The following is a 130,845-nucleotide window of genomic DNA, read 5'->3' on the forward strand; positions in this document are numbered from 1 at the left end:
GATTTCAGAGATGATATGCATGAAGAAAATTGATATTTGGGAGGGGGTGGCCAAATTTTCCATCAGTGTCCGCAAATACATATAAACTCCTGTACCTGTTGTACCTACTACCCACTAGACTCTATAACATTTACCGAAACACCTTTCCCTTTACTGGAGAGGTTGTCAAGAATCAGGCTACTTCCTTCATATATGGTGGTCTTACCCAGTCTTGCAGGGATTCTTGTATGAGGACTGTAACCTTATCATGCCCAAAACAGCCACATACATTCCCTTTCAACCTAAATACTTTTTGTTGCTTCTACCTTTCCCAGACCTCCCAAAACATTTTGTAAGCTTATCAGACTTAATTTATGAATGTTCACTTGCCTGATTGGCCACACTGACCCTTCTAATCTAACAACAGTATCAAGATGCCCGAGAGGCTCTACTTCCACACCCTTCTTATTTCCCTCAGCTCACCCTATCTACTGCTCCTATTTCTGTTTTGCCTTTTTTACCTCTTCCTAAAAATAGGCATCAAACTGCTATGAATTATTTTCATTTATTGTATATCTGCACAGCTTTTCAATTGTGATACTATGAATAATTTGTACTAGTAGTACTTAATTTGTATACTAATGCGCAGGATTCACATGTGTTTATCTCATATTGTTTTTCTTGATTGTTAACTTTAATAAAATGTTATTTAAAAGCAACCCCCCCCCCCCATAAAAAATATGTAAAGGTAATACAGGTCACTTAGTGCCTACCAGTGTTAGACACTGCAGCTGTTAGTTTGGCGCCAGCTTGTTCTCTCGGAGCCACTGCCATCTTCTCTGTCACAGCCAGGCAGCAGGGATGCTTCTTGCTGTGCTTCTGTGTTTGGGCAGTCCACAAACCTGGCTCTAATAGTTAATCTTGCACACTAGGGTATGTAACAACCCATCCTACTGGCTGACCTGTCCAATCAGATGTGACTGCATCATCATCATCATCATCATCAATTTATATAGCACCACTAATTCCACATTACTGTACAGAGAACTCACTCATATCAGTCCCTGCCCCATTGGAGCTACAGTGTAAATTCCCTAACACACACACACACACACACACACACACAAAGAGTAGGGTCAATTTGATGGCAGCCATTTAACCTACTAGTATGCCTTTGGAGTGTGGGAGGAAACCAGAGCACCTGGAGGAAACCCATGCAAACACCTGCAGCTTTATACCAAAAAGGATAATTCAATTGTAATTAACTAATTTAACTGCAGTCTATCACCTTGTTTGTACTCTAAACTAAACAACCTAACTGCCAGTTGGCTGGTTACACTTGAAAGTAAAAGTAGGCTGTATGTATTAGTATATAGAGCCTACATCATTATGTATTATTATTTCTACTATTGTAATTATTTATCTCTAAATGCTCAGAAAAAAATGATTGGTACAAAGCTTTCTGCCCACTAGCAGCAGTTAGGTAATGATTTATTTGCCTCTTTAAGCAAGAGAGTGAGAGAATGATTAGAGCCAGAGGTTAATGTTCCCTTGGGGCTCTGTTCAATACATATCCTTAATTAATAAAGGAAACCTCCAAGACCTATTGCATTGAGCAATTAGAGTAGAACTGGTAAATTCCTTGTTCTGAACCATCATCTGGGTTTCAATGGAACAGTACCGCTACATAATATATAAAAAGGCAGAATGTCAAATGTGTTTCTCTTGGCTGCTATATTTGGTAGACTGTTATACACCAATTTTTGATATGCAACCATCAGCAGTTCCTGTGGGTGTTGCAGTGGTTGCAATTTTACCGATCTCTCCAGAATTGTGCTCCATCTAACATATTTAGGAGGATGCAGAGCTACCAAATTGTGGCAGAAGATGAGTGGGACAGGAGAAGACAACGGTGAGGCCACAACCACTGGCTTCCTGCACTCACACACTGTTTCCACCAGCATCTAGCCTAGTGAAGCTAGGTACAGTCAGCAGTGTCCATGTTGGCAGTGTGTGGGAGAGCTGCTTCAGGGGATAAATATCTATAATGTAGCCTGCAAAACAGTAGCAAATAGGATAGATCTCCGAGATCACACAATTGTGCAGCAAAATTTGTCTCATCCCAAGACCTGCCAGGACAATCTGAAAATAACTAGAGGCTGCAATCTTGTCTGTGAGGGGAGATATGCACCACAAAGTTGAATAGAATGCAATGTATTTCCAGCTATTTTACTTCTTACTATTGATTGTCTCATTTAACAAGATATTCTGCGCTACAGAATCTGCTGGCACTATACAAATAAATGATGATGATGATGATAGTCTAGACACATCGAGTCTTCTCCATAACTACACCTGTAAGTGTCATTCATATAATACGTTTGGGGAACTTTTGTGTAGCAAACCCACATTTATTAAAAATCAGGGGGTAAATGTATTAAGTGCCGATTTTTTCAACTTGCCGCTATTTGGCAAGTTTTCAGTGAACATTTAAAGCGGTAATGGCTTTAAAGGCATTGTTTTGCCTTTAAAGCCATTGCTGATTTAAATTTTCATTGCAAAGCCGTCAAATAGCGGCGAGTTGAAAAAAATCGACAATTAATACATTTACCCCCAGGACTGAGCGATCAAATTAGCTTTGTGCTATCTTTCTAGCACCCCAAATGATTTTGAACACCTGTTTCTTTTATTCATTACCACCTTGAGCATTTATGCCTTGGAACAATTATTTTGCTGGACCCATATACACATATCTAATGTTTATTATTAAAAGAATGTTTTCTACTTGAAAGAGGATGTTTAGCTCAGTTACTTTAAGCACAAATTTATCCATTGGAAAATCACACTCTCACAGTGCTATCCTCCTCTACACTGACTTTGATTTATCCACAAGTGATTCATGCTGACGTGTACATAAAAATAATCAGCAATACCACTGTTGTCCCAGGATATACAATTAACTTGACTTTCATCAGGCTTGTTAAAAAGTTTATATTGTGATACATTTCTCTGATTTAATCCTAAAAGATACATTTTGTAAATTCAGTCTTTAATGCTATTGATCTGCTGCACTAGGTCTTGTAATTAAAATATACCATGGGACTTCCCAATCAGGCCTGTATTGTCTCTGCAATCTGATGGGGTAAGGAAGAGACCATATCACTCACACAGAGTTGCATTGGGAAGCTGATCCAATGATAAATAATCGACAGAGAGTAGATATTATTCAACACAAAAGGAGCCTGATTTTTGGGTCACGCCACAATCAATAATTCTGCAGACTTCTGTAAGATCTATCATATTAGATGGGTAGAGAATACAAGATCTGGTATTATAATTCCTGGATTAGTCTATTCCCAGGACAGAGGGTCTAAGTACTAACTTAATTTTTACAAATAGGGATCTCAATGTAGCATTCACTTAATATGTTTGATTTTTCTTAACTATTTTATGTAAAGTTGTTTTTAAATTATACAATATAGTTTTCATTTCCTTCACCATTTCCTTCTAAGAACTAGGTGGAATAACGAATTTGTTTTTCACATGTTCGTGAAATGGATATTTAGATAGTAGCAGAATGGGTAACACTGAAGAAACTTCTGCTCAATCCCATATACAGAGGAGTACACCACCCATACCTGAATAACCCCAGCTTCCCATCTCAAGCGGAAATAAATACTCCTGTGATAATATAGCCTCTTATTATACCATCAACGGCCGAAATGGCAAAATAAACATTTGTGGGCATGAAGCGGGAGAATGACCCGCTTTCCCGGGAGTCCTAACCGGAATTTAGGAATCTCCTGGAAATTCCAGGAGAGTGGCCAAGTATGATCTTAATTGTTTGTTTTTTACTTCCATCATTGTTCTTGAAGATTTTGAATGCATATTTCCTGTCTAAATGTAGAAACTGTCTCTGATTTACAGGTCATTTGAATTTCCCAGCATGCTATGTACTCATATGGAAATTAACAAAACATAAATTGCATAACAATCCATAATTAAATAGGAAGAATTACCTATTTAATCCAGTATGTCATAACTGACCCATTTCAGTTCAGTACAATAATCAGTTCAACTATTATTTAATTTATTTCTATAGCACCAATGATATTATGCATCACTGTACAGAGGATATTTAATAACTCATTTCATTCCCTGCCCCATAGAGCCTACAGTCTTACTTTCCTGCCACGCACACACCAGGGTCCATTTTGTCAGAAGCCAATTAACCTGCCAATATGTTTGTTGGAGGAAGCCGGAGCCCCCGGAGGATATGTACACAGTTGAACTGATTGTGTGATATACCAAACAAATAGAACTAGATTTCAGGTGTACGATGTTTTTTTAAATTCAGAGGTAAAATAAAATGTAAACAGTATATTACATAACTTTTGTCATACCAATTGGCCAAATAAGTACATGTACAAAAGGTTATAAAAAGCACCTTTTCTAACATACATGTTCAACTGCAGGCAGTGTAGATGTAAATTACCATAAAAACCAACTTAGTGTATCTAGCTAGAAACATCAGTATAGCATCTAACAATATACAGTGTAGATGTTAAAATATGTTTTGGAGCCAAGAAGTGGTTTTTGGAACCAAGTATTATCAGTCTTTATTTATATAGTGTCAACATATTATAGAGCACAGAGTATGTTTAATCAGTCACATCAGTCTGTATCCACACTAACAAAATCTGTGTTCTCAAAACAATCATTTTGTTTAAAATGCAATAAAGATCAGACTTGGCTGTACCACAATTACATGTGTGTCAAGGGTCATCTGTTGATTCTACTGCATGAGATCATGTTGTTCAGCCTGAATGACTAGACATGATCAGATCTGTGCAACCTGGACTTCTATATATTGATATAGATCCAGTCTTTTGGAGTTTCAACTAAATGACCAGATCTGTTGTGTGGGCAATTTAGCATGAACTAAAAATTAACAAACCTTTCACATTAATTGTAAGCAAATAAACAACTCCCACAGGAGAACAGGGCAAGTCCTTTCACATGCACAAAGCAGGGGAAACCAGCTATGGTCTATCGCTGGAACACTGCTGCTCTAACATTGTCTGCTATGGAGGGTCACCCTGCAGTGATAATGGGACCAGCTCCAAAGCCCACATGGGTCAGGTTTTTCCAACAGTATGGATTGTAAGCTTGCAAGCAGGGCTGTCTTACCTGTCTGTCTGTAGTACCCAAACTCTTTATTACTGCATTTATTTCCAATTGTAATGTGCTAAGGAATATGCTGGTGCTAACTAATAATAATAATAATTGTAGGGAAACAAGGTATTAATATCACCTCAACCTGTCAGCACCTCGTTTCTCACAAACTGTGGACTATAAAGACATATGTTTCTAGCCCTCTGGTTCTCCATATTTGTTAGTCATATTTAAGTTTGTATTAATTCTATTTTGAAAGTAGTTAAAATGTCTGCCTGCATGGTTTGTTAACTTGCAGACTAGTCCCTTGTCTCAGCTTAGGTAAAAGGATTATTGTCCACCAGTCCTGTATGAATGTACATCACACCAGGGGGTCTCTTGTCTTTGTTTAGATGTGGGTCTGTGTGTGCTAGCATAGGGAAAAGGCCCACAGACAGAGCTCTATGTTTAATTACAGAGGACTGCATTGTATATTTAAATGTAAATGTGTCTAAATTGTGATCTCTCCTGTTTAAACAAACTCTGCTGTATAACTACAGAACAATAACTGTCCCTACTTAAATCAGGAGTGACTCATCTGCTATCTCTTTGTCTGCATGTTTACACGTGAAAAGGTAAACACAAAAAAGGACCAATCAGGCAGGTCCTTAAACTCCTAAGAAGGTAATTTTTGCCTTTAAAAAACAGCTCCAGAGAACAGCAAATTGGCATTCACTACCAACTGATAGCTGAAGTCATGCTGTCATTGAGATATAGGTCTCTGCCCCTGACAGGAAAGGGACAATTGATCCCTGGAGTACTGCCGTTGCCCTGACATACCTCTCCAGGTTTTGGGAAGCTGTGTGTCCGCCAAAAGCAGAGTGACAGTGACGGAGGACTGCTACCTTTGCTGGTAGCCTTAAAGGAGAGAGGGGGAGAAGCTTGGATTTATAGACAGCAGTCCCTGAAAGTGACAAGGAACCTGGTGAGGTGTTTTCATTATAACCTGTATGTTGTTTTTGCCAGACTGTAGTGTTATTTGTTGCAAGTTATTATTTAAATATGTTTATTGCTGTTTTGTGCTACCATTTTGTGATATAAATTTTTTTTTGTTTTATTTCAGATATTTGCCTGGGTGATTCTGAATCTTGGGGAGGTACTGGGTAGGCCAGCTGTGCGGCGCAGAAAGTTACGTTAAGCCCGGTATCCTCACAATAATAATAATAATAATACAGTTCAAGGGCATTGTGTCCCACTGCTATAGTGAAAACAAGCCCTAGGTTTGTGCAGGGCTAGTGAACCTATCGAGGGGAGTGTGTGAAAAGGGCCTATCCCATATCCCGTGCTTTGAAGTGCTGGGGCTCTTCCCATCACAGCAAGACTATAGAGGCCAGGGTAATTATCGAGATTGGGACCCTGAAATGGTAATTTTGGAGTGGCAGCTTTCCATAAGACCCCTGCCCATCATTCCAAGAGAGTAAAGCAATTAAAAAACCCACAATATTAAAATAAATCTTACTTGAATAAACTCCTCTAGAAACCCTAACCACTATATTTATTTAAGAAAAAATTTTTTTATCGAGGGAATGGTACAAACATCATAGATAATACAATCTATTACAATATAAACCAGCAAGAAAAAAAGGGGGATGAAAGTAGAGGGAGCGAGCTAGTAAGGTACAAGGGTCAGTGCAGTTGGGTAGATAATACATGTTGCCAGATACAATGTAGACAATAGGGTTGTATAAAGCTCCTTAGGTGAAATGGTATGGAGTCCGGTTCTGTTCGGTCAGGGATTCTGAAGAGAGGTTAACCACTATATTAATTATAAAATCTTTTTATAATCATAGTGAAAATGGGCACAAAAATTAAAATCTGCATAAAACAGTGACCAATGTATGGGTTATTTTGGGTTGTTTTTCTTTAAGGGACTTAAATTTATTTATTTTAATTATTGGAACTACAATGGATCAAGAATGAAGAAAAGAATAGTTTTCACATATTTTTGGGTGCCTTCTATTCAACTAAAATATATTTTAAAATTGTCTTTGTGTTTTTTAAATGTATTTACTCTTTTGGAATAATCCTGTAACAGCCCCAGTGCTTTTCAGTATGGTGCTGGTAAATTTTTGGAGAGGAGGTTTTGTGCAGGATACTTCCCCACTTTATAGATGAACTGCAATGGTTTTCACTGTAGCTATTACAGTGATTTAATTTTCTTGAGTCAGTGAACAGGTGCATTCATACAAAGAATGATGTAGTAGACCTGAATGGAGAACACACGGATGGAGTAGAAACAGAGCTACAAAGGTTCATGTGGATTTCTTGTGCTTATACCTATATAATATCCCAGGAGACAGACATTAGAAAGAAAATGCCGCACTGAGCTCAGGTGGAGCAATGGCTTGTGTAGATTTGTCGAAGTCGTATAATTGGATGAACGAAAGTATATTGGTTAATATTGTTTTATTGTGCGATTGCACTCAGTATGCCACGCTACACGTGGTATACTGCGATTGCACGGTAAAAATACGCACGCACACACTCGCATTGCAACATTTAGTTATTTATATAATTCATATTCATATTGGTTCCGTTATACAGTGATTTATGAGCAGATAGTATTTAGTTTATTATTAGTTTATATATTATGATTATATATACACTTTAGTGTTATTTAAGGTTCAGGTTATAGGAAAGGTGTCATGTCTGGTATCATATTAATCCCCTTTTCATCAGCAGTTGACCGGTTCATTCGCCAAAGAGATCGCACATTGCATACTCTAGTTAGTGATGTTAGGGAATAAATACTTAAAGTGATCCTGACTAAGAAATGCTAATAGACTAGTTGAAACTGGAGCCTTGGCTGTAAAAGTGAGAGCACAACCCCTGGAGAGATGACCCCCACCTTTGGATATTTTGGTTTGAACTGGCCTATGACTCTGGACCTTCCTGATACCTGGACCAATAGAAGCAAGCCACATCATCTCCATTGTTCTCACTGTAATACTGAGTGTATATAATATAGCTGTGCTCCTACTGGCTTCAGTCATTCTCTGACCACAGTATTCTGGAGTGAAATAGTGTTCACTGGTACCCGTGGGAGCGCAGCTAGCGCAAGCAAAGGCAGCAGTATGTATTTATCTTTTGGTATTGGCTGTGCTGTATTATAATCATGTATTGAATTGTTAAATTTTGCATCTACTACAATAAATTACTTTGTGCTTCGGAAACACAATACAATCGCTTATGCAATGCTTATTTGAAAACGATAGCATTACTTTGATAGATTCAACAGGATCAGTTTTGAATCTAGTTTGTTGATACATATCAGAGCCCTAAATTAACTCTGCAACATCACGCATCCCAAAATGCCCTGACTATGCCATTAGAGGCTCCTACATGTCTTCAGAGCACCACAAGTCCTCAGAACCAACATGTACTCCAAATCGCCCCTCCCTTACTCCCACGCAGAGATCCCCACATGTCCTTACTCACTGGTTAATCTAGTAATAAAAATAGTTACCTTTAGTCTAGAGCCAGCAGTGGAAGGAGGGTGGCCAAAAGGTGCAGAAAATACTACACTAGGGTGTTATTTGTTGCAGAAAATACTGCAATAAGCTGTTATTTGTTATTTCCCAGCCCTACCCACTTTCAATCTTTTAAAGAATTGGGAATATGAATGCAGTTGGGTTCACCACTGAAGATCTATTAATATTGGGGTATATATTTGAGGCTGTATTAACTGCATGAAATAAACTAAAACTATGGCAAAAGCACAGAAAGCGTGCTATTTTCTTATATTAGACAGTTTTTCTATATGTAATGCCTATAAATTAAAAAAACAAATATTCCAATATGGTACATAAACAAAATTACAACTGTCTTGGAAAAAACAATAAAACAATAATAAGTTCAATTGCATAGACATAAAATATATATAAAGTAATACATTTAAAATGTAGATACTATATATATCCTTTTGCCATAATATGCATGCTTTGTTTTATGCCTTAATATATGATGCAATAAGAGTATCCATTTCGGCCATTCTGTACATGATATGTACTTCGGACTATTTGCTGAACCCTATGCAAATTTAAACTTTGTGCAGCGCCCTTTGGATGCTGTACAAATTTAACATGCACCAATTTGTAAACGTTAGCATTAGAATGTCTGTAGAAAAATATACTAAAAAATAGCAAACACATTTTATTGAGATAAGTATTTTTTTTACATTTGTAATAAACTACACATATATGTTAGCTAAAGAACAAAATAGTTAAATAAAATGATGGGTCCACAATATATGTTCTGTCCTTTTCAGCCTATGTAAACCAAGTAACATCATTCCAATATTTGTATAATATTACTGGCTACATAAACATTATAAGACATTGTAACAATCAGCTTGTTTATGGAGATATGAACTACATTTCTACTTAACAGGTTAATAAACCAATTTTACAGTCTCTGTGTGGTCTGTTGGACAGAATATGGCAGTTCCAAATGCTGACTACATTCTTTAATAAAGTTTTCAGCACTTTGAAAAATGTTTTTTTTCTCTCGCAAGTGGGTCTGGGAGTTGTAGTTTTTTCTCTCTGTACAGATTCCTTGCCTAAATGCACGTAGACCAGCAGCCAGAAGAAAATCAGGTCAAGCGTGGGGACCAAGCGGGTCCTGGTGCTGGTGAAGGCGCAGTCTGTGCGAGGTGAGCGGGCACCGGGGTCTCCTTTGCAGACTATCCTGGGGGAAATGGGGTCAGTGGTGCAGGCACTAGGTGGTGAGTTGCTGTGTGTGTGGTGTCCTGTAATTGTAAAAGTTCCAGCGACCAGAGGCACCGCTCCTTAAAGCAGTCTCCTGTCAGTCACTGGCATAGATTTCCAGCACGTTGACATTAGTTTCTTGCTACTAGGGTATTAATGTGCTCAATTAAACCACCAGTCTCTTGAAGGGTTTGTCATTCTTTGCTAATGGGTGTGCTTACCTCTTTATTTACTTGAGGTTACTGGCAGTACTCTGTGTATGTGTGTATATATATATTTTGGCAGCGGTAGCCTAGTGTTTCAGGTAGATCTTGCACGATCCCAATTCTCTGCATGTAGCAGCTCACTGCAATCATTTGGTGTACTGGAAGCTACAAGGAGTATCTAGTAGTCCTCTCTCCACTGTTGGAATAACAACATTTGTGTCTTAATTTGTGTTTTTTTAGAGATGTAGATTTTTGTAAATATTGCAATCACTAAAGGTACGTGAGGAGAGTCACAGCATATGGTTTGTTTTTGTCTTTTCCTTTATCCTTCCTGTCAGTGATCAGATTGGTCATGTCACAGGTCTCCCCAACGTCATCACAAAATAATGGTGGGAGTTTCTCCGTCCGTCTGTAGATCCACCCATTCCCAGTTAGTATTTGTTGAAGAAGCCAGGAGAGGATATGAGGAGTGGGAGATAGGAGGTGAGTGTTTTGGATATCCTTTTTTTAAGGATTGTACATGACACTAGTGGCATTGCCCCCTTTTACACTGTCCAGATCCACTCTGTCCCCCTCTACATTATATTTACATGTACATATCTAAATGAAAATGTTGTTTATTTATTGTAAAACCCTCTCTGTGATAAAGTATGCTTAGATTGCAAGCCCTTGGGTTCATTCATGATGCCTCTGTATTAATATATTGTCTGACTGCCTCCACTCTCTTTTCATAGTCTGTTTTGTGAGCATGTGTATCACAGTTGAGGGTAGTATACTAATAAATATTCCCATAAGACATGTAACTTAGCTGTAATTGTGAAGAATGAGATGTTGCAATGCTGTGAGACAGACAACTCTATCATGGTGTAGCTTGGCTGAAGCCAAGGCTATGTGAGTGAAAAGAGATAGCAGCGTGTAGTTTGTTAATGGGGTTGGGCTTAGGGTTCTCAAAGAACAAATGTATTATGGAACGTCAGCAGGGATTTGCTGAGGACTAATGGTGTAATATGTTAGTCATCCATTATGTGCCCTCTCTTCGCAGGCTCTCAATGAAGACTGATGCTGGTGTTTGCATTATGTCACTCAAAGGGCTGTGCAATCGTGGGTGATCAGCAGAGCAGCAGGGTGCAAGCCCCTGGAGGTGACTAGCATTAAACTTCAACAGTCTGACATTTATCTTCACTTGGCTCAAGTGCTGACTTTTACTTCAAGGAAACAACACGGAGCATAATGAATATTTTGGGATAATCGAAGACCACTGTATCATCCACCTCGGCGTTCTTACCTTCCCGAGGAGACGGATGAGCTGTCATTTCTTCTAGGACACCTGAAGGGCTATCACTGATGGAATAGTGGATTGATACAGATTTCTTCTTACCAGGATTGAGACACAGCCTTTAGTTTGCTCCTGTAATAAGAGCAGGTCAGCGTGGTGGACATGGCCAGCCTTATTAGCAGTTTCATCACACTATTTCTTATTTTGCAAGACAGCTGTTACTGTTTCAGGAGCCCCCTCTCAGTATTCAAAAGGTGGGTATCACTTTGTCACAGTCTATATAATGTACATTATTCAATTATACAATAAATCATGTGTGTATTCCAAAAATAAGTAAGTTACCTTAGTTCAGTACATACTTTAACATGTAATTACTGCATTGTATCTTTTTGCCCTGTTACTATTTTATACATAATGGTTTTTAGATTGTAGTTATTATATTAAACATATTAGTTTCAAGAGTTATTTTTTATTTTATTTTATTTTCTGCTAAAATGTCTTTACATCTCTTTGTTTGCACCATATGGGTTACATAGCATAGTCTATTATGTTCAAACATAGATATGTGTGCTTTTATAATCCTACCTATCTAATTCCTTTAAAGTAGACATTTGTTAAAATGTTGCTTTCCCAGCATGTACGGCACATTTTTGTCTTGTGTCATCATCCCTTAAAATAAAATCAGCCATATGATACCAAGAATGTTGTATTTAAATCTGAACTACATTCACTCTGAAATTCTAAATGCATCTATCTCCATAATGATAATATTAAATATTTATGCATGCATATACAATTCACCACAGTGCCCAGAATATTTCTCTCCTCTTCCTATCGTAAATGTTCTCCCGCTTCAAATATTCATTCACAGCTTTGTTTGAGACACCCCCTTTGCTTCTCAAACTGTCAACAGACAATGCAATATTTTCTTGTAAATCCATCCCCCTTGACGATTCCTCATGAGCACAAGAAGTGAGAAAATTTGATGGGAGATAAGAACCACCATATAGTCTATTCCTTTTTTTTTTTTTAAAACCTTGGTTATTATTTGACCATTAGGGGGGTATTCAAATAGCTTGCAATCCGCCTTACCGCACATTTACGCGTTTTAGCGCATATGTTAAATTGGCGCTATTCCACTGCACTATTTTACCGCGTTAGTGTCCCAAAAAAAAATGGTGTTTTCTCTGGCTTAGAATAACCCGATGTCTATCACAAGCCAAAAAATTGCATCCAAGAAAAAGTTTGGTTGGGTTTTCTTTCTGGATATTTGTTTCTGACACATACTGCCACAAATGGTAGAATTCCCAGTAAATATCTGCGAAAACCTCAATATGTTTTTTTTAATGCCACAGAGACGTATAAGATTTCTGTACCTCTGCCCAGGGGAAATGCACAAACCAATTTATCTGTAATGTAGATAAACAGTAGATTTAATTGTTTAACGCACAGATCAATCCTAATTTATTAACCACATAACTTGTAATATACTGTTTTATGTCAGTTGAGTCTCTTTCTTCCTACTGCTAATGTCATTGGAATTGCTGTTCTTTTTCCGGTGTAGATTTGAGATGTTAAATTGGAACAGCTGTTGCACAGAGCAGTTTGCCTCCACATTTGTTACCATATGCATTTACCTTTTGTTTCATGTTTTTTGGCAGGTGTACTATAAAAAAAAAGGCACTAAAGCCAAATGCGTGCTGCTTTTTGTGTGTGTTTTAATTAAAGGTATTAATCAGAGTTTTAAATAGATTTTTAGGCTTGTTGAGTACTTTCCACCCTAAACAACGAAGACCAGATAAAATATAAAACTATGGCTCATTTATTTTATTTATTTATTTTGGGCTAAGTGGAGTATGTCAGTATAATACCAAAATTGTTTTAAGTAGATTTTAAATGCTGTCAGGTTGCCATGATTGAGTTTGATTTAACAATATAAAGATGTTTTATGATTTAAAACCTGAAGATAAATAAATATACATAAGTAAATGGGGTTATGACAGAATCCTTTGCCCTGATTGTCTAAAACATTACAGCAGTGGAGGGGGAGTTTTTTACAAAATGTAATGCTGTCCAAAGTTAATAAACAACATCATATTTATTGGATAGTTCATATAATTTAATCATATGACCATTAATAATTTTATTAACATGTTACAAATTGCCTGCTGTAATCTTTCTATAATGACCTGTATGGAAACCTCCTCCTACGCTGACTCCCCCTTCCTCCCTCTGCTTAAACCAGAAAATAAACGTAATGAACAAATGTTAGATCAATAGCGACATGTCCATTGATGACCTGTTGCTATAAAATTAACTTGTGGGATTTATTTTTATTAAAAAGGTAAGATTTAAAGCATAATTTACACTATTTCACTTCAGATGATATTTGCAAACATTAAGCAACATCAAAAGAGGAAACACATTTAATGGTTTGATGTCACCACCACTGCTGTAATAACATGACAGAAATAACCAGTTTTAACTTGTCTTTTCTGTCAGGAAAGACCAATAACTAAGGTATGTCTGGGTGACACGTAGCGACCATATTAACCTCACTCAGAATTGGTCATTGTTCCACGATACAGCCGGCCCCACACTTGGACATCTCAGACAATTGGGCAAATGTTGCTGTGTGTCTGTGTGTGTGTGTGTCTGTGTGTGTGTGCAGCCTGAAAACAAGCACAATGTCTGATAAAAGTGTTGTCAGGCATATTCACAAATGCTGTTGGAAGATGTCCGCTCTTGGCCTGTGGTCATCGACTGATTACACTAACAACCACTCCTTAGGTTCTACATCTTGCCACTTGTAGCAGGACCAGTACTTGTGTGCCCACAAAAAAAAACGTAGCAGTAAATGTATCAAGCTGCGAGCTTCTGGCAAGTTTGAAAAGTGGAAATGTTGCCTACAGCAACCAATCAGATTCTAGCTGTCATTTATTTAGTTTATTCTACAAAATGATAGCTAGACTCGGATTGGTTGCGATAGGCAACAGCTCCACTTTTCAAACCCGCCGAAAACTCGCAGAATGATAAATTTACCCCTTAGTTTTGGACTAGAAAGATAGATGTGTTTGTTAAGATGGCTGCTTACAGATGTTCGGTAGTTTATTTACAAACAACAAGCCAACTTAAAGTCCAAATTAAATTCTACGGAGAGTGGAAAAAACAGATGGCTTGTGGCTGCAATTCAGATGTGTATACTTACATTGGACAACCGCACAAATGGTGACCTGATGTTAGAATCCAATGGGTCTAATCATGTTTGTCTAAATTGAACACTGCCCTAGTTATTTGGTGCTTGGGCATAATGACTGGGTCTGTACATAGTGTTTCACAATAAATAACTTCCATTTGCATTGATAACACCAAAAACAATTTATAATAGATTTTCTTTCAAAAGGTTTCAGGAACCAACCAGTGTTCACTCAAATGGATGTTCAGGACCAGCAAGACCTGTTTCTTCAACAGACTCCTTGGACTACACTCTGGATATACGAATGCCAGGGGTAACGCCTACAGAGGTGAGTAGGATATGCCGCTTATCTATAGCAGTGATCTGAAGCCTGTGGCTCCTGTTGGTAAATGTCCATTATTCTAAGGGAAGTCAACTGAGTTGCGATTCAGCAAAAGCTGGAGAGTTGCAGTTTATAGACCAGGCCTGGCCAACCTGTGGCTCTCCAGGTGTTGTGAAACTTCAGGCCCCAGCATGCTTTGTCAGCAGATCGCTAGGTGACAGGTTGCAGGGCATACTGGGACTTGTAGTTTCACAACACCTGGAGTAGCACAGAGTCGTGTGTTTTTTATAATTTTTTTTGCTTTCTCATCTTTTTGGAAGACCTAGTAATTAAAACTTAATGGATACACTTTTATCTTTTTAACCCTTGTGTACTCTGAAAGAGGTAAATTGTTTTAGAAGCAGCTGAGCAGGAAGCAGATACAAGTATATCACTATTAAATATTACTATCCCTATAAAGGGCTGCGGAGGCTGGGAAGGAAGAAGTCTGTTGTTGTCATGCTGCAGTAGGTGATGACTCATTGTTGCAGATGGAGGGTTTTTTTCTATTGTGGAAATAAAAGGGATCCCATTAGTGTGGCAAGAGGGAGAGGAAACTGAAGGCTCGTTTGTGTCCCTGTAGACCTTTAGCTCCCGCACAGTGTAATATATGCAGCACATTATTAGTCTGTTCGCAGGAGCTTCTTTAATTGGACCCCACAATCTTTTCATGCTACACAAGGCATGCAATCCCTTTTGCAAAGATTAAGCGGCACAATAATTCTTTCAAATAGCTGAAATAGAAGCAGACTGAAACTTATTTTCCATGTTGAATTAAAGTGTTTAAAAGAGTTTTATTTATTTTTTATTTATTTTTTTTTGTCTTAACTTTTCAGTTGAATAATTTTTTTGCTGTTGTGTTTATTATTTAGCTTTACTTTTTTATCTGTTGCATGAGGGGACAATATATATGAATGCGCAGGATGGGCCCTTGTTGTAGAGGACAGCAGCTTTGGTGACACTTGAATCACAGTAAAACTTCCATACAAACAGCAAAGGCATGGCACGCTTGGGGCTTGTATTGCTGAAAAATTTTCATATACGTTTATTCAAACAATACTACATTGTACCTTCTCAAGGTAACATGCAATTTAAAACATACTTGTATATGGACTGATATGCTTAAAAGCAGATATATGTAGATGCCATCAAGGTTGGCCAGACAGAGAACCCACTTCCGGAAACAGACCTCATTACCCTGACTACCCCAGCTGCCCAATCACAGCAATGTCTCAGTATAATCCCTTACAGAACAGAGTGGCATCAGCAGTCCAGGTGGGCAGAGCAAGCCGTACACTCGCCAATGTGTGCTTTTGCCGAGCATTATTATTGTTAACATTTGTTTACATAGCGCCAGTATAATCCAAAGCGCTTTACAATTTGGAACAAACACACTAACACAATCTGAATATCAGCATACAGAAATAGGAGTGCCTCATCGTTGATACCACTCTGTTCAATGTGTGATTTTATTTGCTTCTGAACTGTTGGGGTGGGTAAGGGTTATTCGGTCTAATTCAAGAGGTGGGTTATCTCATACTTGCCTACTTTGGGCAAGCTCTTTCTGGGAGAGGGGCGTGGCGCGGCCAAATGCGTCATTTTGGCTTCGCCCGCACGACGAAAATGACGGCTTGTCGCGGGGCCTAAATGACGCGATTCACCGCAAATCGCGTCATTTTGGGACGGCAGCAGCGGGATGCGGGAGATTTGTCAGCTCTCCCGGGAGTCCGTGAGACTGACCCGAATTTCGGGAGCCTCCCGAACGTTCCGGGAGAGTTGGCAAGTATGGGTTATCTATTAGACGGGCACTCTAGCCACACTTGATGGCACCCACCCATTTCTGCTTTTTACAAATATTTTTAATGTATGTTATTTTGTGAAAGGGTCAATGTAGAGCAGAAACAGTGATCTTGAGAGTGTTTGTGTTTTCGCATAATTATAGACACCATAATTTGTTTGTAAGGCAGCTCAAAACTCTGCTGTCTGTATAACATTTCATACAAAAGTAAATTGTACCCCAAAACAGAACAATTATGTGAAAGTTTGATGGAAAAGATGCAGAGGTGAAACACAGGATAGAGAGGGTCCTACTCATGAAAGCTTATATTACAGTATAGAGGGAGAATTATATAACTGAGAATTTATACATCTCTGTGCCAAATTTCTACGTATTCCAGTCCTCTACTGGTGTCCAGGAAATATTGATCTTGGCATAGAGGAACAGGAGATCTGCATGTCATATTTTATTAAATCTGAGTGCAATTGGGTATTTTACTGTTTTTCTCACTGAAGAGAGAAGCCCATGATTGGTACTTATCCATCCAATCACGATACCCACATTGGCCGGCTGTTCGCCTACCTCTGCACTTGAGGGTAGTCAACGTTGTAGAACAACACTCAATTTAGCGTTGGGAACACCAGATTTTCAAATGTTCTTTAGAAATATAATAAATATGTCTAGAAAGCAAATAATTTTAGGATGACCTTTAAAGAGCAATCTAAAAAAATGTGATAAATTTATACATATATATTGTTCTGTGTATGTGTGTGTGTATATATAATCTCTCTCGCTCTTTCTCTCTCTCTCTCTTTTTCTCTTTTATAATTTATTTTTAAATCTGATTTGAAACCTGTTTGGAATATACTTTAAACATAGTTATCTGTTGTGGGATGGGGGGAGTTAATAGCAAAACATTTAATTACATTCTGTCCATATAGTCTGACATTATTTTTTATGCATTAATAATAATCCTCTTATTATATAATGACATATATCAGTGCCATCCATGTTGTTCAGAAATAGGGTCCCACATGGTACCAATGTTCATACGACAGGGCAGATACTTTAAAAAATAATGGAGTTTCACTTAAGCAGAGAGGTGAGGGAATAAAAAAAACACAATCTTTTTAGCCATTAACCAGTCACAGTGGTAGAATCATACTAAATGTTGAATGCAAAGAAGAACAGTAATTGTGATCTCTAAATTTCAATTAGTGTTTTTGATGTGCTTTTAAATAACTACCTAGAAAACTATTCTCTTAAAGTGGCCCCTAGCCAGAGCCCATGCAGCTATTTTTCTCAGAGCTCCTCCCTTTCTCTCGCAGGTCCTGCTGAAAAGAGATTGCTGCTTGTGATTGGTCCTCTCGGTCACACCCTCCCTTTATGCCGCGACCATTTAATGTTGGTTAATAAAATGAATTTGCCGGATCTGTATTACAGAACGAGCGGAGTCTTTGGGGCTCTGGGTAGGGGAAGGGGACCACCTTGCAAAAATATTTTCCTAGGTGGTAATGTAGCTTTAAAAAATTATATGCATATCTCAGACATTTCTTTTTCTTCTCTGAATGTAACGAATTCCCTGGGTACAACCCATTGAGTTATATATTTACAGTATGAGTGTGTATGGGCATATTAACATATCCTAGTTTTGTTTTCATTTGGTATGTTAATGTATTCACATCATATCTATTTTTATAACTCTTGAGGCTGATAACTAAGAAATGTTAGGAGCTGTTCTAGACATGAATGTTTCAGTAACAGGTCCTTATCGTATTGGCTCCTTGTGAGAAAAGCTATGAATGGGAATTAGCTCCCAGCTTGTGAGATATGTGTCTCTTGTGACTGCCAAAATAACAGATCTGGATTAGGTTAATGACAGCAGATACACTTTATGTGAAAGCAGTTTATACTCGTCCAGCACCCTTCATTCAAGGAATATATTGTAAGGAAAATGCTGATCACATTATCTGATTTTGTCAAATTTTCTTCTCCTTTTAGCTCCGTTTGGCATTAAAGGATATTTCCACTTAAGTAAAACATTTTATAACTGGCACCACACAGATTACTCTCCCTTCCCTCCACTTGGCCCCCATCCTGTGTGCTCTTAGGGTCTGTAAAGAACGTTGAAGTTATGTGTCTGACCCTCCTGCCCCCATCATGTCACTATGAGCTACTGACATTCAGAGTCCCAGCACTAGGCACGTTTAGCAGCTCGAAACAGTATTCTCCCAGAGGCAGGACGTGGGGCCATCGTAGCAATACACTGCAAATTGGGAATACCTGAAACATGAGAAAAACGTTGTATAAGAAAGCCTAGTTAATGTGTACCGTATCATAAATATTTTTCATTAAAGATCATCTATGGTGGTGCCTTCAAAACTTTTTCTGTTTTAACGCCGCAATCCTGAAATATGTCAAACTCCTTTACCCCACAGCCTAAGTGTACGTGTACTAACACTGTGAAAAAGAAAAGCCTGAAATATTTTGGTTAATGGCTCAAACTCCACTATAATAGTTTTTCTTTTTTACACTGCTCTAGTTTAAATTGTTAGATTCACCTGATTTCATAATTTAATTAAGTTGGATAAGTAATTTCAAAACAAAACCTCAACTATGAACATCAAGGGGCTTTCAAAGGGACAGTAGATCAAAGCTGTGAAAGAACCAATACATAATGATCTATTGTTATCGTGTGTAGGTGGTTTTTTTTTTTTTTTCATAGTGTTTTTATTATCACAATATGTTCTGGAATTTGTTTACTTTATGTATGATTTACCGAAGTATTGCCTTTTTAACTGGAATTTAGATAATTGCATATTAAAAAGGTTTTTTTTTTAATCGTTAAAATTCATTTTTAACAAAATTTAATTCAGTAAAGGCTAAATTGGTTTAAAAGCGGTTTTGTCCCTTTAAGTTTTATCATGGTATGCGGGGGGTTATATAGACAATAGCAGTGTATTTTAAACTGTAGTGACTTTAAATCCCTTTTAAAAATCTGATTAAAACTATGATTTGTGGTTGCAAAAATAATGCCATTTACTGAGATGTTTTGGCCTCAAATCAGTGAAGTGTAAAAGCTCTAATATGGAGCTTTCATAATAAATTTAACTTTTTTTTATGTAATGCTGTATCAAAAGCAAAAGGTATACTGCTGTATGATGTTGCAGATTGCACTTCTTTTATAGACTGTTCATTGGCACACATTGGGAAGTTCTTTTGTAGAATAATAACCTTGTATGAAACTGTGCGGTTATATCAGCATAACGACAGAACACATCTTGCAAGTAACTCCATCATGAGAAGAAACTGTAATATTTCATGTACAAAATAGTACTTTACTATACTACAGAGTGACAACACAATAACACATTTAGGAACAGCTCCACCTGCAGTCCCTTTGATGTAATCACTCAATCAGATTCTAGTTATCATTTATTTAGTACATTCTACAAAATGACAGCTAGAATCTGATTGGTTGCTATAGGCAACATCTCCACTTTTTCAAACCCGCAGTTTAGTAAATATACCCCTAAGTCTCAATCTGTTGCAGTATCTCAACATATGAAACACTCCGTTTTCTATAGTAGCCCAGACCTGAAGAAGTACAGTGTACACATGAGCCCACAAACCACAATCCACTAAATCTCTTACTAAACATTTATTTCAGTATATAAACTTTTTAAAATGTATTTATTGGTAAGTTAGTTTGACCAAGCACTGTATCATGTGTATGCTCCTAAATGTTTGCTATACTTGATTGAAAATCAATTTGACTGATTTGCATTTTATCATATCTGGACTTATAAGTGTAGTAGCCCAGTTATTCATTGTGATCTGGCTGTTTGGCATGATTGCTGTCATTGATCATGCTGATTTCCATTTCACAATGAATATAGGCAAGATTACTCTTGCATGCACCTTTTGGTACAAAAAATTGTGTATTGCCATAATTACACCATATAAATAACCCTATATATGCTACAGACTTTTACCTCCAGGGTAAAGCAACATACCTGGCAACAGCCTGTTCACATTGCTGATTTACATACATAAGGTGCTTGATTTGAGACAATGAGTACTTATCTGCTTGTAAACCTAATTTCTTGCTTCACCAATGGAGAACTACCAGCATCAGAAAAATGGGGGTACATCACTTCACTTCAATACACTTGAAAATAGTTTATGCCTCCATGTGCTTAGAGAGTAGAATCACCCCTAGATAAATTCAGAAATCGTCAAAGGAGAATTTTAGGGGTACAAGTTCAACACTGATTGAAAAACATTTAAATTTGTCTTGTGTATCTCCTGTCCTCAACTCAGAGTTAAAAGTGCGTCGTGATGAAGCATCAATGTCATGAATGTCCAGCCTGTCTCAAATACAGCAATCTGAACAGCTGGCTGTGACTGGCGACACCTTAGTCACTTAGCAATGAATACAACTTTTCTGCCACCACAAAGGATTTATTATGGTGTCCTTATGTTCACCAAAACCACTTATTAATGTTTCACACTTAAATCACAAAGCATAAGCCTCCTTGGGCTTCGTAAATTCACAAAGAATCGTGGAGAACACCCTAGATTACATTTATTTAATCTGAAAAATGTTTCCAAGGCTTAGTTATAAAAAGTTAATAACAAGACTACAATAAGTTGCACAAATAAGTTTCAGGAATAAAATAGGAAATTAAACCAGAGTCACTACTTTCTAGTTAAGACTTGGCGTGTGTGGGAGAACACAATTGAGAAAAATGGGACATTTCAGTCTTGATAGACCCCTTCATTAAAATGCACAATGTAATGTCTAAAGCAGAAGATTTTAAACCCTTACAGGCTCTTCACCCCCACCTTAGTAATTACAGTTTCAGTTAAGTCAGATTGGTTCCCAAAACGACACAGAGCTTTTCGAACTAAATTATCTATCACTATGATATATGTTTTGGCACCTCAGAGAATCTCTCACCTCTGCTCTGCTTGAGTAGCTAGATGGTTTACAACTTTGGGGCTTCAAACTCCTTTGAGATCCTTATCTATCTCAGGCCTGGCTAGTTTCAAAAGATTATTGACACTTGCGTAGGTTCAGACTCGTGTCATCTAGCAAAGCACACATTGAGATTACATTACAAGGTTATATACTATATACACTGTCCTACCTGAATAGTAAGGGAAAGTAACAATAATACATAATCATCACAATCAATAATAAGGTAATGTTGGGAGATCCATGATGGGTCCTCCAACTTTCTGCTATTTGGAGAGGATTCATAAGGTGATCACCTTGTTGGAGGCAGTATTCCCCTCTTGTCTCATAAAATGAAACTTGAGTGACAAAAGAGCAAAAATGAATGTCCCAATCAGGGTCCCAACCTACTTTTTATAGTTTGCGGTATGATAGTTGCTGTTATTGTTAGCTTGACTTAAGGAACTTTGATATATGGGTAATTAAGGCATGCAATTAAAATGTCTCTCTGTGGACTTGTAGAGCGCTGTGTCTATCATATGGTCTAGGCGTCAGGAAGCCCTGCTTTTATCAGCTTTTGGGCAGGACATAGTAGGCACCGTACACGCCAGTACTTCTCACACTAGTGCTAACAATTTCTGCAGAACTCTGCATTTACACTGTGTAGATGATGGGCTGCAGGCAAAAGAAACGGATAAAGGCCAGGTTCACCTGGTTGATATACACAGTGAAGAATGCACCAGGGTGCCACTATCCGAAAACTGTTTCGCCTAGGGGAGCCATAGTTGACCTTCCCACTTTTGGATCTACTCCTCCACACAAGCGCATGTAGCTTCAACTTGCTGTCTCTTGATGAGTGTAATGGACAAAATAATGAAGCTACACAGCCTAGACACTCATAGCCTTTCCTAACAAAAATTATAAATGAATTCCTTTTGTCTTGGACAAATATAGGTTGGGAAAACACATCTGTTTTAGTGCAAATGAACAGGCAACGATATTTCTCCAGTTTTCTTTGCCACAATTGTTTGATGTGGAAGAATGTGACTTATGAAATATTGCACTGTAATATATCATTCGTTTCATGGAATGTTCACTCATTTACAAGTTTTAGATGGCTTTTCGTTTTATGTGGTATTTTGTTCCTGGCTGATTTGCTGTTTGCTCTTTCTCTAGTAATTCCACTTATTTCCTGAGCTATGTGTTTATACCAAGGGAATAATTTGCATTTTTATTGTGATTTAATACTTTATTGTTGCCATCAACACTACACTATGTGAGAGACCGTCAGTTAATGTCTAAATCTTTTCAACTGTTTCTGAAAAACTCATTTGAAACAAACTCTGAAAATAAACTTTGGGTGTTTTTGATTTTTTATTTTTTTTTGAAACCCAATAAGATATTTTGTATCCTTGCAGAAACAATTTGTCACGCCCATCTAATTTTATGTTGCATGTAATATGCATCCAAATTCTCCATTGATTTCCTGCAGGTTTTGTGTTTTCTGTATGATAAATGACTTTTATTTAAAAGATCACAGTAAGCCTATAGCTTAGTTGCCAACATTATTAAATTGTTTTACAGAAACTCATGCCTGAACTTCTGACACACAGAACTGTCTAGGTGGACCTTTGTTTCGAAACTTGGATATATTTATACTATAAAAGTATTTGGCCACACCTGTTAATTATTGAATTGAGGTGTTTCAATCAGACCCGTTGCCAGAGGTGTATAAAATCAAGCACCTGGCCATGCAGTCTCCATTTGAAAAAATTTGTTATACAAAATGGGTCATTCTGAAGAGCTCAGCAACTTCAAGCGTAGTATTGTAATAGGATGCCACCTTTGCAATAGGACGATTTGTGAAATTTCATCCTTGCTGGATATTCTAGTCAATTGTAAGTGATATTATTAGAAATTGGAAGCGTTTAGGAACAACAGCAACTCGGCCAAGAAGCAGAAGCCCACGTAAAATCACAGAGTGGAGTCAACAATTGCTAAGCCGCATGGTGCGTAAAAATGGCCAACGCTCTGCTGATTCCATAGCTGAAGATTTCCGAACTTCCACTGGCATTAATTTCAGCACAAAAACTGTGTTGTGGAAACTTGGTAGAATGAATTTCCATTGCCAAGCAGCTGAATGCAAGCCTTACAGCCAACAAGACCAATGGCAAGCGTCAGATGGAGTGGTGCAATGCACACAGACACTGGACTCAGTAGAAACGTGTTTTGTGGATTGACAAATCGTGCTTCTCTGTGATGGGCGAGTCTGGGTTTTTTTTTTCAGGGTTTGAGCTAGGCCCCTTATCTCTAAATCTTAATGCTTCAGCTTAGCAAGTCATTTTGGACAGTGCTATGCTTCCAACCTTGTGGCAACAGTTCGTGGAGGCCCTTTCCTATTCCAACATGACTGTGCCCAAGTGCACAAAGCAAAGACTACAAAGACATAGTTTGATGAGTTCAGTGTGGAAGAACTTGACTGGCCCACACAGAGCCCTGACCTCAACCCCATCGACCACCTTTGGGATGAACTGGAACGGAGATTGTGAGCCAGGCCTTCTTGTCCAACATCAGTTTCTGACCTCATAAATGCTCTACAGAATGAATGGGTGCAAAATCCCACAGAAACACTCCAACATCTTGTGGAAATACTTCCAAGAAGAGTGGAAGCTGTTATTTCTGCAAAAGGGGGGCCAACTCCATATTAAAGTATATGTATTTGTATGAGGAGGACTGCACTGTAAAGTTGGTTTGTAGAGGCTGGCTAGCAACTTTTAGCTTAGGAGGCAAACACAAACAAATGGCCCAGGCTTTTCAACTAGCGCACCTTATCGAAAAACATGTGTGTGACAAATTATGGCAGAGTGGTTTGTCTAATATGAGTGTGAATTATATAGACCATGAAATATATGAAACATTGTTATGTTAAGCTATAACTAAATATAACACCTATCAGCCCTGAATGCAGACTATTTTAGTGCTCTGTGTAATATATATATATATATATATATATATATATATATATATATATATATATATATATATATATATATATACACACACAGGGAGCCTTCTACTGACCAATATGTAATACACAGCTTTACAAGGACCTCTAAACATTACAAAGAGCATTCTAGTAACCTCTGTACAAAATGGAGAGTCTTCTAGTGACTGATATACATTACACAGAGCATTATACAAGGCAGAGTCCGAGCCACATACATTACTGCAGATGGACAATGACCCGAAGCATACTGCAAAAGCAACCAAAGAGTTTTTTAAGGCTAACAAGTGGAATGTTATGCAATGGCCAAGTCAATCACCTGACCTGAATCCGATTGAGCATGCATTTCACTTGATGAAGACAAAACTGAAGGGAAAATGCCTCAAGAAAATGCCTCAAGAACAAACCGGAACTGAAGACATTTGCAGTAGAGGCCTGGCAGAGCATCACCAGGGATGAAACCCAGCCTCTGGTGATGTCTATGCCTTTCAGACTTCAGGCTGTAATTCACTGCAAAGGATTTGCAACAAAGTATTAAAAAGTGAAAGTTTGATGTAGGATTGTTTAGTTTGTCCCATTACTTTTGGTCCCTTAAAAAGTGGGAGGCACATAAAGAAACCGTTGTAATTCCTACACCGTTCGCCTGATTTGGATGTAAACACTCTCAAATTAAAGATGAAAGTCTGCAGTTAAAGCACATCTTGTTAGTTTCATTTCAAATCCATTGTGGTGGTGTATAGAGCCCAAAATATGAGAATTGTGTCGATGTCCCAATATTTATGGACTTGACTGTATGTTACAGGCAGGGGCTGGCTGGCAAATTTTAGCCCAGGAGGCAAGACTCTGGGTTGGTGCAAATATTGCTAAATACTATATTAAATAAAAATAAATGAGCCTTAATGTAGGCAGTGATTTTGTGGACTGAAGCATAACTCATAATAAAATGCAGCTTATCTAACTAACTAGGAGCTCATAGAAATAGCTATATGAACCTTTCATAATTGCAAAAGCGTGCAAATCCATGTCAATGACTTCAGTGGATTGATCATTCTTAGGAAGGTGGCAAAACGCTATAGGTAGATAAAAAAATAAATAAATAGCATTTCCTATATATACAGAGTTCTGAAAATCAAGTTTAAGGTGATAAAGGTTTTACCAAGTCTGCTAAAGGAAATCACCATTGCCATTTTCTATTCCATAATCTCTTTATCTCTTGCCAGAGCCCTTCAGACTATATATGTACGACCAGATACATGCGCACAGGCATTAAAGCTCTGTGTTTAAGATTGATAGCGCAAGTTAAGCTTCATAATAGAACTTCATGTACCAGATAACACTACTTATTTTCTTTTTACGTTTATTTAATTTGTGTTGCATTTTTTAATACCTCTTATTCTATTTCATTGTGTGACATGGGTCAACGCAGATAAAAACATATTCTATGGTAGTGTATTGGTAAAGCATTGAGATGCTGTTCAGAAACGTTTTCATATACGTTTGGATTGAAGACGATAAACTATTGTTTTTGTCACAGTTGCTTGTTTAAAAGAGAACAAATTCACACTTGTAATTGCACATTTAACTTGCGTAACTTATTGCATTTGTGATAATACTTTCCCAATACAAGAGCCTTGGGGCATGGCCTAGTGTTAAATCATGGTTTTGACATTGGAGATGTAGCCAGGGTCTGGATGACCGAAATAAGGAAGGCATCAAATAAAGAGATAGCAGACAAACTCTCAAAGATTGCCGGTAGTCTGCACCACTGAAGGCCAACCTGCACGCAGATTGGGCCTGCAGATAGGCAGGACAAGTGCAGGAGGACCCAGGAACAGAAATGCTACAGCGGTATTTCAGTCAAGCATCCCTGGTCTCCCTTTATCTGTTTTGTAGCAGGTCTTATTCTGTGAATGGGGAACTCTCCCAGTCCATGCCCTTGCAGTTACAGTCGTATCTGGCCATTCGTCTGTCAACGATTCCGAATTAATAAGCTTCACTTTAATTTGCTACCACTCAATCTTACAAGTGAGACGTAATCAAAGTGTGATCACAGCGTTACAGAAAGTTGTACCGCCGCTATTTAAGAATTATTACCTGCCAGGCAGACCTTGCTGAGAAACCCTCTCTACAACAAAATTCATTGTTTCGTTGCGAGAGGGACCGGCTCCATTAAATTAACAGCTGATTTGCTGAGCATGCGCCTATATTTCCTTGTGTATGCTCAGAAGAATCAACTCTGACATAAGGAGCGGAGGATCATGCGGCCTTTGAAGAGAATCTTCCCCAGCGGGACTACACTCCATGGGACAAGGTAAGTAACGCCATCTCGGGATGGCGTTACATTTTTAGTGCTAGTAGTGAAAAGCAAAGTAAGCTTTTCATCGCTCGAAGAAGAGATTCAGTTCACCCTCCCCATAGAGGTCTATGGTGCCGTAGATGCTAAACAGCTGAAGGTTGCTTAAGGCCAAAGAAATCTCTGATTTCTCCGGTGTTAAGCATTTGTTAAATAGGATGAAGCTTTGGAAGAGACTCTTTTCGGCACTTTTTGCCTAATTTTAGTCTCTTTATTGCTTCTTAAATGGACCCATAAGTTTGGTGGCATGGGGACCCTCGCACTATACGTCAACTTTGTAATATGCAGTGGATATTTGTTACATGGGAAGAGCAGAGAGAAGTAATGTGTTACTATTGGAGAGTTGGGAATGTACTACAGAGGTGAGGTAGGCCAAATGTGTTACAGGCCAGGGCATGACTACGTGGCTTGGCCATGATGCACAAAATTCTATCTCCACAGGGACATATTAAGTTATGGCATGAATGCAAATATTTTTATTTTCCTGTAGTACAGTCAATGTATTTTACAAGTTTATGGACGTTACATTTTATTGTTGTACCCTCAAATTATTACAGTCTCCCTATTTGGCCCTTAGCCCAAAAAAAAATGTGTACCCCCAGGTCTACAAAGAGGATTTCCACATAAGTAAGTTTAACATATACAACCCCCTGCACGAAGCACAATTGACCAAAGAAAATGATTGAATTCAGGTTGATTTTTACTACTTTAACATGTCTACTATTATTTGTGAAAGCCAATGTTGAAATTTACTGATTTCTTAGCAAAGACATTTTAATGAAATAAGAGCCCATTGCTATTCTGCAAGCTTCTGTAGAGGTAGATGATACCTGATGTTGGTTGTTTAGACTGGGGGATTGCTGTCTTACTTTTAAATAATGGCCACAAAAGGATGACTGTTTATAGTTACTTTACTATTATGATATTTTGATTTGCTATGTAAATCATTTGATGAGGCACTAAGTTGTCTGCTTTGCTGTCTACATTCTAAATGAAACTGTCACTTTCTAATGATCTTGCCTGTATTTTAAATGAGAAGGACCCAAATGGATGCGTACTGCTTCTAAGAACAATCCATTTATTTTTCAGTCTGACACCTATCTCTGCAAGTCCTACCGACTGCCGGTGGATAATGAAGCTTATGTAGGTATGTATTATATGGAAAAAAAAGTCTTAATTTGTCAGCATTATTCAACTGTTGTCTTCTTAAATCATGAGCTTTAAGCTTCTGTCAAATAGACCTGAACTGACATTTATCTTGCATGATGCAGAAACCAACCAGGAAAAAGCTATTTAGAGCCAAGAAAACAAACATTATCTTGGGGGCTGTATAAGTAATGGGAGCTGGGGAGCTGAATACAGATGCCTATGGCAAACCTTTCTGAGCAGCCCCATTTGTAAGCTATTGGCTTACTGTCACTGGCCAGTTATTTAATTCTGCTCCACATGGGTTTTATATTTTCCTAATATACTGTGTTTAAAATGTTTAGGGAGTGAAGAGCATTTTCGGCTATTGATGCTGCAAATAAAATCTTGGAAAAATGTAAATGATTTCATTTTCTGTAGGTTAGGATATTTCAGCTAAATATTATTACTCCATGATAAAAAGTATTTTAAAACTGGGAGAACAGTATATGAAATTGTGTCTTTTATTTTGTCATAGACTTTGTGGAACATAAAATATGGGACTTGGATAAGAAACAAGCATGCTGCAATTTTAAAGAGGAATTTTCATTATGTCCTCTGATTTCATTGTATTTCTTTTCTATGTGATCCTTTGAGCATTAGTTACTAACAGAAAGTCCCAGATGCTTTGTGCACAGTTTAGTTAGTAGAAGGAGGGGTTGACTCATGACCCCATTGGCCCAGAGAGACACCATTTAGTCCATCATCCTCTAATTGTTCTGCCCTGGGCCACCTTCCTCCAGCTGGAAAGCTTTGCGGTATAGAGGAAAGCCATCCAGTGAGTGAGTGTGGTGTAGTCTGGTCGCTTGCCTTGGAAAACAAGTCAGTCTAAGAACATATAGAGCTAGTTCCCAGGCCGGCTTTCTCTATACCAGTCTTACCTATAGCAATAAAATGGACCGCAGGAAAAAGGTTCATGTGTACTTTAAGGATAAACCGCATTGACTAACATTAATTTCATTTTGCATCCACCAAATCATCACAACAGTGTTGACTTTTTTTGGACAATTACCATATGAATATTTAAACATACAGATAAAGAACACGCCTTCAGATCATTTTGTACGTAGGCGAGCACAGCAGACTTCATTAGGGTGTGCACCAGTGTTCCCTCTAAGCTGAGCAATCTGGAAAGGAAAGAGTTAAAAGTTCACTCTAATGAGGGCTCCACCCGAAAGGTTTGCATTCACAATCTGCAGGATGTTTCCTAGTAAGATACATGTTTAACTCTATCATTTCCAGACTGCTCAGCTTAGAGGGAACACTGGTGTGCACACAGGAAATTCTTACTTATTTATTTTTAAAGGTGAGCATACGTCCATCAGTTATTAACCCCATGTTCCTCCATCAATAACATTCTTTCATCATCTTTATTCTTCATTAACCCTGTCATTTCCAAAATATCATCCCTCACCTATATGGGCCACCACACTACTCCAGCAGTTATTATGCATCACTTCCTCCCTGAGCCTCACTGCTGCTTGCATAGCGGAACTGTGTTGCTGCAGAAGGCCGGCCTGCGCATTCAGGATCACCCATTAGGTGCCAGTGTCTGCATTTAGAGCAGAGGGCTCATTACAGAGCTCTCTACTTCCCAACTCAATTTATTTTAAATAAAAAGTTAGGAGCAGGGCCTAACATTAAAGTGTGCGCTTGTCCGTGATTATGTCCTGCGGAAGCTTTATTTATTAACGTCTCCAAATCTGTTGTTTACAATTGATAAAACAGGTTTTATGTCTCTGTAGTGTCTGTTTTGTACCGTTCTAGTTAACTCTTTAGAAGGGGGGAACTGAGTCTGAAATGAAATGAAGGAAAAATGACAGAAGGTACCAAGTAAACCTTTTTTAGAGCTTTATTGGTATCCGTAGTATGGTATAGTCATACTGTTTCAGTCCCAAACTGTGTTGCATAGAGATTAATTTTTCATTAAACAAGTTATTTTTGTCATGCCTTGTTAGGTAGACCTAATAATGTTTTATGTAAAGGATCTAGGAGGCTGTAAGACTGGCTTCTCTCTAGAGAGCGTGGCTCAGAGGTTGCCATGGTAATAGTTGGCACTGAAAAAAATAAATTCTTAGGAGGTGTAAGAAGCTGCTTCCGTCTCTGTGTCTAATAGAATCCTCTTCACAGCAAGTTGATGTTTTATTAACATTAATATAAACTTAGGGCTTCCTTGTATCACTGGAAACCTAAAATATCTACCTATCAAATTTTTTTTATTTTAATTTTTTTATTATAGAGCTAGTTAGAGATTTTTAGAGGATATGAATCTAAATATACTGGAAACACAATAATAACATTCCTACTATTGACTTTTATCTGTAGATGATAGAGATTGGTAAAATACCTAATCTATGGAAGTTATGTGCTGATTTTGGTCACTTTTAGTTAAACATAGATTTCTGACCGTAATGGTTCCATGCAGAAATCTTTCTGTTTATGACTAGCCTTAGATTATATTATGTCATATTTTGAAATATTCCAGATTCTGTTCTCCGCACAGTGGAGACAGCCATCTTGTGGGCTCAGCAAATAGTTAACCTATTAGTTGACTCAGGGGTATATTTACTAAACTGCGGGTTTTAAATAGTGGAGATGTTGCCCATAGCAATCAATCACATTCTAGTCATCATTTATTTAGTACATTCTGACAGCTAGAATCTGATTGGTTGCTATAGGCAACATCTCCTCCTTTTCAAACCTGCAGTTTAGTAAATATACTCCTAGGAGTTAGTTCATCTAATGAATATGCAGGCTGCTTTCTCAGGAATATTGATTGAGCACAAAAAATGGAATCTTCCACTGTGTCTATTTGTAAAGAGCATTTTGAACAGAATGAAGCAGATAGCTGATTGCCCAACTGCAGACATTTTGTTATAATAATTGTATATTGAAAAGAATGCCTGTCTGCTAGGTCAGAGTGACATTGAGACAATTTAAAGAGCCGGTCATTTTTTGAAAATGATTTTATTTATTTTTTAGATCTAGCGCCTTGTTCTTTTATACATATACTAAAAAACCCATAGTGCCTATGAGCCCCTTTGCCCAGGAGAGAACATAAAGTGCACTCTGTATGGAAATAGGTGGACTGTGATTCCAAGTCAGAGCACATATTGTGCAGTTCTTCTGTCTCACAAGAATTCATGAGGCAAAGGAGCAGAGTTGTATAGCAGAACCTGCCTGCCTGTGAGTATAATCCATTCAGTTCATCTGTGTCCATACATTACACACTTTATGCTCTTCCTGGGTAAAGTGGGTACAGACCCCATTGTTTTTCTCCTATTATAGTTTGCTTTTAAAAAGTAGCTAAACCCCTGCAATAAAGTGTTGTTTGTTGATTTTGTTTCATAAAATATATATATATATATATATATATGTTAACCCGTGCATGATACTCATGCATTCTAGTCAAATCAAGCTACTTAAGGTCTTAAAAGGGTTCTTGTCATGCATTTGGGCCTAGCCCAGGCCTCCTCAGGGGAAGAGCGTTACTTCCCGACGCAAGCGGCCTTTTTAATGTGTGTTCATGAGGTAAAATTACCTCACGAAAATGAGTTTGAGCCCTACCAAATTTCAGCCTTTATTGAATTTTTTCTCCCACACACACTAAGAATTTAGTAGGTCAGTGTATAACTCTGCCCAGCAGGTGGCGCCGCAACTTGTTTTTTTTTACCACACACACACAGAGAGACGCCACTAGGCATTTATATATTAAATATATACTTTTTTTTTTTTTTTTTTTTTGTAAGAAATAAGGTGCCAGAACTCGCATAACATAGTCAATCGCTGTACACACACGCCAGTTGTGTAACGAAGCATAACGGTCGGCGCACGACCAATCACAAGCCGAGCAGTGCGCATAAGCAGCCGCATGCAAGGTTTTAATGATTTTGCCGCCGACCTGCTATGCTCGACAGGGCGATTCAATTCCACGTGAACCAAACATCAAATGTTCAAAAGTTACTTTTAAAACTTGGAAAATCCGTTAAATGGGTGCCGGAACTCAGTGAAGAATATAAGTTTGTTTATTTAAAAACTCTTCTAATGACATCTATTGAAAAGGTACCAGTGAAGAAAAGGTAATACGACCCATGGTGACGAAACGAAGATTTGCTTTCATTTTCTAAACTGGGATAGCAAAAAATTACTTTATGATTGGTTGCTAACGGCAACACCACATTTTCTGCACAGTTTATTGTAAAACTGTTATCCTATATGTCCCCCATTATATCTATTGATATAGTATCTGCATGTAACAATAAGAATATTAACTTAATCTGCAAAGATGGTTAAGGAGGTCTCCGTAGAGGATGAGCTTTGGAGGGAAGGCAGCAAAGGTGACACTAGAGCATCGATGTGCAACCTGATACACTTCAAGGGCCGCCACTTAAACCCATCCACTCAATCCAAAATAATCCCATATGCCCCTTGTGAAACGTACTCATCCAAAAACGTCTTATTCCTACCACTTCTTAAAATGTCGCTCGGCTACCTCTCAGATTTCCCTCAGACTGCATACAAAGCACTCTTCAAATCCTCGACTTACCCCTCATTTGGAAGCACTGGTGACAACTACTAATTTAATGATTAATGCTTAAAAATGAACTAACTTTCTTGACTGAAGTATGCCAGAATCACGCCACTCTTTCCTGCAGAGAAAGGAGCCAGACCGTGTGGTACAGTCTGCAGGTCCTTCCTTCTATTACCTCAGTTGTGCTGCTGGCACTGTTGTGTGGAGAAGGTCAATAGAAGTGGAAGTTGATTTTTCTGGGCATATCATGAAATGAAGCTCAGTGTTATTCTCTACGTTATTACCTACCAAGCTTCAGCCTCTAGCCCAGCTTCTAGACAATAACATCTGGGTCACAGGTGAAATTTACTGGTTAAATAAAGTACAGAATAAGAGCTGGGGACAACGGGTAATAGCGTAGAGATGAGGACTGATGGGTATAAAGCAGAAAGGAGATGGGGGCCGCATGTAAGGCTCAGTGGGCCACATGTGGCCCCAAGGCTGCTTGCTTCCCTGAGTAGTAGTAACCAGTCCATGAAAATAGCAGCATGATTGTGTGTAATTTATGTTTAATATGTAATTACTATACTCACACTGGACAGTTAACAAGACTGGGGCATGTTTTGAAAATTACATTTGTTCATCATTGAAACAGGTTTTCCTATACCTGGAAGTACAGTTAATAAAATACTAATATTTGTTATGTCATACTAGCCTCAAGTCCATTTTCATATTATTTTGATCTCTTGGTGGCACTAGCTCAGTACACCAATATACCTTAGCTGAACAATAAGACGGCCCTTGTTCAATGGATGTAAATGTGCTGAGAAGATTCTTCCTTCAGAAACAAGTCATGTAAATGTGTCTTGTGGAAACGCTTGCAGGAAAAATATGTAAAACTAACGACTGCTTGTATATGGGGCATATTTTTAAAACAACATTAAATGGGAACAGACTCTACAACACAATACTCGCCAGTTCTGAGTGACACCATGTTAATACTCAGGCTTCTTTTACCCATTGGTATTTTATGGGATGCTTTTTTTTGAATGGAAACATTAATTTCGTTAATCAGTTTGTGTTGCTACACATCACAATCAGCATGTGCTACAACCCCGCAATATGCAACCTTCTTATTTACTGATGCCTGAGGCAAACCAGAGACTCGGTCTGGATGCTCTGTGACATCAGCAGTTTATGACATATAAGCTTGTTCTAATTGGAAACTTAAACTGATCTGACCACAGTGTCGAACATAAAAAAGAAATCTCTCTGCGATCCTCTTCACAATGTGACGTTTGCAGTGCATACGGAATAAGTATTCATACATAGCTTATAACTCCGGAGCAAAGTCAAGGGTGGAAATTATAACAAATAAATCACGCAAATAATTGCATAGAGCCATTGATATATAGCATACTGTGTGTCTGTGTGTATGTATATGTATCTCTTCATATGGTAAAAGGAAACACTGTTTGGTTTGGAGCAGAATTATTTCCCTTTTGAAATAAAAAGATAATTTCTCTACATGACTAGATAATTTAAAGCACCTCTGGTCCCCTACACAGAGTGATAACAGCTGTTTTGTGGGCTAAACTAATATTCAACCTATCGGTTTCTTAGGAATCAGTGACCTCACTGAAGCGCTGATTACCTCTATTTTCCTGAACAGTGGTTCAGCTCACAAATGGCTGTTTTTGCTGTCAATAGGTGATGTTAACGCTTTAGATAAGCAATGTAAATTCATATGCACTTACTGTATATGCTTATTTTATTTGATGCAGGTCCTCCCCCTCAAGGCTTTTTTTGTGACACCCCCCCCCCCCTGCTCACACCACCCCAGCTTAAGCAACAAATAAAATACAATGCAAATTTAGGATTAATGCCAATGAGTCGTATGTTAATGGAATAAAAAAAACTTATTGAGCAGTTGTACAAAGAAGGTGAATAGAAAAATATGTGGATCATTGATTTTCAATACAAGATAATTGCCACTAGAGTGGATGGAAATCGGCTCCAACGCACTTCTCACATATATCTTAAAACTGACACTATTCTGGAAAAGTTCATTGTAGAACATTGCATTACTTCACACCCTGTGTTTGTTCTCTGTATTCCAAACTACTTTTTTCCCAAATCTTTATATCTGAAAAGTGTTTGTTTCACTAAGTAATATTAAACTGATGTCTGTGTGGTGTGTGTAATTGTGGAGCACTTAGCCTAGTGATACATTCATGGCACCATCAAGAAAGCTTTTTCCTGAAACCATTTATGGATAATAACAAACCCCTTCTTGGGTATGATAATGGAATTTCATGTAGATATTACTTCAATTCCTTGTGCCACTAACTATAATCGCCTTCATTTAACTTTGGCGGCTGTCAACAAGCGAGTCTAAAATCAGCCATAATGTCATCTTTAAGGTGGTAATGACAGAATAGCATAATTGTGTAAAATAACATTCAGAAAATATCCCTAACCACTAAATTTCACTTATGTTTATCTACTTTCAGTGATGCACTGATTATAGAATATTTTGCAGAAGTCCTAATTAATAAAAGTATCTCAATAAACCAGTTGTGGGTATCGTGATTTTCAGAGCTGTATTAAGCGTATCTTAGCCCTATGAATGGGCTGTGCTTTACTCTTGCAGAGAAGCAACAGATCACATTATGAGATCAGATCAATAACCTAAAGTGTTCACAGTCGAGCTAGTGAAAGATATTACCAAGCGTTCAGAGGCTAACCTGCGGCATAGGCAATGTTCATTTCATGACCTTGGAATAAATGGGAAACAAACCAGAGATGAAGAATTGCACTGGTTAGGAGGCTGTATGTAAGAGAGAAAATGACACTGGTTAAGAGGGATACAATTTCTTTTCAGACCCCATTCGGCACGTGAGCCGCCAGTTTCCACCATTACTTTCAAAACAACCGAAAATCGTAGTTCTATTAAGAAGCTAAACTCTCCAGTAATGAACTACAGCTAATTCTCCAAACTTGTCTTCTGCATGGGTTTAAATTCATATTAAGCCAGGATTATGCATAGTGAATGTTTTATTAAATTTTCAGTGGTAAAGATGTAATATATATGTATGTTTTGTATATATTAATGAAATCTATTTGCTGGGGGCAATAACCTTGTGGAACCAGAGGCTCTGATCCTATGTGAGGTTACATATACATCTTGCCCAGTTTAAAAAAAGGGCCAGTAGGCTGAATTTTATTTGCTGCAATTACATTTCACGTACAGAGACGGAAATAAATGATTTGCAAGTATGACACATACTTGCAGTCTATTTTACATTTTGTTTAACAATATTAATGGCTTGAGGGTGTCTTAGAGACACTCAGAAGGATTGAGCCTGACATCTGGCTACTCAGCCACGAAATGTAGCTGTCATCTTCATCCGTTGCTTTCACTCACATGACTGGCCTGTAAACAAATGTCTGCTGTTCTACAGGGTGACTGATTGAATCTGCAGCATGTCACACGTTTACTTACATGTGCCGTGGAAAGCCCGATGGAATCAATGTCGCTGATATTTGATAACACCATTTTGTTTTCTAATGGCCTCTATTTTAATATAAATCATCTGATTAATGAATAGGCAATCCATATTTTGCTGGAATGTATAAATCTAAAAAAAAAAGTCTTTCACAACTGCTAAAAATACAATTTGTATCATTGTTGTCTAAGTTCATCTTAAATCCATTCCTAAGGTACCCACATACTATAATTGTCGGGAGACATAATAGGACATCAAAAATATCATGACGCACCAGTAATAGATAACTGTGCCAAGGTTTCTCCATATTACTTTAACATTTACCGAGTACCCACTAAAATCTGTTTGTTTAAATTAGAGATGTTCACTGACCCCCGTGTTGTGGTTTTGGATTTGGATCTGGATTAACTTTGTGTTTTAGTTTTTGTTTTGGCAAAACCGCCCTTGCATATTTTGGTTTTGGTCCCGATATTTTTTTATTTTTTTTTCCTAAAATCTAATATTTTTGCTTCCCCCCCCCCTCACTTTATTATTAACCTCAATAACACTAACACTAATTTCAAATCATTTGCAGTCAATTTTGACCACCTCACAATATTATTTCCATACACTCTCAAACAAATACTGCAGCGACCTGGCTGGATGCTAAGCGACAGAGCAATGACACAAACACACACCAGTTCATAGCACATCTAGAAAACATTTCCACACAGCAGTGGCAGAAGAGAAAAGTGGTGCAAGATGGAATCGTTCTTGGATCATGAAATCGGTTATGGTTCAGTTGATCGCTCCAGCCTTTCCTTGGATAACTGTGGTAATTCTACAGCGAATACATGGCGACGAGCACGAACACTCCCCTCCCGAGATGCATGGTTTTATCAGACCCAGACCAATCCAGGTTGCCAGACAATGCACTAAAAAGAGCCATTGTAACTCACAGCAAAAAGCAAGTTCATCACTGAGCTTCGAATCGGCCCCAATTTCCAAAAAATTATAATATAGTTAGGTACCTTTGACGTAAAGTGCAGATTGCAAACACTTTCTGCAATACCGATGAAACAGCAGCAGAGTGGAAGGTAATACAGTTATACGTCACTTTAGACATCCATGCTTACATTATTTCTGCAAGCAACGTTGTTCTTTGTTAATAAAACTCTTTTCGTTATACTGTTCAAAAAAATTTAAAATAATCCTCCACCATTCTTTAGATGTTGATAGTAGGATCAGGTGAAGTTACAGATCAATGGGTGTCTAAGCACACAACATGTAGGTAACCTTGGCACACAGCGGTAGCTGAAAAGAAAAGTGGTGCAAGATGGAATTGTACTTGGGAACTCCCACCCACCCTTATGTTGGATCTTAAAAAGGACATGCACACTTTACCAAACCAAGCACTTCAGTGACAAAGAGGGCCACTTTTGAGGCTGATGTGCTTGGTTTGTTTGAGCCCCCACAAAACAAGCTAACAATGGCCTTAAGGCACCTAAGGTAACACTGCTGTTAATGAACTCTACTGTGGCAAGATGTTGTTGTCATCAATCTCCACCTCATATTCACCCTCATCAGTTTGTACATCATCCTCACACATTATTAATTCATCACCGCTGGAATCCACCATTACAGAAGTGCGGGTATTTTGATGTAATTGGCGGGAAAGGCCTTACTCGTGGAACTTTAAATTCATTTTTATGAACATCATCTTTTCCACATTTTGAGGAAGTAGTCTCCAACTCCAATCGCTGACTAGGTTCCCGGCTGTGCTGAAAGCTCTTTCCGAGTACACACTGGAGGGTGGGCAGCTTAGGCAGTGCAAAGTAAGTTGGTACATGGGTTTCCAAATTCAATTTTTTTTTCCTCCCAGTATGTTAAGGGACTGTTTGATGTGTCTATTTCTAAGGTGTTGTTATAATAATCCTCCACCATCCTTTGGATGTTGATAGTAGGATCAGGTGGAGTTATGGCAGAGGTGTCACTTTTTTGGTCAATTCTTTTAGACCAGACCAGATGTCAAAATGTTGTGCGGAGTCATCTGCATCATCCCTGGGTCACTTGGGAAAGCCAAGTTGGGTTTTCCAAGCTGCAGTTGACTGAGAATCTGAAGGAGGAGACTCTGTTTTGTCACGCAACACTTGAGCTGTCATCTTGCTCACCAGGAGCTCCTTGCATCTCCTCAGATCTGGGTCATTTGGAAACAAAGAGAAAACATAGCTCTTAAACCTAGGATCAAGCACAGTTGCCAAAATGTAGTGATCTGATTTCAAGATTTTGATAACTCTTGGATCCTGGCAAAGCGAATAAAGTACTTGATCTACAAGTCCGACAAACTTGGCGTAATTGCTTTGTTTAATCTGCTACTTCAGTTTCTCAAGCTGCTTTTCCAAAAGTCTAATTAAGGGAATCACTTGACTCAAGCTAGCAGTGTCTGAACTCACTTCACAGGTGACTACTTTGAATTGTTTCAGCACCTTGCACAACACGGAAAGTATTCTCCACTGCGCTTGAGTAAAATACATCCCTCCTCTTTTCCCAATGTCATGGCTTGTGGAGTAAGCGTGGATGACTTTTTGCTGTTCCTCCATCCGCAGAAGCATATATAGGGTGAAATTCCACCTTGTCACCAGCTCTTGCTTCAGCTGGTGGCAGGGCAAATTAAGAACTTTGCTCCATCTGTAAGTACCCGATCATTTTTGCCTTCTGGATGTAGCTCCTAGCAGACTATTACACAGTTATTTGCGGGATTGCTCTCTGTGATTTGTTATTACATTTGTTTAATAATAGCAATTCTTTTAATAGGGCTCAAAGGGCTTTACATTTGCAGATTGAAAAAAAAAAACAACCAACATGATAAAAGGGTCACTAATGAAATGTTTGAGTAAACATGGAAGCCTTGAGCCTCTTCTATGCAAAAAGTCCCTATATGGCACAAAAAATGCTCTATCGAAGCAATGATCAGTGGGTGCCCACTAGACTGGGAACACCTTTCTAAATGCACATTATCAACCCCTTAAAACTCATTTCAATATTTCACTTAATCTATTTTTTACTTGTGGAGGCTGTGTCAGACGCAGTACCTGGTAAGCCTGCATTCAGCAAGCAACATCTCGCCTAGTTAATATCGTCACAATTGCAGAAAAATATAGACTTTGATGGCAGAATGTTACCTGCAGGGAGTCTGCCTTTGTGTGTATTTTGTTTATGTTTTCTTTAATGTTGGGAGTGGATTTGTTTAAAATGCTTTTTAAGTACAACTGCAGGGAGACTATTCAATGGATCTCTTACCCTTTCTGTAACAGTTCTTACTTCTTATACCTTTCAGTCTTCCTCCAATTTCAAAATATTCTCTTGTTCTGCAAACCCTCTTATCTTTAAAAATTCTGCATTTCTGGGCAGATCATGTCCCTAAATTAAATGAAAGGGGCATATGTGCTGTCATAAGCAGTTTGGCTCCTTAGTAAGTAATGATCACATTCTTCAAAATTCTACTATGTGGTGTTAAATATAAAGGTACTTTAGGCATATTTTTATTACTAATTATTATGCTCATCCTCTTTAGTATATTGACTACACAATTAGAAGTCCCTATAGACAAACGTTTCAGGACTGAACTGTTTTTTAATTTGTTTTTCTAATAAAGTATGTTAAACATATTGGTTTCTACTGTTTATACATTTTTACAAATGCAAGAATGTTTTTTTTTGTGCTCCACCCACTTGTCACATGACTTATTTGCATGAAGACACTTAAGGTAACCTTAGTTATAGGCTAGCAACCGCCTATCCCCATCTGTTCAGCTATGTAAGTATTTTGTATAGTAGCTAAGAGAAATCTTGGGACTGCATTGCATAGTAGCCAACAGCGACTTGGGCGTATATTTACTTAACTGCGGGTTTAAAAAAGTGGAGATATTGCCTATAGCAACTGATCATCATCATCACCATTTATTTATATAGCGCCACTGATTCCGCAGCGCTGTACAGAGAACTCACTCACATCAATCCCTGCCCCATTGGAGCTTTCAGTCTAAATTCCCTAACATACACAGAGAGAGAGAGAGAGAGACTAGGGTCAATTTTGATAGCTGCCAATTAACCTACTAGTATGTTTTAGGAGTGTGGGAGGAAACCGGAGCACCCGGAGGAAACCCATGCCAATATGGGGAGAACATATACAAACTCCTCACAGATAAGGCCATTTTGTAGAATGTACTAAATAAATAACTAGAATCTGAGCGGTTGCTATAGGCAACATCTCCACTTTTTCAAAACCGTAGCTTAGTAAATATATCCCTTGGTGTCTGCATTGAATACCAGCCAGAAGAAATAGTGTAGTCTGGTTACAATTCTTCGAATTAACAATTTGCTGCACACTTAACACATTAGCTGGGTAAAACTCCCATCAGACAAACTATTTTTTTTGAGGGGTGGGGGGGTTGCCATTTTTATAGACCTATGACTTCTACCATAGTTCTATTTCTGAATGTTTGTTGTTTTCCATTCTTTAACTGACAGCTGTCAGCAGTTGAGTTTCTATGGTTTAGTGTATATTTCCGTTTCCTGAGTGTATCCACTGGCCCATATTTAGATTTCATATCGGTTGTGCCAATACAAGCAGCTGTTTTCCTTTCGAGCATTGTTTCTATTCAGTGGTGGTTATCTATTACGTCAGTCGTTATTTACATAGAGCCGTATGTTTTGTTTCTCTACAACAGCACTTTACCGGAGATTTATATGTTTTGAAAATTTAAGGAGCGCATTACATAGTGAGGGGTATTTGCCTGGAAAACTGCAGCGTTAATGCTCTTATAGGATATCACGTGCATTTGTACACGGCCTTACTAGGGAGTGCATGGTATTGTGTAATGTGGTACGGACCAATTCAATATCTCATGATTTATTTAAGCTATAAATAAGGCGAACCCAAGCAACCATTGACAAGTTGAAATTTAATGAATAAGCTATTTCTAAAATGGAAAAAAAAGTGAGTTGGACTGAAACACATTTTGGGGGAAGGGTACTATGATAGCAGCATTACTGGACGCATTTTTTGCGGTTGGTAAATGACCCTTAGGGGCATATTCAATTGTTGACGGTTTCAGCTGCGGAAAAAGTATTACCGTTATAACGGTAATATTAAGCCTGGTTTCAGCTCGCAGCTCCCTGAGCCGCGAGCTGAAACCCAGCGTGAAAAGTACCGTAATAACGGTATTTGCGCGCACTATTGCCGTAGAGACGGTAATAGTGCATGGGGGCGCGTTACTTTAGGCTGTAACGCCAACAATTGAATATGCCCCTTAGTGTTGACAGTTAAACCAATTAAATGATTCAATATTTTGCATAATCTGATGCAGAGGCGGAACTAGCGAGCTGTGGGCCCCGATGCGGGGAAGCAGGGAGGAGGAAACTGGGGCCCGCAGCTCGCTAGTTCCCCATGCTGCGGGCCCCATTATCTCCATGGGCCCCGGTGGACCGTACCTGCTGCACCATTGCTAGTTCTGCCACTGATCTCATGATATGAACTGTATGGGTACCACCAAATAAATTTATACATATTGCAGTATGACTATAGAGCAGCCTCGGAGTTTGTTACTGTGTGTACAGAATGGTAAGGCTTATGGCCGTGTTTGACAAGCTCCTGAATAATTGCAAAGATGATGTAGTCACCCTTCCTCCACATCCACATTCACCAGGAAGTGTCTTGCAGTATGCCTGCTGTTTGATCAGTGCAGTGTGCCAGTGGGTTAAATGTAAAAATGTACTACGCCGAAGTGGAAATGTTTCAGAAGAACTAAAAACCCCCATGGTGGTGCAATATGGGTCTGGCAGGTGTCAGCAGTGTTGTGCTTCCTTCCATGCTCTGGAACAGGAGAAAGCAACACTGTGAGCCCCCACTGTATCTCTGGGCAGCCTTCAGGATTGAGTGTGATAGAAGAGTACTGGCAGTATTTGGGTTCATGTAGCTTGGATCCCCAGATCCAAGAGATAAGCAGCGATGGCAGAATTCTATTGAATCCTGTTGGTATGCTGCTCCCTGGAGGCCACATGGAGCAAAGCACCACAGGCAAGTTCAAAGAGCTCTGGCTGAGGCAGCAATAGGAAGTCCATTAAGAAGTAAAATTAAATATTTTTGTTTTTTGTTTACTTTTTTATTATTAGTGAAACACCAAAGTTAGAAACACATGAAAGCATATTTAAAACATCCAAAAAAAAAAAGTTGAAAAAACATGCTATATTTCAGTGCTCTTTCAATACATTTTTATTGTGACATGAACATACCATGTACATTGTGTAAGAATTACTAAATTAGTGACTCCTTACTCCGGTCTTCTTAACCAGTTGTTGTTTTATTTTGTCACAACACTGTAACACAATCATTAAATGTTCCACGGCTTTCTGACACTAACTAAACTCTACCAGGCCTAACTATTGGTCGTCTGCTACTCATCGTCAGATGCCCCGCCCACCAGATCCCACAATCCTTTTATTCTTAACAAACACACCACAGCAATCACACCCATGCCATGCACCTGTGAGTACAATCCTTCCTTAAGGTAAAATCAGGATCATTGACCCTGTCTGTATCTTTCCTGGGTGGACGGGTCCTGTTCTGGTTATCGGACGTCTTTTCCATAATTGTTTTGGCTTAACATATATTTTATATTAAGATTAACAACTAAAAAATAGATTTTATTTTGTTGTTGGTTCTAATTTAATTTGACCTTTTATCTTTTGATTTGACCTTTCCTAAAATATAAAAAAAAAGGTTTAATGTGAACGTTTTCTGTGGTTTGTGTACCTTGTCCTCTTCATTAGACTTTTGAAACATCTGAATAGTACTTCAGTATTGTCATGAGAATATGAGCTAGCACAGGGTTTCCTAAACCCAGTCCTCAGGGCTCTCCAACAGTGCAGGTTTTCTGGATCACATGTGACATAATTAGGACCACCTGTGGATCTGTTTCAATGTGTCAGTCAGTAATGAATACACCTGTGCTCCAGCAAGGAGATATGGAAAACCTGCACTGTTAGGGAACCCTGAGGACTGAGTTTGGGAAACCCTGAGCTAGCAGAATAAATTCTGTGAAATGTACACTACACTATGTCTGGAACTGGCTTGAAGTTCAAAATCTATAGTTTTTAAATTGCTGTTGAGAAAATAAATAACATGTTTTTTTCTATTCTAGTTGATTTCAAGCCTCATGCCACTATGGATACAGTGCATCACATGCTTCTGTTCGGATGCGGCTCGCCCTCTTCCACTGAAGACTACTGGTATGTGTCTTTTGATAATATGTTCTGTGAAACCAATAACATAACAGGAGTATTATCCATTTCAACTGTATATTTTATTTTTTAAGAATGTTGAAATCTTTTTAACCCCACTTACTAGTGTTCAGAAATAATAATAAAGAAGCCACTTCCCAAATTCACCAGGGTCATGTTCCAAATTTGATAGGTCACTCTTCTTTTACCTATGGTTAATTAGGGCTGTCCAGCCAATAACTGTACTGTTGGAGGCGATAGTAGGCTTTACATTTTTCGTGCCGGACACACACACTGGCATGTCTTAGGCAATATTGCACAAAATATAGGATCATTCTGGATGTTGGTGAACGTCATTAAGTGCTATTCTAGAAATTAGCAATGAGAAAGTATAATGGTGTATTATATGTGGGACCTATTAAATGTATAAATTGGTGCCGTCCTTTTAGTGCCAAGCTATAGAATTGGAGAACATCATCTCTCCAGCTGTTAAGCTGCATGCCTCAGCATTTTTGACAGCTAGGGGAAGGAGACCTGTTGGGTACACACAATTCTGAAACAGAAAACCTTGATATATTTCTGTTTTTTCTTTTATTTTGTGCTGTGTCTGCATTGTGTGTAAATGATCTTCACCATGTTTTAAAGACAAGTACCTGTGAGGGTTTGTTTTTTTTATGTAGTGGTATACTGTTGCCTTAATGCCATTGTGCGGAAGTGCTTGCTCTTGTGAGAGTGCTATGTTTGGCTGTATCCATTTCAATGGAGTAATGATGAATGAATGTGGCCCGGCAGGCAGTAGCATTGTGCCTGCACTTAGTAAATTACTTTCTTTGACTTCATTATGGTTTCTGTTTATATTCTTGTGCAATGCCGCCGTGTTCTTTCTCATGTATTCCTTGTGCAGAATAATTTGAAGAGTGGCAAATAATGTAGCCATGATATGCATTATTTATTGACATTTTAAATTACGGTTTTAATATGTATGACCCATATGCAAATGAATAGTGTTTACAGAAGAAAAATTGAACCCAGTAAAAGGTTAATCCATTAGTAATACTTTGTCTCTATCTTCCTTTCTGGCATTATTACATCTCTTAATTGGGTTATGCCAATATAGTTTTACTAATAGTGTGCGTAAGCCAGTGACGTATACCTGTGAAATTAAGTCATGGATTTCTGCCACACACTTTGCAGCTAATAGAAACTCAGATGCATTCTAATGCTTACTTGGTTCCCTGTTTAACCTCCACAGTGCTAGTGACATTTCTGTTCAGATTTTTAAACCCGTTCAGTGCTAATTATGAATGAGACTCATTCTCTATTTGTGTCCTTAGCATGCTGCTTTTAAGGGGTAGATTCAATACCCCGCATTGTTAAAATTACCGTAGTAATGGTAATAATGCGATGTTCTAAAGAGCAATTCGGGGAATTGACTCTACCCCTAAATCTGATATTTGAGAACCAAATTGTTGTTTAAAAAGAATATTCCGCTGGGAAAGTTTCTAAGTTCTTTATCATAGACTTTTGTCCCTAATGCACAGGACTGTCTAAAACATCTGGTTCAGAAAAATATTTTATTTTCTACATGAATAGATTAATATCCAGCAAACGCGTAGGGTTATTATTCTGAATAATAGAATAATCTGCTGCTGTGAAAATTCCAATGATCTGATTGGCTACTTGTTCTATATCCACTCAAATGTCCAAAACTGTAGACATCCAAGATGAGCAGAAGATAGACTGAATACTCTAAGTGTATATTATTATTTTTATTATTATTAATGAATATATTATTATTATTATTATTATTATTAATATAATATTAACAATATGAAAACAACTTTTGTGTTATGTTAGGGACTAGGTTCTCATGTTTATGTAGTCACTGATAACCAAGTATAGAACATTTTAGCTTTGATGCACATTAGATAATACTACATAACCTGGGTTGGTGTTTATGCGGGAGATGGGAATAGGTTGGTATGAAATTACCATGGTAATGGTCACAATAGGCATTTAGTCCTCCCCTGCAATAATTAACGCAATATAATACAAATTGACATTGTGCAGTTTTATTTAATTTTTTTTACAAAAAAACATCTCTAGAGATATTCTCTGGGACATATGCAGTCATTACTATAGACAAACTAGTAAACTGGGTATTGCAGTAGAGCTTTAATAAGCATGCCATGTGTTATAAAGTAAAATATTACGCACAAACCCACTGTCTCTGAGTCAAACAGAAAAGCACTAAAGATTCTAATGTTTTGAAACACAGCAGGCCATGTGTACTATAAGATAAATATTGTTACCATGAAGGCAAGAAGCAGTTTCCAAGTGTCCAGTGAAACAGTTGTGAATTTGGTTTCAGTTTTTCCAAAATACAAAAAGAAACATTATAACAAACATTGATCATTAATATATTGGCAACATTCGTCTATCAAACAAGAAGTGAAAGGGAGAGGTAAGAATGAGTACCAAGGCTGGTGAATGGCATAGGGAAAATGCATATCATGTGCACCTAGATTGTATCCCTTTATACTTTCTTCTGCATTGGCCATCTTTGGCTTGTAAGGATAGCTCCAACACCACAGTCTCAAAACAATACAGTGTGGTACTATAAATTAGTAGCCACAATGCAGTGTTATGATTGGTTGTACTGTCTGTAGCTGTGTATGTAAATCTGTGCTGTATGACAGCTTGTATTTGACAGTCTGTTGAGTAGTGCGTCTGTATCTATATGTGCAAGAAAAATTGTCTCTGGTCGCCATTCCACTAGACCAGTGATGGGCAAACTTTTTCAGGAGCGGGCCAAATAAAAAAGAAAAACTTTAGGCGGGCCAATATAATTTATTAAAAAACTCAAATGTCGAAAAATATAATACACATTTTTTGAATGGGACGGGAGGGTGTTATATAGCAGTGTTATCTCTATAAGTGCAGCGATCGTACAGACACAGCACTTATTTCAGCAGGTTGTTGCAGATCTGTCTTTCTGGTGAGCCACTAACTGACAACACAGCAGCCAATCGAAATCTGCCTTAGTATATGGCCCAGCCCATCTCTTCTCACATGACTTTCAGCCATTAGGGGGCGTGCAGGTGTTTGAGTGATTGACATACGAAGTGTCCTTTAAGGAAGGAGGATGAAGTGTAATGGAGGAAATAGCTGGGAAGGCATAAAAATGAAGGTTCTGACACACAGGGTCAGCCCTAATAATTTTATGCATGTTTTAATTAAATTTTCTAAAATATTGGCGGGCCGGATAGAACCTCTAAGTGGGCCAGGTCTGGCCCACGGGCCTTAGTTTGCCCATCACTGCACTAGACTCTACAGGTGACAGTTAATTTTCCCTCATCCAGGAAAGTAATACTGCATGCACGTATCTGAATGGCTTATCTATATGTGTTACTGAAGATCTACAATAAATAAAGTATAGCTAAATCCCACTCTTCAGTGCGTTGGATATCCACTTTTCATGTACTATTTGCTCCAATAGAACCAGGTTTGATTGTTCTGCATAACCGGTTATAAATTCTGTTTATTCAATTAGTTCTGTTATCTATTTAAAATGTTAGTTGTTAGCGGCACTGACTTTCACAAAATTGCAGAACAACGGTGTTGCACTGAGCTTAGCTCGAGTTGAAAGGATGTAATTTGTAAGAGATAATGGCTACAAAAGACATGGCATTTTCAACTACAGTCCTGACAGCTGCAGTTTACAGGTTTCAGTTATAGTATTCCTCTGCATTTATATTGTGTATATGAATAAAAAAAACAGCAAGGAAAGGCACGATCAGCTTCCATAAAGGCTTATTCACAGTGTACGGCCCCCTTTTCTCCAGACTTGTTTTACTGTAAGACTGGATATCTGACAGCTTCTAGGGCAGTGGGTGGGGCTAAAGCGCAGTCATTTTTAATGGAAATATAGAGGTATAAATACAAAAAAAAAAATGCAACTTACCAGGGCCTGACTGAGACGACATACCCTGGCACATCAAAGTAAAAAGAAAAAAATAATGTCCCATGATGTCATTCACAAGTGTGTCTCACTGTTGGTGCCCAGTACACCAGTAATGGCTGCATCTCATGACTGCATATTGTGAGGGCCTGAGAGCTGACTGAGGATGAGCACTTTCTGAAGAAAACCCAGCACTCTGGTATTTAAAAGCAAATCATGTCTTCTGAACAATGCCAGATTGCCAGTTCAGGTGTTCAGAATACACCCTGGGGGATAAATGTGTCAACTTGTGGTGTTATAAAATCACAATATTTAAAATGATAATTTAAAAAAAATACACAAATGGCTTTGAAATTGCAAATCATTGTTTCCAGTGACCCCGTGATCTTACTCGCGATCTTACTCACATTCTGGAGCTTTGTAGTTTTCCAAACGCTGCCAGCTCCAATCAATGCATTTAATGTAAGTAAAGCGCATTGGAGTCATTGTATTGTCCCTCCCACACACACACCTAATGCAGGTATAGCAACCTGCATGTGTTGCATACTCAACCTTAGGCACTGTTATTTATTTTTTATCCCCCCCCCCCTTTATATTTTTTATTTCATTATAACAAGACCCAAGCTGTGTCTACTTCTTGCACACTAATATTGTTTGGAAGAACATCAACATAGATAACGAACATCTGTTTCTCTTGAGAATCAAGGTCAAGCTACTGCATAACTCTGTTACATTAATACTCATACATTATTCTACCATTTATACATACATATATTTTGTTGAGTTTAACTCCCACGATGTAATTAACTCTCTCAACCCCATATCTTATTATACAGTTCAACTGTGTGGATGGACACTGCCACCAGCCTTTCTGGAATAAACACTGTTTATATAATTTAATCACAACAGAGTGCTTTGTGTGTCCACATGCATTGTTGCAAGTTTATATGGTCTACTTTGGATTCCTGCACCTGGGAGAACTTCCCCTTGTCCTGCCGATTGGAAAAATGTTATAGTCCTTTCTATATCTTCCAATCTGCACTTTAAATACCCGCAGAAATTAGAATTTAAATAGCACACTTATGGTTGTAATTTACAAATAAAATGTGACAACAATTACCACATTGCTAACACAATACTGACATGCAGCTTTGATACTTGATCGCCATCCAAACATAAGGTTCTGTCAATGAGTATCTAGGTCTTGCATATATAATTTCTATATTCTATAAATTTAATTTACAGAATTATATTTTCTTGCTATGTTTGATACTTTTGATAAAGAAGATTGACACAGTTCAGTTCAGGTTTGTTTTTAATGATTATTAACTTTGTATCTATGTGCACTCTTGAGATTGAAATTGGAGTCTGTAAATCAACCTTAATTGCAGTTCGTTTGTAAGTAAGTACATGTGACTTATGAAGAAATAAGCTGGCTGTTTTTGCTTTCTTCCATGAAAGAGAGTTACACCTTCCCCAGTGTCTAAAACAGTCTGAGTTTGCATACTTGTGTGTGGTTTGGCAAGTTGTAGTAAGCTTCATATAACATCTTAAAGGATTGTATTTTTTAGAGTGTGTTGACAGAGCTTTTGGCAAGGTCCTAATGAATTTTGTTTCATATTTGTGGTTGAATCTGCATATTTACACCCTTTGCCCTGGCACTTTAGCAGTATATTCTCCTGCCACAGGAAGCCAGTGAATTTTGAATTTCAGTAGCCGTCCAATCCAAGTTACACATCTCTTGTCAGAGATATCTCCTCTCCTTCTGCCACCTATTTCCTGAATGGTATTGGTCTAGATTACCGGTCCCTGCCATTCTGCAGGGTTAAATCTGTAACAAATAATAAAATAAATCTCCCCTCAATTGCATACATGCTAACTCAGAATCACGATGGAATTCCTAGGACAATCTATTAGAATAGTTCAATCCTGTAACCCCAGAATCAAAGACCTATTTAAATCTTTGATTAAATTTGCCTGACGAAATAACTGATGTATTGTTTATACATAAATGTTCAAAGAAAACCTTGAATTATACTTTAAACTTCATGGTAATCTTAAAATAAAGGAAACAACAACTAGCTTAGTTGACTGTTAGTTTCAGTATGCACTTCTCACATGTTCCATGTTCTTTAGAGGGGAATTAAGCACAGTTGCTGTATTGGTGATCTTGTCTTCTACATTCAGTTAGAAACGTGTGAAAATCTCTTCCAAGAACGCTTTGCTGCTGAGCTTAGTGCACCTAAGCACTTCACACCGAATACTCGGACTACTGTGGAGCACTACAAACCCCAGCATGTCAAGTTTAGTGAATATGATGTATGGTCTATTTTTTGCATTTTAAATATTCCTTTTAAATGTAAATGCATAGTCCACAAAATTGGGATAAATGGCAAGAATTGCATATATGATGCAGAATAAAAGGATTTGCAAAGTGCAGTCAGTACTGAGAAAGATATTCCTGGGAAATATCTTTAAAACTTCCCATGGGAAGTAGGGGCAGTTGGTAAATTTGATACCGAAGTTGCCTTTTTAAAAAGAAGAAGAAGAAAAAGAAATAGAGGAACATAGACTTGCTGGATTATCTTTAAAGCAGGATATACAGTACAGATGTTTTGCTAGATGGATTTTTGAACAGCTAGAAATACTCACAGTTCTGAGACAGACCAACAACCTCTCATTGGCTTCTGTTTAGCGACTGAACTATACAAATCTATAACATCTATGCATAGTTATGTTGGTTATACACCGCGCCAGGCAGCCATTTTCTGGTCTGGTATCTCCCTATTAATTCACTGGAATTTTTTAATTACTTTGCCACTTTCTCCAAATTATAGTCCCCTTTCAATAATGTAGTGCTTATAATCACCCATTGCCTCCCATTCCTGTGCAGTACTGGTCATGTTCCCATGTATACATGGAAACACCAGTATTTAAATTCACTCCATCTCTTCAGTGCAGGTAATCCTGACCCTTGTTAGCATTGAACACCTTCTCTTTAACTCGTCAAACAAAATACATGTTCGTTCCTACACTCATCAGGAATCAACGTTGTAGATGCTCACTTACCTGAACATGTAGGTGTCCTATTTTATATTTCAGTATTGTGATTTGAGCAGTGTTCTATGTAAAAAGAAACCTCTCCAATTAAAAAGACTATCCGCCACTTTCTTGGCTGAAACAATACTTATGGAATCTATTATTCCTATAAGATCTAATAACATCACTGAAGCAAGGGGCACTCTGACTGCCCTCACACTGCCATATTTATTTGTGTCTTAGAATTAGGAACTTCTCCATCTTGTTCAGGAATCTGAGCATATGTGTTACTGTTTTGCTTCATATCTTTTTACTGAATTGAACTTCAGCTTTCTCATATAGTACTAGACATGAATGTATTGTTTATTTTGTTCCCCATTACTTAACAAGGGACTCAATCTAAGAAAATATTTTGATATGTTGTAGAAGATGAAAACATTGTATTTATTTTTGTGCATTTGACTGTAGTGCTCATGTACTGGGCTGCTTTATCTGTACCCTGCAATTTAGAGTTGAACTAGAACACATTCCCTCCCAACTCTAAATCTGCCCCTCCCCTTCCAAAGTGCAACATGTAAATTACCAAAATTGCACAGTCTAGCTGGATTGAATTATACATCTATATTAAGACCTTTTTTCTTTATTTACACATCCTACAAATTACAAAGTAGATGAGCACAGTATAGCCCACTTTGAGGAGCTAATTATTTTAGCCCAAAGCCAGGGAACTGCTGAGGGTCAGTATACATTATATTACATATGCAATCGCTTGACTACATTTCTCTGTAAGGGGCCCATGAAATTTTGTGTGTGCAGCACCCAAAAGGCAGGTCCGCACATTTGAGGGGGTGTGGTCAGCCACAAGAGGGGGGCGTGGCTAGCCTCCTGGAAGTCAAGGCCAGTCACTAGAAGGGGCGTGGTCAGCACACAAAATGTTATTTTTGTATTTTTGCCCTTAAATATGTGGACGTAATTAGCTCCTCAGCACTGCAGAGATTTTTCCATTTCAACTGCTTATTTCAACTCCTCCTCTGCTGGTTTCAAGTCAGTGAATAAGTCACAATGTCAGCCAGTGGAAGGTTTGATAACAGCAGCTCAGGTGCAAGTAGCAGCACAGCACTTGCTAGCTACAATGCCGTCCGTATAATTAAATGTACCAAAACACAAACATAAACTTTGTTCAATTAAATAAGTGGGGGGGGGGGGGGAAAACAACATTTTCTATAAGCTGTATATTATCTATATTTTACATATTTTCCACCTGAAAGGCTATTTTTAATTCTAAAAAATAAGGTATCCCAGTGGGCCAGTCCCACACTGCATACCAACAATTCTCTGATTTCATTGTAAAACTATCAAAATTCCATTCACTTACATTTTTCCTACTGACATTACTAAATCCCCACTTCTACTATCATAGTGCTTTCATATGATGGTTTCGTTTTTTGAAGCGGCTACCAATCATTTTGTTTAGGTCGCAAAAATCAGAACAGAAATGTTGGTTATTCATAAATCATAATACATAATTGTGCCAAGAACGTCTCCAGTTAACACTAAAACTGTGATCTTCTAGATAAATACAAAACAAACCTTGAAGCATTGCCAGGTATGTGGTAATGGCAAATTAGCCAATATTTGATACAATTACAGTTTTGATTAAAAGGGGGTGGGGGTTGTTCTAAGTGGAAGCCAGGAAATTGTTCCAAGCAGATAAATGAGTTAGAGATGTATATCGGAAGACAATTTATTTGTGCTTTCTGACATCCAGCGCCAACAGCCTCCATAGCTCAGTTTGAAACTATTTGTTCTTTTTTACTGGTGCTCCTGTATAACAAATACCAATGATGTTGATCTTTTGCTTTTGCTTGTAGTCTCCAGCCATACTACGTCACGCTAAGATTATATTTGGTATAATATTAAATGGTGCTTGTGTTTACAGGGACTGTGGTGCTGGAACCTGCACAGACAAATCCAGCATTATGTATGCTTGGGCAAGGAATGCCCCGCCAACCAAGCTGCCAAAAGGTATATGGTATCTTTGTTGTTATTATTTAAAATTAATATGCTGTACGCCAACAACACTGCAGCAAAGTTGTTAATATTCCTTTCCTGTGTACCGCCCCAGTCACATATATTTTGGGTTTGTGTTTCACATTAGTCGATTTTGAGTTAATTTGGCCCTTAAATGATCCATAAACCCCATAAACTTTAAGATCTGAACCATTATAGTAAAATATGTCATCCTGTGTTAATCTGACATTACACTGCTGCTCTGTTAAAAAAGCAGTGTACTCCATTACCAGCAGCAGAAGCTCCATCTAAATATGTGAAACTGGTCAAAATGTTCAGCACTCAGATATTTGAGTTACTATGACATCACATATGTCATAGGTCAAGTCTTAGGAATCAGCCAATCCGCACACTGCATTTCTGCAGAGCAAGTCTGCCAAGCTGTCGTCCAAGTAGGGCAACCTGCTACAGGGGAGTAAAGAGAGGCGTGTCTGATAAAGTTGATTTGATGTTTAGCATCCGCTCATTAATACAACCTTTGAGAGATTATATATACAAGTTTCCCCGAGCTGCCACCTGAACTCTCATTCACATCTGATGAGACCAACCAATCATTTGCTTTCATGGTATTTTGCTATAATTAACTTGCTCTAGACAGAGCAGTCAGTGATTGGTTACTGTGAATATAATGCACCTTCGAGCAGTGATGTAAATACCACTCAGTCGGCATGAAAAGTGAAGATTATTTTTTTTTTTTATTTAAACCTGTAAGGTGGTCATTGCCAGAATAGAAAGCTATAACTTAATGGATTTTAATAAAGCCAAATTTATACATTAAAACAGCTAGAAATATTCACTGTGCGATTTGCTCTCCATGTGATGTATGATTTATTGTGGTCTTATTTCATTGTGACATTCTTTTCCTGGAAACCTATAATGAGGCAGATTGCTTGTGAATCTCTGTGTATACACTTTCTTAAGATATTAAAATTCCTCTCTTGCAACACGGGGTTTAAATTAAGAATTATGTTCTTACAAAGCATGTCATACGTGCTATTTATTACTTGCAGATCCTCAAGGCATTTGCTTTTTATATTGTTCTATAAATTTAAGGCCGTTTGACTACTGTTATAAGATGGTTAACAGATTGAAAAGTTTATAAGGCCTACATTTTATTTAAGGAAGAGGATCTGTTCCCCCTGTAAAATGATACTGCTGTCTTGAGAACATCAAATCAGGCTTTTATAAATAACGGAGTTTAGAAATCAGAAAACACCATTGTTGTTACCTCTGTATCTTCTCTTCAAACATAATGGCAGGGATCATCCTACTTTCTACAGTATGCTATGGACAGGAAATAACTGTAGAAAAGAGAGGCGGAAATAGTAAGCGTTTCTGGAACACACACTATCTAAGGCTGGCTTTTTACAGTGTACACCGTTTTATACTTTGCATTCAGTGTCCCCTGCACCAAATAATCAACACACCGATTTTTAATTATTCAGCAATCTGGACTTAACGTGTGCTGATCACGTACCTAAACTGGAGGCAGCTCATGTTTTGGACCAGTTCACTATGGCATAGGACACTGATGTAACATTGTTAAGTGATTCCACTAGTTCCTAGTAAATTGTTAGGCAGAATGTTGATTTAGCCCGCTCAATGGTTGTCTCTCTCTTCAGTTGTACAAAATATTTAACAATTGCTCCGAATTAAATTGCAAGTAGATAGTGACACAGATTTATATTGTACATTATTTTGTTTTTCTCCATTAAAGCTGTTCCTTCCTCACCTTGGGAGCTACTCTGCTTTTCCTGCTGCTCCTTGGTTCGTCCCTTAGACATAGGCGTTATGACGCTGCAGAGAGCTGGGGAACCAATCAGAAGCCGCAATCATTGAGCTTGTGTTTTTTTTATTGGTCCTTCCTCTCACACACAGCAGACATTTTAAAGCAGTGAGCGTAAATGTTCTGCCATTTAGGTGGTACAGCAGCTTTAAGTGGCAATAAACTTACAATACATGTCATACTTAAAATTAAAGGGAACAAATTGCAAGTTGATTAAGTGCCATTTAAGTGAAGCTGGAATGTTTTTTGGCTTTTGCACAGCTATAAACTTCAACATAGCAGTAGACTGTTTGGTGTCGTAGTGCCCTCTTACATCTTTTACTAATTGCTTTTCCACTGTGTATTGATCTAATCAGGCAGATTGGTTTCTATTGTTTCTCTAAAACAGAACAAAGCTGATTTCTAAGTTATAATTTTATCAATGTGTCACAGAACAAGGCAACACAAATCTGCTTTCCGGCAGAAATACTGCAATTCACAGAAGAAATTTAGAAAGAGATATCCAGGGGCAGGGGGACATGGGCCCCCCCAGACCGGTCCCATAGTGGGCTATCTTGGGCAGGGTCATTGGGCCACCAGCATTTTTTTTTCCTTTAAAATGTTCCTAACAGGCTGCTGAGTCGAGTCTTTCCCCCCAGGCTAAAATCATACTTGACAACTCTCCCAGAATGTCCGGGAGACTCCCGCATTTCGCATGAGTCTCCCGGACTCCTGGGAGAGTGTGGCAATCTCCCTGATCTGCCCACTTCACTAGGAAGTGGGCAGATCAATTCGGTTCAAATGCCACGATTCACCGGGAATGGCGCAGTTTGGCCGTTATTACGTCACAGGGGCGGGACCAAAATGGCACAATTTTCGGAGCCCCGTCCTCTGCACGCCCACCTCCCCCCGGCAGCTCCCAGAAGCCAAATCTAAAATTTTGGTAAGTATGGCTAATATTTGCCAGCCCTCGTCTGGCCTGGAGATTGCAATGTTTTAAGTAAAAGTTGTAAGAGTTGCTGGTTTCATCTTTTCAGAAACTAAGTATTTAATATTTAATTTCTCTAAACTCTAATGCTTCTATTTATATTATTCTCTGCTGTAGATGTTGGATTCAGAGTTGGAGGGAATACCGGCATTAAATATTTTGTGCTTCAAGTTCATTATGGTGACGCTAAAGCATTTCAAGGTAAGTGTAGTAAAATCATTAAAAGAAAAATTGGTTGTTTACCTGCATTTCTGAAAATGTTGCTGACATTTGACAGGATCGCGGTACATACACTGGTGCAGCCTATAGAAGCAACAGCTACTGTTCAAATTCACAGAATTGATTTTTTTTTTTTTTGCATTTACCAGCAGTTCCACTATTTTCAATTAAGTTACACCTAATAGCTACAGTATATTGCTCATTTATATTGCTTAAACGTAATGTGACACATAAAAGACCTTTTCATAAAGCCAAACACGACTACAATATTGTTAACGTTATATTAAGGCATGTCAACGACCACTTTAGTTTTGTAATTGGAAATGGTTTTAAGATTTATGCTGCATGCGTATTGATCTTGAGATCAATATGAAAGCAGATAATTTAAGCCTCACCGTTAATTTAAAACTGGGGGTTTTATATTTTTTTTGGTGACTTTAGTGATCTCTAATAGCAAAAATGTCAATATTTGTAACTGATCCTGCGCTTATGTAGAAAAGTATAACGTTTCATTATTAAATGGGTATTGTTTCTTTTTCAGCAATAACACTGGATTGTTCGATGTACACTGATGAGAGCGTTTATGTTGAAATTACATTTTGCTGTCACTATAATTGGAGTACAAACAGTTGCAAATTGAGTTAGCATGTTGATGAAATCTATATATGACCAGGAATCTATTTCATAAGTATTGGCAAAAACTGAGATTTACAGGATTTCTTTTTGCCTTTTTCTTAATGTTTCCAAAGTAAACCCTAATGAAGGATACCATGCACCTCCTTATGTCTGTAAAAGTATACCACTAATACAGCACACTGTTTTCTGTGTTAAATGTAATATCTCTTAAACCTGTTCAAGATACTCCTCAAAGTGCGCTTAAGCTTCCAAAACTATAGCACACAGCTGTAACAATGTGCTTAGCACTTTACCTGCAAGATACATGCTCCTTTATGGCGTTATGTATCTATGAACTAACCAATATATCACTGGTTGGTGTATGCTATACCTAGGCAAAATCTGCATTCAACACTACCGGACTGTACAGTGATCTCCCCAACACCTGTTTCCCTAGTGCTCCACCAGGCTCCTGGATCCCAACAGAGTCCTATTATAATGGAATAAACCATCATCACCATTTATTTATATAGCGCCACTAATTCCGCAGCGCTGTACAGAGGACTCCTTCATATCAGTCCCTGCCCCTTTGGGGCTTACAGTCTAAATTCTCTATAACACACACGCAGACAGAGGGACATGCAGACAGACACAGACTAGTGTCAATTTGTTAGCAGCCAATTAAACTGCCAGTATGTTTTTGGAGTGTGGGAGGAAACCGGAGCACCCGGAGGAAACCCACAGAAACATGGGGAGAACATACAAACTCCTCACAGATAAGGCCATGGTCGGGAATTGAACTCATGACCAATTACCCAAACCATTGTTTCTCCTATTATAACAGGCACCATGTGAGCACTACAGCCAACAGTGTGTGTTAGACCACAGACCACCAGTCTGACCAGTCCTGGCAGGTGTGGGCAATAACCGCCAACATTTTTCAATATTATTGTAAAGTATTACAACTGCTCCCACCCGGCTACTTCTTAATGCCACCCGGCTGGCAACATTTTCTGGGGAGAATACTGCTGTATGTTGAAGATCAACCAGATTTTCTTGGTGGTCTAACGAAGAAGTTTTGAGACCTTGGAGATGGCCTCTTAGTTGAATTATGTTTCCACTTTGCATTTTCTGTTTCCAGGATTTGCATAGAATTAACAGACTTCAATGGCGGTAATCTGCAATGTTTACTTTTTACATTTTAAAACATGGAAAATGAGGAAATTTTCATTCAGTGAATGAGAGTTTTATAAGTAAATAAGTTTAAAAGTGAATGCATATTTTTTTATTGTCGCCACTATCAATTTAAACGACTGAATATCTGCAACATTTGACCACTACATGCCCATTAGTTTAAAATTAGATTTGACCAAAAAAGGAAATCTGATTTTGCCAGGGTTTGTTTAGAACTATTTCTTACAGTGCATTTTTAGGGACATTCCAGTCTGCAATAGATATCTCTTTAGTGGTGAGCCATGTCTTCTGATCTGGAATGTTAAAGTGTAATGTAGCACAATAATGGGTTTTTCTGACGGTTTGGGTACGTAATACCGAGCAACTAAACCCTGACACTACTTACCCCCAGAGCCCTGCAGGCGTAGGCTGTACAAGGCTTTTTACTAAGCCTTGTACATTGTAGAGCCTGTGCCTGCTACCATTGCCCCCCTTAAGGATATAATTGTCTTTCTCTTACAAGTGACGTCCATGCGGCTGCCGGGATCTTAAACCGCCACAATAGTTATACGCCACTTTGTAAACAGTCGCAATAAACAGTTTATTGGGAAATGACATCATCGGAATGAAGATGAAGTCGGGAATGTCACTTTTGCTCTTCAACTGTCGGGCTAAGTATTGTCGGGGGTTTAGTTGTTCGGTATAACGACTACCACCGTTTCTGACAGTAACCAGTGTGGCAATGTTCCTATGTTCAGTTAATGGCCTAATCTCTGGGCTCTTTGCTTGTATGCAGCACTGCACAGACAGTGTTCACAAACTCTCCGTTTTTTATCTTTGTAGATAATCATAAAGATTGCACTGGAGTAACTGTGCAAATAACACCTGAGAGGTAATAGTCACTTTTTTTATTATTATTATTATTTATTATTATTTTGTTCTTTTTTTGTTTATTTTATTGCAACTAATCCATTGTTTATGAGCATCTTAGTCGGTTTAAAAGTCCAGCCATCCTGTGTCACGCATACACAATAAAAAGTTAAGCCCTTTCTATTATTTATTTTCATTTTACTGGCGGCCTATGAAATAGTGTTTGTTTTATTACTCCCAGGCAGCCGCTGATTGCTGGCATTTATCTCTTGATGTCCATGGACACTGTAATCCCACCGGGTGAAAAGAGTAAGTATTTCTTGTAAATGTGTGTGCGCATACTTAATGTCTGATCATATAGTGACAAAGGGAGATAGATGTACCTGCCTAGTGGGTTCGTTTTAAAAGCAAAATAAGCCCATTCCTTCATAGAAGACCTGTAGTAATTGTTTATGGTTGAGTGTTTTCTTTAACCTGTTATATTAAACTCTGCAATTAGGGAAGTGACACTTGGTACGCATCATTTAGTAACAGCAAGAACTGCAGTGTTACTTTACATGGGCATTTCATGACGCACGTACACTACAATGTCGTTGAAAACCCTTCTGTAAAATATGCGCCTAATTCCTTGGTTTGGCAGATGGTCGGCCAAATGCGCAGGGGGGTTACAGCAAATAAACACATCAATGTCCAACCTGCTATTTTACATATAAATGAATTATGAGCTTAATGTTGTTTGTTACATGTGTCTGTTTTGTGTGTTTTTTTAAGCTTTTTATTACATTGCTTGAAGTGTGCCTTAGTAATGCGCTTTTATGGAGCAGTGCACCTGAAAGGCCCAAAATGCATCCCATTAAATGTATAGGAACAAGACTCAATCTTTGGGATGTTCGGGGTGGTGGAGAAGTTAATTTGCAGGAAGACTAAGGCTGTACACTGTCCTACAGCCCAGTAAAATCCCCTGTAGATGCACAGGGGATGCCTCTAGCCTCCATTTAGACCAGCAAATCTCTCCTTTTCTGTGTAAAACTGGGTGCAACGCTGCAAATGTAGGCGTGTAACATAAAAGAGCATTTGCACTGCGGTTTTACACTTTTGCGGGCTGTAAATGGCCATTTCTTTTTGCAGGTGAGCTGATTAGGCCAGAGACTGAATCAAATTTATTTAGCAAATGACTGCATCCAGAATAAAGCTGGACCCCAGGATAGACCGTTATCATTCACCATTCTAAAGCTGGTCACTTCCTAGCTGTTCTTACAGATGTTCTGACAGTAATTACATTCAGACTGTTAACATCCTCAGTCATCTGTCTTAAATGAGATGTCCATCCAGTAAATCATGGTTTCCAGTAATCCACACAGAACCCAGGTTACTTGCTAGATACGTTTTTCAGCTGTTTCTGCAGAAGTACCGTTGGTACCAGCGCTTATGCAAAGGCATCTTCCCTGTGGTTATTGAAACTCTCCTCCATTGCCTGAGAGCAGGCTCGCGCTAAGGTGTGCATTGAGGCTGAGATCGTCTGCTCCAAAGAACAACAATAACGTGAAGGCATACTACTTAGGGTATACATCTAGGCTTTAGGTTAGAAATTGAGGGTTTGCTGGTTCTTTAACACATTTCACTTGATCACTCTAACATTCAATGGATGGTAACTGTGGACGTTTCTATTGCTTGTCCAATTCTTCAATACAATACCACATTATATTTAAAATGCTTTATTCTTAATTAGGTTGTTCACACCCATACTTGCATGCGGCAGTTTTCATCCGTAAACATAAATTTTTCCGATCATACAATGGGGCCAATGTATGAAAAACACGGGTATTTTTTATGTATTTATTTTTTTTATATCCATGTATGTTAGTTATTGTCACATAGGTTGGCATTGTAATGGAGTACACAAACTTGGTTGCTTTTTTTTTTTTATTATTACCCCACTTGCCTAAAGCATTTATGGTTTGGCGGAATATGTCAAGTTTTGAGCACATGTAGGTATAACATGTCACTAATTGTATGTGTAGATAACTGTTCCAGTATGTAGTACTAGGACTGAGCTGTATAAAGATGTGTTTTGTTTGTCTTCAGTCTGCCCATAACTCATTTTAGAGGATCTTGAAATCTGTTTTGCAGAAATACATTGTAAAAGGCTTTGTCCTTGGGGAGAGGATTGTCTGTTCTTCTCCCTGTGGCTAAAGTGACCTAGAAACAGCAGAGGTTACTTGATAGTAACTGGTGGCTGGCTGGCTTAAATTACTTCTGTCATGTAAGATGATGGTGAATCACTCACACGGTTACAACAGACCTCTGGTTGTACTGTACGTCAGATACAAAACAAGGCTTTGCAAAAAGAAAGTGTAGATAAAACTAGAAGTAAAGTATTGATTTCTAATGTGTAAGACAAAAGTAAAGGCTTATTGGTTCTGATTTGGAGAATAACTCTTTCCATTTTTCGTTCACTCTCCCCTCAAACTTGTACCCAAATTTGCATACATTGCTCCAATATTCCACATTTCCATTATCCCTCCGTGATGTACAGTATGTTTTACAAAAAGAAGAAACGCACATATTTAAATACCTGCCACAATGTGAATATTGAGGTAACATAATCAATGCATGTTTGTTGACACTTATTAGTGTTCCTTTTTGATCATTGAAATTTAGGGGGAACTACGTCATGTAAATAAAATATTTTCTTCACTAAATAAAAGGGTTAATTGGCTCTACGAAGTATATTTATAGAATACCCATGTTTCAGCAATGTATAGCTGTGTGCTGTACAACACCATTGATTGTTAAAGTGTTATCTTGTTGTTTGTTTTTCTACACAGTTTTATGTTTCTGGCTAAACAGTGTTATCATTGGCCCCATGCATTAATTTTATTTTTATATTTAATTCTGTGTTTGTCTATTTTAATCTATATTACTTCCAAGATGTGAGTCATTTATTAGTGTGTATTTGCCCAAAGCATGCATGATGGCAGCTTGTACGTTGATAATCCGTAATAACTTTGTAATATTGAGGCCAGACCTGAGTAACACCTGACTTTTTTTAAGTAATATCCAATCACATAATCTTTGCTATCATTATATAGTATTATTAAAATATAAATATTACTAAACAGGATGAATCCACAATTTAGTGGATAAGACTTTTGGAAATTGCCCTTAATATCGTATGTGACACTTGTAACACGGGGAAGTATTTATTATAAATGCCAGACTAGGCCTTTCAGTGGTTTGAAAAAGCTTGAAATCTTTCATGAAAAGGAAATGCAGAGAGGCTTTTATAGTGTTGCAGCAAAGGATAGTGACTCATTTGGTTAGAATGAGAAAATAACACATACAGGAGAGTAGTAATATGAAGCTTTATTAACACACATAGCTGGTTATAGGGTGCTACACCCCAATACCACCCCATATTGTATTAGGAATAACAATATGACAAAAACTTTGTAGTTACCTTCAATATATTCTTAAACAACTCTTAATAACAATGTAAACTTAACACCAGCCATATATATCAGGAATATGCGGTTATATTATTATTGTCTACACCAATCACTGATTTTTACAACTGCACATATTGTGCTATATTGTGATATAAAGTACTAGTGATATTAGTGAGCAGTTGGATATCACCACGTCAGTGTTCAGTGTTGGGACATTGTTAGAACATCTTTATTATACAGTAAAGATCATGCCAGCAAGCTTCATGCCCTATGTAATAAACTCTATAATCGCATTTGACCTTGTGCTCTTGTGTGGTCAAAAAAACTCCTTTGTGACTTTTTATTACCTTTTGAAATATACAGTGGAGGATATAATATAACATGAATAATTTAACAATGTGCTTACAGAACATAACCACAATCAGTAACGTATATTATGGTCTCAATGGCCAATTTCAAATATCTTCCTTTCTTGAACGCTGTTTAAAGGAAACACTTGATTTAATTTATGAAGTGATTGGTGGGGAAAATATTTTATCCAGAATTATTGCAATTGAATTCATGAATGAGAAAAACCCTCTGTAATATCCTTTACAAGATCTGTGTAGGAGAAACTTAATACCTGCATTGCAGCTTTGTCTATTGCAGGGCTATTCAAACTAATGTGCTTGTGGCACAGGTATGGACCTTCAGTGCTTTTCTGTGGCCCTGAGGTTCTATTACAACCTTTTTAGATGCTTAGACCCCCCCTTCCCCCATTGTATTATTATATTACATTACACTACACACATATTGCAGATTGGATATAAATTGGCAGGAAAAGTAGAAATGTTGAATCCATTACTTGTGCATTTTTAGCAGGCAATGTATCATTTAAATTGACTTTATTGTAGTTTATGGCTTATTAGTTTTATGCAAAAGGTGTTCTACTTAACATACATGCGTATTGACTTTTGTTGTACATAATGTTCTTCAGCAGTGTACGCTGATATTGCTTGTGCGTATGAAAAACCTACAATGCACCCGTTTGCCTACAGAGTCCACACTCATCAGTTAGGTAAGTGTTTCTCAGAGCTGAAGTTTAGACAAATGAATAATTATTTGTCCAGTTGTATTGATTAATGTTGGTTGCCATGTTTATAGGTCAAGTTGTAAGTGGATTCAGAATCAGGAATGGCAAGTGGACTTTAATTGGGAGACAGAGCCCACAGCTTCCACAGGTATGTTATGTCCTATTGAGTATATTATATATAAATATAGGATAATTCATTCTGTTTGTGACGATGCTTTATTAAAGTGAAAAAGGAGGCGTTTGTCTTTTGCCCCCAAGACAGGTAGACCAGTGTTAGACTTTAACTGAGCCCAACATGCTGTTTAAGTCCATCTATCTCCGCAACCAGGAATTCTTCATCATCATTATCATTATCAACATTTATTTATATGGCGCCAACATATTCCATAGTGCTTTACAATTGGGGACAAACACAGTAATAAACAAACTGTGTAAAACAAACAAAGAGGTGAGAGGGCCCTGCTCGCAAGCTTACAATCTATGGGACAATGGGAGTTGGATACATGAGGTTAAGTCTACATATTGCATTTCGGTCCAGCCAGATTGCAAAGGTGAAAAAAATAAAAACAAAAAGGGATTAGCATGCTATATGATCCAGTCACATAGGAATGTATGTCAGAGGGTTGTTGTCTTGTGTGGAATGTGTAACAGGTGGCATTAGGGTAAGAGGGTGGTTGAGGAATATTATAAGCTTGTCTGAAGAGAAGGGTTTTCAGAGAACACTTGAAAGTTTGTAGACCAGAGGAAAGTCTTATTGTGCGAGGGAGGGAATTCCATAGAGTGGGTGCAGCCCGAAAAAAAGTCCTGTAACCGGGAATGGGAGGACATAATGTGAGTGGATTAGAGACGCAGATCTTGTGCAGAATGGAGTTGTCGAATTGGGAGATATTTTGAGACAAGTGAGGAGATGTATGTTGGTGCAGCTTTGATGATGACCTTGTAGGTTGCTAAAACAATTTTATATTTGATTCGGTAGAAAACAGGCAACCAGTGTAGAGACGGAGTGATTCAGCAGACGAATAATGATTTGCAAGTTAAATCAATCTAGCCGCTGCGTGCAAAATAAATTGTAGGGGTTTGAGTCTGTTTTGGGGAAGACCAGTAAGGAGGGAATTGCAATAGTCAATGCAGGAGATAAGTGTATGAATTAAGGGTTTTGCAGTGTCTTGTGTAAGATATGTGCATATTCTGGAAATGTTTTTTAGATGTATGTAACATGATTTAGATATAGAGTTGATGTGGGTGACAAAGGATAGTTCTGACTCAAGGTCCACACAGAGGCAGCGAGCTTGAGGGGTGGGGTTTAAGGTCATGTTGTCAACAGAAATAGAAATGTCAGGTTGGGTGGGAATATTATTAACTCTGTTTTTGAAAGATTGAGTTTGAGTTGGCGAGAGGACATCCAAGATGAAATGGCAGAAAGATAGTCTGTAACACGAGACAACACAGATGTCAAGAGATCAGGAGAGGATAGATAAATTTGGGTATCATCTGCATAGAGATGATACTGAAATCCAAAGCAGTTTATTAGTATCCTTAGAAGAGAAGAGGCACACAATGCTTCACCCATGTGATTCTAAAATCTCCGGGGTCATTAAAAACAAACTAAAAACCCTAACCTCAGATTGAAATTATTTTGGATATTCTAATTTATAATCATTCATTTATAACATAATTCAGTTATAATTCGGTTACTTTTCTCCATGCTCTAGCTCTGAACTTAATCCTAACACAAAATCCTAAACTTTAGCTAGACATAGCGTTGTTCCAAGCAGCCCAAATTGTAGTCTAAACCTAGGAACTTATCATAAATTAGCTTGAGCTGTAAACCTCTAACATACTCTAAAAGTGAAAAATACAGGTTACCCCCTTCCATAATGATGATAATAATAATAATAATAATACATGATGAATAATTAGTATGTAAAGTAGGAGTACAAGAATGTTTTGCAAAAAGTATCATTGGACTTGGGCCCCAGTGCATTACATAAGAGAGCCTGAGTTAGGACCACACCATTTATTACACATGATATACACCAGGATCAAGTACCCATTGTCCCTTCAAGTGTTATTGAACTCCGATTACTTTTTAAACATAATAAGCCAACATTTGACAACGCATCTTGGGAGAGGAAAATAAGTAAAGGCTGAATTACAGAGGTGGACCCAATTATGTGCTATATGTATTTTTACTCAATTAGATCATCTTATTACTTTACTAGATATTGCAGATTTTCAAATTGACATTTTTTATATTTGCTTTAGGCATTTTATCCTGTGGAACATCCACTCGATGTCCATCCTGGTGATGTTCTAGCAGTGAGATGTGTTTTCACTGGTGAAGGCAGGACATCCAGCACATATATTGGGTATGTTCAAATAATGGAACTCTCATTGTAACCTTCAACCAATTGCATGAAGCTTTAATGATTTTGTGAACCAAATAGGTTCTTTAAATTTGGGGGAGAGGAGAACAATGTTTTGAGTCACATAAACTTATGTTGATGTTACCAGGTGCAGTTGAATTTTTTCACTTTTGGAAATGTAAATGCAACCCTCTCCTTGTACCTGTATAGTAGGAGTCTCTTCTCTCTTGACTACCTTCTGGGCTAGGGAGGGGTCCCCTTTAAACATTGGGCCTTCATGAATGTGGACCCAATAGTTGGAACAGGAAACAGTAGTAGTGTAGTCTCTGTGCTGCAACAGACTACATAACTCTACCACCTTATATAAACAATATTATGACCTTTTAAATTTCAGTAGTTACAGTACTGGTACATTAAAATGTGTTTGGCACTAAAATGTTGTGGAGGTCCAGATTCCTCAGGGGTAATGCAGACACTGCAGAAGGAGGCACCAAGGGAATGGGACCCCTGCTAGTATGGGGATGGAAAATAATTATTTTAAAATTATATTTCCCAAACTGGAAATGTATTTTTGATACGACTTTTACTTTCCAGGTTATTGTAGCAGATGTCCATCTTTGGGGGGAAATTCCTCCAATGTAATCATAGCTGAATTTTGGAAAAATCACAATTAATTGTGTTTGGGTTCTTTATAATTAAATACGCAGTATGTTCTATTTTTGTAATTATTTTGGGTCAAAAGAACATTCTCAGATCTCCTAACCGAACTAGGAAATATTTCAAAATGACCCTGGGTGAGGACCACAAATTAGCAGAGACAGGACCACATGTGACCCAAACACACCATGTTTACATGCCTGTCTGTCAACTCTTCAATGCACTTTTATTCCAATACTTCCCAAGACCTAACCCAGACAATCAGGTCTACGGGGCTTCAGTCATGGGCTGTTTTCATCAATATGACTGGAGCAATTTTTCAGATGATGTAAAGAGGTATCTAATTAGGAATTAAATTGGATCAATCTGGAAGCCCTGATTTATTTCAGTCCCATGTGGCCTAGGTTTGTGCGTCATGTCTTGTACAACATTATTTGTCTTGAAGTGTAAGTGGATACATTCATAAAAGAAACATGTGCAAAGGATGCCTGTTCAATTACATATAGATGGTTATGTTTTATACTTCTGCTGAAATGTTTAGATGTATGTAATAGAGCAGAACATAGATTGTGATGTAATAGCAATGTCTAATTTTACCATATGGCTTGCTGGCATTAATAAAAGAAATACATGTGTGAAACAGTAAGGCTATGAAAATTAGGGAACTGACGATTTTTTTGTTCGTTTGTTTAGTGATCAGGCTCTGTTAACAGGGAAGATCATCATCCTTAGCAAAGTTATATCTAGAGATGAAGCCTACTTTAAATAGGCTGCATCTGCAGGGGACATGCTACACTGTGCACGCCCTTGCCGTACATATCTAGTGCTTGCCACCTATGATCAGGGCCGTAAGAACGCTGGTGCGGGTGGTGCCGTCGCCCAGGGGCGCAAAGCCAAGGGGGCGAAGCAGCCGCCCACTACCTGCCTTCAGCCCTTAAGTTCCGCTTAAGGGCTGAAGAGAGAGAAATTTTAACTTACCAGAGTTTGATGCTTCAGCCGTGGAACGCAAGTTTGCGTTCCAAAATGCCAAACTTCCTGTCAGTGGAATGCACATGCGTTCCGCGGCGGAACTTAACCCCTGAAGCATCAAACTCTGGTAAGTTAAAATCTCTCTCTCTCTCTCTCTCTCTCTCTCTCTCCTCCTACCCCTCTCCGCCACCCCCCACCCCCCTCCTTAGAAGGGGGGGCGCCGGTGCCCTGTCTCGCCCAGGGCACCAAAATGTATATTTACGGCACTTCCTATGATCCACCTCTCAGGAAGTAGGGGGCTGCTAGGTCCGTGGAGTTCAAAATGCTGCTTTACTTTCATGCATGTGCAGATATTAGCAGCCCTAGTTGGACTTAACCTTCTACTCTCAGTCTGGTCATATATGCACAAGGCTGTTTTCGAAGCAAGGGGTCCATCCACATCTGTTTCCACAATGCTTGTGATGATATAAGTAAAGTTACACGGACTAAACTCCATTCATCATGTGCATGTCTATGGACATGGCCATATGACCTTTAACTTACTCTGGCCATGGCTTGTATTATACCATAAACCTTTTTCTCTTGCTGTGCCTTTATTCTAGGCAAATCCAAAGAGCCTTCATGTGCTGGAGATCTCCTCTGGGCTCTGTAAAGATTCTTTTCCCATTTTATTATTTTTTTTTTCCAAACCTGTTATTTTCTTAAAAACATTATGTTGCCTGCATACAAGAAACAGAAAATCAATGGCATTAAAATGGTTAGTTCAAAGCAACGTGCCGGAAGCTTGTCTCCTGTGACTGTGGTTGGGTTTCTGAGCAGTGCATGTTTGTCTGCTTGTGTGTGCAGAGAGAAAGCAATTTAAGTGACAGGTATTCCACGCACACAGTATGATGCAGAGCGATTCTCACAGCATCAGTAGCAAGTGCAAAGGTTGGTGACTGACTTGTGTGGTCTCTCTGGGGCTCTCTGCTTTCAGCATATGGAAGAAACCAATTCCCTTTCTGTAGCCCTCCTATCATTGCTGTTGCTATGGTAAATAAGTGAATCCTGCTAGAGACCAGTAGAAAGAGAGCACTGGCAGATTTTTTTAAAGCCAAAAAAATATCTTCCCCTTTTTTCCTCTTGCATTATTCTCCGACACATTGGAAAGACTGTTTTTAAAATATATAAATAAAGAATTTTTATTTTTTACCAAGAAAATATTGGAAATATTTTTGTGACTTAGAGAAAGGAAGCACTTATTTTCTGCATACCTTATAATACATAGGTGTTGTTACTGTACAGTAATCTGTTTTGGCAGGGAAGGTGGTACTAACTAATTGGTGGTGGTTGGAATATAATTAAATAATTATATATAAATTGATTTTATTTTTGATAATATAACCATTGATTGCCAGAGCCATTTTGAATGCTAACATCAATTCAGTTTAGTGTTTTGATGATTCAATAAATTAAGCATTAATCCAGACAATTACTTATCTGGGGTCTGCTGTTCCGCCCACTTAGCCGGTCTCCTGTTGTCTACAGACTGGATAATGTTCCATTTTGGGGGGTGCTATCCTTTAAGATGTCAAATTAATTTTTGCTCCTTCTCTGTTTACTTCAAACCTAAGAAAGCAAAATGTTTATTTGAAATATATTTCCTTAGTGTATATTTTTGCTGCATAAATTATTTTCCGGTTTGCAGTAGTGTTATTCTATACATTTGGGTCTATCCTAGCCATTCATCTGGTTAATGCCCTGCATGAGATTTGTTTAGTTATTGGGATCTCTCCATGGTACCACAGGGCCCCAGGGAGGCCCAAATGTCTCCCATCAAAACTCTGCATCCAGTCTCCTGCCTGACTATTCAACTTTGCTCTACTTCAAATGCTCCCCACATATCAATCTTAGGGTGAAACATTAATCTTGACACTAAAATGAATAATTAATAATAGAGCTGCTAATTACTAATAAACATACAATAGTTTCTGACACTTATCGTGGCATAGGAAAGCAGTGAATGGAAGACTCTTGGCAACTGAAATAAGTGATGATTTCTGAGAATAGTCGCTTGCTTTCAGCAGCATTGCAAGTTTAAATGCAGTGTCCAACATCTGAAGATCTATCTGTCCTGATGGGAACTGTCCCAGATACATTTGTGTATATTCCCTTTTTCCAAACTCACTAGTCGGGCTTCTTTTTTTTTTTTTTTTCATTTTTCGCTCTATGATTTTCTCTATCTCTTTCAAGAAATAAGATGCATATTTACCATCATTGTATTTAGGTACAATTTTCGACCTAAACCATTCCCACCAATTGCACACTTCCTTTCATTGACCGGCTTGTTCTAGGGAGGTAAAACCTGATTGGCTGCTCTGGTTAGAGGCACATTTCCCCCTAAATTCAATGTTCGTAAAATAGTCTACAGGGTTTTGACATACTGTGATTTCCTCTTTTAAATGCCACAAAATAAATGTTAAAATAGCCAAAGTTTTTGGAGGTTCAATACAGTTAGTTGTGTTGCTGAAATAGGAATGAAGGATGAATAAAGACTTAGGGTGAAAAATCTCTTCTAAAATATAGATTGTCCATGTCAATGCTCCAAAGCCAAATAAGACCTCACTCCTGAAATTTACACATCAATAAATCAAATGTGTTCATCACCGATTTTTAAGATTGCAACACAGTAAGGTACCTTGTATTTAAATATATTTTCCACCTTCAGATGCCTTTGTCGTCAGGAAAAGATTATATTTAGTACAGTATGAAGGAGGACGTAAACAAGACTAGGTGGATAACTCTTTTTAAAAATGTAATTTGTTCTCTTCAAGTTTTAATGTGTGCATTTATACAGTACAAGACATGTTCATCTCGCTGCTGTTGAATCATTCTCCTTATCCTGCTTTAAACATTGATCTTTCTATTCTCTTGTAACAGAGGCACTTCAAGCGATGAAATGTGCAACATGTACATTATGTATTACATGGACGCCGCTCGTGCCAGTTCGTACATGACGTGTATGCGGTCAGGAGAACCAAAACTATTTCAGCACATCCCCGAACTGGCCAATGTTCCCGTCCCTGTTGCTTCTGATATGATGGTGATGATGGGACACGGACACGGTAGCCACAAAGGTTAGATAATAATATGTGGCTGTTTATTGTGTTAGATGTGCCTTCTGTTCTGTGTCATATAATCACCTGTTTTGTTGTTCTGTTTAAGATATGAAACTAGAAGAAGAAAGAAACATACAGCAGCAGCCTAAGAGAGAAGAGGAAGAAGTATTAGATCAGGGTATGTCCCATCAACGTTCACACTGGTACTATAAACAGACTTTAATGGAGAGTTTTACTGACTCCTGTTACTTTTCACTGTCGAATTGTTTTGTTTGCAACTTGGAATGATTGTTTCCATTTGCTTTATAACAAGAACAAATTATATTTAACAAATCCTTCTGTGTCACACATACATGAAATATTATATTTTATTAGATGGAAGTATTATCACAGGTAATGTCTGGATTGCTTAACATTCATTTTACAAAATAGGCAAGAATAGGTATTTATAAAAGAAAAAAAGTGCTTTCGAGGAAGTATCCAGTTTTATATAAATAGGATTATCCTTACAGTGCCATTTTTGTTTAGTTCATTAGATATCCTCACACTCTGAGTACACCTAACAGTACCGGTCGGTGAAAAAGAGAAACCTCTTTCTTCCAGTAAGTCCGCACCGCTGCGTCATCTGCCATCAATCGCGTCAGATTGCTGATTTAGATTGGGGAGCCGCTGACATTGGCAGACAACAGACTCCACTTCTGTCATGTTCAGCCCCCCCAAATCTTGTAAGAATACCCAGCAGTTACTGTAGCCCAACCATGATTTACTACAGTAACAGACACCCTAAAATGAATAGTATTAATGAGCAAGCTGGTCTGACCAGTCAGATGACCTTGTATAGCCATAGCTGGGCAGGATTATAGTGCAGCTGAATCTTATCCGCAGTGGAGGGGCCCCCTGATCTGCGGTGGAAGGAGGACTATCTAATACCTCTGAAGATCATCACCCAGTTTAAGAATATAGTTTTTTTTTCTTTATTCATTCATGCTTGTACACTTTTACCATATGTCAAAATGATTTAGATGTTGCCGCTTCAGCCTAATACAGAGATAAAAAAGACGTTCTTAAGAAGAAAATAAGTCAAATACATTATATTGAGCCATAAGGCCAAAGGTCTTATAAGTCATAATGCAGACTTGTTGTTTCCATGGTGATGCAAAAACTATATTGAAAAGGTAGAGAAATGTGACTCCTCGGGAGATGTCTTTCTTCTCTTTCTGATGACAAATATGAATTGTTTTGCTCAATCTATATACAGACTCGTGTAGAATCATATTGCTTTGTATTCCTGTGGCTGTTCAACACATTATTGTTCAGGCTCTGTTCATGTGGTACAGTGAGACATTGCTTCATGAGGGGCAGTTCATTATCACGATTAGTTACCCATCCTTACTTACTCTCAGCATGTCCACCCTCGGGCTGGAAGGCTGAACTCTGCAGAGTTTTCACAATGGGAAGGAAATTGATGTTAGCGCAGGGCCTACAACAGTGCTTGAGTGTAATTCTCACAGCACAGTGTTTGGAGAGATCAAAGTAGATCATTTTCCCCTGAAAAAGAAAAAGCATGTTCTCTATTTCTGTTTATGATTTGTCTGTGATTGCTCTTTAAATAATGTTTTATATTATAATGAGATATATATATATATATATATATATATATATATATATATATATATATATATATATATAATCCTCTCAGGCACGCATACATATATTATTAGCCTTTGTATCACACCAATATATTCCACAGCTCTGTACAATCTGTGAATTTTATATAGGCACATAAAACATCACTGTCCCTGTGGAGCTTACAATAGAATTCTCCTACCGCAAACAAACCATTGTCAGTAGTCTCACAGTCCCCCGTTAATTTGCCAGTATGTTTTTAGAACCCTCTGGGTTGGAGTCAAACCCAGTTCCCAAGCACAATGGTTCAGTACTGCAATTGTCCGTGCCATTGTGAAGCTCAGAATGAGATTGGGTGACTCACATTTGGCCAGAATGTGAATATGAGCTGCTGCATTCCAGCAAGGCATCTCGTGTGCAGTGGTGCCTACTTTTCACATTGTGCTGGTTTGAAACATATGTAACGTGTATATCTGTTATGTACCAAGTCTGTTTCTGATATATTTGGGATGATGAAGTGGGACTTTTGATGTCTATGAAAATTATACATCAAATCAAAATGAGGTTGCAGCTGTATACAATACTTTCAAGGGTTTGCCGGTAACCTCTTAAACTTAAGTTTCCACTATTTGCGTATGTGAATTTAAATTTACTCTGCCTTAATACAATAAAATAAACGTGGCTAATTAAGTTTTATTCACATGACTTTGAAAAACTCCATTCCCCTCTTTCCCCCCACGTCTCCATTTTTGCCTGAGTGAACAACTGCCATAGTCTGTATGGCACACAGCAAGTTTGTTATTCAGCAAACGCATTCTCACCATTGTATGCTCTGCATGGTATCATCATCATGCAGACTTGTACAAAGAAACAACATTATTGAAATGGTAATGCACACACTAGTGTAACAATGGGCAGTGTGTGAGGAATGCAAATGTTGCAGTTTCAAAAGTTTGCATTGGTTATGATTACAGTTTATAAAAAAAAAAAATCAAGTTGCACAATATGAGCTTATGCTCTACCTTATTATGTTCTATTGAGGGTAAATGGGTTTGGTGCAGTCATTCTTTTTTTAAATTTTTGCAACATGAACATTTGGTGGGGGGGGTATAGAATAGCACTGCGATAAAGGTACTACCTTTATTACGATAATTTTAACCCTGCTTTCTACCGCAGCTCAGCAAGCTACAAGCAAAAAGTCGGCATTGAAATTACCGTATTAACGGTAGTTACGGCACTATTACCGTAATATTGGCAGTAACGCAGCCAATTAAATTCCCCCCCTTGGTGTAATATGTTGTATACATCACTACACAAAACAATGTGAAAAGATAGAACTTTTACTTGGAAGTAAATTAGAATGTCCCATGAAATCTAATGTCGGCACTATGTATTTTCTCTTGCTGTTAACATGAGTAAAGCGTGTTGATGTTTTTAAACCAAACAACATTAAGATTTTTTTTTTATAAAAATAGAAAAAAATGTGTTAATAAATACAATTCATTTGACACTTGTAATTTTTCTGTAGGAGTTCTCATAAGTTTTCCTCTCTGCAGTCAGGTAACTTATTAGGTGGTTGTGTAGTTAAGGAAAGTAAAGCAATAAAAGGAGTAACTTTGCACCTTGGCAAAACCATGTTGCAATGGAGGAGGATGTAAATTAAAAATGTGATGGCAGATTTATATTTGGGGTAGGACATGTCCTAAATCAACTTTTCAGTGTACAAATAAGCTATAAAGTATGTGTGCTACATGAATAAACAACCAGAAACAACTTATGTGCATAATAATAAACTAATGTGCACCCCTTGCATTGCAGCATGGTTTGTCCAGCAGAAAACTTACTCATGTTTTTGCCTTACTCTCCCTAATGAATCAGGGCCTCTGTCTCCAAGTATCACAGTTCAGATGTCTGATTTCTAGGACTCCTATTGTTCATGAGATGCCCCCCCCAGCTGCTGTTTCTCTAACAAGTAACTCTCCAGTCCCCAACTCATAGCGGTGTGTAATGTCTTCTCAACATTAAAATACACTATGGGGCAATTCAGTTGTGCACAAGATCTATTATAGCCTCACCAGGGGAGGCTCCGCTGGATGTTACAATATTAAAACATTGCTGATTGTTGCTTATGCATCACAGAGGTAATGTTTTGCTCAACCTAGCACCTGGAAGTGCGTGCATCACGCAAGACCATAGTTGCCAACATTGGCAGGTTAAGATACGGGAGGTCCGGGGGTCAGGTGGGTGTGTGGGGGCGGGGCTCGAAAAATCGTGCCGTTAGCCCCGCACCCAAAGCTGTCACCACCTTTTCGTCCAATAAAACAAGGGGGCGGGGCCACAATGATGCGGCCGTGACGCCTTTAAGCCCCGCCTCCTCCATTCACTTTCCATCGCTTCCCGGGACTCGGGAGAATTGCCCTCTCTCCCGGGAGCCCGGGAGACTGACCCAGATTTCGGGAGTCTCCCGGATATTCCGGGAGAGTTGGCAAGTATGCGCAAGACTCCAATGGGACTTCGCTCACAGTTGAATTCCCCTCTATTTGTAGAAACAAATGGCTTTCCAAAATCTCCTGCCATTTGTTTCAGTTATCCTAGAATCACCTGGGAGGGGACAGTAATGCATGTTGATGCTAGAGGCAAGGGGATTTACTATTAAAAAAAGGGGGTTTGGGAGGACATCTTCTTAATTAACAAAAGCAGGAAGCTTGGATTGTTTAAAGAAGAGCACCAGCCTACACTAAATTTCCAGTGTATCCCACAGGGTCAAAGGGCAGGACCAATAGTCATAACATCACTGTCATGACATCACTGGAGCCGCAGTGACCTAGTTCCCGATACATTTGTAGACTGATCTGTCGTGAGTACTTCAGCGCCCCTCAAAAATGGCTGCCTCCACTGTGTAGTGAATTGGAGAAAATAGCTTTGTTTCCATTGTAAATTTAATATGTCAAAATGGTGATGCATTTGAAAAACCTTTGCTTGTGGTCAGACCTGTAAATGCTTCTCTACTTTTATGTAAGTCATAAACTAGCTTCCCTGTCACACGGTGGCTGTTGTCCTCTGATTCTGGGTGATACCGTTTGACTAATGATGACCTTTTGTTATTCCACAGAAATGCACTGTCTATCCATCTATGTTTTTCCCTTTGCGGTTTGGGAGATGTAGAGCTCTTTCTGATAGATGAGTTCAATAAACAACATCTAGTAACGGCTTATACATCATTTCCCTGAGACAGTTCAACTAGCACATCTCACTGCTCTACTAGAGGCATTGTATATTGTGATTCTTTACCTGTACAAAAACCTTTCAGTGCATTTTTTTTTATTTAATTATGTGTGTATATATATATATATATATATATATATATATATATATATATATATATATAATATATTTATTTATTTATTTTTGTTGTGGACAAATATGGTTACTCTGTTGAAAATGAAATGTTATGGTGCCTAACGTTGTAAGATAGTGACATTTTTGTTACTTTATTTTGATGGAGAAGATAAGCTGCCAGAGTGATAGAAAAAAAAGTAATCACCATCCAGACCATTGTTATTTTTGCAATATAGAGCAGGGTTTATAAACAGGGCTAGTCACTGTATATAGCAGTGCACTGTATGTCACCTGACCATAGTAGCTATCATGACGGCTTCAAGAGAGGAGATAGTAATTAGTAACCACAATTATCCTAAATGAAGCTACAACTTCATCCTTGTCATAATTAGGGCTCCTGTACTTGTAAAATAGTAAAAAAAAATAATAATAAAAAAAAAAAACACGAATGTGACTTAAAGTTTCTCAGTCCATAATAATCCAGCTGCCCAGAAGCTATCTCAGATCAGCACATCTTTCAGTCCAGCCAGAATAGGAAAGGTCGGTTGTTGCCCAATAGCTGAAAGACCAGAATCCTCAAAATGTGACCATAACTTGTTTGTCCTGTGGGTGGCCAAGACGAACAAGGGTCTGGCTGTGATATCATTGATGCTTGTTTATTATTTTTGACAAACCACACCAACTTTACATTATTAAAACTATTGTTATGATGCCATTCCATATGTTGCCTATGGAGAGCTTTTTTTCCATAGACTAAACCAGTTTATCAGAAGCTATAATAACAGACAACCCAATACATTATGGGGGGAATTCAATTGGCCGTGATGTTGCTCAAAACATCGCGGCTGCGTATTTTTACAGTTACTATGGTACAAATCGCCATCATTTTTCCTCCCTCCTCTTTGCAGCGTGATCAGCGAAATCAGCAGAGTTTTCTGTAAAAATATCGCAGCGGCGATGTTCTGAGGACCATTGCGGCTAATTTACTTACCCCCCCCCCCCCCTATAAGTGGAGAATTATTACAAGCAATAAATATTTTTTTATTTGTTTACAGATAAAATATATTTCAAAGTTCAAACTTATGTATCTTCATTAATTTAGTACCCTAACTAACATATATGTAGGTTTGAGTATACATAGCCAACATGCACAAACCTCCTTTGTATGAATTGCTTTCTGTTATATTACGCAGCTGATAATCAGCCTGTGCAATTTTAAAATTTTCATTATCTGTAAACAATGCAGCCTAAGGTACAGTTTGTAGCTGGAAGTTACACTGATGCAGTCTTCTTCCATATTGTCCCCAATGAGGTGTTTCAGGTGGAGAGAAAGTGTTTTCCTTAATTATAATTTACTTATGGAAGTGTGTTACTAACTGCAGTAATTATTTCCGGAGATGAGATTATCTCACCTGAGGGACTCATCTTCTAGGTCTGTGTATTGAAAGTCTGCTTCAAATAATTGGAAAGTAAAAGATTGTTTGCAAACATGACATAGTCTATTAAGGTCATTTTGTCCATCGGCGGTCACCACATTAAAACAGGCAATTCTTGGTTCTATTAAAATCTAATTACATGGTTGTGTACCAAGACTTCCCAAAACAGATTTCTTCATTTAAAACGCATTCTAAATATAATATAGCTAATGATTAAATAAATAAAATAATTATTTTGTATGTGTCCTTTTCCTGCATCTTTTTATTGAAAGCAAATAAATTCCCAACATAAGGTAAGAAATGACTAATGCCTTGCCCATTGATACCTACAAATTACCTTGGCAACCAACAGTTGTTTAAAGCCGCATGGACACAAGATGTATATATACATTTAAAACATATTCTTGGCTATGTTTTTAATAAAAAAAAAAAGTGATCATATATTGTGAATGTGAATAACACTGCTTAGTGGCTCACAAATAGGGACACTTTACCTTAAAAATGTTCTGTAGCCTTCTAAAACTGTACATTTCTTAGGCTCTTTAACAACCCCCTAAAACAGTAGAGATTATTAGTGCTGACTTTTTTTTTTATTTTATTGGATTACCAAGTGGACTACCAGTAGTACATTAACTATGTACAACTGAAATATCATGTTTGAGAATGTAATTATACAGGACTGTATAAAATCGTATATGTGTTTCATATAGAATTATGTTGTGTGATGGCCAGGGTGCTATTCCTGCTTTGGTTTACTGTGGGTGAATGTACATGCTTTTGTTAATATACCACCTGCCGGATAGTAGTGGCTACTGTTGGAAACTAAATTGGGTGACACAATCTGCCAAGAGAATTTTGAAACTGTCACCCTTCTGGTGATGCACACACGAACAGCTTCTTGCTTTGTACTTTGCTTTATTTGTCAGGATCGCAAAGTAATTCATAACATAAAGTTCCACAATCTTTCTTGTTACCCTAATGCTAAATTAACAGAGACCAGCTCTCTAGACGCCGGTCAACTTATTCGGCATTGGTCACACTGCGTTGTTTTTTGTTCAGGCTTAAATACTTTAAACTCCTCCCGTAGACCTAGCTTGATGGACAAGTGATACTCCTACCTTGTCTTTATAAAGGAGTGCTCATCGGGTGCTCTGCTTGAATAGCATCACTACAGACACACACTGTCTGCTCGCCGTTAGCTGTGGAAAAAGATATTATGTAGGTGGAATTTAATTTTTTTATATGACTTCACTGTGTGATGCATTTTACAAACCATGGTTTAAAATTGTTCTAACATTTACCAGTATTTAGACTTTTTACATGATTTACAAAGGATAATGAATAGATGGGCAACAAATGTCTCATCTGTAATTCTATCGGTGCACATCCTGCTGATACAACTGTGTGGATCTAATTCGATGCAAACCATGAAGAATGATCAAGGGAGTTTTGACTCATGTGACCAACATAGTTATGTGGCACATTGTACATCTGCACCCCCCCCCCAACTTGGCTATATTAACTGGCACTTCTGGAAAGGGAAGCAGGAGTTAAAAATCCTTATGTCAGGAGCCGTGTTCTCCTGTGATAATTAATGTAAATGCCAGCTTTACACAGCTGTAAAGATGTTGGTCCAATTGGTACAAAAGTGAACATCTCTTCTAATATGTACTGTAATTTTGTAGTAAATCAGCAGATGCTGATATTGTGTTCTAATAAACATTTTATAATGCAAGACCCTTATTAACACCACTTTCCTTTGTCTGTCTGCTCTGGGATGCCTACAGAGGGTTATGTGTAATTTCTGCTTTCTGTGTAGTATGCAGAAAAATCTGCTGAGTTGACTCTATTGTGCTATATTCAGATTCGGGCATTGCACTGTGCAAGATCAAGACCAATATTTATATATCTGTTGACTGTGCTGTCAGTCAGGTTAAGCATATAAAGCCTATGCTTCTCTGTACTATATACTGTGACTCTGCACTGATGAATGCCATGCCCATCTCTTACAGGTTTTATAGATTTATCCATGGCGTTTGTCCCTGTTATTCAATATTGATTAAATGCACAGTACAAATCCATTGGTTCTGTATGATATATGTAGTTATCATGATTTATTTTTATAGTTTAATACTTTTTAAAGAGGAATAGCTACAATGTAAAAAATATACATTCTAACCAACTTCAATAAACATGTCATTGTGGGAATTGAAGTGTGCCGCTGTCTGCTACCTCTATATGATTTATGGCTGTGCTGGGGAAATATAATAAGGATAGGCTGACATTGTTGTGTCCACTGTGATCTGCCTTAATCTTCCATTTCTTTTCTGTTTTTATCTCTTCTGTTTTTTTTTTTTTCTTGCACAGGTGATTTCTATTCCGTCCTTTCCAAACTGCTAGGCGAAAGGGAAGACGTTGTTCATGTCCATAAATATAACCCCACTGATATTATAGGGTCCGATCTGGTAGAAGAGATCACGAACGTGGTCCAAAAGAAAGACCCTGGCTGGTACATATCCAGACAAGTGTTAGCACATGACGACAGGCCCGATGCCATTCTGATCAGAGATCGAATTCACAAATTCCACAAGTTAGAATCCACACTGAGACCACCGGGGAATATGCTGTCCCTGGTTCCGCACGCTAAACGCGTTGAGGTGGACAACCAGCGCCCAGGAGGTTGGTTGGGAAACTTTCTCCAATAGCTATGCGTATGCTTGATCCACATTAGCAAAACCTGAAGGGAAGTCTGGTGATTAATTTTGAAAACCTCTCTTTGAGGTTGTCATTTTGGTAATGAATATGCATCATTCGCCTTTCTGACAACAAATAATTGTACTACAGCAATGTGTAACTTATCCAGGTCATAAATGTCACATTTAATACAATCACCTTATTATGTGTCTACAGCCGGAGCATACTTGAAACATGTAAACCAGGCACTGACATCTTATTACAGGTGTAATGTTGCATCTGTAAAATGTATGGTTTAATAGATGTCTGCTCTCCCGTTGCTAATTGCTTAGTAGTTTCTATTTTTTTTATTTTTTTTATGTTCTTTTAAGACAATCTCATTTTCTCATAATTACGTCAACTACTTGTGGACGTAATGTGCAGAATGAACTGTAGTAAGCCAATTGCAGAACGGCACAGAATACATTCAAAGATCAAAAACAGAACAGCGTGAAGCGTCTCTGAAGTTTCTGGTTTATTAAATGGCCTTTTATTTTCCGGCCTGTGTGCTAACGTAATTATGAAATCCTGACTCATTCCCTTCAGGTTTCTATGGCAGCAAACCTTGACGACATTGCTTTTGTTTTAATTCGTGTTGTGGTCTCTACGATATTGATTGTGTTTAGTCTTTCTTGCTAATGTGGAAAGCCAGATAATAGTATGGCATGTGGCGATTATCCTTTATAAAAGTAAGCAATATGTATGCATGGCAGACATCTGTGCGTGGGCTGCTCCGCAGGCTGTCTTCACATCGCTGGCTGCCAAGTCCATGTTTCCAAATACATCTTTCCGGCTCATATTAATCATTCACTACATTCCTCTTTTTTTCTCTTCCCCTCTCTTTTCTTTCCTTGTGTATTCAAACCTGTCGGTAATAAGAGCTTGGATTGCATGGTGTTCTGTTAAAGACCGCAAAAAAAGATCAATTGCTGTTTGGCATCGTCAAGATAGTGTTGCGATCTACAGATAAATATGAGACATAATTATTATTGACTTATATATACATAGTTTGATGTGTTGAGCAGTTCACTATTTAGATCAAGAGATTTTAGATTAATGATCTAACTTTGTTTTGTTTTAACACCTTGTGGGACTTTATTCAATCTTTGCTATTTTTTCACTGGGTATTTGTAATGTTTTTATTTCATTTTTTTCTTTCAATTGTTGATAATCTGCTATCTGTTCCGGAATCATTGTACGGCATGTACCTGTTGACCCCTCTTGACTGCACGTGCACTCGCTCGTTACCACCACTTGACACGCAAAGTCACTGGTGTTTATCGCGATGCCAGTGGGCAATCCGCCTAAAGTAGTCTTATTTGGCATGCAGTTATTTTGAATGTTGAAAGTGTAGTTTTTATCATTGTAGTGGTCACCTCTACATAGTGGAGGCAGATATTTTGTGAGAATTCATACGAATACTGCCCATCCATTCATTAGGCGCTAATGACACCATAAAGCTGTGGTGTTTGCGCCTCAGTGGTGTTACTAGCTTCGAGTAAATTGATAACCTGGCTACATGTCCTCTTTAGGACTAAAACGACCCCAGCGTTTTATGCACACGCGTAGTTTAGCCTATGGAAACCATGCTCTGCATTTGCAACCTGCAGGTGTTACTGGCCAGTGGACATTCACTCCCATCAATAACATTCTGGAAAAACATTCATTTGTCATCTCAGCTTTTGCAAACAGGGGGCTGCCATCATGCTGTCTCTCAAAGTGGGCAGCGTGGTACTTTATGTGCCCAATGCTTGTTTTTGGGGGGGTTTTCTATGTTTTGTGTAAAGGAGGTTAAAAAGCTGATGTAGCCTTGTTTTTAATATTTATCTGAATCAATATCTATGTATTTGGGATAGACTGTCTAAAAATTATGGTAGCACCAAGCAACTTTAGTTTTTTTTTTTTTTATATTAAGCAGTACAATTTATACATTTTACAGTATACTCTTATTTATAGTTTTTTTTTTTTTATTTACTTCTATTACTACTACTATTTTTTGTAACTTTGTACATAAAGTTCCACACAACACAGTGTACATGCCAGTTATTTAAGCTCTTGTATTTAATTTTACCTTGACAGGAGAAACCATGTTGTGGTGTGAAATCCTTATTAGTAGGGGCAAATACGTAGGAAATATACTGCAAGGAAAGTTTTATATAGACATAAACAGCCTCACAGGTGGTTTTGAAGCTGTAAGTTTGCTGGTGATCTCACATTGGATAATAGTGAAGTCCATTGTGCTTGTCTGGTAATTGTGTAAAGCATATAACCGTCGCTCTGTAATACTAGATGCTTTATTGAATGTGGGGAGATGAGACTAATCTTGATGAACTGTTGCTGTCTTTCCTACAGCATTCTCAGGCTTCTAACCGTTTTCAGACCTTTGACCCCTAGATATCCATACCCAAGCTTTCAGTGTGCCTATAAGCCTGGGGCTTTAGTGTATTGTACTCTCTCCGTCCCGTCTTCTGCTAGCACTACCTAATGAAGAAACAACATAAATGTTTTCTCATCTTTGAGTCCTCGACACGTTTTCCTAGTAGAAAGGATAATCCTAGTATTGTACAGAAGGCTGTATACACAGAAATGATGTCCGCTTACCTGACAGACTGGGGGGTGCTGACATTTGTGTTTAAGACAACCAGATCTGGGGGTTCTCCTGTTGTAGTGAAATAAAACTGGACAATGGGGGTGTTTGTAATGATTGATGGTGAACCCAAGAGTGACTGCTAAGACAACCTTGTGGTTCATGTATAAATGACAAGGGCTCCATAGAGTCCTTTGATCATGATGTCTGAAATATGTAGTATAAGTAAAACAGACGTGTGTTTTAGCTCATATAAATTGTATTAGCAGAAAGACACTTCTCCCAAAATATATCTTTGTTAAAAAGTTCCAGGAAAAGTTATTATTATTCTTCTTGATGTAACTTAGTCCAGCATTAACTGATGGATGTTCCCACAAAGAGGAGCAGTTTAGTTTAGTTAGAGGTCATTATTTCCCTAACTCCTCACCCAGGCACTGAATGCGTGCATCTAGGCTTAACTCCCTGTCTGACTGAATCTACTGTCCCACCAGTCAGCGGTACAGGGCAAATGTATTCTACTATATTTATTATTCGATAGTGCAAGTCCTGTTATTAATACCGTGCAGAGCAGGGATAGGGGTGTGGTGCCATTATTACCTGTGTCTAGGACAGTGCTGGAAGTGTGCCGGTATGAGACGGTATGGCGTACCGGCACTTCTAAACTGGAACTGTGTGTTTTATTCTGAGGAGGGAGGGGGGTCGTGGGTGTCATCGGTGGGGCTGAGGCAGCAGTGTGACCTGTTATCAAGCTATCACATGTCACAGTGCTCCCTCTTCTGGATAGTGGGACTGCGTATAGAGGGGCTGCATGGTATATTCAAAATAAGTTTCCAATTTGTTACTCGACCCCTCTCCTCTGGATGTAAACCCATTTCACTGGAATATAATTCTTCTTTTATTTTAATGTAAAATACATTTTTTAGTAACAAAATAAATTTGAAAGAAACATAATCACGCACATACCCACATTTTGTTCTTCAAATTATTAGGGATTTTTACATAATAGATTTAGAATAGAGTAGCTAGAGTATTACATAAGATAAATTTTGTCCAAGGCTTATCTAAATTATTAAATTAATTTGATTTTAGAAACCAATTAAAAATTAAGTTCAACTGGTGGTCACTTAAAAAGTCTATACAGCTCCTTGTAGCCTTGTCAATGAGATTACATGCAGTAAGCACAAAAGCATAGAACAAGTGCTGAAAAATGTTACTACAATGTGAACACAAAGCAAAAAAAAATGATTGAGGGTTTGGTAACACTAGAAACATTGGTTTCCAGTGTCATAGCCATTTACATGCGTTTTTTATGGGGAACAATTTCCCCTTTTTTTTTTTTTTTTTCTGCTTGCCAAAGCCCTCATTTTTTTGTATGAAGACAGGTGAATAGACACCGGCCGACACTTCTAATTTAGCACTTTCCCAATCTGCAAACACAAAGTTTCTCCTGAAACTGTAGCCCTGAGGGGGGTTGCAGTACTGTTGGTAGCGGGGTGAGGGGTTGCTGTAGTGGTGGAAGCACTGGGCCCAGAAACCCCTCTCAACAGCACTTGAATTAAATTTCCTCCGGTATGCCCCCCCTCCCCGACAGCTTGGAAGTGGAGGAGCCGCTTGCATCACAGGATCTGCATATAGACCGGGCAGCAGAGCTGAATCACATTTCCTCATTCCCCCCCCCCCCCCCCCCATTCCCGTGTGTCTGTGAGGAGAGGTCTGACCCAGGTATCCAGGCAGCACACAGGACACAGGGGGCCCTTGAGGCATGTCATCAGAGCGGTAGAGGATATTTGTCAAAGTGAGTTAAGGCTGCAAACTAAAAATTGTCTTTTCTCAACTGAATCTAGCCTTCTATTGCTGGAACTCATCTGCAGCCTTTCCAAGTTAATGGTCATAGAAATTCCAATTGCAGGTTTAATTGTTCTCCTGCTATTCATTGTGGATTTTTTTCTCAGTAGCTCTAGCCTCCCCCTGCAGCCAGGCCCTAGCCTCCCCCCTGCAGCCAGGCCAGGCCCTAGCCCTCCCCCCTGCGGCCAGGCCAGGCCCTAGCCCTCCCCCCTGCGGCCAGGCCAGGCCCTAGCCCTCCCCCCTGCGGCCAGGCCAGGCCCTAGCCCTCCCCCCTGCGGCCAGGCCAGGCCCTAGCCCTCCCCCCTGCGGCCAGGCCAGGCCCTAGCCCTCCCCCCTGCGGCCAGGCCAGGCCCTAGCCCTCCCCCCTGCGGCCAGGCCAGGCCCTAGCCCTCCCCCCTGCGGCCAGGCCAGGCCCTAGCCCTCCCCCCTGCGGCCAGGCCAGGCCCTAGCCCTCCCCCCTGCGGCCAGGCCAGGCCCTAGCCCTCCCCCCTGCGGCCAGGCCAGGCCCTAGCCCTCCCCCCTGCGGCCAGGCCAGGCCCTAGCCCTCCCCCCTGCGGCCAGGCCAGGCCCTAGCCCTCCCCCCTGCGGCCAGGCCAGGCCCTAGCCCTCCCCCCTGCGGCCAGGCCAGGCCCTAGCCCTCCCCCCTGCGGCCAGGCCAGGCCCTAGCCCTCCCCCCTGCGGCCAGGCCAGGCCCTAGCCCTCCCCCCTGCGGCCAGGCCAGGCCCTAGCCATCCCCCCTGCCGCCAGGCCAGGCCCTAGCCATCCCCCCTGCCGCCAGGCCAGGCCCTAGCCATCCCCCCTGCCGCCAGGCCAGGCCCTAGCCATCCCCCCTGCCGCCAGGCCAGGCCCTAGCCATCCCCCCTGCAGCCAGGCCAGGCCAGGCCCTAGCCCTCCCCCCTGCAGCCAGGCCAGGCCCTAGCCCTCCCCCCTGCAGCCAGGCCAGGCCAGGCCCTAGCCCTCCCCCCTGCAGCCAGACCCTAGCCCTCCCCCCTGCAGCCAGGCCAGGCCAGGCCCTAGCCCTCCCCCCTGCAGCCAGGCCAGGCCAGGCCCTAGCCCTCCCCCCTGCAGCCAGGCCAGGCCAGGCCCTAGCCCTCCCCCCTGCAGCCAGGCCAGGCCAGGCCCTAGCCCTCCCCCCTGCAGCCAGGCCAGGCCAGGCCCTAGCCCTCCCCCCTGCAGCCAGGCCAGGCCAGGCCCTAGCCCTCCCCCCTGCAGCCAGGCCAGGCCAGGCCCTAGCCCTCCCCCCTGCAGCCAGGCCAGGCCAGGCCCTAGCCCTCCCCCCTGCAGCCAGGCCAGGCCAGGCCCTAGCCCTCCCCCCTGCAGCCAGGCCAGGCCAGGCCCTAGCCCTCCCCCCTGCAGCCAGGCCAGGCCAGGCCCTAGCCCTCCCCCCTGCAGCCAGGCCAGGCCAGGCCCTAGCCCTCCCCCCTGCAGCCAGGCCAGGCCAGGCCCTAGCCCTCCCCCCTGCAGCCAGGCCAGGCCAGGCCCTAGCCCTCCCCCCTGCAGCCAGGCCAGGCCAGGCCCTAGCCCTCCCCCCTGCAGCCAGGCCAGGCCAGGCCCTAGCCCTCCCCCCTGCAGCCAGGCCAGGCCAGGCCCTAGCCCTCCCCCCTGCAGCCAGGCCAGGCCAGGCCCTAGCCCTCCCCCCTGCAGCCAGGCCAGGCCAGGCCCTAGCCCTCCCCCCTGCAGCCAGGCCAGGCCAGGCCCTAGCCCTCCCCCCTGCAGCCAGGCCAGGCCAGGCCCTAGCCCTCCCCCCTGCAGCCAGGCCAGGCCAGGCCCTAGCCCTCCCCCCTGCAGCCAGGCCCTAGCCCTCCCCCCTGCAGCCAGGCCAGGCCAGGCCCTAGCCCTCCCCCCTGCAGCCAGGCCAGGCCAGGCCCTAGCCCTCCCCCCTGCAGCCAGGCCAGGCCAGGCCCTAGCCCTCCCCCCTGCAGCCAGGCCAGGCCAGGCCCTAGCCCTCCCCCCTGCAGCCAGGCCAGGCCAGGCCCTAGCCCTCCCCCCTGCAGCCAGGCCAGGCCAGGCCCTAGCCCTCCCCCCTGCAGCCAGGCCAGGCCCTAGCCCTCCCCCCTGCAGCCAGGCCAGGCCAGGCCAGGCCCTAGCCCTCCCCCCTGCAGCCAGGCCAGGCCAGGCCAGGCCCTAGCCCTCCCCCCTGCAGCCAGGCCCTAGCCCAGGCCCTAGCCCTTCCCCCCTGCAGCCAGGCCAGGCCCTAGCCCTTCCCCCCTGCAGCCAGGCCAGGCCAGGCCCTAGCCCTTCCCCCCTGCAGCCAGGCCAGGCCAGGCCCTAGCCCTCCCCCCTGCAGCCAGGCCAGGCCCTAGCCCTCCCCCCTGCAGCCAGGCCAGGCCCTAGCCCTCCCCCCTGCAGCCAGGCCAGGCCCTAGCCCTCCCCCCTGCAGCCAGGCCAGGCCAGGCCAGGCCCTAGCCCTCCCCCCTGCAGCCAGGCCCTAGCCCAGGCCCTAGCCCTTCCCCCCTGCAGCCAGGCCAGGCCCTAGCCCTCCCCCCTGCAGCCAGGCCAGGCCCTAGCCCTCCCCCCTGCAGCCAGGCCAGGCCCTATTCAGACCCTAATCTGCATAGGGGGGGAAGAGGAAGACAGATGTCAAACAGTGGCAATTTTCAATCCTTTTAGTGCAGCTAAAGGTCACAGAGAATGGCTTACACTGCTAGTCTCAGTCTTGTTATATTATAGTAACATATTACACTACTTTGTTATTTACAGTAAAACAATTTCAGTACAAAAAAATGCCTGCTGCAGGCATATTACAACAAGATTTTTTTTTTTTTTTTTTAAATCTGGAACCCCCCCTTCCTCTCTAGAAATCCTGCATTTGCCCCTGTTAGAGGTACAAAAGTTATGTCGACTAGCAGGGCATTAGGCGATTCAATTATGACCACCCAGGGCTTTGAACGCTTTCAACTAGTTGTGCATGTGCAAAGAAAGCACTGATCATTGCGATCAGTATCTCCAGTGGGACTCCGCCCCTTTCTAAAAAAAAAAAAAGGAAAAAAAAAACACTATGGAGAAACTGTTCTTTATACAAGTGTCCGCATTTCAGAAGCCATTTTCAAGAAGTCATGCCCATTGTCACACTGTCCCTCAGTCTCCAATATGTCCATTGCTTCAGGGTTGGGAACACAGGGCTTGAGGATATTTGCGTTTTAAACGATTTGTGCTGTCTCTAGAGTTTGGTGGGTGTAGTTATTAAATATTAATACAATCAGAGGAAAGCAAATTAAGATCTGATATCCTGCGAAAGGTGGTGGATGAAGTTATCATACTCCATTCACTTATATTTTCCATACCCCCACTTCTAAATTTCCACTTTGACAACTGAATTAGGAAGAGGAAACCTATACAGAATTAATTGGATAAATCATTGAAATCCACATCGTAAGCCCTAGTACTCTTAAACAAATTGGTAAAATATATATTTTGAATGGACTTTCATGCTGCATCTCAAACTGAATAGTGTCGGTTAAAAGGAGGAACATTCTAAGACGTATTTAATAGGTGACTGGTGAGAGTGGCAACGTCTGTAGTTTCAGGTACAACTGAGCCTTGTGCACAAGAGAATGCCAGGTACGAAATTTGGAGGAAAAAGAGGGGTCATTTTTAAATGGAATTTAGTATTTTTAGCATACTTGCCAACTCTCCCGGAATGTCCGGGAGACTCCCGTATTTTGGGTGAGTCTCACGGACTCCCGGGAGAGTATGGCAATCTCCCGAATCTGAATTTGGTCCAAAATGCCGCGATTCTCCAGAAATCGCTGCATTTGGCCCTGCCCCCTGGTGTAAAATGACGCGTTTGCAGCATTACATCACCAGGGGGCGGGTCCAAAATTACGCGATTTTTGGCGCCCCGCCCACCTCCCCCTGCAGGCTCCCGGAAGCCAACTTCAGAAAGTTGGTAAGTATGATTTTTAGGCATGTTGCAAACATTTTCGCCTTCATGGAGATGATATCGCTTTAAAAAAAGTATACATAGCAGAACCAATATTAAATGAAAACAAATAAAAAAAGGAGAGGAAAAAAACAGAACTATATAAAACCTTGAAAACATTCTGCAGGGAAAAATAGGATGAGTACTACCGGAAATACCAGCATAATTACAGCATAAAATACTTTCGCCCTGAATCCGTGCTTAAGCTTGAATCATCATTTCAATTGGCACTTCACCAGCCCATGTACAGTAATACACAATAATGAAAACCAGTGTCCACAAAGTATAAACACTTCACTGCTAAACTAAGACAATGTGAACTACACGCAGTAGTACTATTTTCTACCCAGCAGATAATCATGTGTTCTCTTATCAACCCACTCTGATCTACAGAGAGTGCAGATATGAAAGGAAATGAAATTTAAAAGAGCCCTCGAATCTGTTTGCAGAAAAACTTAAAAAGTATTCTAATATAATGGCTTTCACCAGAGATGTGTGTATATAAATGTGTGTATATCTGTCTATAGATATATAGATTTAGATAGATATATAGATAGATATAGATATATGTAGTTATATAAATAGATATAGCTATATAAATATATATATATATATATATATATATATAGCTATATTATATATATATGTGTGTGTGTATATATATATATATATATATATATATATATATATATATATATATATATATATATATATATATATATATTAGAGCTTTGGACAGACAATGTTGTTGTGTTAGCCAGCTCTTGGCTTTTGATAACTGGGTTCCAAGCCAGGTTACTCATCCTATTTATTATTATTATAAAGTGCCCTCATGTTACGCTGTGCTGTACATTGAGGGGATCATGATACAAATAAGCTAGGTGCAATGGAATGAAATATAAGGAAAAGATGGTGATGTCCAAAGGAACAATTGATACATGTAGCATTGAAAGAACAAGTGTAGATGCTGGTGGGGAAAGACGTTTGGCTAATGAAAGGCAGAAGCATTATTAGTCCCCAATATTAAAGCAGCCATTGGTGACTATTGCGGTACATTTGGAATGAGAAGAGTCAGTGGAAGGTGGAGACATGATAAATGAACTAGTCATTGTAGTAATAAGACAATCAGCTGCTGGCAACCATAAGTGCCCTTCACCATTTATCCTAACTGAACTGCCTTCCTCTTAATCCTGCACTCATTTCTGGGTAATACATTACCCAGACATAGCTGATTGTGCTGCGCACCTCTATGGGTTGTGAAGATACATCGCACCAGAGCGCCTTCACCACCGCACCAGTGCGCCTTCACTACCGCAACAGAGCGCCTTCACCACCGCACCAGAGGCACATCGCGGGGAAGTGAATTCCCCTCTAAGAGTATTGTAAGTCACCGAAGAGCTCGGTGACCATATAATAATGTAGTCTTAGCGCTGCAAGGTGAACAAACACTATCTACATTAGTATTATGTGTTGACGGCAACATTTTAAGTTTTGTAATTAAGGAATATTTACTCTGTATGAACACAAAGCTTATTTATACAACGCCACACAATGTACACCTAGTACCTTACAGTATAGATACAGTAATTATAATACAGTGAGACATCTGTCCCTATAGACAGTAATCCCTGTTCCCAAAGAACTTACAATCTAATTACAAAGAGTATTTGACATTGCAGAATCTAGCTTGGAAATTAAAATTCCTTCTGCTTTTGGGGCTTTGGAGACCTCTATACAATTATTATTTGTAGATACTTTATTATATATACAGTATTCCTTATAGCCCAATACATAATGGGTAGTAAACTGTTTTCTTTGCAGAACGGTCCTAATTCCAGAACAATTAAACGGTAAATCCTGTTGATGTGTGAGCAAGTCTCCATCAAGTTGGAGCTTGGTCGGGCAGATAGAGCATGACCTGGTTGGATTAGAGGCTAAACTGCCTCTTTTTTTACTACAATTATTGAAAGTGTGATTAATCGGTCTGCACACAGCCTTGTACTTATTACTTTATTGTGGGTATAATGTTGCTGTTCAAGGTTTTATGTGGCTCGTTTGCAGTCCAGCCTGTGTATGTTACCATGAACAATGTCTGCACTTGCACACAATACACACTATGGTATGGTTCTAGTCATTATTACACTGTGGTCATGGGAGTGGCATGAAAGACCTCGAACAACCAGTGCAGACGTGTGAAACATGGGTGGTATAGTTAACTATCTTTTAAGGTTCTTTTCTTTTTCGTTCTTTATTTTTTTCTTTCTTTTTTTCCTTTTTAATATGGTAAACCCAGCTTATTTCTAAGCCACGGGCCGCTCTCTGCTTTTCTTCACTGTGGAGAGAAACAGGCTGTTTCTAGTATGATGTACACTGGGGATTTGCTACATTTGCACTGCTGGATAATTTTCTTTCATGTTTTCTGTAACGAATGCCAACAAGCTGGATAATTGTAAGAAGCAAAAATAACAGTCTCATTTCCTCCAGATTCAACAGTGACTAATGCAACATTTATTTATTTTTTTATAAATAGAACATAAAGTATAAAAATGATTAACGTTTATTATAAGCCTTTATTATAAGCCATGTATTAAGAGCGATAGTTTATTTTTTAGTCTTATTTACAAGCTGTGAATTTCTAGGGCTAGGGGTGTGGTTTCCATGGCAACTCTGAGCATTAATTTTGTCTATTCTGGTCGTCTAGTAGCAGTCATTAAATGTGTCATATGTAGCAATGTTATAAGTAGCAATGTAAACGTTATTTGCTGTATGTAGACAGAACAGACTGCAGTATACGCACAAGCATATTTGCAATACAAGGTCACATCAAAATGCATACAAAAAAATGTTCTTTAAATGAATACAAAAATATTCTAAAATAAATTAACTCTAAACGGTATAAACATTAATGATAATATGGTTAGTAAAATAAAAAAAAATATTTTATTACATTCTTTTTTATATTAGATACATAAATCAAGATGTTCTGCGTACTGTACATAGAAAGTGTTTTTATGGTCTACTTTACTTGCATATTGCATACATGTTCTGTGCTAGCTAGTGACACACATACATGTACTTTCCCAAACACAGTATATACTGTACATCTTGTGCAAATGATACGTCTGAAACCAAGCGTACGTAAGAGAAACCCAGGACTTGAATTGGCCTCATCTGCTTCTGTACACTGTACATTGCCTACGTCCATCTACCCCTCCCAACCCCTGTTCTGCTCTTCAGGTCGTAGGCAGTAGTAAGTGTCAGTTGCATTCGTCAAGAATTGCATGTAATTGCATTCATTGGCGTAAGGTCCATTTCTGAGAAGGTGCAGAGCTATTTCACACAGATACGGCACGCAAAACGAACTACCGTCCAAACATGGATCAGGCCCTCAATGCATGCTTGAAAATAACTTTTCTCCTTCATCCGGTCTGGGGGACACTGCTTACCATGGGTTGTGGAGGGGAGCTTGGGAGTTGGCACCTAACTAGTTAATTTAGTACTGCTGGCAAACCCCTCCCCTCTACAAACCCCCTGCCTCTTCCTGTCCAGTTTTTTTAGGTGCCCTGGAGTTGGGCAGCCTTATTTTTTATTGCTTAGTTTAATGTTTAAAAATTTATTTTTTTCCTTTACTTTTTTAGGTGGCAGCGCTGGAGTGTGTTCTAATATAGAGAACACACTCACAGCTTGGCAGCGCAGGCATTCCCCTGTCAGCTGAGAGCCAGCGGTTCTCACTGACAGGGGCTGAAGACAAGGTGCCTGATTGAAGGGAGTGACAAGCGGTCTCATGGACCGCTGCACTCCCATAGCCTCCCCGATAACCGGCGCTGCCATTACTGGCATAGAGCGCTGGTTATCGGGTAATGAAGATGGCGGCGGCCATCTTGGATTTCGGCAGAAGCGCCGATGAGAAGGGGCTAAACCAAGATTCCCCCCTCAGTCATAGGAGGGGGGCGTCGGATACCTTCCGCTGCGGAGACCTCTGTCCTAGAGGTCTCCACCACTCTGCCACTATTATGATAGTTCTTTTGAAGAAGAAGGAGAAGACATGGGAAAAAGAACTACAGGAAGGGGGAGCTAATACATAGAGTTCCCCCCTTCCTTCAGAGAGAGAGATGGTCCTTCCCAGGTCTTTTGGCGCCAGCACAAGCCCGGGAAAAAGAACAGAGCTGAGGAGAAAGCATAGACTGCTGTCAGATCTGCTCCCCAGGGTGGCCTTTGGCTAAGTATCACCTTTATTTACACACATATCTGATGTGGTTATACTGGGCTAGCAGGTTTACTATTATAGCCTCCTACTAGCCATTGATATTTATGGTGTTTACTATTTCAAGTACAACTTTTAGAATATATCAGTTGTTTACTTGGTATTGCTCTGTTTTTCATTGCTTATTTACTCTCTCTCTATATTAACTATCTATCTGTATATTCAGCTAGATTTTTTTATTACTATGTGTGCTTGGTGTGCCTTCCTTTATAAATATGACAGATAAGGGAAAGGGCCCTATGCCAAAATATTTCACATGTTCAAAATGTAATGTTAAATTACCTAGTGCTCAGAGGGACCCGTTGGCGCTCTGCACGACATGCGAAGCAGAGGCTTCCACTGCAGAGATACCGCAGGTTTCAGTCCCACCGTCGGTGGAACCGGCCTGGGTTTACCTCCCTTACGCAGTCGGTTAGCTCTTTAGCTCAAATGGTCCTTCAGTCTAACCAGTTGCTGACTACTGTGGCAACTTCTGTGGCTAGTAATGCAAGTTTACAGTCAGACCCCCCGGCTTCCTCAGGTTCTAGTGCTTTGAGTTTGCCGGGACCATCCTCATTACAGACTGACCCAGCCCTGGTTGCTACAGAACCGGCATGGTCTACAGCTTTTATCAGAGGGCTGAATAAGCTTAACCAGCTACTTGACCCCTCTAGTACCCCGCCTGCTAAAAGAAAGAGGCCTAGATATGTTAATCCCCTATTGACCCTCTCAGATTCTGAGGAGGAGTCTGAAGAAGAAGGGGAAATTTATTCGGACACTGACCAAGGTCATTCCTCTGAGCAGGGAGAAGTGTCTAAGGGCCAATTTGTAAACTATTTGGTTTTAGCGGTAAGACAGGCGTTGGATCTCCCGGAACCGGAAGATGTAACCCCCAGAGACAGAAGTCTCTTTAAAAAGGCCAAGAGGAAGGCCAGCCGTTTTCCTCCCTCCGCGGAACTTAGAGATATCGCTGAAGGGGCATGGAAACGTCCCGATAAAAGATTTTCTAACCCCAAAAGGTTCTCTTCCCTGTATCCCTTACAGGAAGAAGAAGTGGCTCACTGGGAAAGTATTCCCAAGGTGGACATTCCCATTGCTCGCTTAGCAAAACATACTTTACTCCCAGCCCCGGGTTCAGCGTCCCTGCCGGACGCCAATAACCGCAAGGTTGAATCACAGCTCAAATCCATATTTGCGGCTGCGGGTTCTGCCTTTAGACCCACATTTGCCTCGGCCTGGGTGGCTAGAGCCATGGATGCATGGGCAGATCAGCTAGCTGAGGCCTTACAGGACTCCGAATTTCTTCCCCTAGCCTGACACCTAAAGGAAGCTTCGGGGTATATTTATGAAGCAGCCCAGAACTTAGCGGCAGTCTCCTCTTCCATTCAGGCGGCCTCCATTTCAGCCAGAAGGACGCTTTGGTTGAAATCCTGGGAAGGTGATGCGGAATCGAAAAGGTCCGTTGAAATTATCCCCTTCTCGGCTGCAGGTTTGTTCGGCCCGGAATTAGATACCCTTATTTCCCAGGCCACGGGGGGCAAGAGCACGTCCTTGCCAGTCTTTGCTAGCAGGAGCCGCGCCCCGAGGGGTAGCTCCTTTCGTCAGCCCTTTCGTGGGGCCTCTACCCATAGGGGACAGCCCTTTAGAGGCGGCAATCCAATTCCAGAGGCTCCTCTACCAGAGGGAGGTCCTCGTTTGCATCCAAACGCCAGGCCCCTAAATCTCAGGAGAAGCCTGCGTCCTGACGACCACCCTGTATTGCAGGGGGACGTCTGTCTCTGTTTTACGAACAGTGGGCAGTGTCTTCCCAAGATCCTTGGATTCGGGGAATTATTTCAGAGGGGTACAAAATAGACCTTTCAGGCCCGGCTCCACGCCGTTACTTCCAGGCCCCTCTTTCCCGAAATCCAGTAAAAAGACAGGCTATACAGGATTGTGTAGCTTCTCTTCTAGCTCAGAGGGTCATCGCCAAGGTTCCAGATTGCCAGATATGAACAGGGTTTTATTCCAACCTATTCCTAGTCCCGAAGCCGGACGGCTCCTTTCGCCCTATCTTAAATCTAAAGGGCCTCAATGTTCACTTAAGGGTGGACAAGTTTCGGATGGAATCTCTAAGGTCAGTGATAAACGGCCTAGAGAAAGATCAGTTCATAGCGTCCATAGATATAAAGGACGCGTATCTCCATATTCCCATTTGGATCCACCATCAGTCCCTTCTCAGATTTTCGGTGGGATCAGTTCACTATCCGTTTTGGGCCCTCCCCTTTGGCCTATCAACAGCGCCAAGGGTCTTCACAAAGATTATGTCAGTGATGGCAGTATGTCTTCACCTGCAGGGTGTTCAGGTCGTTCCTTATTTGGACGACCTGCTAATCAAGGCTTCCTCAGAGAGTTGCCTACGCTATCACCTATCCCTCACCCAAGCGGTTCTCGAGGGCCACGGATGGCTGATAAATTTAAGGAAATCCCAGTTGGTTCCGTGTCAGCGCATGGTGTTCCTGGGACTCATCATGGACACCAGCAAACAAAGGATATTTCTCCCAGTAGAGAAGATCACCTCTATTCAGAAGGTAACCTCCCAGGTTCTGTCTTCTCCCAGACCCTCAATGCTCTTGTGCATGAGGCTACTGGGAAAGATGGTGGCCTCCTTCGAGACCATTCCCTTCGGTCGAGCTCATTCTCGATGTTTCCAGTGGGACCTATTGTCGAAGTGGTCAGGTTCACACCTACACCTAGATCTTCAAAAGATTTCTCTATCCAAGAGGGCGAGAACATCTCTTCAGTGGTGGATGTGCCAGGATCACTTGAATGTGGGCAGATCCTTCGCACCTTGGTCGTGGATCATAGACACGACGGACGCCAGCCTCAAAGGTTGGGGGGCGGTGGTCCTGTACCTCCGGCTCCAGGGATGTTGGTCGGTTCAGGAGTCGGCTCTCCCAATAAATGTATTGGAATTGAAGGCCATTCTTCTAGCCCTTCAGGGAGCACAATCCCTTCTTCAGGGCCACCCAGTCCGTATCCAGTCCGACAATGCCACGGCCGTGGCATATGTCAAAAGACAAGGAGGAACCAGGAGCGCAGCGGCGATGGATATCGCAGCCCAAATATTGGTTTGGGCAGAGCTATATGTTCCGGCAATATCAGCAGTTTTCATTCCAGGAATAGAAAACTGGGAGGCGGACTATCTAAGTCGAAACCAGATGATGCCGGGGGAGTGGTCACTTCACCTGGAAGTCTTCCAATCTCTGGTTCACAGGTGGGGTCTTCCAGACATAGACCTCATGGCTTCCAGACACAACAAAAAGGTCCACAGGTTCTGCGCAAGGGTAAGAGATCCCCTAGCGGCGGCAGTGGACGTCCTGACGAGGTCATGGGAATTCAGGATGGGATATCTGTTTCCTCCGATCCTCATGCTTCCTCGCGTCCTCAGACGAGTTCGACAGGGTTCCCTACCAGTAATTTTGGTAGCCCCCTTCTGGCCATGGCGTGTGTGGTTCGCAGAAATAATATTTATGGTGGAAGGTCCGGGATTCCACCTTCCGTATCGTCATGACCTTCTTCTTCAAGGTCCATTCCATCACCAGAATTTACATCAGCTCAATTTAACGGCATGGCTGTTGAAGCCAGCCTTTGGAGGGCTAGAGGGTTTTCTTCCAGTGTAATTCAAACGTTGATGCGAGCTAGGAAACCAGTGTCATCTCGCATCTATCACCGGATTTGGAAGGCATATATTAGATGGTGTGAAAGTAGGACATACCACTCGTCCTACTTTCGCCTCCCTCGCTTGTTCGCTTTCCTTCAGCATGGCTTAGAAGCAGGCCTTAGATTAGGCTCCTTAAAGGTTCAGGTTTCAGCCCTTTCGATATTTTTCCATACGAAGTTGGCTGACTTACCAGACATTAGGACTTTTTTCCAAGGAGTTCTCCATATACAGCCTCCTTATGTCCCTCCTACAGCTCCATGGGATCTCAATCTGGTTCTGGACATGCTCAAGGGACCCCCCTTCGAGCCTTTGAACAAGGCGGATTTGAAGTGTTTGACCTGGAAGGTCCTTTTTCTTCTGGCTATTGCCTCTGCTCGCAGAGTTTCTGAATTAGGAGCCCTGTCCTGTCGGGAACCTTATTTGGTGTTCCACGAGGACAGAGCGGTGTTAAGAACCCTTCCTTCCTTTGTGCCAAAGGTAGTTTCGGCTTTTCATCTAAACCAGGAAATAATTGTTCCGGTTTTCTCATCCACTTCTCATACGGATCAGCAATCGATGAAAAAGTTGGATGTGGTTAGAGCTCTCCGCATTTATGTTAAAAGAACTTCCCAGATTAGACGGACTGACTCACTGTTTGTTCTTTATGACGCTAATAAGAGAGGCTGGCCAGCCTCAAAACAATCCATCGCCAGATGGATTACGTCTACCATCAGGCAAGCTTATATTAATGCTAGCCGTGCTGTGCCGGAGAGACTTACGGCCCATTCCACCAGATCGGTGGGGGCCTCGTGGGCAGCAAGGAATGGAGCTTCTGCGGACCAGCTTTGCAGGGCAGCCACCTGGTCCTCTGTCAACACCTTTACCAAATTTTACCAGTTTAATATATTTGCCTCTGCGGATGCAAATTTTGCTCGTAGTGCTTTACGAGCAGGGCTTTCAGAGTAGTCCCACCCTTAGGGGGCTGCTTTAGAACGTCCCCATGGTAAGCAGTGTCCCCCAGACCGGATGAAAGAGAAAAGAGGATTTATGTACTTACGTTAAATCCGTTTCTCTGATTCCGTCTGGGGGACACTGCGATCCCTCCCTTCTGTTTTTCTTCTGTGTGTTCTTGTGTGACTGCCCTTTTTTATCTTGGGCTTGTTAAAACTAACTGGACAGGAAGAGGCAGGGGGTTTGTAGAGGGGAGGGGTTTGCCAGCAGTACTAAATTAACTAGTTAGGTGCCAACTCCCAAGCTCCCCTCCACAACCCATGGTAAGCAGTGTCCCCCAGACGGAATCAGAGAAACGGATTTAACGTAAGTACATAAATCCTCTTTTTTAAACTGTTGTATTCACCTCTTTACATTCAGGAAGGAGGGACAGGAGCCAGGCGGTTATCAAATATACCTGCATGTGTATCCCTCCCAGGTACTGAAACAATGCTCGCACATTCAGTGCAGAATCTACAAATGCTAGACACAATTATGTTTTCACATTTGAATTTAGAAAAGATAGCCTGACCTTTTGCTGATGGTCGAAGCCACATGCACAGGGCGACTAGTTTGCTAGGTATATATGCTCAGTGGTCAGAGATGACCTAAAATGTGTGGACACAGCAATTAAACACAGTAGGACGGTGACAACAGATCATGTGTGAGTAAGTGATTGGCATCGGTATAGCCGATACTGAAATACTGCTGGAGATCTCAAGTATGATAGTTTCCTAGTAGTTTGGAGAATGAGCTACCGTCCAAAAACACTCAGAACTCTCATGAATGTGGTTGCTGAAGGCTGATAAGACCTGTGAAAACTTGTGCCTCTTTCATTAGGAAACAAGGTGTGGTTGCAGTGGGATGTAGAACACACACACTGGATGCTGTAGGGTTGTTAAAAAAACTCCCGCTCTGATGAATGTTTTTTCTGTCGTTTCACACTCTGGGAAAGAGCAGCTTGAGCCCATGTATTCCGTCTGCCGAATATCAGCAATGCAGTCAAGTGGTAGAGATGTAATAGTGTGGAATGTGTTTTTGTGAGAAATATTATGGTCCCTTGAACATCATTTTCTTCCTGGCAGCAGTGTCCATATGTGAATGTGCTTTTTATTAAATTTATTCTTTTAAGCAAGCTGATGCTCCATGACCCAAGGATAGAAAAGTCTAGGGGGTATATTTACTAAACTGCGGGTTTGAACAAGTCGTTGCCTATAGCAACCAGTAAGATTCTAGCTGTCATTTTGTAGAATGTACTAAATAAATGAGAACTAGAATCTAATTGGTTGCTATAGGCAACATCTCCACTTTTTCAAACCCGCAATTTAGTGAATATACCCCCATGAATGGTTTCAGATACATGCCCATTAATTCAGCTGGGGTGGGTGTGGTCACCAGGCATCCAATATTAATCCAATCAGAAAACTGTGTGATAGGATCGGGACAAGCTATTCAGAATACACATCCCACAGCTATGCAACATATTGGAGTCGACATAGGCAGAATTCCCTGTGCTGCTCTTTCAACATCTCTGTTATATAATAGGATGTCTGACCTGTTTGGAGGGTAAATAGACAAACAACTTGCTCTTAGGCAGAGGTACCAAACAATATGGCTTCTCGGTATATTGCCCATGTTTTTGACTTTGCCACTGTTGTGTATGTATGTGTGTTTTTGGCAACATTTTAATGACTACTTTACTTTAATCTACACTTCGGCAGCGCAACATTTAAATATCCATATTAAAATCAATAGCAAATATGACAATAAGCATAAGTACACAAAAATATATTTAACTTCCTCCTTAACCCCATCCCAATTTTCTTCTCTTCTAATCCCCTTCTGTTTTTTTTTTTTTTGTTCTCATGCCTTTTACTTTGCTTCGAGGAAGAGGGATGACATATGTCAGTGATTCTAAAAATCAAAATATCTAACTGATATATAGAATTCTTCACTTGTAAAATACCTATGGAACTCATTGATTTATTGGTCAGCTCTAATAGCTGAATTAACTTTTACTCAACAATTTTAACCCAAACAATGCAACAGAATACAATAATTTTATTACCAGTAACTTCCACGCCCCATAATAGTTGCATAGACTGCTGCTGCTAGAGTTACAACCTTGTGACAGACCTCTAATCAGACAGCTAACATACAGTTTTACTGGATGTTAGCATAGCAGTTAATATCACTGATAGAAGTGGATGGTTGTCATCAGCTTAAACAGCTACTGATAACATTAATATTCATGCATGAGTTTCGGGAGATTTTGAAGTTGGTTAAAGAACAGGTTCTCATTGTGAGTCAAAATAAAACAGCACTTGCTTTTAGATGGCTACATGGCAAGTATACCACATATATATATATATATGAGAGAGGTTACTCTTTTATTAAAGGGGATAACTTATAAATCTGTGTAGGACAATCACTTGGCATGGCAGAACTATTGGCAGAGAATGAAGATAATTACAGTGTGAACTAATTTATCAGACACAAATATAGCGGTGATAAGCGGCTCACGCAGCACTCACAGTCTGATGAATAGTACAGCAGTCATGTTCTAGTGTTCTCTTCCAACTCGCTTGGCATCCGCCTTGTGCCATGCTGATTTATAGTTTAAAGTCTGGAATTTTTCTAATAACCATTAGGTCACTTAAATTGGCGTCCATTCTAATTATCATGTCTTCACATTTGTCATTATCTGCCCTTTATGTGCCCTTGGTGTCACCAGGATATATATTATTAGAGTTCCTTGTCTTTTTCATCTTTTTTAATTTGATTTTAAATTACACCTTCAAAATGATAATTAAACACTTTTGTATGGATTTTCAGCTGTATAGTAACTATAAAAATGTGGACACAATGGGTGGGCACGGAACCTGCTAGAACACAAATGAAGGGGTGAGCTAAGTCAGACTGATCAGTGTTCATGTAAATTACCTAGTGGGTCTAAATGACAATAACGGGTCTGGCAGATCCTGAGGGGACGATCGGGGCAACCCCCCAGCAGCAATCGTCTTACCTTTAATTTGTCACAGAGGTCCGATCAAAGGGAAGGAGGGATGGGTCCAACCAATCAGAGTGAATGAGGGGCGTGGCTATGCTAAATTGTCCCCCTCCCCCTTAGAAAAGTCTAGGTCCGCCCCTGATAACATGGTTGTTTTTTATTGACATGTAACACTATAGGTCTATATGCATGATTGCACACACTCCCTTTATCTTCTGATGGATAGAGGGGACCACAGGAGACCTGTTTTCTTCCTCTTACCAGGAGGAACGCAGCCAGGGATTATTGAGATAGGTTTATCTATGTGTACTTGTTGATTACTAAAACAACACCCTTTGTATATATTTGTGCGACAGGGCAGTTCCATCACACATGCAGGATTGAGGGTCATATACAAAAATACAACACAGTGGCACAAATGCTCTTTTATGAGGATGTGTGTGCTTATACAAAAGGGGCCTGATTCATCAAAGCATGTATCTGCCGATATCGTGCGTGTCGTCCGCACAATCATTCTGTGCATGCCCAGAACAGCCTAGGATTTTGGAGCGTTTTGCCATAGTGAATGTACAGTAGGGGCGTGCTAAACTCAAGTGCACACAGCCACGTCCGAATCCAGCTCTGATTGTCTGAAAGTTACCTGTTTTTCTGCCGTATCTCTTGCTCCAGCTACAGGGCTAGTCTATGTCCCAATCAGTGGTGTTGACAGTCCGCTATGCATGTTATAACATGTGTTTTCAATCATGTGCAACTGTAAACATGTATTTTATGCACATTAGACATTAAGACATTTTTTTAAATCTGTTTTATCATATTTGCCTATATTGTTACCCGGTAACATCAATTCAGTATTTTTGTTTTTCCTCTGTGCGATCTTTTGCGTATTTATGATCCAAGTTAGACACATTCATGTGTCTATATTCAGAAACTATTCCTTCTCCCACTTAGCAGTGACAGGGGGGTTGGAGCTGCTGATAGCGGAACAGAGTAAAGTTTAGAATCTATATGCAGGGAGGAGTCGTTCTGCCTATATAAGAATTCCACAGGAGTCTGAGGCCTGTTCAACTCCCCCTTTACTTTCAAAGCAATATAAACCTATTATAAACTGTACATCATTTATTAGAGAGGTCTGCAAGTAAAGAAGACGGCAGTTTAGAACGGATTATCTCTTTGTCAGAGATGGTAAATATGGTCCTGAGGTCCTACAAGGAAACTTATGTGGGGCTTGTTCCTAGAAGACATGGCCAGATTAGGAAAGACAATATACACTGAAATATGCATATTAGAAAGATGAAGAGAATAAAAGGGATCAGGTTTAAGCAAATGAATTAACCAAAGACTGCTGTAAATGGGCAAAAGGTTAACGGCTGTCAGAGATTACACTATGCTGCTTATTATAGAAAAAATCTAGTCTGAATGTTGTAATAACTAGATGTCAGAAATAGCTGTAAGCTATCACTAAGCACTAAAGCCCTTTTGTCCGTGGAAAATAGACTATATACTATTAGGTGGCTCTATGACTAGTACAGTGTATTATGTTTTATTATACATATTCCCATTCATTTGTTTTTTGCTTTTAGATTCCCATTTAGAAGAAGTTGTTGATTGGCCTGGGGTGAACCTGAAAGTAGGACAGGTGTCAGGGTTAGCACTGGACCCCAACAACAATTTGGTTATTTTTCACAGAGGTGACCACATTTGGGATGAAAAGTAAGTAAAAAGCAAACTTTAAATGTTTCCCTGAACATGTATCATTTTCATTTTGGACACACATCATTATTCAGTCAACGCTATTTGTCTGCACATTTATTGTTATTTACACAAATTGATCATAGAGAAATGACATTAATATACTGGAGTAGAACAAGCAGTCTTTACACAAAGGTGGTCATTTAGAGTTGTTATTATTATTATTATTATTATTATTAATATTAATATTTATTTATAAGGCGCCACAAGGCATCCGCAGCGCCGTACAGAGACAAACAAAATTACAATACAATGGGAGACAGCACAGTACAGTAAACACAGCAACTCAGTAAGCTCAATGCACAGCTAGAGAGGGCGGGGAAGGGGGAGGGAGGATCCGCAAACGACGGGGCCCAAGAAGGAGGGCGCGGAAGACAGGGAGACCCCCAGGGGGGAGGAGGGAGCGAGAGTGGACGTGGGGTGGAGGACCCTCGAGGAGGAGGGCTAAGTAGCTGGAGAGCAGAGTTAGAAGAAGTGGTGGAAACAGGAGGAGAGATGGCCCTGCTCAGAGGAGCGTACAATCTAAGGACGTTGGACTAAGTTGGACGCAAAACCCCGTTCTTTAGCGTAAAATATGCATTTTTATATTGCACATCCCTGCGTCCATGTTAAGATTTTAGCATAGTCCTGATTTCACCTCCTTACATCTGGAGAGGATAAACGTGGGAGAGAAGGGGTGTGTAATAGTAGACTGAAATACAGTAATGGTGTGTTCACGTATTTATAATTTAATTAGAGGTTGAAGCCACCACAACTGTGGAGGTAAAAATTTGGAAATGTTAATGAGTCTCCTCTAACTCCGCTATGGAACTTGCAGCTCATCTACTTCAATAACCATTTTGTTGTGCAGCCCATTGATTGCTCTTACATACAGATGTCATTACCAGAATGCTTTAGTGTTTCAAGATGTGATGTCAGAAAACTGGCTAATGTCACCATTATCCAATGTAAATCTAAAAGAGGTGGATTGAGCAAGTCCTGAGTGTTTAATCAATAAAATGGTTGTTTAAACATCAACTGTAGGTAAATCAAATTGTCTGGCTGAATGATCCAACTGTCATCTGCATGTTCCAATGTGTCTGGACACAAAAGGGTTTTATTTTGGTGTTTCATGAGTTTTAATATCTAATAGTTTTTACTATTAGGTTAAACTTGCATGGCATTAATGAGCATAAAATATCTGTTTTTCATAATTTTGACTTGGGCGCCCTCTGGTGTTTAAATTTAGAGTTGCAGCAGTAGTATTTTATGTCATGTATATTATGAACTTGAGGATAACTTAGATATGCTCACTGCAGGCCTGGATTTGTAGAAAGGCCACATAGGCCCAGGCCTTGAATGACAGCGAAGCAGGAGCGGTATTCTGCTTACTTTACTTTTTGCAATTTGCTTTTATTTTGTATATTTAGCATTCATTACATATTTCAAACATTTAACCATGGGGTTGTGGGCTTATTATTACAATTTATTTATTTTACACACACCATAGCAGTAAGGGCTGAAACCATGGCTACAAGGAGGAGAGATTATGGGGCAGCACTGAAATAATGGCCTTAAGTGGCAATATATTTCAATCCAGCCTTTGCCCCCCCTGCCTCATCTAGTCTTTGTCTTTTTCAGACTGATGGGAAATATGTGAATGTCAATGTAAAGTTACTACAAAAATCTGTATTGAAATTTGAGAGATTGTTTAGATTATTTGCCTTTCTAATTGTTAAGTAATTAATACAACTTTGTTTTCAGCTCATTTGACAGGAACTTTGTTTACCAACAAAGAGGAATTGGACCGATTGAAGAAAGCACTATACTTGTTGTCAAACCAAATAACTCTGCCATTCTGCAGTCACTAGGCAGAAATCTGTAAGTTGAGTGTGATCTATGTTATTCTTACTGTGTTTGATCCACTGGAAAACTGGCACCTCCGATAAAACAGATGCCCTAAAATCTGCTGCTGTTTTGTCTGGTAATAGTTGAATATATAGATTCAGTGTAGTTTATAATTTTATCAAACATTCTAAAAAGGAAAAGTGAAGGTATTGTCCATAGCAACCAATCAGATTTTAGCTATCATTTTCTAGAATGTACTGTACAAATGATAGCTAGAAGCTTATTGGTTGATGTGGGCAACATCTCCGCTTATCCTTTTTAGAAGATTTGATAAATCTACCCCTTAATCTTAACACTAGATCACAAAGTAAACTTTGTTCAGGAATGGAAAGAGTTGTGCAGAGTTAAACCTCATCTCGTGCAATTACAGTAATCTGTGTTTGCAGTAGCACAGTATAGCAGTATTAATATTTCTGTGTGTACTTATGCTATAAGCCTAATACTCGATTAGTGCTTGAGCCTTCTTTTTCAAACAGTGTATTTTTGGCACGGTGTTTTAAACGTGGCACTTGGCATTAAACCTATTCTTGCTCAAAGGCCTAAGCGTACAATTGGTACAAAGAATGCAACTCCTGGGAAACCTGTATAAGAATCCAGTCAATAGGGGAGATTCAATTCAAAGCGAGGTGAGCGCAATGTCCGGATGCGCACATTGCTGCCTATTACAGCAGAGAGCCTTTGCGGACTGTTACGGAGGCACGTCGTGGCACATCGCTTGGAATGGAATCTCCTCCTAAGAAAAAAAAAGGACATTTAAAGCTGCACTACCACCTAGTAAAATATTTTACTAAGGTGTTCCTTTAACTCTGTTCCTCTTACACCACGGCCCGATACCTGGAGCGGAGGTTGTGGGAAGACCACAATTATTAGGTTGTTCCACTTACGCACACACTGCTGCTATTTAAAATTTGTGAACAAAATTAATTTTGTATTATTAAAGGGGAGAGTGGCACCTTAGTAAAATATTTAAATCTATGTTGTAGTGCAGCTTTAAGCAACTGATTTACTTCAACTGTCCCAACACTTATGTTCAGCCTGTAAATCCCCATACACTTATCACATACTTAAAAAAAAAAAAAAAAAAAAGATGCATAAATAAATTTGAGATGAGCACTTTCTATCAGCACTGACACACTGAGTAAACATGGCATATATATAATATTGTGATCATCTCTCTATGTACTTGAAATGAAATAGTTACAAACTTCACTATACAATTCTATACACTTTGTTATTTAAACTACATATATCACCTACAGGTCCTTTTGAATAAAGCAAACAAAATGCATGAAATATGCAACAGCAGAGTGACAGGCAGCTGGCTAGTGTTGCCAATCACTGTATCTCTGTTGCAGTTTGTGTATGCAGTCTGAGTATTCCTTCCAAATCTCTCTCTTGGCTCTGTCCCATGTTCGGGCATTTTATTTTATTCTAGTTTCTGACTTTTTGAATTGTTTTCATTTTTTTTTAATTAGCTTGGTATTTGCAAAGTCCTTTGTAAGTAACAAATCAATGAATATTCATAGAATCTCAAAACTAGATGATTAGTAACAAATTAAGACAGTTGAAATTATTACTTTTGTACTCTTTATTACTAACTGTTTTCTGTCCCGGTGATTATTTGCAGGTTTTATTTGCCCCATGGGTTAACGGTAGATAAAGATGGCAACTTTTGGGTCACTGATGTTGCTCTTCACCAGGTACTATATGCTTGTGGAAACATTGTCATATAATTGTAAGAGTATGACATTGTGTGTATAGATGTTTTCAATAGAGTACACATGAAGCATTATTGGAAATATAAACAGCAAATGCAGCTTTATGACTTTTTTTTAACCTAAATATCTTTCTCCATTTTATGTTCAGAGACCACATTTGGATAGTCCATTAATGTTTCCAGTGGGCCCACCAATGATTCTTAAGATTCAGTCTTGGTAGATTGATCCGCAAAAAACATTATAAATGTGTCTTTATACCTCCTTGTATTGTACATTGTCCCTCCTATGTAGTGTGTAGTGACAATGCTGAACTCAATTCTTCCCTATGCAGCCTTGTGTATTCATTAGGGATGGGCAATTAGAACATGGGTATTCTGATTTCCGGGAGACACAGAGTTTATAAATTAGCAACTGCAAGCTTTGTTGAAATGTCATAATAGAGGTGGGATTTGTAGTTCCACAACATCCGAAGGGCCAGACGTTACACCCAAGCCTGATGCCTCTAGTGCCCCAGCGATGACATAAAACAACGATGCATTGTTTAGAAAAACCGCATAGTTCAATTTAATTCTAATTCTTCAACAACTTTGTAAACCTGATACCATCATCAGTCAGTCCAACAATTATCTCTGTTCCCTGGTACACTAGAGGAGATGATTTATTATTAGGGATTTTCACTGACCCCCGTGTTTTTTGGTTTTGGATCTGTATTTTTTGGGTGTTTTTTGTTGTTTTCTTTTTTAAATTTGGCTCTTTTTTGTTACTACATTATTATTATTAGCCTCAATTAATTTCCAGTCAGTTCCAGTAAATTTTTGTCAAGTGACAAGAACACTGCTCTCTCTCCTGTTTCTGTTTGAACAATGGCACTGAGCATTGTCACTGGAGAATGGAGAGTGACAAGAACACTGCTACACCTGTTTCTGTGTGAGCATGGAGCTGGATCTGCTGGGGAGGGAGGTACTTATGGAATCTAAAACCCGCAAGATCCGACATTTTGCCTCGATTCAGATCCGAGGAAACTGGAAAGAACCGAGCCGGCTGAGCTCGGTACTCAGTTTGGCGATGTTAGGGGGGGGGTTTGGTCAGAAAAATAAACTCTAAATAAAATATGCCCTGGAACTAGAATGTTACTTTAATGTTACATTATTAATGTGCAAAAAACCTACATGTGTATTTATTTCCATTTGTTGTTGGCTATCAGCAGATGTTCCAGTTATATGTTAGTAGACAATATTTTATATTTGTTGAATGTTAAATAACCTTCTGGATTAGACTTTATTAAAATGTACGTACAGAATCCTGGTGCATGTCCTTCAACAGAGAGAAAGAACAGATGATCTGTGCTCTTCCAGAAGCTATAGAAAAGTTGTTTTATTGTCTCCTAAAGGTTTTCAAGTTGGGGCCTCGTGGTTTGCCTCTCTTAACTCTGGGTAAAGCTTTTCAGCCAGGCAGCGACAGGAGTCATTTTTGTCAACCGACTGATGTGGCAGTGGATCCCATAACTGGCAACTTCTTTGTGTCTGATGGATACTGCAACAGTAGAATAATGCAGTTTTCACCCCAAGGGATGCTGATCATGATGTGGGGAGAATGTAAGTACCAGTGGTTGAGTGGGGTTTTGTTTTTGGTGCTTTGAATCCTTCACAATATAGGTTGCAATTACCAACTTTAGCCCCTATTTAGCTGTGAAGCGTTATGCATTTTATTCAGCTGTTTTTGAAGCATTTCATACATTCAAGCTCTTTTTCAGATTCCTCATCAGGAACTGCTAAAGCTGGCGCGTTTCGTATCCCACACAGTCTGACAATGGTCCCCGATCAAGGGCAGTTGTGTGTGGCTGACCGAGAGAATGGGCGAATCCAGTGTTTTCAGTCGGAAACAGGACGCTTTGTCAAAGAAATCAAACACAAAGCATTCGGGAAAGAAGTTTTCGCTGTTTCCTATGCACCAGGTCATTATTAAAACAAATCTTTTACATTTTAAAGTAAAACAAATCACTTTGGTAAATAAAAACCCACAGAATTGATCTCACTGTATTAGCATGTTCACGTGGATGGTTCTAGTCCACCCCTGCAATGTTCCGTTGTTTGGGCAGTAAATAGAGTAGAGACAAGTGCGTGATGCCAACACATTACAATCCCTATGAGAAAAGTGCTGCCTGGGCACATAATGCCAGACTGATGTGGACACAAGAATAGATTTATCCTTTTCTTGTCCACGTGTGGCCGGTATTATTTACAGACACCTGTATGTACCGGCAGTACCGACCAATGAGCCCTAGTGTGCTGGTATCTCTCTTTCATCTACCAGAAGAAAAGCCAGATGTAATGCTGGTGGACTGAAGCTGCCTCGGTATTATAAGGGTAGTCTCTGTGTGTGGAGAAAACATCTTATCTTTTTTTGTATATAAAAATACATCACAAGAGTAGAAATAATGAGAATAGACTTTGCCTGTACGGGTCAAAAACACAGAAGCCACAAAAAAGCATGGAGGGCGTCACCATTCACACCACCTAATTAAACATCTTTTAAATGAGAAAGCTTTATGTCACAAATGCTTAAATTAGAATTAAGGTCACTATGAAATTGTCAACCAGGGTTATTGGAGAATTGAAGGCAGGAAGGGGGAAAAGGAGGGGAGGGGGGGGTCAAGTGGAGTTAAAGGAATAATGTTATTCTATCCAGATCTGACAGGGCCGTATAACACCCTGCCCAATTAAATATCGATTTTGTTTCTCAGGTAGGAGGAAGGTGAGTTACAATCACAGTTTTAAATTAATGCAGTTTTAAAAAAGACAAGTCTAACCCTGTAATAGAAAAAATGCATATTTGCTCCACTTATAAAATGTCCAGTGTTGTGTTTTGTTTTGTTTTTTTAGCCAGTGAGAAACATAGGAGTGATATTTATCTATATAAATATTATATTATATGATATTATATCATTTATTGGTTAACTTGATAGATTTAGTTACAAAACTTCTAGACTACTTGGGTCTCTGCATGACATTATAGGCTGTATTCTGTTTACCTTGGATTTTTTTGGTTTGCTGTTCTGTAAGTAGATTTACTTTTGCTTTTTCCTGGACACTCCACTTTTATAGGATTTTCCACCTAATTCTGAAATATTGGCTGTGTGTCTTGTTAACAGGGTGGACAACAACACGGTGGTAGTCATTATTCCGATTGTGATAATTGCGACACTTACTATAGCAACTGAATTTTACAGTCGCTATAGTAATTAAGTGGCGCAATTATCACATTTGGAAAACCGTACCCCACCCCAACAACAGGCTAACTTAAAATTACTTATGTTATTTCATAGAATTGAAAGGTTTCTAGAATGTATAGCGGATAAAACAAATAATGACTATGAAACATATCTTCTATTTTTATTTATTTATTTTCTTACTATTATTTTTTTCTCAGGTGGAACATTATATGCTGTTAATGGCAAACCGTACTTTCAAGATTCAGAGCCTTTGCAAGGATTCGTGATGAATTTTTCTAGTGGCGAGATTCTGGACACTTTTGTTCCAGTTAGAAAGGTGATATGATTTCCAGAGTACATGGGGTGCAGTTGATGGCCCACATGAGGGATGTGGAGGGGAGACTGCCTGTCATGTGGACCAGAGAGAGACATTTTCTTACAATAAATATCCATTTATTTATTTTTTTATCACGTTAACCTTGTTTTGTGCAGCAATATATTTTCTAGCCATATGAAACATGACATGATGGAATGTTGGAAGGGCTGTGTGAGAACATTTGTCTTCACTGTTTGGGAGAGATTTATCATGGCTTTCAGTTCAAATAGGTGACTTGTGTTTTGGAATGTTTTCCAGAGTTTTGACATGCCACACGACATTGTCGCATCAGAAGATGGAGCTGTTTATGTTGGAGATGCACATGCCAAAACTGTATGGAAATTCTCACCTTCGGAAAGTACGTTCTGAACCCTCTCAAGCTGGTTAAGTGATCTAGAATGGCTTTGAAGTGAAATCTTGAAGGTTTAGACTTGTTTCTCTGCTGAGACAGTAATCTAAAAATGTGTTTTGTTTTCCTTGAGACGAGGCCAGATTAACAACCACGTTCTGTAAAATGCCACATCTAACCCTGTAAAAGAAGAATGCTTCATTTGTGTTTATTTTGTTATTTTCTTGGAAAGTGATATAGCTCCAGAAACTCAAACATCCACGCCCATCTTAGGAACTAGTGATCTTTTAATTGTGAATGAGAGAATTCCATTAATTAGTTTGGGTAAAGCATGGGTAGGTTATGATCAGTCAATCAATCAATCCAATACAATAGACCAGGCCTGGCCAACCTGTGGCTCTCCAGGTGTTGTGAAACTACAAGCCCCAGCATGCTTTACCAGTAGATGTTTCACATCACCTGGAGTGCCACAGGTTGGCCAGGTCTGCAATAGAGCAATCAAGATTTTCATCTGAAGGACGCTGTTATGACTGAGCAGAACTGTGTGTAATTTGCCATTTTGCTGCTTTTATAAAGAATTGGTTCTATTAGACATTCTGACAAACACTAGTCAGATGTTAAAGAGCAGAAATAACATCTTTATAATTAGAAGCATGGTTGTGTCTGCCCTCTATTTACTCAGTCCACTCTTCTCCCGATATTGGGAAGTCACCAGCTAGATGGAAAGTGACAGTGGCTTAGTGGTTAGCACTTCTGTCTCACAGCACTGGGGTCATGAGTTCAATTCCCGACCATGGCCTTATCTGTGTGGAGTTTGTATGTTCTCCCCGTGTTTGTGTGGGTTTCCTCCCACACTCCAAAAACATACTAGTAGGTTAACTGACTGCTATCAAATTGACCCTAGTCTCTGTGTGTGTGTGTATGATAGGTACTTTAGACTGTAAGTTCCAATGGGGCAGGGACTGATGTGAATGTGTTCTCTGTACAGCTCTGCGGAATTAGTGGCGCTATATAAATAGATGATGATGATGATAGAATAGATGCTAGTAACCAGTCCTTAAACTTCTGGCTTGAGGAGCCACATGTATGGATGCACACTCAGTATCTATAGTTACCCTCCACTGGAAAGTCCATTGAACCTTTTATAAGTGTGTAATAAGTATCATCTAACTATTATAGGGTGTTATATTTGCTCTGTTACCAATCAGTTAGTGCCAACAGACTACAATTGATATTTTTCAGAGTTTTGTGTACTGACACATGTACTTACCATAGTATGGTAGCTTAGTGTAATCATTAATATTTATTTAGCATCTCACCTCTTTTAGGAGCAGAACATCGATCAGTGAAAAAGGCTGGCATTGAGGTTGAAGAAATAACAGGTACGACATGAACTTTGCGGTGTGACTATTTTAAGTAAAAAGCAGCCAGCTTGCCCATCTATATTATGTTAAGTAACAAAATGCACAGCGGATGGGTGGTTACCAGTCAAGGTTAAGTGTCATCTTTTTAGATGTTTTCAAAAATGCCCACATGATTTTAAATACCTTTGCCATCTATAGATTACAGTCTTGGGTTAACTGGCATCTACTTGGTTTTGTTCATAATCAATATTCCTTGTAGATATATTCCTGTGTAGAGCACTTTGTTTCATTGTGTAGTAATAGTGTCTTTATATCTCATAGAAACTGAAATCTTGGAAACACGAGTAAGAAGCAGGCCCAAGACCAATATCACGGCCACAGAGCAGCATCATGGAGAGGAGAAGCAGACTCTTGTTGAGAAAAACAGTGTTGGCGTCTCATTCATTCTCATTATCACACTGTTAATTATTCCAGTAGTGGCCTTTGTTGCCATTGCAATATTCATACGCTGGAGGAAAGCCAGAATATATGGGGGTATGTGACACTGAATAGTCTACTGTAAATCCTTTTCTATAAGACATCAATAGGAATAATATGGCAGTCTATCAGTAGGCCATAGTTCATAACAATGAATAATCATACAGCACATAATACCATTTATAGCCATGACCATATAAAAAATGGCTTAAGAGCAGCCAATGTTTTGGTACTTTTTCCAGGTGAAGTCGAGCACAAATCCGAACCATCATCTGGAGGGATCCTGGGAAAACTGAGAGGTGTGCATCTTATTTGTTCCACTTCATTCAATACTGTAGAAATGAACATTGGCATTAAATAAAATTGTAATCTGAATTCATGTAGACATCATGTGCTAAGTTGTCTATACACATGTGTGCTGGAAGTAGTTTCTGTGGAGCCTTCTAAGATTGGATTTTCATGTTTGGATATAAAAGCATGGGAGTCCTGAAGTAGGCATGTTCAGAAATTGGACATTAGAGAACTGGGAGATAAGTTTGAGATCATTTGCTTGAGTTGTGCTAATTGGGTAAAGTTAACTCTGGGAAGAAGTCATTAAATACTTTTTTTTTCCGTTTTGCCTGTAATTTCCTATGTAATACCCACAAAATAAAAATATATTTAATACAATATGTTACCAAATTAAATGCATATCTCTTCTGGAACAAGCCAATATAAAACATGCTTTGTTACCACCACAAACAATGCTAAATTTGATCATTAAGGTCCAAACTTTCTCTTGTGAAGGGCTTAAACATATTCTCCCTTGGTCCAGCCAACTAGGTTTCAATATCCTTTTAGCATGGTTTTGTTTCTCTCTGTTTGAAATTCTGCTAAGCTAAATTGTGTATTGTGCTACCAAAACTGCTGTCCGAATGCTAATTAGTGTTTCCAGTTCCCAAGTAAACAGACTAAATTTACCCCAGTTTCCGTGGGTCTTTCTGCTGCGTTCAATAAAACATAATTTTAAAACTTTATTGCTTAGCTGCTATTTTTCTGTTGCTCTATTCTCAGTCAGGATTAATCTATTATCTACACCAGGTCTGGCCAACCTGAGGCTCTCCAGGTGTTGTGAAACTACAAGTCCCAGCATGCCCTGCCTGCTATCGGCAGGATATCTACTGACATAGCATGTTGAGGCTTGCGGATTAACAAAACCTGGAGAGCCACAGGTTGGCCAGGCCTGATCTACACTATTGCCATTCTAGCCTGTCTTGCCAATTGTATTTCTGTCATTTGTTTGCCGAAGCCATCTCTGATAATTTCACGTGCGCTTATCAGAACCAAAAAGGCATTCTGCGCACTGTGTCTTTGTCCTGTTTTACTCAGTTGTCCACTTCTTTGAAAATGTAAAAATATAATGTACAAAATAATTTTTGTCTGAAAAAAACAAAAAAGTGGAATACCTCGAAAGAGGTAGTAAAGATTTATTTATTTATTTCACCAGTTTAAAAATGCTACTATATATTTTATTCCTCAATTAAGCAAATTGTGGCGATTTTTATGAATTTAAAAAAGCGATTCCACCAGTGATGTTTTATAAATAATAGTGTTTCTCATTCATTTTAATGGCCCATTCAGTTCAATAAGGGCTCCATGATTTTGTGTGACATGCAGACACTCCACTGAAATTTAATAAAAAAAAAAAGCCCTCTACATAAAAAAATGACTGCATAGTAATTTACTGGCCCCTGCACTAAGCAGCCTGGGATTGGTTTCCACTGGAACAAACAAACACGCATGTCTGAAACTAGTGAGTATATTTTTGAAGACTTCTATGGCAATTGGCTAATGGTTGTTGATTAAGACAAATATAGAGTTGTGTATTAGTGTAGCTTTTATATTTATGATTTCTCAAATATTGATTTGCTGTTATAGCAGCTCAGCTCTGGGTGTGTTAATACCTACCCCAGAGATTCTTTATACATCCACCATCAAGCACCTTCATTGTTTATCTTCCCCTATTTTCTAAGTATGTAAAATTCACATTTTTGTTTATGAATCGTATTATTGCAGTAAACACAATTTTTTTTAACCCTTGTTCCTTTTTTTTTTTTTTTGCTTTCAGGCAAAGGAAGTGGAGGCCTCAACCTGGGGACCTTCTTTGCCAGCCACAAAGGGTATAGTCGGAAAGGCTTTGACAGACTTAGCACAGAAGGAAGTGACCAAGAGAAGGATGACGATGACGGCTCAGATTCAGAAGAAGAGTATTCAGCTCCTACTATCCCGCCAGTACCAGTATCTTCCTCCTGAGACAACTGCTTCCACTAACTCCTTTGCCCTTTAGCACGTTTAAGATTGTGTATTTAATTGTAACTGTACTAGTCTCTGTGGGCTGTACAAGTGTCATGTTTTCTTTAGGTTTCCTTATGAGTGTCGTTGTAGTCTTTATGTGAACATTCAGAGCTCCTTTTGTTATCACCATAGGAAGCTGCTTAGAGTCATAAGAATTACCTAGTGTTTTTTTTTGTTTCGTTGGACTTCTCCATAGTTTTAATGGCCTTCCTCTGCTTTTCCGATAGCACTTTAATTGCCAATTTACTTATTTTCATGCCTTTATAGTCACGACTAATTGCAGTACAAAGACATGTGCCACATAAAGTAAAGCTGCTAAATTTCTTCTATTTTTTTAAATTCACAATATGATATTGCATCCAAAAATGATTAAAAAGTGTAAAAGAAAAAAAAAATATAGATAAAAATATTTAATTTTTTGTTTTGGTGTTATTGGGATGTCTTTATTTTTAGATGGTTACACTGTTTAGAACACTATTTTCAGAAACTGAATGTACTTTGTGTAATAAAGTGTTCGCAGAGCATTAAATTCAGACTGCCTTAGAATTTGTGCATAATAATTTAACAAAATGAATTATGTTTTTTAGACTTTCCGCCACGCATAAGAAAAAAAATATTTAAAGTGTGTGTGTAAATTCTGATCAGAGTTACTGCTCTGATCAGAATTTACGAAAAAACGAAAAAATCCTAACTCAGCAAAATCAAACATAAATTGAAACAAATTCAATTAGCTTGATGAGAAACTGCACAGTTCTTACGTTAAAAAAAAAAGCTTTCAATGGTGCCTTATATATTATTTTCAATATTGTCCTTAATTTACTGTCTATAGTTTTATAGTCTGTTGCTTTAGAATTGCCGAATTTGTATCTTATTCCATTTTTGTTTTAATAGAACATGTTGGTTGCAAATGAACTTAGATCCCACTACACATTTACACTTACACAGGATTCATAGTGCTAATGACGGGTTGACATGGAGACATCACAATCACTCTGCTATTAAATGGGATAAAAAGGGGAAAGTGGACGTTCACTAATTGTTGTCAAAGTAGGACGGTCACCTACACATTATACAAGTATCTAAACTGACAACATAAAAACATATCTCACATTTACTGTGTGTAAAAACAGAGTTTGTTCAGGACATGCTATTAATTTAAATAAGAATAAATGAGGGTCGAATGTACTGGCAGGAGCATGCTCACTGTGCTCCTTGGAAGCTTTCTGTGGCATCAGACTGGGGGAAGTCTGCCAGCTCTGAATGAGCCAGCCTAGCAGTAAGCCTCAGTAGATCGCAGACATAGAAATGGGGAGGATCTAAAAAACAAAAGGTTCATAAAACTTTACTTCCTTCCCACGGTGCTTCATTTGTAGATGTTAACATGACATCAAAATATGGCAAACGTTTCTCTTGGAAGTTGACCAACAAGAGAATGTTCAGTTGCGAAGAGGAACATAAATGGAATCTTGGCTGAGCTTATCATAAATATTTTAATATCTGTGAAATGGGAAAAGCAATTACCAGCCGTACAGATGGAAGAAGACAAGTGGTATGGGATTTCACAAACACACAAATATTGTGTATTTGCATTTTTTGCCTTGTTAGTTTGTTGAACACTTTATATTTTTGCAGTATTTGCAAAAACGAAAATGTTGTAAACACTAACAAGTTAAAGACACTATGCCGTGAAAGTTGGCCCATATTTAATATCATCCAATAATACACATAAAATGGCTGCAACAGTGCATCAGATTCCTAGATGTGGGATATAATGCAGGAATATTCCTAACTGAGCTTAAAGTAATACTTCCTGGGAGGAAGTGCAATGCAATGAGTCTGAAGTGGTTCACAATTTCAAATGTTATTGGTGCCCTGTAAATTCCTACAACATAAAGTAGAGAAACCCCATTGTAATATATTTGACCTGTTTCAACATATAGGTGCTTATTTAATAAAATTGTATTGTGTACGTCCTGCGGAAATCTTGTGGCGCCTTATAAATAAAGGATAATATAATAATGGTAGGAAGCGCAATATTGTGCTGTAGCACAGAACAAGCGATCGTATAACAGCGGTAAGTGGGTTTAACCCCTTCATGACCAGATGACAATGTTTCCGTTACACAGGATAATTGCTAAAACAATAACATTATGTACACCAGTGAAATTCTATTTTTAAGCCATTCTTTTTGATAAGACATTGTATTATTTGAAATACATTACAGAGGCAAATATATATATAAAAAAAATATACACTTTTCCCTGATTCGTCTTATAATTGTTTTACCTGTTTTTCCCTTATATACCAGCATTTGTAGATTTAGTGATTTAGCTGAGGGGCAGGGAAGATCTGAGACATCTCTCTGTGTTGCCTTTACATTGAGATGTCAGATGATTTTCTTTGATGAATGTGAAACCAGAGGCTTCCACGTTCCTCTGTATAATGTTTTTTTTTTTTACTTCCAACATTGGGAGGTATGTGTACACAGTGTAAACTATGGCTTTGGGCAGTGTGCAGTAGGTGTTGTGTTTTATGTATGGTGGTTGTTGTTAGTTTTGGGGAGTTTGGAGATTGATTGATAGAAGCAGAGGCACAGCAATAGGAATTACTGTGGTTACAACCTAACCTGGACAATCCCCCAAGTTGCTTCTTTGTGCTCCAACCATTGATTACGTTCAGTGCACACAGGAGTCAGGAGCTGCTCATTCACTTATGCTCACTCATAGGTCACTTATGCTCCAGTGACGCTCATTCGGTGAGCTCCTGCAGCCAATCGGCGCTCATTGAAGCTCCTAGAGTGCTATTAACCAACAACAGTGCAGATTACAAGAAGCTTCTTATTGTCTTCATATAAGATCGTTTTACATAAAGGGGTAGTAACATTAGTCCATTAGAGCTATATTGTGTGCCGTGGGCTTGGAGATATATGCTTATATAATGACAGATGTAAGGTTGTGGTGGTCATGGGTATTCTATGTTGTGCCTGGGGCTGTATTATATATTGGGTATTTGGGAGTGCATGACATAAAATAAACTAGTGGGTATTGTTTGGGATGGGTCTGTGGGAGTGGGGGACGGGGTGTTTCTCCATAGCATTCAGTTTGTTTAGAAACTGTCCTGAACTGATTCATTCAAGCGTGAATCTGCCGATGAACATTGCACAAAAACTCTAGGGACAAAAAGCTCAATCAAACCTCTGCCAAATATTTTCTGCTTTCTGAATTGATCAGGCAAAAGATACCAGGTCAGACAGGCTGGATTTACAAAGAAAATTGCTGTGGACTCGTAAATTTAATCTATTATTTAGAAGCATTATCCAACTTTGTGATAGAGAGGAAACATTGTGACGCAAAACTTCTATAATGATATTCTTCTGTTTTAGAAGTAAAAGCAAATACTATTATCTGATAGATTCTGTTAACGTAATGTTAAAAAAACAACCTCTTTCCTTGATAAAATCAGTGTTTCCAAAATCCAGTCCTCTGAAAGCTCTAACGGTGCCTATTTTCCAGATCACATATGAAATCATTGTAACTACCTGTGAATTTTTAAAAAAATATGTCTGTCAGTAGTGAATACATCTTTGCTGAAGGAAGTGAAGTGGACAACATTCTCTGTTAGGGCTCGTTATGGGCTGGATATGAGAAACGCTGAATAAACGGGTTTCCAAGTACTAAAATATATTTAAGTTTTGTATTTAGGCATTTTTGTGGTAAAATGAGCATGTGATGGTCTGGATACTGGCTATTTTAACACTTCCTTTGATTTTGCACAAGTGGCTATATCATTTTCACAGTTGTGCACAGTGTTTGTTCAGGGGATGGTGGTTAGAACAACAGATGGGGACTGCTTTCAGCACCTTGGGGAGCAACTCTTAATACAGACCAAGTTGCCAGTCACCACCACTCCCCAGACACTGACTGAACCGATTAGCAACTACTTCTTCCTGTCATTTAATGAGCAGTTGGTTAAAGGAATGGGATGATCATCACAAGGGGACTGATTCATTAAGGATCTTAACTTGAGAAACTTCTTATTTCAGTCACTCCTGGACAAAACCATGTTACAATGCAAGGGGTGCAAATTAGTATTCTGTTTTGCACATAAGTTAAATACTGACTGTTTTTTCATGTAGCACACAAATACTTGATAGCTTATTTGTACACTGAAATTTAAAGTTGATATTTGTGTGCTACATGAAAAAACAGTCAGTATTTAACTTATGTGCAAAACAGAATACTAATTTGCACCCCTTGCATTGTAACATGGTTTTGTCCAGGAGACTGAAATAAGAAGTTTCTCAAGTTAAGATCCTTAATGAATTAGGCCCAAAATTAGGAAGTCAATGCAGAGCTGGAATCCAGAAAATAGTACTGGTAGACTAAAGGTTTAAGTGATGCATACCATGCTAGAAAGTAGGGACTCGGATGAAACTACTATGGTAAAAATATATATAAAACCCATACGTTTTATTCATAGCATAATTAAAACATTAATGACATGATTCTGTCCAGACATATTCAAAATTGACACAATGGCATGATTATATCGGAAAGAAAATAATAAGTAATTGTAGATAGTGTCCAATAATTGGTTCCAACGTCATGAGTTTATCTTATGATTGATAAATCATAACTAAATAAAATAGGACAATTCAAAGTAACCATGGTTATGTCCAAAGAATTGTTTCATTGCCATTATTATATTAAACAAATAGCCTCACAACAATTAATACAATTGTATCCATAAAAAAAAATGACCAAACAATTGACAGTATCCAAAAACATGTTCATATACAATGTCCATAAATATCATTGATAAAAGTGTATAGAAAAACAATGGAGCACCTTATCCACAAACAGTATACAAACCAATAATGTCCAAAAAAACACTCATATGATACAATTGTACTGACATAATTGAAAATTATTCACATGACTGTTAATGCTGACGTTCAACTGCATCATCAAAGTGCTATTGTATGAGAAGTGTATATCTGTGGGAGATATTCACCGACAAATCACTGCCTGCTCCCTCCGGTCTGTGTCTGCGGTGCAGGTACAAGTGCCAGTCCTTGCATTCAAGGAGGTATTACTTCCAGTGGCAGGATAGAGGATGTTGTTTTTGGGTTTTTTTTTAATTTGAGGAGGTGGGAGCAAGGGTGGCAGAGGAGCCAGGAAGGCAACCTGTGGCTCTCCAACTACAACAAACGGGCATCTCTGAGGACATACTGAGATTTTTAATTCCACAACAGCTGGTGAGTCACAGGTTGCCAAAGCCTGTTGTAAACTGTGTGCACTTCCTGTAACGGCTCATCTCTGGACATAGGTAATGTTAGGGGCATAACTAGTGAGCTGATACCCCTCCTCCATGGGCGGAACAGTGCAGTATCAGGTCTAGTGATGGGAAATCTAGTTGATTTTGAAGTTTAGTTCATTCTGATCTAGTTCACACAAAAGATTAGTTCAAAAGATTAGTTAATTTCACTCAGTAGTTCATTTCACTCATTTGACTCAGTAGTTCATTTAGCTCAGTTAGTTCAGTTAGATCACTGGCTCTGGAACACTGCTGAGAGAAGTGATTGGAGACATAGATCTAGTCTATTACACATACTGTAGGCATATATACTACATATCATTAGATGAGTTATAGTCCTGTTAAAATGATCAGATAAGTTTAATATGTCGGATCATTTTTAATATTTTAAAAAGGGCAATCACTTATACAAAAACTAGTAGTGACATGTTGAGCTCTGCAAAGGTAATTACATTTTCATTATTATTTTTTATTTCCATAATATGCAAATGAACAAGACCCAAATTCAGAGTATTATAAAGTGTCACTTTTTTGCTTTTAAAATTGAGATCAGTGCAATCAGGATATAGGGGAGATGTATCAAACCTCGGGGGGGAATTTTTACAGCTGTAAAAAGACCCCAAATAGGCATCAAGTCACTGGGGGCGGGGCCAAAATGGCGCAATTTACGAAGCCCCGCCCCCTACGCGAATACCCCGCTCCAGGAACTCCCAGATGTAACCAACATAATGTTGGCAATTATGACTAATCAGCATCTGTCATTTATCTAGCAGAGTCTATAAAATGACAGAAACTGATTAGTTGTTGGCAACGCTTCCACTTTATATCTCTTGAAGGTTTAATACATTTCTCCTGTATATATGGTACAGTAAACAGAACTACAGTATATAGCATGCAGCACTCAGCAGTGCAGTGTGTCTTGAGCTGACAGGGAAGGGAATGTATCCTGTGACTCATGAGCTAAATGATCTGAATGATTGAAAAGATTCGAAAGAGTGGAATGATTCGAAGAGTGAAATGATTTGAAGACTCGTATGAGTCACTGAGTGAAATGAACTAGATGAACTAATGAACTCCTGAGAGAATGACTCATGACTCACAGTCAGTGATCAGCTCCAGAGTCTCACACAATGTCTGAGCACAACAGTGCCACCTTTGGTAGTTTAGAGGTACTGACTCATGAGTATTAAATGAGAGAGCTGAATAGAAACAAAAGAGCCAGTGTGAATGAGACAGTGAGTGAGGCTGCTGGAGCTGCTCTACTTTATCTCTAACTCCTCCCACTTGTTTTAGTTCCTGGTGAACTAATCTTTGCCAGAGCTGTGAACTAAATGATTTAGTTCACTTTGAAGATTAGTTTATTTGAACCAATCATTTGTGAACTACCCATCATTAATCAGGTCCCATAGCAAAATTTGAGAACGGCACCAAAATGCTGCTCTAGCCTCCTGGGTTTGGCATATGTGTAGTAAAAACCTATCTCTTTTCAGAGCAGAGTGGGTACCTCAGAGAGATCCAACCCGGGATTGATGAGGCCCCCCCCCCCCCCCCTCATCTCCAGGCCCATAGCAGCTGCACACCATGGTGATAGTTCTGTTACTGTAGTCTTCCCTCTCACTTTGTCTTGTAGCAACATGGTGTGTGCAGAGATTCTGGGTCGCCATTCCCCCTGGCAGACTTATTCATAACTACATTTTAGTTATGTAACAGACCCATAATTCAATGGGTCTTAATATTAATATAGAATAAGGAAAAAAAAGTGGCTTTTAAGTCACATTGCTTCATTATTATGCATCCAAACACATTTAATAATATTAAGCTCCACTCCACAAAACAATAGTGTTTCAATGCTTGGAACATTAACAGTCCAGCATCTTTCTAATGGACAGTTATCTTGAAAGATTACAAGCTAATAGGTGTCAGAAGCTCTGCTATTGGCAACAAAGGAATTGGCCAGGAGATAAGCGCGGATTTTCCTGAACTTCAGAGGTTCTGATACTTGGGAGATATTTTTTATATTTTAAATATGTGTTTGGGTGGACAACGCCTTTCATTTCTGTTAATGGGAAATATTTGTTCTGGTGTGCTCAGATATGCATAGTTTCTTCAGCTTGTAGTAAGAACAACAGTATACAGTATATTAAACTAATATTTTCTATTCAACAAATGTCCATATTTAGAATAAACTTTTCACAACTGAATTCACTTTGAGCACAACTTCAACATAAGGATAGTCTTTCAACAACAGTTTCAAACCAAAGCTCTCGTGATTTTCCCCATTGTCGTATGCATAAAGAACTAGATTGTTCTTGTCACGAGCCGCGGCTTTATTACGAACTTCCACGGCTTGCTTGTACTTACTGCCCCTTGTCACTTTCGCCTCAACCTGGCCATTGCCAGGGCAATGGTCGGGACGCTTTTCCACTCCCTTAGGCGTCCCGGCAGATAAGCACAGCCGGGCCCGTGTGTTATAATTATTTTTATTAGTGCTGCGACCCTGCAAGCTGCTACTCGGGTGCATGCACAGTTTCTTCCTGTGGCAGCTGGGACCCATTATCTGTATATGGAGCTTGCTCCTGATTAGCCACTATCAGTATTTAAGGCAGAGGGCTTAGCCTCCCTGCTGGTTATAGCGTTGTTTCCTGGCTGCTGACCTGCTGCTGTACTATGTTCCTGTACTTCTGGATAGACCCTTCAGTGTATGACCTTCGGCTTGTTTATTGGATTGTGATTCTCTGTTGGTGATCCTGACTTCTGCCTGGGACTCGGATATCCTGTCTTTCTGGTGGACCTGACCCTTTTGCCTGGATCTCACTTTGCTGCCTGCTTGTGCCCTTTGACCGCGGCCTGTCCCGGACTTCGTTTATCTCCAGCTGTCATCCCCTTGTCCGCACTATGGTTAAAAACATAAGCTTGTGCTACGCAGAGCATAAGACCTGGGGGCATCTGAGTACCTGTGAGCGCATCAAGTTCTATGGGAAAGACGGCTGCTAAAGGTGAAGACCTCTACCACCTGTTCTACAAGCTTATGACAATAACCGTTAGTCGTGACATTCTGACCTGCTATTCCTTTATTTTCCTTGGCTCACTTGCATTGGTTTATCTCTTCCTACCTCTCTCTTACAGGCTTTACTTAGAATTTGTTCTTCCTTTGTATCTGCTACTCTCTCCCTAGTCACTGATGCTTTCTCTCTTCCTTCTGACTTTCTGTACTTTCACAGAACAGGGACACCAACAACATTCCCGTCAGAGTACACAGTTGCAGACACCTTTCCCCACTGTGCATCTTTGGTGTTCACCTAGAGCTCTTACATCTGATCTCTGTGGATATGGGCTGTTATGAGGCAACATAATGGCATAAAGCATGGAGAAACTGCTTGTATATTAGCATCCAACCTCCTTCCAGTGTTTCATTGCTCTGTGAGCACACACTACAAATTACTATGGCTAGCACAGCTGGAAACATTTCCCACTGATTGGCTTCACTGCTAATACCTGGCATAATCACTACCTCAGCTGCATGAGTCTTTGTCTAGCATACTGCTAGCAGACATATCACAATTGCCCCCAGAACAATGACTATGGGGTCTATATATTATTCTTAGGAGGTGCCAGGCACTGAAGCTTGCATAGGGTCATGCCCAGATCTTGCATGAGACCCGAAACAATAGAGGAAGCTGGAACAATAGATAAGGGATTGACAGAAGCTGACTGTGTGGATACAAAACTGCGGGATATGGTGTCAGCCTTGACATTCTTGGAACCTGGTCAGTAAGTAATAACAAACTTGAAGCGGGTAAAGAAGAGGGTCCTTCAGGCTTGCCTGGAATTCAGTGTTGTGGCAGGCTGGATATAATGGAGATATTTGTGATCTGTGAAGACAGAAATCAGATGTGTTGCACCTTCCAACCAGTGACATCATTCCTCAAATGCCCATTTGATGGCTAACAAATCACAGTTACCAACATCATAATTTGCTTCTGCAGGGGTACATTTCAGAGAAATAAAAGCACAGGGGTGCAGTGTTTGCTTCTGAGGGTCTTATTGTGGTAGGACAGCACCTGCCCTCACATCCAAATCATCCACCTCTATTACAAAAGGAAGTTCAGGATTTGGGTGTCTGAGGACCGGAGCAGTGATGAAGACATTTTTTAGTGCCGAGAAGGATGCCAATGGTTTGGCAAACCAATTGAACGTGTTGGCCCCTTTCTGGGTAAAAGCAGTGATGGGTGCACCAGAACAGAAAGTGAGCGAATGAACTCCCTATAATAATTTGCGAAACCTAAAAATCGCTGGATGGCTTTTAAGTTTGTATGAAGAACTCAATCCAAGAATGCTTGAACTTTGTTGGGATCCATAGAGAAGCCCTTGGTGGTCATGACATCTCCCAAAAATGTTACCTGAGTGACTTCAAACTCGCATTTTTCGAGTTTGGTAAAAAGCTGAAGTTTGTAGAGTTTGAGAAGCACTTTACGAACATGTTGACAATGTTGTGTCAAGGACTGCGAATAGATCAAGATATTCTCAAGGTAGACCACTACAAATTTGACCAAGAACTGCCACGTGGGCTCGTTCATCAGCCCTAAGGTAACCCATATTTTTGGACTCCTACTTATTTTCTCCTTATGGAGATTTATGCACCTATTTCCATCTGATTAATGGATTGAGGGAATATCACGCACATGTGGCTTGTGAAGAGAAGTTCTTATGAGAACGTGTGGCAATATGTCTGATACCGGCTCTTTTGTGATGAACGGTTTTATTTTATAGCATGTTAGTCTCACATGTATGTGCCTGATTCGAGTTGCTCATAGTGCTGTTTTTGAGACAAATGAAGCAGAGCAAGTGGACTTATATTTAACCCCAGGTAAAACCTGCAGTATTTGGACTATATCACGTTATTCTTGTATGAAGACTTGTGTCTCCAGCCAAATAGGTTTTTTAAGAGACATACTATATTTCCATCTGTACTTAGTCTGAAAGGAGACATTTAAACAAGGCCATGTGGAATCTCTAATTATTCACCAGCTTTTAGGTGAAAGGTGGCAATATAATACAATAGGATTCATTAATCTATAAATATTCTATATTGGTGGCAGAGGTTCATGATACTCAGTTATACAGATCCCAGGAAATTCATTGGATTATATGATTTTTTATATATGTGGTACCACAATTTTTCCATGATCTGTTGTACTGTGGCCTGATTCTATTTGTTGTCCTATACTAGGGGTCTATATATATTTGTTCATATGTATTGCATTAGACATTGTATTATTGTTTTTAAGATTTTATTTATATTATCATCTATCTTGTTATGTTTTGATTTTTAATAAATTATATGTGTTTTTACCGTTTCATGTGCTCCTTTTTAGATATTGGCTATCGGTTCCAGCGTGGTTTCCTTTTTCACATAATAAATGCCCATTCCATGGCTGGGCTGCAATGAGTTTACAGGCATGCTGCTGTCTCCACTTGCAGCATGCACGTGAACTTAACTGCAATAAGTTAAAAATATTGCCAGTAAAGACAAGACACCAAAACACATTCTTATAAATTCATCTAAGCAGGATTATTTGACAGTAGGGTTACAAGGTGCACAGCATTTCAGGTGGCTACTCCTCATTTTTCAGGTGCAAGAACAACAAAATAGAATTTCAGGAAGATAATCTGAACATCTTGTTAATATGCTGTCTCCCTTTGTGATATCATCAGTGGTGTTACCCACTGTGACTATTTTAATTATGTCATCCAATTGTGATTTGTTATATTATCCATTTTTATTGTAATTCATTGTGATGTTCTTTGTTGTATTACCTGTTGTAAAACTCTCAGTAATGTTACTTTTTCTATTGACAGAAATACCTATTGTGATGTCATTCAGTATGGATGTCATCAGTTATGTTAACCATTGTGATGTCATCAACCATGTCACTCTTTACTATTTCAGCTATTTAAAAATTGAGATGTCATTATTGATGTCACCATTATAAAAAAATCATCTATTTTTATTTAATCTATTTTGTTGTCTGTGATACCAACCATTGTGATATCATTGTAATTTCTTTGGTGACATTGGAGAAGATACATATTGTCAGGGCCTGATCAACCACTAGGCTGACCAGGCTGCAGCCTGGGGCGCTGCCCTGTGGGTATTTTTTTTTAAAAAAAAAAAAAAAATTTTATTTTTTTTATTTTTTTCTTCATTCATTTTTTTTTTCGGGGTGAGGGAGGGAGGGGTCGCCGCGGGGGGGTGGAGGGCTCGACAATCAAAAGCAATGGTGGTCAGTGGTTAGCAACACACAGCCAATCGCCAGGCTGCCTGTTGCTGTGCAGCAGACAGGAAGCAGGATGTCTTCACTTCCTATCTGCTGATCTGAGGAGAGGAGCGACGCTGGCACAACTACAAGTAATTGAAGGGGGGAACTGTCCTGCATATCTATAGGGAGGGGGGAACTGCCCTGCATATCTATTAGGGAGGGGGGGAACTGCCCTGCATATCTATAGGGAGGGGGGGGAACTGCCCTGCATATCTATAGGGAGGGGGGGGGAACTGCCCTGCATATCTATAGGGAGGGGGGGGGGGAACTGCCCTGCATATCTATAGGGAGGGGGGGAACTGCCCTGCATATCTATAGGGAGGGGGGGGAACTGCCCTGCATATCTATAGGGAGGGGGGGAACTGCCCTGCATATCTATAGGGAGGGGGGGGAACTGCCCTGCATATCTATAGGGGGGGGGGAACTGCCCTGCATATCTATAGGGAGGGGGGGGGAACTGCCCTGCATATCTATAGGGAGGGGGGGGGAACTGCCCTGCATATCTATAGGGAGGGGGGGGAACTGCCCTGCATATCTATAGGGAGGGGGGGGAACTGCCCTGCATATCTATAGGGAGGGGGGGGGGAACTGCCCTGCATATCTATAGGGAGGGGGGGGGAACTGCCCTGCATATCTATAGAGGGGGGGAACTACCCTGCATATCTATAGGGAGGGGGGGGGACTACCCTGCATATCTATAGGGAGGGAGAGGGGGGACTGTCATGCATATGTATAGGGAGGGAGAGGGGGACTGTCATACAAATCTATAGGGTGGGAGGGGGGGGGGCTGCCATGAAAATCTATAGGGAGGGAGAGAGGTTGATATGTATGAAGGAGGGCAGAGGAGGGGGGCTGATATATGTGACTGGGGGAGTTTTGATGTGATGGGGGGGGATAGCTAGCTAGCAGAGTGGAGGTAAGGAAAATAGCTGCAAGGGGGATGGATGCAGGATGGGAGGTAAAGAAAATGGCTGCAGCAGGGGTTAAGGAAAATGGCTGTGGGGGGGTTGTGGTTAAGGAAAATGGCTGCAGGGGGTATTTAAAAAATACAGCAGCTTTGGGGGGCAGAATCTCATGATTGTGTGGTGGTCACATGGGTGGTCTCAGCAATCACTAGAATACTAAATATTAGTGAGATGGGGCTGGTAGAGGTTTGTATTTGATTGACAACAAATATTCAGATATTGCTTATATATGCCTGTCCAATGGGGTACTTTTAGCTGGCCATAATGGAGTGTTTTGTTTTAACTAAAGGGCCTAATCATTCAGGGTTTGCATTATAATACATTTTTGCATTTTCAAAACAGGATGCCAACTTTCCAGAAGCCAGCGAGAGGATAACAAAGTTGCAAGAGAGAAGAGCAAGAACAGGTAAGAGACAATGGCACAATCTGTCTAAATTTGAATGCTGGAGAATACACCTGAACATTCATATTCAGGAGTGTTCCTATACACCTATATATTCGGAGGAGGGGGGGGGGGGCGCTGCGGCCGTATTAGCCTAGGGCGGCCAGAACCCTTAATCAGGCCCTGCATATTGTAATACTTATTGCGATGTGACAAATTTAGCGTTCTTCCAATATGTTCACCCTTATTGTGATGTCATCTCTAATGCTATCCATTGTGATTATGTGGTCAGTGATCATATCGATTGTAATTACAATTGTGATGTAAACCATTGTGTGGTGTTCTACTGTCATGACTATGTCACCCATTTTTATGTTGTCAATGATGCCATCTATTGGTTGTCATACAATGTGATTTCATCTATTTTGATGTCATCAGTCATATAGCACAATCTGAGGTCATCAAAGTAGTTCCTATCATAACGCGTGTCACGCTATATGCTGTCTCCCGTTGTTATTTTTATAGTGAAGTCAGTGATATCTATTGTATATCATCCATTTTATTGTTCCTCTTTATAATATTAACATAAAAATGAAAAACTGGGTTTCTCTTTGTCTTACTTAGTGGTTCACCCTTGATAGCTACAAAAGTACCAGGGTTTTTCCCTGGCTCAGTTACTGTGACAGAATTGGTCCCACAGTTGACAATACCCTATCTATCGCTTCTCTGCTTTTTGGCTAAGAACAGGTGTAGCTGCCCATGTATCGCCCCCCTCTGTAGGCGATGGGCCATCACCTGGTCCTCTGGCCAAGGGGCCAGTTGCCTGAAGCCTGAGGTGCTATGTGCCCCGGGTGCTATCTGAGCCAGGGGTGCCTGAAAACGCACATGATGGAGAGAAAGGCACCTGTGCACAGAGTAAGGCATTTTGCACTATGCACCTTTACTTTTCAGGCAGCACCATTTTCCTTGTGGCTGGGTGCAAGGACAATTTTTATATTTCTGACCGAAAAGCTGGGGCCTTATGGTACCTATTTATTAACATGAAGCACTTGCACTAAGCACTTTTTTTCGTTGATGTTTTTGTTGTCACGCCTTTGTGGGGATTGGGTAAAGACCCTTATGAGCAATCCTCTCCCCAAGTCATCTGAGGCTCCCTCCTTCTGGGGTGAGTTGAAGAACCAGTCCCCAGTGAGCAATCTTCGGCTAATCTTGCGGTGAAGGTCGTCCTGAAGACCCTTACCTCCTAATGAGCCTTTTGGCTCCTGCGGTAGAGGAAGAAAAGGGGCCTAGCTTCTGCGAAGAAGGGCCCAAAGATTTAATTTTTCCCTCTCTGGGGCCTTCTGGCTCCTGGGGTAAGGGGAGGCACGGTTCTCTTTCCTTTTTGGGAATGGTAAAAGTACCAAGCCCCCAACACAGTATTGCACTGCACTGGGTGATCTGGAGTCACGCACCTTGGGCTTCGATAACAAAAATACCCCATCTGTCAATCAAACAATGCAAAGATTGTGAGGACTTAACTGTTGATAACTTATACTGCTATGGATAAGGATTCAATTATGGACTGATCTACTTGTTGCTGGTTTTCATTTACCTGGAATGTGATATAGACTTAATCCCACCAAGTTCTTAAATAATGCCAAGTGGGTTACACAAATCCATCACAGTTTGTCACTGTTGTCTCAGCAGAGCTATGGATCCCCGGATTCTGCTGAATATGACTGAGCTCTCTCACGGGTGCGGAGTCTAACGGGTAGGTGGTTTTCACCAGGAACCCCCGTAAGTTAGTATGGACTTAGCGGCACCCATTCCGCAGGTCGCGGCCCCGCAAGAGAGTATACAGCAGAGAGGTAGAAGAGTCACTGGAACAGAAGTGGTTCAATGCTGTATGAGAGCAGGCTGATACCACAGAGGTAACTCGGGACGGCTGCAAAGGAGTCACAGAACAGCGTTGGCTCTGAGAGGCAGCGGAATGAGAAACCGAGGCTGACACAATACAGGTAACTCGGGTAGTGGTAGAGGAGTCACTGGAACAGCGGGGTTCAATGCTGGAGGAGAGCAGGCTGATACCACACCACGCAGGCCACACAGGAAGACAGGAGCCAGATCCTAGAGCTACAGGAAGTGAACTTGAAGAACAGGCAATAGGCAGGTGAACACGGGAGGTTTAAATAGTGCTCCACGATCCCGCGGCCAATGAGGGAAGAGAGGATTCAAATGAGGACTGTGATTCTGCGCATGCGCAGACCAGACTGCAAGATGGTGCCTGCTAAAAGACTGATGCCATGATATGCCGTCACTGCCTGTAAGAAGGTAAAGGCACAGGCGCTCGCAAGCGGGACCGGAGTGTGACACAGTCTCTTTACATCGGTCTGTAAAATTGTGACTTTTGCATTTCCTGGCATCCATCCCCGAACTCAAGCAGGAAACCAGTAGCCTCTGAAACCCCTGCAAAATGAGGAGTTGCCTGAGCTTACCTTACCTAATTAACTGGTTTAAACCACTACTGTTCTTCCCTGGACTTTGACAGACATTGAGGCACCAAGCCAGCAGGGAAGAACTGCAGTAGGGATGATCTTCAAGGGCTGGCTGGAAAATTTTAAGCTGGGAGGAACAGGACTCAGCCCAAAATCCTATTAGGAATATTTTAAAGAGAAAAAAAATGATGGTAGCCCATTGACCTGGCCCAAGGTAGCCCAATATGTGACCAGTCCTGGGAACAGATGACCCACTGCCCCTGATCTTGGTTCATGTCCATCTCCAAACGCTAAGCTCATCCCGGCCAATCCCAATGCAGTTCATCTGAGAATAAGCCAGGAGTGTGGGATTGCCATTGTGGGGAATTTGTAACGTATGAAAAGGCCTGCCTGGGGACCCAGATGGTTGGTGGCTGTAGTGAGCCTGGTGTTAGAGTGTCATCTCTTACCAGCTCAAGTGTGGTTTCTGCACTAGATCCTGGCTCTTATTCCTCCAATCGAACATCAAACTAAGGGGAAACTGCTCAATCAGGTGCTGCTTGTGGATCTGCTTCACCTGCTGTGCCAATGGAAGTAGGGTCACTTTGATAGAGAGCATTGTCCAAGCATCCAAAAGATACAAAGATTGCAGTAACAGCTTGACTGAGAGTTTATACTGGCAGTCTATGGGCCTAAACAGCTTGGCTGGGAAATCAAGAGACTTCAGCTTGGCCAGTGGACAAACTTCATAGAGATCTGGGGGACCTGAATGTTGTGTTACTCCGGTAACAACATCAGGACCATTTGCATAAGTAACAGCTTGGCCTTTGCACTCTTTATAAAGGAGAAAACAGAACTCAACAGCTGTGCAGTGCTTTGTCGCAGCAACCGTTGTTAAAAATACTCTAACATTGGAAACATAGGAAACAACATCTTAGCCCGACACTGGTGCACCATCGTTGGATCACCATAGAAACTGCATCAGGACAACTTCTGAAACTGCAGCTTGTTCTGGAGTACAATTTCAGCAACATGGCTGGACCAACTCTCCCATAGGCTTTAATAGCGGTTCTAATATAGTGCATCTTTATTGTAGATTGCATTGCAGCTAACAGATTGCCTGGGCACCACTGTACTCTTAGCGTACTGGTGTACTTTCATTGTGGTTGTCCCTGGCAACTGCATCAGGACCACTAAAGAAACTACAACTTGGTCGTGGAACGGTCTTATACAGCTTGGCCCAGCTAGAGAATAAAGCTACATTTAATATAGTGGTTATTGAACACTGGGATACTGTTTGGGGATGTTTGAAGTTTGGTGATCACATGGGTGTTGATTTAATTGTTATCCAGTATATTTAGCTATTGTTTACAATTGTCCATCACCTTCAGTAATAAAGATACAATTGTATCATCACTCCCTCCTCAGAAAACATTACCCTATTTGTACAAATGTATTATAATAGTGTAATCTACACAAGAGAAAATAGTATCTCGACAACGTTATTAATAGATGCAAAAGTCACATTTTCAATATAAAAAAGTACCGTATATACTCGTGTATAAGCCGAGTTTTTCAGCATACTTTTGTATGCTGAAAAAGGGCACTCGGCTTATACACGGGTGAACTTACCTGGTGTCCGTTCCCTTGGCTGTCAACTTCTGCATATGCGTTCCACTGCCGGGCAAGTGAAAACGGGTAAGTGAAAAATCTCTCTCTCTCTCGTTTTTTTTTTTTTAATTTACAGTGCAATTACATAATGAACAAACAATACAGCCACCATGTTCATACATTTATATCCCTACCCCTTATATACCCCTTTATTTAGGTTAGGTTGTACCCAATGATTTTATAATCATTTATGAATGTTCCTTGTCATCTAGCTAAAAATGATTTCATAGATTGAACCTATCATTTTTATTTAGGTTTTTAAATTAGCGCTCTTTTCCACCCTAGGCTTATACTCAGTCAATAAGTTTTCCCAGTTTTATGTAGTAAAATTAGGTGCCTCGGCTTATATTCGGGTCGACTTATACTCGAGTATATACGGTAATGCAAATAGATGCCAGTGATATATAGCTGCTGAATTAAGTACTATGAATTTGTGGAGTCGATACTCAATCAGCCAATCAGAAAAGGCTAGAAAGTGCTGCTGATATCAGCATCATTACATATAGTTGCACAAGCTCTCATGAGCCTGCAAGAGTAATGCCAACTAAAAGCATAACTGGGATGAGCCCATATCTAATTTTATCACAATTTTGTGAACACAACCTTATTGTACGGAGCCTACTCTTGCTTCCATTCTGCATCTCCAGATGTAAGGAAATGCAAGTCAACAGTATGCAAAAAACTATATATGCATGTAGTGTGCATGCGCTATACAGAAATACGTATCTTGCACAAAAAAGATGTACATCCTACTCTAAATGAGACCCAGAATGCTTTAATTATGCCCTATTACATTTTAAATGTTAAACCCTTTGCAGAATTTCACAATGGCACACCTTTTGAATAAGAAAGATATGGATAGTTGTTTTTTCTCAGTTGGACACAAATGTAAATACAGCATTATGCATGATGTATTAGTGTAATAGTAATACAAAAGACAAGGCAGAGTTTATGAGTTTACGATCCATTGCTTTGCTACATCCAGGTGCAGCTTCTTTTATTCAGTTCCTTTGCAAAGTCATCCAGGAGTGAGGATAGAGCAGCATGACGTTGA

The 130,845-nt window shown here is 39.8% G+C and overlaps 1 protein-coding gene across 5 annotated transcripts; it reads left to right on the forward strand.

The window, feature by feature from the left end:
- The first annotated feature begins 9,738 nt into the window (after window positions 1–9,738).
- Window positions 9,739–113,217, forward strand: PAM (peptidylglycine alpha-amidating monooxygenase). 5 transcript variants are annotated; one of them, XM_075181385.1, is made up of 27 exons: window positions 9,740–9,844; window positions 10,444–10,588; window positions 11,148–11,635; window positions 14,785–14,905; window positions 28,122–28,179; window positions 43,417–43,504; window positions 52,435–52,520; window positions 55,436–55,519; window positions 58,169–58,217; window positions 58,437–58,504; window positions 62,621–62,701; window positions 62,788–62,864; window positions 64,982–65,085; window positions 69,628–69,824; window positions 69,913–69,984; window positions 78,575–78,886; window positions 100,800–100,929; window positions 102,712–102,828; window positions 104,483–104,555; window positions 105,964–106,168; window positions 106,327–106,527; window positions 108,003–108,121; window positions 108,419–108,518; window positions 109,838–109,891; window positions 110,195–110,407; window positions 110,593–110,649; window positions 112,458–113,217. In XM_075181385.1, exons 3-27 carry the CDS (start codon window positions 11,544–11,546, stop codon window positions 112,640–112,642), a joined length of 2,943 nt encoding a protein of 980 aa, XP_075037486.1. In that variant the 5' UTR covers window positions 9,740–9,844; window positions 10,444–10,588; window positions 11,148–11,543; the 3' UTR covers window positions 112,643–113,217. The 5 variants fall into 5 exon arrangements, with proteins under 5 accessions (XP_075037499.1, XP_075037486.1, XP_075037514.1 ...); XM_075181398.1 differs by lacking the exon at window positions 110,593–110,649 and having other exon boundaries at window positions 9,739–9,844; XM_075181405.1 differs by lacking the exon at window positions 78,575–78,886 and having other exon boundaries at window positions 9,741–9,844.
- Window positions 113,218–130,845: the final 17,628 nt, after the last annotated feature.

The sequence above is a fragment of the Mixophyes fleayi genome, chromosome 1 (genome assembly GCF_038048845.1).
Source record: "Mixophyes fleayi isolate aMixFle1 chromosome 1, aMixFle1.hap1, whole genome shotgun sequence".
In the NCBI taxonomy this organism is placed as follows: Eukaryota; Metazoa; Chordata; class Amphibia; order Anura; family Limnodynastidae; genus Mixophyes; species Mixophyes fleayi.

What these genes read in the sequence shown, in the direction of transcription:
- PAM (XM_075181385.1), top strand. Translation starts at nt 11,544, where the DNA reads ATGGCCAGCCTTATTAGCAGTTTCATCACACTATTTCTTATTTTGCAA. An exon ending in TCTTCCACTGAAGACTACTG is followed by an intron (nt 43,505 to 52,434) that starts GTATGTGTCTTT and finishes TTGTGTTTACAG; the next exon opens with GGACTGTGGTGCTGGAACCT. An exon ending in CGGACACGGTAGCCACAAAG is followed by an intron (nt 69,825 to 69,912) that starts GTTAGATAATAA and finishes GTTCTGTTTAAG; the next exon opens with ATATGAAACTAGAAGAAGAA.